The sequence below is a fragment of the Moschus berezovskii genome, chromosome 23 (genome assembly GCF_049115385.1).
Source record: "Moschus berezovskii isolate FMDL1 chromosome 23, NW_MosBer_1.0, whole genome shotgun sequence".
NCBI classification, from domain to species: domain Eukaryota; kingdom Metazoa; phylum Chordata; class Mammalia; order Artiodactyla; family Moschidae; genus Moschus; species Moschus berezovskii.
In genome coordinates, this window is record NC_142482.1 from 41,111,346 (window position 1) to 41,231,113 (window position 119,768).

Here is a 119,768-nt window from a genome sequence, read left to right on the forward strand (position 1 = left end):
CAGGTGGCCGTCGAGCTGGTGTCCGAGAGGGTGACCCGTAGTGAGAGAGCTCAGGACCAGACGGGACTTTCGGTATAATATTTAGTTTTCGTTCTTACAGCCTAGTGACAAGACAGTCTTCAGTAGAGAAAGTTCAAAGACTGAATTTCGTGAGGTAAAGTGTCTTGCGGAAGATGTGGTGACGGGTCATAGGAATAATACTAAAAGAAGCGCGACGGAAGGGGGTGTAGCTCAGTGGTAGAGCGCGTGCTTAGCATGCACGAGGCCCCGGGTTCAATCCCCGGCACCTCCACTTTTCTTGGGGCCGAATTTGTTCTGGGTTCTCAATCAGCGCTAGACGCACCCTCGTTTGCCAAGAACGCCCACCGCCTGCCCTCTTTTCTGGTTCTTTTGTTCTCTTTCAGGTCTTTTAAATCACACAAAAAGCAAGAACTATTTTGTTTTTAATATGGACCCTTTTTTGCCCTAGGGCATAACACCGCCGTGGGTAGCTGAGTCAACTAGCAAACATGATTAAAGAGGCTGAGGGAGTACCAACGCGCTCAGGACTGCGGAAACCGGAAAACAAGCGAGGTACCAAATTAATAAGTCCAATTACAATAGTTACATTTCGCAGTATCATCTAAGAGCAAGAAACACAGAAAGCAGAAAAAAATAAAAGCAAATGTGAAGTCCACAGGAAATTCTGTTTAGATCCCTTCGTTTTCTGGGCTCTTGCTGGGTCAAGGAATAGATTTGAGGAGAGGAAGGAAAGCTTTACTTCGTTTTCCCCTACCACTCTTTACCCATTACAGCCTCCCTTTCTTTCCCTGCTCTCTCCTTCTATTTTTATATTTTATATGCGCTTCTTTAACTCATTGTTCCTGAGTAACTTTTAAATTATAATATAAACTTCATATCTAGATAGAGTTCTTATTGTGTTAAATAAGTTCTGCCCTTTTTACCTGATGAAGTAGAATGTGAAACATTTTTAATTTTTAAAAAATTTGGACAACTGAATGAAATTTATTTGTAAATATCCAGTCTTTGAGATAAAGGACTGAAGCCTTGCCATAACTTCAGTTGTTTTTTTTTTCTTTTTGGGGAGGGGAGGTATGATAAATACAGATAGAAAAGATTCAGCTACCCAAAAGAGCTTCTTGGTAGGTATTCCTAGTAATAACTTTGGAGAGTTCGGAGGAATTCGTCCTTGCCGTTATAAATGCTTTCCTGTACATGATGTAAGCATCAAAGCTCTGGAGAATGACTTAGGTGCCACCAAATGGTTATCTTGGGGACACCAAAATCCGTTGCTATGTATGAGAGTTCTGAGATGGTCAAAATTTCCCCGTAATGGTAGATTATTGTTTTTGAATATGTCCTTCTAGATTCTTAAAATTATGTTTCTTGGCATTTTTCTTTAGCTTCAAAATTCTGCCTTTAGAGTAGGATTCAGTATTCATGAAGTGAAGTGAAGTGAAGTCGCTCAGTCGTCTCCGCCTCTCTGCAACACCACGGACTGTAGCCTACCACGCTCCTCTGGCCATGGGATTTTCCAGTCAAGAGTACTGGAGTGGGTTGACATTTCCTTCTCCAGTCAGTATTCATAACTGAACTATTTTTCCTCTAAGAAATCACTAGCATTTTCCTTTCTTGAGGAGAGGGCCATGCATTCTTTCAGCTCCTCAACCAGGGATTGAATCCAGTGAAATTGAATTCCATGGCAGTAAAAGTCTAGAATCCTAACCACTAGGCAACCAGGGAACTCCCAATATTTTCCAATTTTTAATTGAGGTTGCCAAGACAAATAAAAATCTCCATGTTTCTATATTATATCATTGCAAAATCACAAAAAGCTGAAATTATATGTACTCTCAGTATAGATGTTAACTCCAAAATCTTTAGCAAAGATCCTCACATTAGAACTATTAATGCAGTCACCTGAGTAGATATTGGCAAAGGGGGTAGCTTCCTTTACAGAGTGCTAAGAAGTTGCTATGTCTCCAGGATAGTATACCTTGAATTTTTGAAGATACAGACCATCAACAAATCAGAGTTGTCTAGGTGGAACATTAGTCAGCATATGGAAGTAGGGATATAGGCCCCCTTTCTCTACCTGACAGAGGGATCAGAGGAGACTCATTAATACAGTGATATCAATAGATAACTCTGGTGAGCTCAGTCCGCTTCATCAGCTTTTGAATACACTTATATCTGACCTCACCAGACCTCTTGCCTCTGAAAAGCTTAGCAGTCAGCCTAGACAACTGCCTCCTCTCCTCTGCATCTTATTTGGATTCTGTTTTAGAATTTCCACACTGGTATGTTCTTGCTCACATGATCCATGTCTTTTCAAAGCTTATAAAAACTGCTGAGACAAACAACTGTGCCAACATGAGAAGAACCATCAGTTCTAAGTACATATGACTGCTTGGTCTCTGGGACAGTGAAGTGAGAGGGACCTAGTGTATTAAAAGCAGTTCACCACTTTAAATCATGCTTCAGGGTAAAAGCCTCAAGAGGACCTCTTGGGATTTAAATCAGAATCTCCTTTCAGTTTTTAACCAGAAAATAAAAAGACAACAGAACTCTTACCACTTATGAATATTTTCTGCCTCTCTCTCTCTCTCTCTCTTTTTTTGGTTGAAAACAGCTGCTGCTGCTGCTGCTGCTAAGTCACTTCAGTCGTGTCCTACTCTGTGCGACCCCATAGACAGCAGCCACCAGGCTCTGCTGTCCCTGGGATTCTCCAGGCAAGAACACTGGAGTGGGTTGCCATTTCCTTCTCCAATGCATGAAAGTGAAAAGTGAAAGTGAAGTCGCTCAGTCGTGTCCAACTCTGAGCGACCCCATGGACTGCAGCCTACCAGGCTCCTCCGCCCATGGGATTTTCCAGGCAAGAGTACTGGAGTGGGGTGCCATCGCCTTCTCCGTGAAAACAGCTACCTCATACCAAAAACAGCACATGGCATCAATAATTTCTCTTTCTCCGCAACCAAATTATTTTTACTTCTATTCTAATTCCTGATTTTCAATAGATTCAATGTTTATTAGAATGAGGGGGGCTTATTTTAGAATACATGAGGATTCTGTTATAGCTGCTGCAACTGATTGTGATAGACACGCTTTGATTTCCTTCTGATTTCCCTTTGTGTATATTCTAGAGCTGTTTTCTTTGTGGTTATCAGTGCAATTACATAAAACATATAAAAGTTATAATAATCTTTGCCCTCTCCTACTTTGTTATTGATGACACAAAATATCTTTTATATGGTGTAATCGTTAACTTAGAGTTATAATTAAGTTTTATGCTTTTTAAATTCTATACCAGATTTAAAGGTGACTTATACACCTACATTACAATTTTATAGGATTCTATATTTATCTGTCTCTTTTCCTTTACCAAGGAGTTGTATATTTTTGATCAGTTTTATATTGCTGTTCATCAGCTTCTTGCTTCAACTTGAAGGATTCCCTTCAGCCTTTCAGCTGGGGGCAGAGACAGTAGCATACTTCTTTCTGAGTAACACTCCTGTTATAGTAGCTGGGTGCTGGGCAAGAGGCAGTCTTCTCGGCATCTCTCTCCTGGCCTGGAACCTCTGTCTCATGATGGGTATGAAGGGGCCCCAGTATTTTCAGGACACGATAAAATAGAATCCGTTTTCCATGAGTGGAAAGATGAGAGTCCTCACTTCTTGGCTGCACTTTCCCAGAACTTAGTCTCCGCAAGAAGGAGCTGAGGGTATGATTAGAAATGAAGGAAAGATACTAGAGCTCTCCAAATGGAAACTGGGGTTGGGGGAGGGGGAACTTTGTTTCCTTGGCTTGTATAGTTTGGAGTAGACTTTCTGTCAGCCTGGCCTGGGAAGAGAGAGGGAGGGAGTAGGTTGTGATTCAAATGACAAATTCTCATTGTTATTACTGAACTTTAGTATATTTTCTTGAATTAACCTTTCTTAATATGACATATGTCAAGGCTATGATTTTTCCAGTGGTCATGTATGGATGTGAGAGTTGGACTGTGAAGAAAGCTGATCACCAAAGAATTGATGCTTTTGAACTGTGGTGTTGGAGAAGACTCTTGAGAGTCCCTTGGACTGCAAGGAGATCCAACCAGTCCATTCTAAAGGAGATCAGTCCTGGGTGTTCATTGGAAGGACTGATGCTAAAGCTGAAACTCCAATACTTTGGCCACCTCATGCGAAGAGTTGACTCACTGGAAAAGACTATGATGCTGGGAGGGATTGGGAGGAGGAGGAGAAGGGGACGACAGAGAATGAGATGGCTAGATGGCATCATCGACTCAATGGAGGTGAGTTTGAGTGAACTCCGGGAGTTGGTGATGGACAGGGAAGCCTGGCGTGCTGTGATTCATGGGGTCACAAAGAGTAGGAAACGACTGAGCGACTGAACTGAACTGAATATGACATATGCCCTTAGAACCATTTCTGGATAATTTATAAAATTTCCACAGTTTCTCTGATGAGCACATTCATGGAGTTCTTCCTACTGCCATGCTTCTGAGTTGTGTGTGTGTGTTTAATTTTAAATTTATTTCTGAGTTTTTAATTAACCAGATTTACCTTACATCTGTATCTCCTTTCAAATAATGCCTCATTTTACTTTCTGGTGGCTCCTGGGAATCCTTAGATTGTAGCTGCATCGCTCTAATCTCTGCCTCCATTGTCATACGACCTTCATCCCTCTGTATCTCTGTCTCTGCATGTTCTCCTCTTGTAAGGACATCAGTCATTGGATTTAGGAACTCACCCTAATCCAATATGACATCTTTTAAACCAATTATATCTTTAAAGACACTATTTCTAAATAAGGTCACATTTTCAGGTTCCAAGTGGACATGCATTTTTGCTGGGCATTATTCACTCCTCTACAGTGTTGGATATATGTTGACTTTTGTCAGCGCCTATTGTGCAACTGTGGAGATGATCATGTATGGTTTTTCTCCTTACGTTTACTAATTTGATGGATTATATTTTATTAATGTTGTCAAAGATAAACCAGAGCTGGACAGTAGATAAGAGGTCAAAATTATTTTAGTCAGGAATATTGTGATAGGGGAAAAGGCCTCAGTACAGAAATAGAGTCAATTTCAAATACAGCATAGGCAAGTGAGAATTTATAGCTAAGGAGCGGGGGAGGGTGGGTTGAGGGTCAGTGGATAGAAAATTACTAAAAGGAAACATCTGCGGTAAGGCAGAATTCTGGCTAAACCAACCAAACAGGATTCCTGCTGAAAGTAGTCCACCTGATCAGACATTACCTAGGGGATGGTAGAGGATGAGGAACACAATTAGATATCAAGGGTAACCAGATATGCAAATAGAGGATTCTAGCCAAACCAACCTAACAGGATTCTTGCTAAAAGTGAACAACACAGATAAGAAAACAGAAATCCAAAAGTCAAGTTCTGTTTGAAAAAGAGTTCAGGGAATCCTGAGTAGAGATTGGTAGAGGAGAGAATCTTTGTTAATATTGTCCTTGATAATGAGTGATCTTTGCATTTCTGGAATAAACCCCAATTGAACATTCTGTATTATGTGAAATTAGACTCTATTTTTCATTTTTTGTGCAAACTGAAAAAGTTTGTGATGAACATTGTTCTCATGTTATAAAATGAACTGGAAGAGCTCCTTCTTTCTCCATGCTTTGAAAATTTTAAGCAGCATCATAATTTTCTGATATTGGTAAAATTTCTTTGTGAAAGTATTTGTGCTTGGTTCCATTTTGGGGGAGTTGCCTGTTCAACTGTTTTTTTCTATAGTAATGACATGTTTAGACTTTCTGTCTCTACAAGAAGTAATTTGGGTATAGTGCATTTATAAAATCCACTTCATCTAAAGTTTTCAAGTCATTTGCTAAGCTGTGTCTTTATGACTTTTAAAAAATTTTTCTGTTTGATAGTTATTTGATAGATATTTCCTTTCATCAGTTTTAGTTTTGTCTGTCTGCACTTTTTTTTCCTCTTCTTGGTTATGATGGTTGGAGCTTTGTTGACTTTTCAAATATCCAGTTTTTTTCTTTAACTAGTTTTACTTAAAAAAAATAGCAAAACTCAATTTTCTCGTTCGTCTTTATCAACCCTTCCTTCTTTTTGGCTTATTTTGTTCATTTCTAACATCTTGAACTGAGTTCATTATTTGCTATTGTTATCAACATCTTTTTCATCTCTGACTGGAGAAGTATTTACCGCAGTACCTTATTGTGTATTTTGTCCATTTAAGCAACTTTCCCATTGTTACCTGAGGCTCTGTTGGTTTATGGGGCTGAACGCGAGAGACTCAGAGCCTCTGAGAAGGATGCAGTGAGTGAACTAGTCCAGCAGTGCGAAGGGTTTTTAACCGAGGGTTAATGCGCATCACAGGTGAGCCTTCTTAAATGGCCTTCTATTCTACCCCAAGGGGGTGCGATCGTAGCCAAGGAGCCCGCTCTCTCGGCGGCCGAAACAAACGGCTCTCCATTTGTCCTTCCATCTTCTCTCTTCTGGAGCTAATTTGGTTGCTTTCCACCGCATTATACTTTGTGACTTTCTGGCAGTCCTTTAAAGCATCTAGGAAAGAGTGAAGAAAGGAGAAAGTGGAGAAAGGAGAAAGTGAAGAAAGGAGAGAAAATATTTCATCAGGCTCTTCTAACTGCGGCAGGGAAGTGATTCCAGACAGAAACAAAAAGGTCCTAGGACCACCAACGGGGGCTCTCCATCTAGAATGCAATTTACTCTTCTTTTAGCAAAGCACGATATAGGACCTATATTTAGGTTCTAAGGTTTTGGAAGTAAGTGAAATTTGACACATTAGACTAGTTTAATGTTAATTCTTGTAAAACTGCCCCCAAACTGTCTTCTGTCTTGAATATATTCCCGAGGGTTCGTGACTGGCTAGGGGGTGTAGCTCAGTGGTAGAGCGCGTGCTTAGCATGCACGAGGCCCCGGGTTCAATCCCCGGCACCTCCACTTTTTGAAAGGCCTTTGTTTCTTTCCCTTTTTATTCTTTCCTTGCTCAAAAAGAAAGTAAACCTATTTCACAACTATTTCCTATTAGTATTAGTGCTGCTCTTTTTCTACTCCTCCGGTTTGGCAGCACTCAGGATGGCTGCGTAAGGAGGAAAAGATGAAAAGATAAAGCCTGGGTTCCTTCAGCAGCTCGCGATTCCGAACAGAAAGCCCGTCACCAAATTGACGAGCCTTTTTGCCTTTGGTTTCATTTTGCAGTATTATTAATATTTTAAAAGCAGGAAAGAAGAGACAAGGATGGCAGAATTTAACAAAAGAAAAACACACAATCTCAAGCCAATTTTTTTTTAGTGTGTTTTGTTCTCTGAGCCGTGTTGGTCATGATTAGACTGCACATTGAGCAAGAAGACAGCGTTCCAAACATGGAAATCGAGAAATTTATTTTCATCAGTGGATGTGGAGATGTCACACTTAGGCATAAATAGCTCCGTTGGGAAGTACCTTGGGCTGAAGATCTCAAACGTCAGAGATTAATTTCCAGTTTTGGTCTGTTTTTACTCTTACCGGAGAATAGGACTTAACTAGATGTATGGATGTGAGAGTTGGACTGTGAAGAAAGCTGATCGCCGAAGAATCGATGCTTTTGAACTGTGGTGTTGGAGAAGACTCTTGAGAGTCCCTTATACTGCAAGGAGATCCAACCAGTCCATTCTAAAGGAGATCAATCCTGGATGTTCATTGGAGGGACTGATGCTAAAGCTGAAACTCCAATACTTTGGCCACCTCATGAGACGAGTTGACTCACTGGAAAAGACTCTGATGCTGGGAAAGGTTGGGGGCGGGAGGAGAAGGGGACGACGGAGAATGAGATGGCTGGATGGCATCACCGACTCTGTGGACATGAGTTTGAGTGTACTCCGGGAGTTGGTGATGGACAGGGAGGCCTGGCGTGCTGTGATTCATGGGGTCGCGGAGAGTCGGACACGACTGAGCGACTGAACTGAACTGAACTGAACTGAGATAATTTAGTTAAATTACAGAAGTAATTTTATCTGAGACCATTGCGCCCTCTATCGGATAGAAATTTTCCAAACCCTGGGTCCTTGTACCAAAGCAGTTGGTGGTACCTTGTTAGAATGCAGGATGTCAGTTCCCCCTCAGACTTACTGAACTAGAACCAACATTTCGACAGGATCCCTAAGTGTTTCCTTTGCACGTTAAAGTTTGAGAGTCACTGGTTTGAGTGCTCCAATGTGGGTTAGAATGATTATATATTATAAATATATGGCTTATTTTATTAACAATTTTCCTACTTCCTATTCTAATGTAGTAAAAACAATTGCAAACATGTATTTCTATTGCTGAACCAGTTTTGTATTCTTATAATTGAAACTGTTTCCCCTCTCGTGATAATATGATATTTACTAGTATTTTTAAATCCGTATACATAATTGAATTAGATGTCAAGTTTTTTTAAAATAAAATTTTTTGCAAGTTTTTCAGTCAAGATGGTGCTAACTTCCAATATGAACTAGGAAGCTCATATCTTTGTTTCTGCTCAGCAACTTCAAAAAAAACTTTTTATTTCGTATTGGGGTATAGCCTATTAACAATGTTGTGATAGTCTCAGGTGGACAGTGAAGGAATTCAGTCATACATATACATGTATCCATTCTCCCCCAAACTCCGCTCCTGTTCAGACTGCACATAACATTGAACAGAGTTCCATATGCTATCCAATTGGTCCTTGTTGCTTATACATTTTAAATATAGCAGTGTATACATTTCCATCAAAAGTCCCTAAGTATCCTTTTCCCTCATCCTCCCTCCCCGGCAACCATAAATTTGTTCTCCAAGTCTGTGAGTCTCTTTCTGTTTTGTAAGTTCATTTGTGTCCTTTGTTTTTTAGATTCCACATATAAGGGCTGTCATACGATATTTTTCCTTCTCTGTCTGACTTATTTCACTCAGATTGACAATCTCTAGGTCCATCCATGTTGCTGCAAGTGCTATTATTTCATCTTTAATGGCTGAATAATAGTCCATTGTATATATGTACTGCATCTTTTTTATCCATTCCTCTATTGATAGACATTTAGGTTGCTTCTATGCCTTGGTTACTGTAAACTGCCGCAATGAACACTGAGGTGCATGTATTCTTTTAGATCATGTTTTTATCTGGATATAGACCCAAGAGTGAGATTGCAGGGTCATACAGTAGCTCTATTTTTAGTTTTTTAAGGAATCTCCATATTTTGCTCCATAGTGGCTGCTATACCAGTTTACATTCCCATTAACAGTATAGGAGTGTTCCCTTCTTTCCACACCCTCTCCAGTATATATTGCTTCCGGATTCTTATAGGATAGCCATTCTGGTTGGTGTGAGGTGATATCTCATTGTAGTTTTGATTTCATCAACATTTTAAGTAGGATAAGATCTTTCCCAAGTTAAATATCTTCATTTTAGGATTTACCTCTTCGAAGAAAGTAAGAGCTAGCACTCAGGAGCCAGACTTTCTTTAATAGGAGTAATAGGTCATTTTCTATTCTGTTGACATATTTTCTCTCTTTTTGTTTTCAAATTGCAATTTTATGATGTCTTTTTGCCACTTGTATTTACTGTGTTAAGAGAAATGTATTCACATGCTCCAACCATAGGACTGTGCGGATCACCACAAACTGTGGAGAATTCTTCAAGAGATGGGAATACCAGACCACCTTTCCTGCCTCCTGAGAAATCTGTTTGCAGGTCAAGAAGCAACAGTTGGAACTGGATATGGAACAACAGACTGTTCCAAATAGGAAAAGGAGTACGTTAAGGAGGTATATTGTAACCCTGCTTATTTAACATATATGCAGAGTACATCATGAGAAATGCTGGGCTGGATGAAACACAAGCTGGAATCAAGATTGCCAGGAGAAATATCAATAACCTCAGATATGCAGATGATGCCACCCTTATGAAAGAAATCGAAGAATTAAAGAGCCTCTTGATGAAAGTGAAAGAGGAGAGTGAAGAAGTTGGCTTAAAACTCAACATTGAGAAAACTAAGATCATGGCATCTGGTTCCATCACTTCATGGCAAATAGATGGGGAAACAGTGGAAACAATGACAGACTTTATTTTCTTGGGCTCCAAAATCACTGCAGATGGTGACTGCAGCCATGAAATTAAAAGACACCTGCTCCTTGGAAGAAAAGTTATGACCAACATAGACAGCTTATTAAAAAGCAGAGACATTATTTTGCCAACAAATATCCATCTAGTCAAAGCTATGGTTTTTCCAGTAGTCATGTATGGATGTGAGAGTTGGACTATAAAGAAAACTGAGCGCTAAAGAATTGATGCTTTTGAACTGTGGTGTTGGAGAAGACTCTTGAGAGTCCCTTGGACTGCAAGGGGATTGAACCAGACAATCCTAAAGGAAATCAGTCCTGAATATTCATTGGAAGGACTGATGCTGAAGCTGAAACTCCAATACTTGACTACCTGATGCAAAGAACTGACTCATTGGGGAAGCCCCTGATGCTGGGAAAGATTAAGGGCAGGAGGAGAAGGGGACGACAGAGGATGAGATGGTTGGATGGCATCACCAACTCGATGGTCATGAGTTTGAGCATGCTCCAGGAGTTGTTGATGGACAGGGAAGCCTGGTGTGCTGCAGTCCATGGGGTCACAAAGAGTCAGGCACGACTGAGCAACTAAACTGAACTGAAGCACAGGAATTCATCAAGTTGCAAAAGGCTAAACATGTAAAAGAATATCATGAATTTTCACCATTGGTTTTATGTATTATATTAGGGCTCAGATCCAAATGGAATTTTCCCCCCTTTCCAATCATAGGCTTCTCCAAGGAAATTCACCTCTGTAATTTAAGGGAGAAGAGGATTGAGTGGAAAAGTCAGGAACTTAGTATGAGAAAACCATAGGAAATATAGAGTAGAAATTTCAAAAGATTATATGCCAATACAATAAAACCAACATGTGGCTAATGCAGGGTGCAGAGCCTGGTCCAATTTTTAGGACTCCTTTCACTGACAAGGGCGCAAAAGAACAACTAACTTCTTTTTTTCTTTTCTTCCTATTTCTTGAATGATGGGGCTCTCTTTTATGTGCCTTCTACTTTGTTTCTTGCTCTGTAAATCCAGTAGGTCTCTCCAACCTGTGTCTACCTACTAACTTGCTTTTAAAATTCCACGCTTCTTTCCATCCCTGAATCTGCCCGTTTAATTCATACCTTGAGCACTATTCTCCTAGACCATTCTATGAACCTTCTTAGTTGCCTTTGCTGCTAAGTCACTTCAGTTGTGTCCGACTCTGTGCGACCCCATAGACAGCAGCCACCAGGCTCCCCTGTCCATGGGATTTTCCAGGCAAGAGTACTGGAGTGGGTTGCCGTTGCCTTCAGGATGTAATAAAAATGAATAGTGTTAGGAATGAATCGCTGAACGAACTGATGGTAGTTTTTATTTTCACCTGGGGTTTTCCCATTAAAATCTTGTCCTTAACATTCCTGTAAAGCAAGCATCAAATAACAAGAAGTGTTTTATCTAAGGAAAACTCGGTCAATTTTCTGACACGTTTTCAGTATTTTTTGTTCCACTTCAAGTTTTATTTGCCAAAGAAAGAATCAGGATCCTTCACAACTCCGTGAATTCCTTTGTCTTAAAGACGTCATAAATCCTGCTGCAACACATAATACTGCTAAAACAACAAACACCAGTTGGGGAGAGGCCCACAGAATATGGTAAGGTATTTCCTGAAGTACCCTCAGGGACAGTTACTAGGCGAGGGGGTGTAGCTCAGTGGTAGAGCGCGTGCTTCGCATGTACGAGGCCCCGGGTTCAATCCCCGGCACCTCCAGCTGTAAACTGAGATGTGTTTTTGTAATCCTTCACTCGTTGCCTACTCACAAGAACCTAAGACATTTCGTTTCAGTGGTGCACTCTTTAGACTTCATGACGCTCAAAATCTCTCAAGGTAACTGGCAGAGTACAAGTCTATTAGTATCCTCAGTTCAGTTCAGTCGCTCAGTCGTGTCCGACTCTCTGCGACCCCATGAATCACAGCACGCCAGGTCTCCCTGTCCATCACCAACTCCCGGAGTTCACTCAGACTCATGTCCATCGAGTCGGTGATGCCATCCAGCCATCTCATTCTCTGTCTTCCCCTTCTCCTCCCACCCTCAACCTTTCCCAGCAGAGGCCATAACAAGTTAGCATAAACCTGGTGGCTTAAAACGACAGACATTTGTTCTTTTACCCTTCTGGAGGCCAAAAATCCAAATTTAATATCACTAGACAGACATTAGGGTGTTGGCAGAGTGGTGCTCCCTCCAGAGGCTCTGGGCTGTGTGTGTACAATCTTGCCTCTTCCAACTTCTGGTGGCTGGTGGCATTCCTTAGCCTGTGGCGGCCTTACTCCAATCTCTGCCACCGTGGTCACACTGCTTTCTCCTCTCTGTATGCTAAATCCTTCTGCCCCTCTCTTTTAAAGAAACTTGTGAGTACATCGGGCCTAGCCATATAAACCAAAGTAATCTCCCCATTTTAAGATCTTTAATATAATTAAAGCTGCAAAGACCTTTTTCTATATAAGGTAACATCCACAAATTCTGGGGCTTGGGACCTGCTATCTTTGGGAGCCATTATTCAGTCTACTCTGCAGAGATCCCCTAAACTCAAAAGGAGTGTGCCATCGGGTTGGCTTCTTGTCGTCTTGGCTTCTGTTTTCCACTATTACTAAGGGGGTGGGGGTGGGGGGGAGAAGAAAATAAGAGGCTTGAGAAAAAATTGCTTAAGCTTTCTTTGTTTTATGTGAAGTTTTGGGATGAGAAACAGCAAGTCTTCCCTTTGATTACTCTCTCCATTGCCAAAAGCTTAGTCCAAAAAGAAGGCAGAGAATACCAAGTGAATGAGTGGGCGGTGCTACCAGAAAGGATAACTGTCACTGTTCACTGATGGCCCCATTAAAGGGCCATTATGGTTTCTAATCCATCATTATCTCTACAGAGAGGGAAGGGAATGCTGTCTCCCAACTTTACTCTTTCTTTCCCTACCAGGGCAGCCGCTCCTCACCTCCCAGCTCTGAGAAAGGAATTCAATCTCTTTCAAATGTCCTTAGTTGATTACTCACAACCGAGGAGTGTGAAAGGAAAATAGGGCAAAACATTTCCTAAATTCTAATATAAATTGGGAAATTTTCATCTTTGTCTCTGCTTAGCCATGTTTTCAATATGATGGGGACCACTGGGGAAGCACATACTGTCCAAATCTTGGGGTCATTTCAGAACATTGGGTTGCCTCTCCCTCAATAACCAACAACTGTGAAATGTATAATTACTCAAAGAATATTTTTCTAAACTGAGAGCAATTTTCAGGTATCATATCTTTTTATCCACAATCTTCTTAAATACTTCCATCATAATCCTTTTTATTTTATACATCAGTATATAGTTCTGTTTTTCAACATGGTTCTTTTAAAAAGATTTTTTTGGAGTATGGTTGATTTATAATGTTGTGTTAGTTTCTGTTGAACAGCAAATTAAATCAGCTATATATATATCCACTCTTTTTTAGATTCTTTCCCCATGTAGGTCAATACAGAGTACTGAGTTTCTTATGCTATTGAGTTTCTTATGCTGACTAACAGTCCTTGTTAGTTATCTATTTGATATATAGTGATGTGTATATGTCAATCCCAATCTCCCAGTTTACCTCTTTCCCCTATATATCTTAATGATATTGGGGGATTCCTGGCGTCTCAGACAGTAAAGAATCTGCCACAATGTAGGAGACCTGGGTTTGATCTCTGAGTCTTTCCTATATCTCTTAAAAGCAAGCACATTTCCTTACCACAGCACAGTGATCAAATTCAGGGAATTTGATCGCACTCCTGGGCATACACACCGAGGAAACCAGAATTGAAAGAGACACATGTACTCCAATGTTCATTGCAGCACTGTTTATAATAGCCAGGACATGGAAGCAACCTAGATGTCCATCTGCAGATGAATGGATAAGCTTTGGTACATATACACAATGGAGTATTTCTCAGCCATCAAAAAGAATGCATTTGAATCAGTTTTAATGAGGTGGATGAAATTGGAGCCAATTATACAGAGTGAAGTAAGCCAGAAAGAAGAACATCAATACTGTATATTAACGCATATATATGGAATTTAGAAAAATGGTAACCTGAACCCTGTATAAGAGACTGCAAAAGAGACATAGGCATTTAGAACAGTCTTTGGGACTCTGTGGGAGAGGGTGAAGGTGGAATGATTGGGGAGAATGGAATTGTAGCATGTGTTATCATAAGTGACCAGTCCAGGTTCGACGCATAAATTTTCCTCTGTTCATTTCTTTGCATTTGTGCTTTTTTAATAAAAATACTTTTAACTGTATTTTTAAAAAAATAAATAAATAAAATAAAAGTAAAAAAAAAATTCAGGGAATTTAATGCTAATAAGAAGTATTTTCTAATATACAGTGCATATCTAACTAATTTTACCAATAAAATTCTTTTTAGAAATTTCTCTCCAAGCTAAGGTCCATTCCAAAATCACGTAAGAATTTAGTCCTTCAGTTCAGTTAAGTTCAGTTCAGTCGCTCAGTCATGTCCGACTCTTTGCGACCCCATCAATCACAGCATACCAGGCCTCCCTGTCCATCACCAACTCCCGGAGTTCACTCAAACTCATATCCATCGAGTCGGTGATGCCATCTAGCCATCTCATTCTCTGTCGTCCCCTTCTCCTCCTGCCCCCAATCCCTCCCAGCATCAGAGTCTTTTCCAGTGAGTCAACTCTTCACAGGAGGTGGCCAAAGTATTGGAGTTTCAGCTTTAGCATAAGTCCTTCCAATGAACACCCAGGATTGATCTCCTTTAGAATGGACTGGTTGGATCTCCTTGCAGTATAAGGGACTCTCAAGAGTCTTCTCCAACACCACAGTTCAAAAGCATCAATTCTTCGGCGATCAGCTTTCTTCACAGTCCAACTCTCACATCCATACATGACCACTGGAAAAACCATAGCCTTGCCTAGACGGACCTTGGTTGGCAAAGTAATGTCTCTGCTTTTTAATAAGCTATCTAGGTTGGTCATAACTTTCCTTCCAAGGAGTAAGCGTCTTTTAATTTCATGGCTGCAATCAGCATCCGCAGTGATTTTGGAGCCCAAAAAAATAAAGTCTGACACTATTTCCACTGTTTCCCCATCTATTTCCCATGAAGTGATGGGACCAGATGCCACGATCTTTGTTTTCTGAATGTTGAGCTCCAAGCCAACTTTTTCACTCTCCTTTTCTTTAATCTGGAATATTTTCTCAATCTTGCCTTTTGTGAGATTAACCTGTTTTGGAGATACACATGCCAGTGATTTCATAGGTTGTTCTTCAATTTATATTATGATTAGACTAAGTTCAAGTTATGAATATTTGGGAGGAATATCACAGAAATTATATTTCCCTCTATCACACTAGGTGGCATGTGATGTCAGTTTTTCCCATCATTAGTGATGTCAGCTTTGATCAGTTGGTTAAAGTTGTGTCTAATAGGTTTCTTTCCCTGTAAATTTATTTTCCCTCTTATAATTAACAAGTAATCAGGAAGGGATACCCTGATTTTTTTTTTCTTGTCTTTACAATTGGGATAAAGTACTCTGTTTACTTGAATGTGTTCTCTATTTTTCTCTTGAATGAGGTTATATCATCCCTTTGAAATACAGTTAGATTTTTTTCTATTCATATTAAATTTTGGAGTATTTTCACATGCACTTAAGTATATTTTATTTTATTTTTTGGACTGTGTAATGTATCCAAGAGTCAAAAGAATATAGAGAATAATATTCAAGAAGATTGCAGGAGAATGTTGTGTCCTGGGACTCACCCAAGTGATGGAATGGATGGGCAATTCAAGCAATCTAATCTGATAGGAATCCAACTTTGAGGCAAGTTCCTCACAAGCTTACTGCAAATCAGGAACAGTGCCTTTCTTTCTATCATTAAGGTTTCTTTCTCCTGGAACAACCATGCCTGAGAGAGGATAAAGCTAAGGAGTTTAGAAATAGTGAAATTGAACTTAAGGTTGTCTTGTTTTGATAACTTGGTCTTCAGAGGCAATGCTGGTTACCTGATGGTAGGAAAAGTCTTCTGAGAACTCAGTGAGGACCTGGGGGCATGCATGGGACATTGGGTTCCGTTCCAAGTACCCACATTTTCATATATTCTTCTTGCCCACATACCCTAAGACCTCTTGCTGCCTGAAATATCTTTGTCAAACTCAATCTTCTTGGCTATGGCAATTCTTTCTTAACCTTATACAGGAAGGAATCATGCCCATTCACTAAGGTTACCCATTGTTAGCTCTGTTATTGACCAAATCTCTCTAAGCATTCTCAGCAGTCGCCACCACCAAAAAGTTATAAAAAGCAGTTAGCAGTTTTCCCAACCATGCAATTCCCACTTGTATGGAATCTGAAAGTATCAGCAAATGGTAGTCTGTGTTGACCTAATGGACAGACCACCTGATTCCTTGTCAGAAAGTTAAGCATTCAAGTTCTTTTGTGGTTCTTTTATTCTAGCTCCTTCCTAACCCAGGTTGCAGGAGGCTGAAGAAGATTTCACTAAAATATTTCACTAGACTTCACTGCCAGTAGTTGACAACTTGATGCACTGGTGGTCACTTTTTCCATCAGAGACCCTCAAACTGGAGCTTACGTAAAAGTTGTTTAACTACAAACAAATGATAAATGATGAAAAAATAGCAGTCACCTCAGCAGAAATCTATACAGGGAAATAGTGTTTTTTCTGAGTATTCTAAGAGGCTTCCCAGGTGGCACTAGTGGTAAAGAATGCTTGCCAATGCAGGAGTCATAAGAGACACGGGTTTGATCCGATCCTCTGGAGGAGGGCATGGCTACCCGACTCCAGTATTCTTGCCTGGAGAAGCCCATGGACAGAGGAGCCTGGCAGGCTACAATCCATGGGGTTACAAAGAGTCTGAAGAGACTTAGCACACACAGGTATTTTAGGAAAGTTTCCAGTCTGAAATGCAAACATTCTGAACTCCAGGGTCCAAGATCAATCCAGGGGAAAACTCATCCCTTTGTTTTCCACAGATAGATAATAAACTCTTGTACTCCCAATCCCAATACATCAGTTTCAACCTCAATCTACTTACTCTCCAGGGACACTCTCCTTCCAAACTACTGAACAATGCATATCTCCAGGTTAGAGCTGTTTGTACAGTTTCAGATTCTGGCCTCACAATGCCTAAGCAGAGATCCACAGGAAGATACACTTCAAAAAAAAAATTCAGCCACAAAAGGGAAAACCAGGCAAGAAATCTGCTAAATGTTCAGAAAGCAGTCTCTTTTTCTAATTACAGAAGTCAGGAAACCTGGAGGTCTTCCATAACGCACCATCTCCTTTTCTTAATGTCCAGAGGAAGCTGTAACTGTCCATCAGTTGTCACAAGTCACCTGTGCAGCCAAGTTTGGGGCCATCCCCTTGGCTTGTGAAGGACTCCACTATATTGCCTTTGTGCCTGTACTAGGAGTGAGGGGAGAGTGGTTTCCTCTGTAGGTATCACCCTTTGTTCTGTGACTGGCTTTCTGCAACCAAGGTCTTCAGTTCCTGTTCTGTTCTTCAGACTTCTTTGAGACTCCTCCTAGCATCATGTAAGGAGTAAAGGAGCCTGTTGCAAATGTTAGGAAGAGTTTCTTCAGGAGGAAGATGTGGAAGTATGTGGAGCGAGCAACAGAAACTTTGCCGTATTTCGCGTTTCAAGAAAAACCTTAAGTAAGACGCTTCCTTGGATCTCAAAGCTGCAGCTGCCACGGGTCGAATCTCCCACAGCATTCAAGAGCGAAAACCGGGGCATCTGAGCAGCTTCCAAGCTACCCATCCCAGCGGTTCCGGAACTTTATATGAAAACTCACCTCAAGTACGTCCCCAAGGCACTCCACTTGTCCACCCGACGATGCAAAGAGCTGCAAGGCTCTCCCAAAGCCACGATAGTCTTGGACTAGAGAAGGCAGATCCTCTTCTGCGACAAGCCTACATCCCTTGAGAGAACGCCTCTCTCCTCTAATACCTGGACGAAGAGACGGAAAGATATGGAGCCTGGACCCCAACCTCCCCTCAAATCCTGATAATTTTGAGGATGCTTTTCCTCTGCCCACTTCCTTTCCGTTCCTTTTCTCCTTTTCTTCCTGCACTTCACCCCACCTGCCTCTTCCTTCTCGGGTCAACTGGGCTCCTCTCCTTCATCCTATGTGCTTCTCGATGGAATTTGCACAGTAGTTTTGCGCGTTTATAGTTGCATTTCCACGCATTTTAACCTCCGCGTTGAGATACTCACGCGTAAATTTCCACATTCTAATTTCTTTCCTTAAGTTTCCAGCTCAGCCTTTCCCCTGCATAAGCTGAGGCTTGGTTTGAATGGGGGCGAGATGCACGGCTGACCGTGGGGGTAAAACCCTGGATTGGTAGAGGAATGCTGAGGGAAAAAGAATCTGTAAGAGGATCTAAAATATTTTTTAGAGGAAGCTGTCTAAAGACTTGCATCTGAATTTACACTCCCACCAAATTTTAACTAAAGGCAAAAAGCTCAACTCTTTCCTAATCGGAGACTGAGATTTAAGAACTTGTCCAGATATACACATTTTATTGCAGGCAGATTCTTTACCATTTGAGTTACCTGGGAAGCCCTACACATTTTATTAATTTTTATTAAAATTCACTTGGCAGGTGCCTCTCAGATGCTGTCACTTCCTCATCCCAGAGATTATTATTTCTGAAATTCTGAAAACCCCTGAAATTGTTTCTACTGTATTCAACAAAAGGAGTCCTATGTCCTGGTACTGTCTACTTTATATAAAAAGTTTCTCATGCTCTCAGATGGGTAAAAAAAACAATTCTTAGCCATATACCAGCCTGCAGACCATAATCTGAAATTCAAATACTAATAAAGAGATAAGATGTACTGGAGGCAAAGAGGTATCCAAGGAGATCTTTTTCTTTCTTCTCTTCTTTTTGTTATTTAAATTAAGACTTAATTAATATAAACAAAAATGGATGAAATTTAATTATTCAGCTTGATGGGTTACATGCCATGTAACCAATAGCTCTGGCAAAGACAGATGATATTTCAACCCCCAGTAGCTTCCTTGTGACTCATCCCAATCAATACTACTCTCTAACTTCTATCCGGAGAAGGCAATGGCAAGCCACTCCAGTACTCTTGCCTAGAAAATCCCATGGATGGTTGAGCCTGGTGGGCTGCAGTCCGTGGGGTCGCTAAGAGTCGGACACGACTGAGTGACTTCACTTTCACTTTTCACTTTCACACACTGGAGAAGGAAATGGCAACCCACTCCAGTGTTCTTGCCTGGAGAATCCCAGGAACGGGGGAGCCTGGTGGGCTTCCGTCTATGGGGTCACACAGAGTCGGACACGACTGAAGTGACTTAGCAGCAGCAGCAGCAACTTCTATCACCATAGATTAGTTTTTTGTGTGTTTTGAAATAATATAAGTAGAATCATACAATATGTATTGATTTGAGTATGGATTTTTCATTCTTTTTTTTTAAGTTGGATACATCCATATTGTTGCTAGTATCGGTAGTTCTTTTTTCATTGTTCGTAGTCGGAGAAGGCAATGGCAAGCTACTCCAGTACTCTTGCCTAGAAAATCCCATGGACGGAGGAGCCTGGTAGGCTGCAGTCCATGGGGTCGCTACGAGTCAGACATGACTGAGCGACTTCACTTTCCCTTTTCACTTTCACACATTGGAGAAGGAAATGGCAACCCACTCCAGTGTTCTTGCCTGGAGAATCCCAGGGACGGGGGAGCCTGATGGGCTGCCGTCTATGGGGTCACACAGAGTCGGACACGACTGAAGTGACTAAGCAGCAGCAGCAGCAGCAGTAATACATTGTATGAATACTACGCAGCAAAACTTTTTAATCCATTTTACTGTTAATGTATATTTAGACTGCTCCTAGTTTTGGTCTGAAATGTCTAATGTGGTCACTAGCATTCCTGTATATGTCTTTCAAGAAAAATACTCATGCATTTCTCTTGGGTGTAAATGCAGCTGAGGAGTTTGTTTATTGCGGGGGGGGTGGGTGCATAGCTTATATGTATATTTAATTTTAGTCTGTATTTCCAAATAGTTTCCTAATGTGTGTGCATCAGTTTACAGTCTCATCAGCAGTATGAGAGTGACTGTTCCAGTTGCTCCACATGCTCAGCAGCTCTTGTTGTTATCAGTTCTCTTATGGTAATTGATTTGGGTGAAGAGAAGTATTATTTCATTCAGTTTTTAAATTTACGTTTCCCTCAGAGCATATTATGTTGGGCACCTTTTAAATTGTTTATTGGCTATTTTGGGCATCCTCTTTTTGTGAACTGTTAATTTGTTCTTAATGAGATTTTAGTCTTTTTCTTAGAGTTTCACAAAAGTTCTTCACAGATAATGGTCTTTCCTTAAACATAGCGTTGAAATACCTTCTTTCAGACTGTTCATAAAGAGGAGAGGAGCTGAAAATTTTTCATAAGAATAGGAAAGAGAAAAGGAGAGAGGTTGAAGTCAGGGAAAAAGTTCCACTCTGAAATCTTTCCTGGTGGTTGCAGAAAAAATGCCTCCAGGCAGTTGGGGTTCCTGCTGGGGCGGGAATCTTGAAAAGAATTGATGGGATGAAATGTCTTACGAGCAGAAACGGTGTTACTTGGTTTGCTACCCTTCCATTTCTCCCATGGTCGCAGCTTAAGAGGATATAATTTAAAGATTTAAGAAATAGTGGGATTTGAGACAATGGCTTTTGTATCCGGCCAACTATCCAATCTTTGACGACTTCCTTAGATATATGATTACTATTTCAAAAAGGATCCTCAGGATCTTTCTGTTGTGAGAGGTGTCGTTCAGTAGTGGTGTATCCTTTCTTTATGAGAGGATTGGAAACCATACACATGAATCTACTTTTCTCGTTTTAAAAATACGTTTTGCTTGCTCACACGGAAATAAACACATTATCCGACCGATTGACTTTAAGTGGTTCCGGTTTCTATTCTCCGGTCCCCGCACTTACCGACCACGTGTCAGCACAAGGAAAGCCAGGAAAAAAGAGTAAATAAAAGAGAACTGGCTCCTTCCGAATCTCTTCCAGCCGAAGCAAGGAGCCGGTCTCCACATTAACGTGCCCAGTGATCCTTTTAGCCTTGTCATTGAAGAGCAAGACAGAAAAAGAACTGAAAGATGAGTCGATCATTTCATTCTGAATTCCCTCAGTTTTCTGAGCAGTCTTTGAATTAGTGGAGTAACCGAAAGAGACCAAGCAGAAATATATGCAGCTTTTTGTTTTTAATCTCTTTCTCTCCCTTTACTTCCCTGCTTTTCTATCAACCCATCCACTGTCTCCTAAAATTGGATCCTATTTTTAGACATGGATTTCAGGAAAGCCAGTATATATGGGGGCGAATGAATGGCCAATAGTGAACTTGATAAGTTTACCTCAAGAAGGAAAACTATGCTATTTTGGGGAAACAACTAAGTAGGCTGCTAGTAGGTGGCCGAAATAGCTCAGTTGGGAGAGCGTTAGACTGAAGATCTAAAGGTCCCTGGTTCGATCCCGGGTTTCGGCAACTTGGTTTTACTTTCGTGTAATTATCAACCCGTTAGATAATAATTGTATTGCAATCCCCAGAGTCTATATCTGACAACAATATTTACGGCATTTTCGCAAATGCAATCAGAGAGTGTGTGTGTGTGTGTTTTGCTCCGTTTTGGTTGCTATTCCACTGAGGTCTTTTATTTAAAGTTTTAAAACCCAGGAAATTATTTTCCTAGGAGCTAAGAAATCACAATATGCTACAACCTCTTGCACTTACAATTCATTTCTGCTTTGATGTGTGTGTGTCTAGGAGACAGGCCTACTAAAAGGCCTGGCAAAAGAATTAAACAATCTTGCTGAGAGGACATGACTCAATTATGTGACTCCTGAAGGAATCCAAGAAGGAACAAAAAACATCTTGCAAGCAGGATGTACCCCTGGGGATGGAGAGCCATCAACAGACTGTTCTATCTTTGGCACCTGGGAGGCACATAAAGATTAACTGGGTCTTTGTCCTTGAGACAGAAAAAGAGGGATACAAAAATATTAAATGTTAACTGCACAGGATGATCACTGAAGGCCACGTGGCCTGCTATGCTCATGTAAACACGTACAAGCAAGTCTCAAAAAGTATAAAGCAGACTTGAGATCAGTTTGGTCACCTTCAGCTCGTGGTGGTGTTGGTCCCCTGATCCCCGCTGTAACTTTCTTGAGTGTTTCTCATTCTTTCCTCTCATCGCACTTTCAGGAACCAGTGCTGTCGAGCTGGACTCGACATGTGTGTGATCTTTTTAATCACAAAAATTGGTGGTGGTGGGGGTGGGGAAGCTGTAGAAAAAGACTACTACACTGTATAAGTGTATTTATGTGGAAGTGATATACACAATAAATATTTTCCAATCAGAAAATATGAGTTTTCATCTTGAGTCCACCCCCTTTTTAAACTGTTGGAATAGGAGCTTTGGTGAACATTCTCAAGCTTTTAAACAATTATAAGACCATCCCAAGTTTTGTTTTTGACGAGACATTCCTTCAATCTTGCACCTCTATTTAGAATTTGCACATCTTATTTCTATTTTATTATCTAGGAAAGAATAAAAATAAACACTTCTTTAAGAATTATTCTGTTGAACTTTCACAAAGGGACCAAGAATACTGAAAAATGAAAGCAAATGGACAGCAAAGTCATCAAGACTCAGATACAAATACATTTTTTCCTTTTTATTTCAACTTTTTTTCCTTGAAACTCTTTGTTATCACTTGTGTCCTTTTGAATTCTTTTCTTGTTTTTGAATTTCTGTTTCAGTTTCACAGTGTCTGTTTTCTCCTAACAATTCTTGGACATTGTGTCAGAAGAAAATAATCAACAATATTTCAACATCAGAACTTCATCAAGTTGCAAATGGAAAATTGGTCCAAACTTAGCAATAGGGGGGCGATATAGGGACGTTCACTATACAGGAACTTGGTGTTAGAAACTATCCGTTAGCTACCTGTCCCTCCCCAGTTCAGAAGCTTGCATTTTATCTCATTAAGAAACATTTGATTGGACAAACAGCATCATTGAGTATTTTATTGCCTAATACAGTAATGATCCCTTTATATTTTATTGAAGTGAGAGGTCTTGGGTAATTCACAAAGCATAATTAGTTTTCCATTCAATATCTTAAAAATAAGGCTAATAATGTCTATATCAAAAAGGGTTCTATAACTATCAAAGGAAATCATGCAAGTAAATGCTTTGTGTCATGTCCACACATATTGTTCTGGGGTTCTCCCAGAACAGCACCTAAATATGTAATATCTTCTTGTAGCTATGACTGTCCTATAGCAATATAATAAAGCCATAAATGAGTCACTTTTATAACTTTAAATTTTGTAGTAGTCACATTAAAGATAAAAATAGATGGCCTTAATTTAGGAAGAATATATAAAAGATGGTATATCAAACATCACTTAAATAAGTAGTCAATAAAAATTATTAGTGATATAGGTTAAATTTTAAATATCATATTAAGTCTTTGAAGTCTGGTGTATATTTTACACTTACAGCACATTTCATCTTTTCAAGTGTTTAATACTCGAAGTAGCTAGTGGCTACCATATTTTGGACAGTGCAGCATTAAACATGTATGTCACTGATTTTCAGATTTTCTGAATTGAGTATATATGGCATGAGTGTGTTCTGTCTCCCAATTTACAAGTTTAATTCCTCATAAGAATTCTGTATTAAATGAATCCATAGTCTGAAGGCAGTTGTAGATTTTTTTGAATTGAAGTGTAGATGATTTACAATATCATATTAGTTTCGGGTGTACAAAATAGTTACTCAAAATTTTTATAGCTCTAAATATTTAATTTTTAAAATTCCCACCTTGTTCATAGGGCAAAAAGAAAAAAAGTATACCTTATTATTATGAATCCCTGAGAAACCAATAGACAGGCAGTTTTCTCCAGGTGCAACACATTATGACCAAGCAGTGTTTCTGCAAACCTTAATATTGGAAAGCATCATATTTTATAGCACCAGTCACAATAATGCTCCTTAGCAGTTCATGAGCTAAAAAGTACTGAAAGCACAAGTCTGTCAGGCAAATTATATTCTTCCAATTTCAAGAGGAACTCAAAAAATTATTTTGTGAATATTGGCAAACGTTAATTAATGGGCAAACTAGAAGGAGAAAGTGTTAACCTGTTAACCACTAGAAATCTACTGTCAGAAAATGTGTTTTCTTGTGGTCTTCTTATGTAGTTCAAAGAACACAGTTTTAATCATAGTAAATCCCAGTATTCAAGAAATGTCCAGGAACAAACTTATTTTCCTAGGAATATCATATCACTAATGAGCACAGTTTCCTGTCTTTATTCACCATCCACATCCTTGTGTCTACTGATTACTCACAGATCCAAGGCTGGGAGTAATCGAGTTTGCCATGTAATATTCTCACAAGTGTGCACCACATAGATCTTGAGTTTAACAAGAGCAAAGCTTGCTCATCTTCTCCATTTCCAATCTTTCTCCCATTTCCAGAAGAACTTTTAAAACATTTTCTGCAGTTTTTTCCTTTTGTAATGACATGGCTTTTCCTGCCTTCCTAAATAACTGAAAGACTGATCAAACCCACACATATTTTTTCTTTATCCCGACTCTTGAGAGTCCTTTGTACTGCAAGGAGATCCAACCAGTCCATTCTAAAGGAGATCAATCCTGGGTGTTCATTGGAAGGACTGATGCTAAAGCTGAAACTCCAATACTTTGGCCACCTCATGCGACGAGTTGACTCACTGGAAAAAACTCTGATGCTGGGAAAGGTTGGGGGCGGGAGGAGAAGGGGACGACGGAGAATGAGATGGCTGGATGGCATCACCGACTCTGTGGACATGAGTTCGAGTGAACTCCGGGAGTTGGTGATGGACAGGGAGGCCTGGCGTGCTGTGATTCATGGGGTCGCGGAGAGTCGGACACGACTGAGCGACTGAACTGAACTGAACTGAATATCTTGTGGGCTGTTTGTCTTTGGTCTCACTCTCATAGTCTCACACTCCTCTCCATTGCTAAAGTTGTTGTTGCACTCATGCCTTATGAAGAAGAGATTTCGGATTATTGGTGGGTCTGCTGAATTACCCCGGTGCATAGGTTAGAAGAGGGGGAGGGGGAAAGCCCCTTACATTGCAAGGCCGAATGCTTCGCTCTGAGGTGTTTTATTGGTTGTGGCTTTCCTCTATCAAATCTAGTCCTTAATATTCCAATGGAACAAACAAACAGCAAATACCACGGAGCGTTTTAGGCTAGAAGGAAGCCGAATTTCAACGGCCTTGAATGCCTCCGTTTAAGACATTTTTGTGCATGTATGCTCAGTCATGTCTGACTCTTGGTGCCCCGTGAACTGTAGCCTGCCAGGCTCCTTACTCCACGGAATTTTTCAGGCAAGTATACAGGAGTAGTTTGTCATTTCCTACTGCAGAATATCTTCCTGACCCAGGATCAAACCCGCGTCTCTTGCACCTCCCACATTGGCCGGCCACTGAGCCACTAAGACATATTTGGAGGAAATCTAAGAGCCAGATACTGACACTTGATTTGATTTCTTGTCAAGCGTAATGGGAGACCCCAACCATGTTTTAAGGCCACGGTGGAAACTTCCTGTGGTTATCTGATACATGCTTCCAATCTTTTGCCTTGTCCCGGGCTCGATCCCTGGCACAACTTCTATGCACTAGAGCATCAATATCCTGCTTTGGTTTCTGAAGGTCTCTGGCTTAAAACTTGGCATTAAACGCTACTGTCAAGACGCTCAGGAATCCAGAGCCTTAGGAAATAAAATTAATTTCCAGAAAAGTATCACCAAGGAGGCAGCCAGCGAGGGGGTGTAGCTCAGTGGTAGAGCGCATGCTTTGCATGTATGAGGCCCCGGGTTCAATCCCCGGCACCTCCAAGGCGTTGGTTCTGTTTTTCTCTGGAATATTCTCAAACTGTTCTTCAAGGAATACAGATTTAGTTCTCCTAAGCTTTCCCCCCTTATAGTCCTGTACACATAGAAAGTAAAAACATAACCCAATGGGTTTCGGTGAAATCCCTCATCTCCTGCTGTGAACCTCTACGTCACCGAGACGACTGCAACAGCAGAGGGCAGACAAAAAACCAAGTAGGACAAAGAACGGGATTCTAACCGGAACAGAGTCTGGACCTCTCGGCCTTGAGGTTAAAGTTCTGACAAATGACACACCGAACTATTTAGAGGGAACTTAAGTGAGCTTCTGAAAACCATTTCAAGTTAAAGATATTTGGTTACTGGCTTACCTTTCGTATCTTGCATTCCAAGCTCAACACTTCAGGAAAAAAAAACACTCACTCCTATCTATACCTCTGATGCTGAAATCTAAAGACGCAGGAGGATCCTGTTTCTATTTTGACCGCTTCTCTTACCCCTGGCGAGTGGGTATCGGGACGCTGTGGGCCCGGCTGCCGCGCGATCGGAAACCGCCAATACCACCCGGATCCACCGAAAACAGAAACTCGACGCCGAGAAAGAGCAACGAAATGCTCCGAAAGCCGCGACAGTCGAGCAAAAGGAAGGGATCTTCCTGCGGAAAAGTGCCCGCAGGCTCTATTCTTTTATCGAGAATGGACCTGTGAGCTTTCCGTGTACCCAGAGGAAGCGCAGCAGAGACGGGCAGAGACGGGCAGCTCACCGCCTCTCTTCCCAGCCAGATGTTTTGTCAACCTAAGCGTTTGTCCAGTTTTTTCCTCCTCCACCTTCCTGTGGCCGCGGCAGCCCCGGACTCCACCATGTCTCAGCCTGCCTTTCCTTATCATTCCCTGCATTCTGCTCTCAAGTTCTTTCGCCTTGACCCACACTAATCGCCCTCCTGGAATTAACTTTCCCAAGCAGCTCAGCTCGCTCGCCTCAAAGGCTGAGAACTGCCAAACCTTGCTGACTTTCAGAATCAACGGGGGGGAGCTGATAAACAAGGTCGATTTCTTATTTCGCCCATCAAGGATAATTTAGAATTTCCTCCAAAGCTAGTATCTGAGTTGGTTGTCACACCAAACTTTGGCTGAAAGTGGGAAGCTCTGCCCTTTCCACGAGGACAATGGGATCTCAAGAAATAATTTGGCAAACGGCGAGTTCATTTTGCACGTAGGGCCCAGTGGCCAAATCTCCTCCCTGATGCTCCTTCCTTCAGTAAAGGATTCCGGATTCCGTATATACTGAGAGGGGCAAAAATTTCGCTGGATTATCCCGCTGTCTGTTCTTGTCCTCAGCTTGGACCCTGTGGATCTCAGAACCAGAGCTCAAGACCTTGGGAAACAAACCAATACCAGATTCCCTGACCATGGTGCTGGCCCCCCTACGTGGACAGGCTATTGTTTTTTATTATTTTTTTTCCTTCTGCTTGCCTTAGGTTTTTTTCCCTTTGGCTCTCTCAATGAAAACTTAGATGACTAATACGAGACTTTTTTTTTTCCTTTTCTTGTATACATTGAAATTCTGCTTTGTTCTATGGCTTATTTAGAATTGTGTTGTTTAGCTTTCAACTGTTTGAAAATCTGCCTCATCTTTCTGTGACTTTTGGTTCGATTCCACTGTGGTCAGAGAACACACTGTATCCTTCAAGTTTATTAAATTTGTTGAGGTTTGTTTTATGTCCCAGGATATGTTCTATCTTGGATATTTGATGGATTTGAAAAGTGTCTGTACTCTGCTGGTATTGGATGAACTATTCTATGTTGATTGGATTCTGGTGGCTGAGGGCATTTTCGAGGTTTTCTATATCCTTGGTCATTTTCTGTTTAGTTGTCCCATCAATTATTTATTGGTAAATTTGCCTGTTTTCCCTTTCAGCTCTATCAGGTTTTTGTTTTTGTTTTTCCTTCTTCACATATTTTTCAGCTCTGTGGTTTGGTGCATACATATTTTGAATTGCTATGCCCTTCTTGGTGGATGGGCACTTTTATCATGTGATATCCTCCTTTGTCTTTTCTTTGTTATAAAGTTTACTTTATCTGATATTGATATAGCTATGCTTTCTTTTGATTAACATTTGCATGACATATTTTTTTAAATCCTTTTAATTTCAAACTGCTTATATATTTACAGGTTATATTTGAGGTGAATATTTTTGTAAATAGACAGCTTATCGTTTGATCTATTTTTTAATCTACCCTGTGGATTTAATTGGTGCCCTTAGACTATTTACATTTAGTGTAATTATTGGTATGTAGGGCAACAGACTGGTTCCAAATAGGAAAAGGTGTACGTCAAGGTTGTATATTGTCACCTTGCTTATTTAACTTATATGCAGAGTACATCATGAGGAACGCTGGGCTGGAAGAAGCACAAGCTGGAATCAAGAGTGCTGGGAGAAATATCAATAACCTCAGATATGCAGATGACACTACCCTTATGGCAGAAAGTGAAGAGGAACTCAAAAGCCTCTTGATGAAAGTGAAAGAGGAGAGTGAAAATGTTGGCTTGAAGCTCAACATTCAGAAAACAAAGATCATGGCATCTGGTCCCATCACTTCATGGGAAATAGATGGAAAAACAGTGGAAACAGTGTCAGACTTTGTTTTTTTGGGCTCCAAAATCACTGCAGATGCTGATTACAGCCATGAAATTAAAAGACGCTTGCTCCTTGGAAGGAAAGTTATGACCAACCTTGATAGTATATTAAAAAGCAGAGACATTACTTTGCCGACCAAGGTCCATCTAGTCAAGGCAATGGTTTTTCCCGTGGTCATGTATGGATGTGAGAGTTGGACTGTGAAGAAAGCTGATCGCCGAAGAATCGATGCTTTTGAACTGTGGTGTTGGAGAAGACTCTTGAGAGTCCCTTATACTGCAAGGAGATCCAACCAGTCCATTCTAGAGGAGATCAATCCTGGATGTTCATTGGAGGGACTGATGCTAAAGCTGAAACTGCAATACTTTGGCCACCTCATGCGACGAGTTGACTCACTGGAAAAGACTCTGATGCTGGGAAAGGTTGGGGGCGGGAGGAGAAGGGGACGACGGAGAATGAGATGGCTGGATGGCATCACCGACTCTGTGGACATGAGTTTGAGTGTACTCCGGGAGTTGGTGATGGACAGGGAGGCCTGGCGTGCTGTGATTCATGGGGTCGCGGAGAGTTGGACACGACTGAGTGACTGAACTGAACTGAACTGAACTGAGGGCTTAAGTCTGGGATTTTAATTTTTTGTTTTGTTTGTTCTCTGTTATTTTTATTCTTTGTTCTCATTTTCTTGCCTTTTTATGGACCACTTGTACATATTTTAGAATTTCATTTTCATTTATCTATAGTATTTTTTATTGTATTCTTTGTATAGATGTTTTTAAAAGTAGTTACTCTAAGAATTCCATTATCGATATTTAACTCATCAGAGTGTACTGGTGTCACCATTTTACCAGTTCAAGTGAAATGTAGCAACCTCACCTTCCTTTTTGTCACTTTACTTTTCCTCATTTGTAATATAATTGTCTTGATCATTTCTTTCACATATACTTAGAACCAAAACAGAGTTATACTTTTGCTTCAAAACTGTTACACTTTTGTTTCAAACATAATTAAGAAAACTCAACACAAGGAAAGTTTACTGTACTCACCATGTTTTTTGTTTGTTTGTTTCCTAATATCCAATATTTTTTCTCTTATCATTTCTTTTCTGTTTGGAGAACTTACTGTAGCCATTCTTTTAAGGTAATTCATTGGTAGCCAATTACCTTAGTTTTCCTTTATCTGAGACTATCTTGTTGTCTTCTTCATTTCTGAAGGATATTTTCTCTGGATATAGGATTCTGGACTGACAATTCCATTCTTTAAGAACTTGGAAAATGTGCCATTCCTTCTAACCTCTATCATTTCTGATGAACTGCTGTCATTTGAATTTTCTATATGGATGGCTGAAGTGTCTTGTGTTTCTGGTTTCAAGACTTTTTATCTTTGTTATGTTTGTCAGATGTCTTGGTTGATTTTTCCCCCCGGTCAATTGACGAAAGAGACTCTCTTCTAAACACTACATAAAATCCAAACTTTCGGTTCTGAAGTCTGTAGTCTGAACAATTTCCGAAGACTTTCCCTTTGGATTGGTAAATCCATTGTCAAACAAGCAAAGTTTCAATATGATTGCAAAGAGTTGGACACAACTGAGCATGCATGTATCCTTATACAAAGCAGGGTATCTTTTTCCTGAACTCATTCCTGTGTGAATAAAGATAAAGCAGAGGATCACACGCCTGAACAGGGACTTGAACCCTGGACCCTCAGATTAAAAGTCTGATGCTCTACCAACTGAGCTATCCAGGCTTCTGCTACTAGACTTTCCCTGAGTACTTTATCTTTGCACATTTGGCCAATTTATTTTATCTTTCAGGTTTTAGTTCCCAAGTCATATTTCTTGAATTTTTCTCAATGCTAAAAAGATTCTCTTTGAGAGAGATGCTGCAATCATCAGGAACATTTTCCTTCCTCTTCTCTTGTCTTCCTTCTCTAGGTTTTCAGAACCAGAGATGCTGTGTCTCCCAGACAAAGCATTGCTGGGTTTCAGACCATATTGCTAGACACAGAGAGTTTCATTTATTGCCAAGTCCCTCACCTAAATTTCTCCGGACAGCACTCACACTATTTCCATTTGTATCCCTCTTCATTGTCTTACACATCTTTCTTGCAGCCTCTGTAGGCAGAGAGAAAGAGAGTTGAAGGAGGAGGAATTTGAAGATGCAAGAAAATGTTCTGTAACAGGTCTCTTTCTAATGGTGGTTGAAACTGCCTCCAAGCATTCCTTTGGCAAGGGGGGTCTTGGAGTTAGTTGATGGGAGGCTGAGAACCAAGTGTAACAGCTCTTGCTGGCCAGGCCCAATGTAATGTGGATTTCCACTCTTCAGCTTCTACTAGAACCAACAGTCTCTCCACACAGGAAAACAACAAGGGACCATTGTCTAATCTAGAGCTTCTCATTGAACCCATTTCTAGAAGGAAAAGGATTTAACTAAAACAATTTCATAGGAAACAGCAGAAGGTGTTTCTTCAGACTTATTCAGTCCAGACCCTAGCTCCTACTCTTCTGTTTGAGCTTACAGGTTTTTCTTGGAAGATGTGCCTTTGTGTCTTTGCAATAGAACAAGTCAGAACATACCAAATTCTGAAGCTCCCTCTTCTTATGCTGTCATCATTCCTTCATTGCAGACTTCAGTTCATGGCTCATATTTTTCCATCGAAATTGCATCATCATTTTCAGTGACTTAGGCAAGACAGCCTTCAAAGTTTGCATCACTTCTGATCGCCTTACCATTTATTAATTTCAAGTAATTATTGTCAGGGATTTGATGCAGTTTTATGCCCTTTGGGGTGGAAATGTTGTCAATGAAATCGTCCTCTAATTGAAATTAGAAATTTGAAAATAGAAACGTTCCACGTTTCAGCTTTCAAATTTGAAAACATAACCTCATCAATCGGCCGCGTGGCCTAATGGATAAGGCGTCTGATTCCGGATCAGAAGATTGAGGGTTCGAGTCCCTTCGTGGTCGCTTGTTTCTTGTCAGACAAGAAATGGAATCTGTTTTCATTTGGCCTCTAAAGGCTGACCTTGAAAAGAAAACCTGAAATGGGACAGGTGTCTTAAAAAAGCCAAATTAGTATACCCCTTAATTACTGATAACCTTACATTTTGTCATTGGTGTCTAATCACCAAATAGTACCTAGTAGTGAAGTACTAAGGCGTGTATAGTTATTGATACCATAATGACCCTGACTTTTCTTGCTCAGAATCCTTCTCTAGAAGTGGTAGAAATGAAGGTGAGTTTCCCCTTGAAGTTGGGGTAGGTCTCTTTTTCTTGTTGCAGGATCATAATTCTCCACCCAGGGACTGAACCTGCATCCTCAGCAGTGAAAGCAGTGCAGTACTAACCACTGAACCGCCAGGGACTACCCTGGACCTCTTTTTCTTGGTGGAAATTTAAGACAGACTTTTCCCTCCCTTTTCCCTCTTCCATTCTATTGTCCTTTTGCCAAAATAGCCACCTTATGTAGAACCAAAGCCTCTCGCATTGGAACAGCTGCAAAAGCAAGGCATTGGAGCATTGGTTTTCATGTTATATGAGCAGAGAACTCATGATAAAATGAATGAAAAGGTGCAGCAAGAAGGATTTGGTTACAGAGTAGAGAAAACACACGGAGATACAGGGGATTTTACACATGACCTTGTATGTGGAAGGGTGGTGGCTCACGTGGTAAAGAATCTGCCTGTGATGCACGAGGAAGGCACCTGATTAACATTAAAAATCAACTTTCCTTCAGTTCAGTTCAGTCGCTCAGTCGTGTCCGACTCTCCGCTACCCCATGAATCACAGCACGCCAGGCCTCCCTGTCCATACCAACTCCCGGAGTTCACTCAAACTCATGTCCACAGAGTCGGTGATGCCATCCAGCCATCTCATTCTCCGTCGTCCCCTTCTCCTCCCGCCCCCAACCTTTCCCAGCATCAGAGTCTTTTCCAGTGAGTCAACTCGTCGAATGAGGTGGCCAAAGTATTGCAGCTTCAGCTTTAGCATCAGTCCCTCCAATGAACATCCAGGATTGATCTCCTCTAGAATGGACTGGCTGGATCTCCTTGCAGTATAAGGGACTCTCAAGAGTCTTCTCCAACACCACAGTTCAAAAGCATCGATTCTTCGGCGATCAGCTTTCTTCACAGTCCAACTCTCACATCCATACATGACCACGGGAAAAACCATTGCCTTGACTAGACGGACCTTGGTTGGCAAAGTAATGTCTCTGCTTTTTAATATACTATCAAGGTTGGTCATAACTTTCCTTCCAAGGAGCAAGTGTCTTTTAAAATCAGTGTCATTTTTGGATGGTTTTGAGAAAATTCACAGTTGGCAAGAGGAAGTCCCGTGAAATAAATTTCACCAATTTAAAAATCATTAGACTAGATCCTCTCTAGCATTGCTGGTTCAATATCCTGGAAAATAAAAGGTGTACTAGGCAAAACTAAGGCAATCTGAAAAGATTATGGATTTTATTTTCTAAAATTTATGAATTTTAGTTCATTAATTTGGCAAATGTATCATCTTACTAAGGAAACTGAGTGCAGAGTATAGGGAAACTTTCTGTAATGTTCTATTTTTCTTTATATCTAAGTTCAAATTTTAACTTTTTCTAAAATAAAAATGATCTCTTTTAGACCTACAAAAGAAGAGAGTGTTTAAAAGAATGTAGAGCAAAGGTTTTGCTGCAGAGAGCAAATTTCTAACAGAGCTCTTGTACTGGTTAGCACCCACATTCAACAAGAGGGTGACGAATAGAGCCTATGTCACTGATTTCTATGAAGATTTTGAAGTAACATTCAACAGAAGCTAAAACAAAAGAATAAGCATGTGACTAGTAACGGGCTCCAAACGAAAGCAGGGTTCAGTAGCTTTTTTCTGTATGTATGAAAGTATGGGGAAAGCGAAAGACTCTGCACCAGAACGGGGTCTTGAATCCTGGGTCCTCCGACTAAGGTCCTGATGCGGGTCCAACTGAGCTACCCGGGAATACGATGGTTTCAGTGGGAATTTATTAACTATTTAAACCAAAAACGTTTAGCTACTGCTTAACCTCACCTCCCTCCCCATTCTTTCCTTTGCATTTTAAAACCAAATAAAATCTGTTAATGCCAGGTGAAATGCCCAAGCACAGAACCGCAGCTGGAATCCGTTTCTAAATTCGAAGCTGCTGCCATCTGGGGATACGAACAACGTCGCCTTTCCGTAACCTCGGATACCGGGGCTTCTGCTCCAGATACACGCAACCACAGGTGCGCCCTCGAAAATGCTCAACCTGTGTTTGCCGCGACAGAAAGTGGAGCAAAGCACGCTCAGAGTCATAAAATCTTGGGCAAAACGGGACGTATCTTTTTGTGAGACACAGTCTTTCAAACCACTTGCCTTAGGAAGGAGCCTTCTCTTCCCGAGGCCCTGCAGAAAGTGCAGCAGCGAGGCTTCGCTTGGGCACTTGCCACCTCTGTGCCTCTCCGTTGAGACCCATCTCCAAACGATCCTCTTCTATCTTCTTCCTCTGCTTGCCTCTCTTTCTCTTTTCTGCCCCGCATCAGCTTCATCCTTTTCCCCTCCAAGAACCAAGTCACTCTCCCTTCTCCAAGCTTCCCCTCTGCTGATTGCACTTCCCAACCGCTCCTCTTTCCAGGATAGTAATAATATAACCCATCCGGGCACCTATCTTCTCTTGGTGCCAGAGAAGGTTTGGGATTTTTGTCCAAAAATTGTAGATTAACGATGGCACCTATGTTTGCCTAAAGCTGGAAAGTGTTGACCTTCTGCGCCTTGGGAACTGATGAAATTTGCTGATTTTTCAAGCTTTGGAACGTTTTAGGAAAAGCGAATCTGTTTCACAGGTTGCGCTCAGCTTCCCTGGCGCTCTCCTCTATGCGCAAATAATTTGATCAGAGAGATGCTACAACAGGAGCGCTCACATTTCTCCTCTTCCCTCTGTCCGCGGCCTCTCTTGAAGTACTGTCTACAAAATCAAAACTAGCGTCGTGGTAACAAAGTCGCTGTCATATTCGAAGTCCAGGTGCTGAATGCAGGAGTTTGCAAGACTACAAGACTGCCTGAGACACATACTCCTCACTTTGTTTCGGTCAAGTCCTGTGAATTAATTCACCTCTTTGTCTTAAATTCACACCTGGAGCAACGCCCCCTCGGTTGTACTCCGGGAAGGCGTCTTTTTATTCCAAGTGCTACTTTTTGCATCTTTTTGGTAGCTGTGGGCAGCGGAAGACTCTCTAAAGAAGGAAAGATCTGACGACATAACAGAAGATTCAGTTCTGGGACTCTCCCTCGTGGTGGACTGGAACTGGCACAAGAGGCAGTTGGGAAAACCGCCCTTGATGGGGAAGAGGACTGTGGAAAGATCTAAAGGTTTTTCGGTCCAGAATCAATATCTCTTTTTCCTGCCCTAGCCGTGAGACAAGAGTCAGCCCAGAGATTTCAGAAAAGGAAGAAGTGAAAATAATGGAGGGATTTATCTTGCCAACACCTTCCTACAACGATTTTTTTTTTTTTTTAAATAGCAAGGGACAGTATGCTAGCGCCCTCACGCAAGGGGGTGTAGCTCAGTGGTAGAGCGCGTGCTTAGCATGCACGAGGCCCTGGGTTCAATCCCCAGCACCTCCATAAGCTCCGTGAGCTTCCCATACTGCTGAGGTTCTTCCCCGCGGGGGAGGTTCTGCATGTACACCTTTTAAACTTGTGTAACATTTAATCATGAAATTAAAAGACGCTTGGTCCTTGGAAAGAAAGTTATGACCAACCTAGATAGCATATTAAAAAGCAGAGACATTACTTTGCCAACAAAGGTCTGTCTAGTCAAGACTATGGTTTTTCCCGTGGTCATGTATGGATGTGAGAGTTGGACTGTGAAGAAAGCTGATCTCTGAAGAATTGATGCTTTTGAACTTTGGTGCTGGAGAAGACTCTTGAGAGTCCCTTGGACTGCAAGGAGATCCAACCAGTCCATTCTAAAGGAGATCGATCCTGGGTGTTCATTGGAAGGACTGATGCTAAAGCTGAAGCTCCAATACTTTGGCCACCTCATGCGACGAGTTGACTCACTGGAAAAGACTCTGATGCTGGGAGGGGTTCGGGGCAGGAGGAGAAGGGGACGACAGAGAATGAGATAGCTGGATGGCATCACCGACTCTGTGGACATCAGTTTGAGTGAACTCCGGGAGTTGGTGATGGACAGGGAGGCCTGGCGTGCTGTGATTCATGGGGTCTCAAAGAGTCGGTTGGACACGACTGAGCGGCTGAACTGAACTGAACTGAACTGAGCATTTAATCATGGGGCTTGACATTCCTTGGATCTCCCAATCTGGTTACTTCAGTGCAATAAAAGCCAGGAACCAAGTGACGTTAAAGTACAAGAATGGCTAGCTCAGAATCGGTCTCCTTGAAGGCGGAGGACCAAGCACGCCTCCCTTAGGAGGAAGAGAACCTTCTGGTTTCCTGCATCCCTGGAGTGAGCAGAGGACACAGAGGCAACACATGTGCAAATTACCTCCCGGGTCAACCAAACAGTGGGCGTAGTAAAGACCTAGTCCCAAGCTTTCTTTTGCTCTTTTCTCTTTTCTGTCTCCCCAACCACAGCCACCGGCCTCCTCTCTCCCCGCTCCTTCTTCATCGCCTACTGCTCCACCTTCTCCACTTTACCTGCCTGCCTCCCCTTTCTTTCCGCTTCACCGCTTCCTCCTGGCTACTTGTTTCCCAGCAGCTCACGTCAGTTCCCCCAACTCCACTGTCTGGATTGTTGTTCAGTCGCGTCTGACTCTTTGCGACCCCAGGAACTGCAGCACGCCAGGCCTCCCTGTCCATCACCAACTCCCCGAGCTTGCTCCAACTCATGTCCATGGAGTCGGTGATGCCCTGCAACCATCTCATCCTCTGTCGTCCCCTTCTCCTGCCTTTAATCTTTCCCAGTATCAGGGTCTTTTCAAATGAGTCAGTTCTTTGCATCAGATGGCTGAAGTATTGGAGCTTCAGCTTCAGCATCAGTCCTTCCAATGAATGTTCAGGATTGATTTCCTTTGAGATTGACTGGTTTGATCTCCTTGCAGTCCAAGGGACTCAAGAGAATTCTCTAACACCACGGTTCAAAAGTTGAAACTGTTAACTGTCTGGGTTAACGTTCTCAAACCTAGATGAGCAACAAAATTATCTGGGGAGGCATTTCCACTACATAGATTCCATACCTCCATCCCCATTCCATGATTCTTTGATCTCAGGGGCCATAGGTAGAGATGGGAATACATATATTTATGAAGTCAACCCACGGTTCCCCAGGTTTGGGAACCATTGCATTCTAGTCTAAAACTGTTTATCTCTGTGTGAGTGGGTCTCTTCAGGCTGCCTATATTATTCACCAAGTTAGTTTTACAAGTTATCTCACTTTGGGGACTTCCCTGGTGATCCAGTGGCTAGGACTCTGCACTCCCAGTGCAGGGGGGCCAGGTTCCATTCCTGGTCAGGGAACAAGGTCCCATGTGCATGCTGCAATTAATACCCAAAGCAGACAAGAAACAACTTTTTTAAAAGGGCTTATTTTAGGGACTTTCCAGAACCAACTGAGCTTCATTCAGGCTTTTTTTTTTTTTTTTTTGGAAAAGGAGCAAGGGAAGAATGAAACAGTTGGTATATAGTTGATTCCAGTATTCAGAAAAATACAGATTTGCCTTGTGAGATAAAGCAGAAGAGAAGACACAATGATCTAGAATTACTCCTAAAGCTCGTATTTGGTCACCACAGATTTTAGTAACAGGAGGAAAGCATATAGTCAGTATACCTCTGTGATGACTGAGGTTCGAGTATTTGTCCAAGAGCATTGGGTGGGGGTGGGAAAGTTGTTATAGAATTTCTCTTAGCCATTCTTGCTCAGCCTTGGAAATATTAATACTACTCTTATGCATATTTGTGGGTCTTCCCTTTTGGCTCAGAGGGTAAAGCATCTGCCTGCAATGTGGGAGACCCGGGTTCAATCCCTGGGTTGGGAAGATCCCCTGGAGAAGGAAATGGCAACCCACTCCAGTACTCTTGCCTGGAAAATCCCATGTAGGGAGAAGCCAGTAGGCTACAGTCCACGGTGTCGCAGAGTCGGACACGACTGAGCAACTCCACTTCACTATGCATATTTGTGGATCTCAGAAACAGAACTGCGAAGTCCCCAAGGCAAAACCACTGACCCAATTTTGCTGGGCTCCAGAGTTTGTTAGAGTGACTGTCTGCAGCAACATATACTTACTGTTTTTCATTTGGAAACCGTTTTCTCTTTCCATCTGGATCTAAATTCCCCAGGAAACTTTTCAGGTCCTGCTCTTTTGTACCTTTCTTCTAGTATTTCCAGTTGGGGTTCATAGCCAGAAGAATTGGAGCTGCAGGCCCCTTGATGTGATAATGTGGGAAATCTGCCATCCGGAGGAGGTTACCAAGAGAAGGAGCAACATGTTCAGAGTTCCAGCCTGAGGGCACTTGAGTTAACATGGGCATGCATGTCACGGCTGAGGCTTCACAGCACTAGGGTTCAGCTACTCCCTTTTCCTGGAAACATGTATGCAAATGAGAGAATGTAACCAGAGTGTTCTTCATGGGAACTTCTGATGTCTCCTGGCTTTTGACAGTTGCCTGAGAGATTTGCTAAGGGAATAGAAGGGCTGCACACCAAATAGAGTGAGGATAATGAAGGGCAAAAGAAAAAATACCCTGAGAATCCATGGTGGGCAAAGTGGGAAAAGGTGGCCTAAGCTATTTTTCACTCATTTGTCTACTCTCCCATGTCAGGAGTCTAGAGAATGAAAGAAAAAGAAGAGAAAAAAGAGAAAACTTATTCATTGAACCTTTGCCCTGAAATGGTTTAGACAGCAGCATTGCAACATACTTGAGTGGAGACAGCCCAGAGATGGCCCTGGTGGGAATGGGCTTTGTGACTTGGCTGGTTTGAGCATCTGTCTAGGGTTTGAATCCAGAGGAAGCTGAGCTTCTGACAGATCCCTGCTTTCTTGTGATCTTGAATGAACTAGGAGTCAGCTTTTAGTTTCTCCAAATGAGGGAAATTAGACACTATTTTTAAAATTTTTATTTCATGTTTTAGAACGTCCTCTTCTAATACAAAAATTATCGTGCAAAGTCTTTGGTAAAGAAAAATGGAACAATTTTTGTACATTCACCCGACACTCAACTTGCACAGAAAATGAAGTGCAGAGCAATGATATTCAGTAGTTTGTGCTGATTTTTAAATAAATGGTTTCTGTTTGCTTGTTTGTTAAATACAAGCAACTTATGTATCTATTCTTATTTTCACCCACACACCTTTGGCCACATCTTCTGGGACGTCAGTATGGTGTTGCATGAGGTGTTGTTAATTCATTTAATAATAAGAACAGAAAAGTGAAGTTCAGTGAGGAAATGTAGAAGGGTAAGGAATCTAAATCTGCTGTTCACAGGGTTTCTGAGATTTTACTTTAGTTAGGTGTTTTGGTTGAGGGGATGGTGGGGAGTTAATGAATGTCTTCTAGTACACATTTTGTGTAAATTTCCTGTTGAAGTCGATTTAATATGGAATAAAATGAGCGTCAGCTAGTTCTTTCAAATCATGTTTTAAACGTTTGCGTGGCAAAGGTTTTGCTAAGTGCCACCTCACTTTGGGCCAACTTCCACCCACTCACTCACCAAGAAATACTAGGGGTCTGTTGCCTTGCACCCTATCTAGGATTCTCTGCAGCCCAGGCAGGAGTGGCAGGTGTGCGCCCAGCGGTGGGAGCTGGGGAAAGAAAGGCATAAGGAAACCAGAGGGAAGCTTTTCTGTTCCTCCCCTCTTAGACCAGCCAGTGCTCAAAAAACTAAGGAAACTTCGAGGACCTGCTTATTTGTTCTTATTTCCTTCCTTTCCCCATCCTGTCATTTAGGGATCCTTTCAACTGGGGCCCAAAATGAATGGGTCAGTTAATACGACTGCAGACTTGGTGCTTCTGACAGAGGAAATGCGGATGAGTGTGGTTCCTTTTTTTCTTCTCTTCCTCCTTTTTTCCTTCTGTAAAAGCCCGCGTTGGATGACACCAACGTCCTTGGAGTAGAAATGGTGTAATATTAAAGGGAATCCATTGGACTACATAAAAAAAAAAAAATAAGGGAAAAGGAAACATGACAAAATGTGTGACAAAAATGAAAGGGGTGGATGAGGAAAAATGGCAGATGGAGGAGCCGGGGGTTGAACCCGGGACCTCGTACATGCGAAGCACGCGCTCTACCACTGAGCTACACCCCCTACTACTAAGGAGCTCTTCGGGGATCGTTTATAAAATATTAATTTCCTTTTGAGATTGGATTTATTTTCTGGTGGAGAAAATCCATTAAGTTTAATTCTACCGCTTGTGAACTTACTAAACTGGATATTACCTAGCGGCTTCAGTAAAGTTATAGTCCGATTGACGGAGTTTCTAGATTCTAGGACTTTCCCACTCCTGTTAGCCTGCTCCAAGGTTCACTCAGAGGAAATAAGTGACAGTTGCTTTCTTTCTCCAGAAAAAGTCACAAATTTCCAACACAAATCGTCAGCAGTACCGGCTCAGCTGAAGTGCTTGACAGAGGCAGCCGAACTGATCGCCACACCAGGTAGGGTGGGATGCTCGGCCAACGTCCTTTTCCCAGCTGCCTCGCATTGTTCCCTCACGCACTACCACGTGTTCTGAGATTGTCTTCGGTTCTGATTCTAAGCCAGGGGTCCCGCACCTCTTGAGGGCTATTCTCAAAGGACTTGGGCGGGGTAAGCTTTAAGGTTCTATCAATTTAAAAACAGCAACAACAAAAACTGACAAGGGAATTCCCTGGAGGTCCAGTAGTTAGGATTCCGCGCTTTCGCTGCCGAAGGCGCGGGGTTTAGCCCTGCTGGGGGAGTTAAGATATCCTAGGGCAGCCTAAAACAATAACAACAACGAAAAGCATGACATTTTTCTAGTCTGGGGGAAGAAAAGGCAAATGCAGGGTGGTGAAACAAGATTGGGGAACCTAGCAAACTGTCAAACTGGTTTCCCTGAGAGAACCCTTTATCGTAATGCGAAAACCTACCACAGACATAGATATTTTTTAAAAAGAACCCTCGAAATCTTCAGAACACGACAATTCGAGGCGGTCCTCGAATTGGAAAGCAAAGCAAATAGAAATGACCGTGCAGGAAAGAGCAGAGTAATCGCTGGGGGTTCTTTCAGCTTCCATAACTAGTCCAAAGCCTTATACTGTACATCTTTATCATGATGTTTCGTATGATTTTGACGGAAGTGACCCAAGAAGCTTTTCATTTAATCTATTGAAAATACTGGACAAAGTATTTATTGGTGAAGGCAGGGACGATGGAAACACTCGATTCTGATTTTTCTTGTTTCAGCCTTCTAAGCCCTTTTCTTGAGCAAGTGAATTCAGAAGCATTTGTATCAGGGAGACATGTTACAGGAAGGAGACTTTGTTTGACACAAACTATGAGCTTTTCAAATCATGGGAAAAGATTCCCGATTTTAGTCCAAACCTTTAAAGCTCTTCTAAACTGAGCTATGTTGACCAAGTCTCTACTGTCATCACTAATAATTTTCTCTACTTAAAGTCTGAAAAGCATGACATCCCTTGAGAGATGTTGTTGCCTTGTTCCCTCACTTTGAGAAAGTTGGGGTCTGATGACCTGCCGCCTTTGGTAATTTCCACTACTAGCAACAATCCATGTGAGAGGGAAGTGGGAGGAGAGAAAAATCAGTGGGTAGGTTTTCTGTTTCTCAGCCTTCAGTCTTTCAATTGACACAGACACGGCTGAGAATACAAAGGAATCTGTTAGTAAAAATTGACTATGAGCCTCTTACCCTTTCCTTTGTATCTTTCTTTTTCTTGCCTGTTCCTTGGTAAACTGTGATATATAACAAAAGGAGGCATGGGCTCACTCTCTTATTTCCACTTATGTTACTTGTGCTGATGCAGTTAGGTTGATAGATGTCAGAGTCATAGAGTTGAAATAGATCAGCTTAAAGGCAATCTTTTGGGTAATGGATTTACTTTGGATGTGAGCAAGGGGTAAAAATGATAAAAGAAAATTTTTAAATGGGGAAAGGTGGATGTATTCTTGAAATACAGTATTGATGAGGAAAGGGAAAAGCAATAATGGAGTCCAAGATTCCCTGGACTCCCCTACATGCTTAGCTTATGTTCTGTTAGTAAGCTACCTACCGCATAGACCCTATACTTTAGTAAATCTTCTATAACTGATGATTGCCTGATTCTTATTGAGGAGTCATTTTTCTTTTTCCCCTACACTGTTTTCAACTTTTATACAGAAGCCAGATGGAACTTGGCTTTATTCCAGGAATGTCCTCAGAGCAGGTTAGGGTGTTGCTCCACTTCTCACATCCTGCTGTTGGCTTTGACTGGATTCTGAGAAGCAGTGTATTGAGGGGGCAAATCCAGGGCTGCTATAGAATGAGAAAGCATAAATGTATACAATTCAGCAATGTTTTGCTCTGTCCTAATTGAGACAAGAAGGCAACTTTCAAGGTTCTTTCAAGGATCAGCTAGATAAATAAAACAGTGAATTGAATGATGAAAGGCAAGGGAGAAACTTAGTGGGTGCTGATAGACTAATACAGGATTAGGGTTCTTTTTGAAGTCCAACACTTAGGAAGACTTGCAAGTAGATTGGTTTAAGTAGATATGGATGTGTTTCACAAAGCTAGTAAATAATAGAGAAAGTGGTGGGAATTCTGTTTATGGTTATTATTGGTTTGCTGATTTATTTTTGCATAAGGAACATAAGGTGGGACAATAAAGGGGAAATAGAGTTGGGGTTTGTACATAACATAATTTAAATGCCTACAAGATAGCCTCTTGAGGATGTCTACCTACACATATTATATATATAACTTGAAGCTGGAATTCTGTGGACATCTCTGAACCTCAGGTTCGGACATCTCTGTGGCTAGGAGTAGATGGCCCACCAAAGCAGGTAGAGTGAGAACTTAAAGCTACACATTAAGACATGGAGGTAATGGAATTTCCCTAGCAGTTCAGCAGTTAAGACTGCTTCCACTGCAGGGGCTACAGGTTTGAACCATCATGACATGGCTGAAAAAAGTTCTAATAGATAAGGAGGTTATTATTAATACATGAGACTGCATAATACATGAGACTGCATCTAGGTTGATCTCATCCTCTATTTTTGGTTTAAACTGGTTATTGCTGTCCTAAAATTTCCTTAGAAGAAGACCAGTAAAAGTCCCATTTTCTACCATCAGCATTCAGGTAAAGTGATTATCTCTGCAGAAACTGCACATCTCTTAAGCCATCTGTAAAATAAAACAGCATCAATTCCACCAGTCCCTAAAGGACAATTTTGAGCAGAAATAATGTTCACGGGCTCTGGTTTACTGAAAGGGAATGTCTCCTGCCCCCACAGCATACACCTGCTGCTGAGTATCTGTTTCTCAACTCTTTGAGAATTTAGTGGAAAGGATGGGAAGGAAACAGAGAGTTGGCTGACTTTGTAGACGCCAAGACTTCTCCTTTACTTGAATTTATTTTTAAGTCAGGTGTTCTCTAATGGCAGAGGATGAACATCACTTTGTTTCCAAAATCAAAGCAGGTCAGTGGTGGAAATATCTTTGTCTTTTTCCAGGCTCTTACTGGAGAAACAGGAGCCCTCGTTGGAATTCATGTGTTCTCTTCCAAGCATATGATAAAAGTTCAGGAATAATTGTCTATCTAAGGCATTCGGTTTGCAGTCCAAAGTGTTTTTTCCAGGAATGGTTGGAATCCTGAGCACAGCACCGTCATTTTTCTCATGACTACTATCTTTAGGATTATTCAGGCTAACTAAATTGCACATGGGTTTCTTTCCGCTCCCCTCCCCCCATCTTACTTTGGATCTTCCTTCTCTTAAGTTGTATTGTTAAGATAGTCCAGGTGAAAAAGCTGGTTAAATTGGTGACATTCCTGGATGTGGAATAAGACTATCCTTTTGTTTGTTTGTTTTCTTCTCTTGTTTCTTCCTTCTGCTGTTCTAGCAACAATATTTACTTTCCATGTGAGGGGGGGAAAAGTAAGGAAAGGTGGAAAAGTAGGAGAGCAGAGTCCGCAGGACTGAAGGAACATATATAACGTACCTTAAAGAGCAAGGGGAAAAGAATGGAGATGCCGGGGATTGAACCCGGGGCCTCATACATGCAAAGCATGCGCTCTACCACTGAGCTACATCCCCCTTTATCAACCATGTTTTATTTCCATATATTAGGAAATAAACCCATTTTCTGTATTCTTTGGCAAGACTATTTTGTCAGAAAATCTATTCTGCTAACTCGGCGACTTCTACAATTTTTAAATCAGTTTTTTGTTTTTTGATGAATGGTTTTTGCCCAAGAATAGTAATTCTGAATCCGAACTGTTACTATTCCTGCTCTTAGTTTCTTCTCAGCCGGGTCAGACCTCGGCCAAAAGACTACGGCAGAGTAGACGGAATAGCGTAAAAGACAGCACCCGGCTCTCTAGAAATCATCACCAGAAAACTGATCCCACATCAACAAAAATTAATCTCTTTTTCAGCATCTTTGAAGATTATACAAGAATGAACAAAAAGAAGAAAAAAATAAGGAACTCTAAGAAATTTTAAAAAATATTTTCATGTAATATTCTGAGCCGTGTCAGAGGAGCAGAAAATTTCCCAACGAATCCCTATGACTTTCCTGTCTCTCACTTTCTCCTACCACCCCACATCACCAGGAACTGAAAGCAAGTGCCATACACAGAAGACATTCCAAAGTTTTTGGGTGGGTAAATACTGTAGACCATTAACAACACTTGCGAAGCCTGAAACATTCTAAAAAACGGGTAGAAAAATAATCTCAATTTTGAAAAAGTAGATGTTTGGAAAACTCATTTCCGCGGAGCCGAAATAGCTCAGTTGGGAGAGCGTTAGACTGAAGATCTAAAGGTCCCTGGTTCGATCCCGGGTTTCGGCAGCCCTAAGTGTTTTATAGTTTATATCCGAGAGGACGAAGCCATTCTAAAACCTCCCTATCTTGTACTTGACGTTCGATGAGCTTGAGCAAGGGAAATACCCACAGTGAAAGTGGCCAGATGCTTCTCCTTTGTGCGCACAGCGATTGTAATGCTCTGTGGGTTTTGGTGTGCAAGATGGATAGTAAAGTTCATGCTTATAATTTATGTGCTAATTTTGCTTAATTATAGCGACATCAAGCAGCAAATTTAAAGATACCATAAAAGGTGGAGAGAGTGAAGAAAAAAGAAAGCTAAATTTATGTTTTACTATCTTTGCTGGTAACTTTCCCCTGTTTTTTGAGTAAGGGAGCCTATATTTTCATTTTGCTCTTGTCCCATACATATGTACCTGGCCCTAACTTTTACATAAAATTAGGATTGGAATACCTGAGATAACATTGCAAGAAAAATCCCGAGGCAAGATGTGGTTTGTATATCCAAAAGGAAACATCAAGAAAATGGGCAGTGTACTAAAATCATGGTCCTGCGCTTTGCTTTCTTAATACAGCCCGGGATCGTGCGGATGTACCAAAATCAGTTCCATTTTGTTTCCAAGACCTTTGGAAACTACCTATTATGTCCAAAGCTGGAGGGTGGAAGGAGATTGAAAGTAGGGGGAAAAAACCTGCCAAAACCGAATTTTAAGAGCAACAGGAAAAAAAAAAAAAAGAGCAATAGGTACACCTGGAGAAACGCCTAGGTCACAACAAGGAAGGCCCCGCTGGGATTCGAACCCAGGATCTCCTGTTTACTAGACAGGCGCTTTAACCAACTAAGCCACGGAGCCCACGCCGTAACCCCTGTCTGATTGTCTTCTGTCAGAGAATGCTTACGTATTAATGTGTTTCAGAATAGGGTCTGAGGTGAGTACGATATATTCGTCTCTTTTTAAGAAGATTGAGGGGAAGAAAGGGAGATAAGAGTTTAAGATTTTTTTCTTTAATTTTTAACGTAATCCTAAGTCATTTTATCTTCTGTTTTACTTTGAAGTTTCATTCCGACCTTTCTTACCTGTGCAAGGTCCCTAACTTTCTCTGGAAAACATATATGAAAATATATCAATATTACTTGATATATGCTTAATATATTATTAATAGATACAATTTAAATATATTAACATTAATGTTAGGATAATAGCAAAGTCAACCATAAGCAATCTTCCAAGGTTGAGAGAAAAATTACATAAATGCTATGGACTAACGTCAGTAGTACCCAGACCTGGAAAATGGCTTGAGAACTTGATGAAATTATAGATTCTTGGAGCCACCATGCAACTCCTGAATGAAGTGAAAATAAGGCAGGAATCTTTGTAATTCAAAATCTTCTTCAGATTATATTGATGGCCAGCTAGGCTAAAGAACCGCCATTGATCTAGAAGGTAGAGTGCGTGCAAGAAAGGCAACCTGGTGACAAGTTTCATCTGGAAGGGGTAGGTTAGGAAAGGGGAGGTTGGGCAGAACGACTCCTGGAGTCCTGAAGAAAGGTAGGCAACAGAGGCTGGGGAATTTACCACAGTATATCACATTTACAATAACCAGGCTTGGTTTAGAAACAATAGTAATGAGACAGAGAGAGAATTACAAAATTTTGAGCAGGGAGGGAAATGAAGATAACTTGCACATGATGAAAATAGAATAAAGAGCTTTGATTCCAGAAGTTTAGCACTAACTTCCTTGGACGGTAACCACCAGCATTCAAAGCTAGTTAAAGGTTCCATAAAACTTTTTTATATTGGATCTGTTACACAGATATCAGATTCTAAAACTGTCAGTTCAGTTCAGCCGCTCAATCGTGTCCGACTCTTTGCGACCCCATGGACTGCAGCACGCCAGGCTTCCCTGTCCATCACCAACTTCCCCAGCTTGCTCAAACTCATGTCCAACCAGTCAGTGAGGCCATCCAACCATCTCATCCTCTGTCGTCCCCTTCTCCTCCTGCCTTCAATCTTTCCCAGTATCAGGGTCTTTCCCAGTGAGTCAGTTCTTCACATCAGGTGGCCAAAGTATTGGAGTTTTAACTTCGGCATCAGTCCCTCCAATGAATATTCAGGAATGATTTCCTTTGGAATCGACTGGTTTGATCTCCTTGTCAGTGAGGTATTATAATTCATTCTGTTGGCATCTTCTTTACCTGGCCAAAGAATTGTCTTTTTTTTTTTGTTTTTAAGTTAGCTGATTTGTTGTCTTAGAATTTTGCAACAGAAATTGTAGTTTTCAACAGTTTCTTGCCTTGACATGAATGAATGAGCTCAACTCCACTGGGCGTCCTGGAGTGGAGTCTCACATAGGCTGAATCAGAAGTTCCGGCTGTAGCACATGCTCTATCACATTCTGAGTTTGTTCTCAGTTCTTGCTACAGGCTTCATCTTGTGAGTTTTGTTCCAAACAGTATCAGAACAAAACTTCACATCTGCACCTATTCTTCGTTATCCTTTGAAGGAGGGAAAATTTTAAGAGCAAATATGGGACGGCAGAGTAGGGTTGGCAGTGAGAACAAATCCATCCAATTCCTTTCCCTCCAAGAATGCAATACTGGGAAAGATGACACAGAAGTTAGAAAGAATAAAATTAAACAGCTGAAATCTCAGAGATGGGATCACTTTTGTCTATGCAGCTGATGATGACCATTCTCCTGCTCTGCAAAGCCTTCTGCCTTTAGCTGCTGACTTCTCTAGTGTTTTCTGTGTGATTATCTGAGGTGTACCAGGCAAGGTTTCCTTAATATATGTATATATGATGACAAAGATTTGAAAGCGTGAAATTCCCATCCTCCCTATTTCAGTCCTCTAGACAAGTCACTTCAAGGATGGAGGACAGTGTCTGTGGTCAAACAACTTCTACACATGAATTAGGAAAGAGTTATTGACTAAATTTGACCATCACCAAACTCTAGCAACAGATCCAAGTACTCAGTCGGATCTCAGAATCTATCTATTTCAGTCACATTAGAAAACTCTGCATTCACTGATCCGAATACTCATTTTAATAAATTGAGGTTTAGATAGCAACAGCATCCTTGTAAGAAGTGGGTTTATTGTGCAGTGTCTATTCATGCAGATAGAACTCAGATCTATAGACTTCAATGTCTGGTGACTGTACTGAGTTGCCCTCAGCAGAGCTTGGAAGAAAAGGAGAGAATGGAAGAAAATTAGTGGGCAGGCTTTCTGCTCCTCAGTCTGCAACCTGTTTCTTGAGAAAGACAATTGAGAAAATTGGGGTAGAAAATTGTGCATGGTCTTCTTTTTTTTTTTTTTTTCTCTTTCCACTCTTCTTTCAATTGTTTTTGCAAATGAATCAAAAACTGGTTTGTGAATGTGGGTTTGGTATGATTACTGCCCTGGATGAACAGTATCTTCCTTTGTTGTCTCATTCCACCCAGCTTTCCTTGTGCTGACACAATCAGGTTTGGTCATGGATTCCAAAGCCCTTGGAATAGAAATGCTTGAGTACTTAAAGCAAGCAACTAAATTAGATAGTCTCCCTTGAATGTGAGCAGAAAAAGATGAGTAAAAAAATGCAAAATCAAAAGTAAGAAAGAAAAGAGAGGCTTGGACATGGTTCTCATGCTCAGTTGTGTCTGACTCTTTGCTACCCCATGGACTTTAGCCAACCAGTCTCCTCTGTCTATGGGATTTTCCAGACAAGAATACTGGAGTGGGTTGTCATTTCCTACTCCAGGGGATCTTCCTGATCCAGGGATTGAGCCCACATCTCCTGTATCTCCTGTATTAGCAGTAGCACTGAGCCACTGGGGAAGCCCTCAGACTTGGAGGGGCAGGGGGAGCCTTAAACCTCAGACATCTTCCATGCTCTGTGATCTCTCCACAACTCAATTACATCCACCCAGACACGTGGCTTTCAAGAAAAATTTCATGACTAATTACCTTGCTTCCTTTTCTGGATGTCTTCGAGGACCTAATAGTTGGCAGAATAGAGTTTAGTCTGTGCAGCTCCTTTATTTCTGAACCTCCTACTCTAAGTCTGATCCTATAGCTACATCATGAGAAGGGGCACTGCAGCCCAAATGAAAGGATATAGTTACACTCAGTCTTCCCAAAGTTGATGGGCTCTAAGGGCTGCGTGCCAAGGGATGCGTGAGTAGCACTTGCATCCACCAACACAGAGAAGCCCATTATGGAGCATACCCTTGAGTCTTCAAGGGCTCCGTCCTTCCATTTTATTCTCCTCTGCCTACACAGACTGCAAATAAAATGAAAAAAACATAATGCAGAAGGATGTGAGAAAGAGTAGTGTGCTTCCTTGAGAATTTAACTGCATGTGGGGAAATTAGACACAAAGGATGGATTCACAATAATTACGATGAAAGGATACACCTCCAGCCAGGAACTATGTCTACAAACCTTGCAGTGACTTTTTCAAGCAGATGCTACAGCTCTGATTCTTAAAGACACAGAAGACAGAAAGAAAGGAGGAGAAAAACAAAGTATTCCTGAGAGCTAGCTATTACAGAGTTTTGGGGTGTTTTTTTTCCTTTTCTTCTTCTTCTTTTTTTCCAAAAGGAGTTTTCTCTGCAATGAAGAGAATGCAGAGGAGATTTGCAACTAGGACAAAATCTACCAAATGAGTTAATTGATTATATATCCATAGCTAGGTCTATGTTTGGGTGGTTCACTAGTTAAGCTTTCAAAGCTTTAGTTAGGGAACCAGTGTTCAAATCCCTAGGGATTTGATTGGATCGTTTTTACTTATTCTCCAGTTATTGGTGGTGTCGGGATATGACTCCAGTTATTTTTAACTGGTAGAAAGCAACTGAAATCTTGTCTGCTCTTAAAGTTCTGAGTGTTTGCAATAAGATCCTTTATGCTAGTGGTTGGTAAACTATCGCCTGTGAGCTAAGAATGGTTTTGGAACATTTCCCGAATTTGTATGTCATCCTTGTGCAATGGGCCATGCTCACTTTCTCTATATCATTCCAGTTTTATGTGTGCTGCTGAAAGAGCAACATTTTTTATTTCAAAAGATCGAAAATACAATAGTATTTCGTGACACATGAGCCTTATATGAAATTCAAATTTAGGTATTCACATATAAAGTTTTATTTGAACACAACAACCTCATTCATTTACACATCATCTATGGCTGTTTTTAGGCTAAAATGTAGAGTAGTTGTAATAGAGATGGTACATGGCAATTCCCACTGCTGCTGTGCACACTACACATTGCAGTCACACAGTGATGATTCCTCAAGTTTTTTAGTGTCACACACATAATATTTTATTATTTTAAAAAATTAGCAATAGTTGCACATCATTTAAAAACAATAAAAGCTGACCTCAACAGTGAACTCCTTTGGCTGAACCATGACACTTGTTCAGTCTAAGTCATACCCGACTCTTTCATGCCCGCATGCACTGCAGCACGCCAGGCTTCCCATGACACTGGGAACCATGATACTGCATTGTGTTCTAGGCTTTAACATACTGCAGGAATTAGGGTGTCCTGAGCATCATCCCAGTGAGCATCTACTCCTTTCCCACAGGAAGACAAATCACCCTCGGAATTCACTAAAACACTGAGCTTGCCAAAACCTGGGGTTGAACAAGGGATCTTTAAGACCTTCAGTCTAACTCTCTCCCAGCTGAGCTATTTCAGCCACCTGAAAAAGAAAGGGTCTCTGACCTTTCTTTTCCAATGTTTAGATTGTCAACTTTAGTTTTTGGAAGGGTTCAAGTTCGTAAAGCATGGTTGGCCAATATATTTGCCCACCCAGAAAGACTTGGAATATACTATTTTCCATGTATGCCAGTTGGATACAATTCCTGGCAGCAAGGATGAATAAGTACAAATGGAGATTTTTAAAGAGAGGTGTTAGGGAGAGATTCAGTGGAAAGCCTTTCTGCTCCTCTGTATCCTGTAGACACTGTTCAGAAGTAATGGAACCTATAGGCAATATTTTGGAGAATCCCTCATTTTTCTCTTCTTTTTTGATCCATACTCTTACATAACCTCCAAAAATGGTGAGAAATGTTATCCAGTGATGCTATAAATTTGCTAAAAGAACACAGTATACAACAGCATTGCCAGACTACTAAACACTCATCACCATACTCCAACTGTCACAAAAATTAGAAAATTTGAAATGACACAAGAATGTTTTTAATGAAAATGAGGTTGCAATCAAGTCAGTCTCTGATTGGCTCCTTCGAAAATCTTGCGAGGAAACCCATTTACCATGGCAAAGAAATTAAAGTGTTTACTTATAGTATCCGAAAGAAATATGCCTAGAGAAAACAAACTTAAGACCACTAATCTTTGGGTAAAAATAGTTGATTGAGAACTGAGAACAGTGGAAGCAAAAATCAAGGGTTCATTTTAAAAAGAAGGCAAATGATGTATCATTTTCATTGTCTCTTGATGAGTCAGTCTACAGATGTTACTGACATTATTCAGCTGTTTATTCAAGGAGGCAATGTCATTTTTAAGTGAGTGAAGACATAATCTGCATGAACAGTCTATGTGGAAAAACCTCAGGTGAGACTTTTTTGTGAGAGTTTAAACAAACAAACCATTACAATCTACTGCATTATGCTATGACTGGTAGTGGTGAAATTATGAAGGGAACAGAAAAAGGTTTTAAAACTTGTGAGAAAGGTAAGCCTGGTGGGCCTCTTTGAATTTTGGAGGCCAGTGGTGAAGTCAGTCCTCCCAGCGGGCCTGATTTCACACAGGGCATGCAACTGTTCATTTTATTTGAAAGGGTAGCTGTAGCATAGGGATCCACACTAATTCATGACAGGTGACTAATAGTCTGACGGGCTGACTGGTGCTTGGAAGGAAAATTGCTGAAAAGTGAGGACAGAGAGGTTTGGGAAAGAGACAGACGGATGTGCTCAGTCACTCAGTCATGTTCTGATTTTTGCAACCCCATGAACTGTAGCCCTCAGGCTCCTCAGACAGATGGATAGATTTTACTAAATGTGCAGGGTCTAAGGAGAAGGCAATGGCACCCCACTCCAGTACTCTTGCCTGGAAAATCCCATGGACAGAGGAGCCTGGAAGGCTGAAGTCCATGGTGTCACTGAGGGTCAGACACGACTGAGGGACTTCACTTTTAACTTTTCACTTTCATGCATTGGAGAAGGAAATGGCAACCCACTCCAGTGTTCTTGCCTGGAGAATCCCAGGGACGGGGGAGCCTGGTGGGCTGCTGTCTATGGGGTCACACAGAGTCGGACATGACTGAAGTGACTTAGCAGCAGCACAGCAGCAGCAGGGTCTAAGGATATTTATTTTCCATGTAAATGTTCTCCAAGAGAAACCTCCTAAGAAGGGGATCTTAATAGACAGTTGGACAAGATAACCAATTCTGTTGATGTTTGGAAGCTTAGCTTCTCCTTTGCCATTACTGTCTTTTTCCAGTGGAATTATGAAAAGAATGGCCACAGTGACAGAATGGAAGTCGTGTATAGCTCAGTAACATGGACTTCCATACACCAAAATAGATCAGATTGAAGCCACTGCAAAGTGACTAAACTATCAACATACTTAAAACATAAGTAGTATTAACATCATAAAATGAAATAAATTCAAAAAAAAAGAGTTTGGAAGGAAGATTGAATTAAAAGATCAATCAGTTAAGCTCAGTTCATTCGCTCAGTCATGTCTAACTCTTTGTGACTCGATGGACTGCAGCACTCCAGGCCTCTCTGTCCATCACCAACTCCCAGAGTTTACTCAGACTCATATCCATTGAGTCAGTGATGCCATCCAACCATCTCATCCTCTATCGTCCCCTTCTCCTCCTGCCTTCAACCTTTACCAGCATCAGGGTCTTTTCAAATGAGCCCACTCTTTGTATCAGGTGGCCAAACTATTAGAGTTTCAGCTTCAGCATCAGTCCTTCCAATGAATATTCAGGACTGATTTCCTTTTGGATTGACTGGTTGGATCTCCTTGCAGTCCAAGGGACTCTCAAGAGTCTTCTCCAAGCCACAGTTCAAAAGGATCAATTCTTCGGGTGCTCACTTTTCTTTATAATCCAACTCTCACTCCATCCATGGCTACTGGAAAAACCATAGCTTTGACTAGACGGACTTTGGTTGGCAAAATAATGCTTTTTAATATGCTGTCTAGGTTGGTCATAACTTTTCTTCCAAGGAGCAAGTGTCTTTTAATTTCATGGCTGCAGTTACCATCTGCAGTTATTTTGGAGCACAAGAAAATAAAGTCTGTCACTATTTCCATTATTTCCCCATTTATTTTCCTTGAAGTGTTGGGACCAGATGCCATGATCTTTGTTTTCTGAATGTTGAGTTTTAAGCCAACTTTTTCAATCTTCTCTTTCACTTCTACCAAGGGTCTCTTTAGTTCTTCTTTGCTTTCTGCCATAAGGGTGGTGTCATCTGCATATCTGAGGTTATTGATATTTCTCCTGGCAATCTTGATTCCAGTTTGTGCTTCATCCAGCCCGACATTTTGCATGATGTACTCTGCATATGAGTTAAATAAGCAGGGTGACAATATATAGCCTTGACGTAATTCTTTCCCGATTTCCCAGGTCCAGTTCTAACTGTTGCTTCCTGACCTGCATACAGATTTCTCAGGAGGCAGATAAGGTGATCTGGTATTCCCATCTCTTGAAGAATTTTCCAGTTTGTTGTGATCCACACAGTCAAAGGCTTTGGCATAGTCAATAAAGCAGAAGTAGATGTTTTTCTGGAACTCTCTTGCTTTTTCGATGATCCAACGGGTGTTAGCAATTTGATCTCTGGTTCCTCTGCCTTTTCTAAATCCAGCTTGAACATCTGGAAATTCTAGTTCACGGTACTGTTGAAATCTGGTTTGGAGAATCTTGAGCATTACTTTGTTAGTGTGTAGCTTAGTTGGTAAAGAATCTGCCTACAGTGCAGGAGAACCAGGTTCGATCCCTGGGTCAGGAAGATTCCCTGGAAAAGGTAATGGCAACCCATTCCAGTATTCTTGCCTGGAGAATTCCATGGACGGAGGACTTGCTGGAGAAGGGAAGGGCAAACCGCTTCAGTATTCTTGCCTTGAGAAGCCCGTGAACAGTATGAACAGTAAAAGGTCAATGCTGCTGCTGCTGCTAAGTCGCTTCAGTCGTGTCTGACTCTGTGCGACCCCATAGATGGCAGCCCACCAGGCTCCCCTGTCCCTGGGATCCTCCAGGCAAGAACACTGGAGTGGGTTGCCATTTCCTTCTCCAATGCATGAAAGTGAAAAGTGACAGTGAAGTCGCTCAGTCGTGTCCTACTCTTCGCGACCCCATGGACTGCAGTCTACCAGGCTCCTCCGTCCATGGGATTCTCCAGGCAAGAGTACCGGAGCGGGGTGCCATTGCCTTCTCTGAAGGTAGAAAAGGTCAACAGGAGTAGATATTTAATGTTTGTCATAATAACATTAGTGATCCAGGGGATTTTTATAAAATGGCACTTACTTAAAACCTGGGAAACCAGTGGATTTCTATGGCACTCTCATGTGTGCATGTATTCAATATAGAGCAACAGTTAAAAGGCTGGAATCATTGATAATAGTGAGGGCTTTTGAAGTGGAGAAGCCTGAGCCAGAGGCTAAATTCTGCAGTCCAAGGGAAGGAAATGACAATGGCGGAGTGGTGACAGGATCAGGGGAAAATACGGTGCCAGAGAAAGTTTTATTGGGAAGGTTTGCATATCAGAGTGAGGATGCTCCAGACAGGATCTGTAAGCAGTAACTATGCCTCTGCTGGAAGGAAAAGTCTTTAAAACAATTCAATTATCCTGGTTTCACGATTGTGGTCCTAGAACATGTTTGACTGAATCACCAGATACAAGGGATGGGCAGACAGAGTGAGTCTCAAGTCTCTTTGAGAAAGTGGAAGGAGTGTCTTTCCTGGTGAAGGTGACTTCACAATGGCATGGATAGCTTGATAGGGTGCTTCTTGCATGAAAATATTTACCTTGGGTGGAATGTGCCCCCTAAGTTAATTCAGAGGACAACTGGCAATTTTGTGCATCTGGTCAATGTCCAAATGTTTGAGGCAGGAGAGATGCAAGGTTCCCAGACTCCTGACATAAAACTTTTACAGTGGCCAATCACTTTATGTGACAGTGTGGTTTCTTGCACGTAGCCAATTGTCTGCAAAAAAAAAACATTAATTTTAACACAAATCAAACCATTCACCTCTTTTGTGACTAAGAATAACCTTTTTCTTTCTCTCAAATATCTTGCTTTGCACTCAAGTCTCCCTCTACAACACTCACCTGCCCCTCCCCAGATTTAAGTGAGACACAAAAGCTATTTTACTTCGTAAACTGGATTGTATGATCAAATTCATGTTGATTCATCAAAATCTTTAATAGGACCACAAAGTTAAACTACTTGTAAGAACAGGTAGAATTGTCCCACAAGTACGTAGCAACTGTCCTAAATCTCTGAACACTAGTGTCCTAAATCTGTGTTCTTTGATGTTTCCGTAAGTGCTTAGGACTCCAGCAGTGTATCTGCATTAGCAACATTTTCAAAAGGTAACGCTCTCCCAAGCATACCCAGCAAGTAGACAGGACAAGTAGAAGGAGAAAGAGGTTTCCCTGTACTCTTTTTACATCTTTCCTTTTGGGATCCAAACAGGCCAGGACGGTTTATCAAGTCTGCATAGTGAGCATCTCCTGCCTTCTCATCTCAAACCTGACTCTGGTGAACATCCATTCTGAGTCTCTTAGAAGAGGGCAAGGACACAAGAGAGTGGCTTGCCTCTTTGGCTGGGCATTCGCTTCTATACCTGTCATCATGGCCAGCCATGATGACATCACATGTCTGTGATCAGTGCATTTCAGAGGGCCTTGTGTCCAGGAAATTATGCAGCCAGTCTGTCCTTCATCTCACCACTGGAGAATCCTGTGTTCTTCATGCCAGAGGAGGAATTGTGTTCCCCAAAGTACTAGGGCAAGTTCACTTCAGATTTTCCAGCTTCTTAATTTTAAACTTTCTCCAAATCCAGGGAAAACGCCATTGAACTGATTCCTGAAGCTAGTTTGATGAAAGATGAGGTGGGGGCATAGTCTGAGTGATTTTCCTGCTCTCTGAATGCTAATTTTCCCCAGTAGGTACTTTTTGTGTAGTAAAGACCTTAGTCAACATAGGAGTGATTTCACAGTGACTATAGTGGATGGTTTTAAAAGGTGGACAAATCTGAAACAGAAAAACAGATATCAAATATTAATATATGTATGGAATCTAGAAAAATGGTACTGATGAACCTATTTGCAGGGAAGGAATGGAGACGCAGATGTAGAGAGTGGACTTATAGACACAGCGGGGCAAGGAGAGGATGGGAGGAACTGAGAAAGTAGCATTGACATATACGTACTCTTGTGTGTAAAATGGATAGCTTGGAGAAGGAAATGGCAACCCACTCCAGTGTTCTTACCTGGAGAATCCCAGGGACGGGGGAACCTAGTGGGCTGCTGTCAATGGGGCCGGACAGAGTCGGACACGACTGAAGTGACTTAGCAGCAGCAGCAGTGAGGCATTGCTATATAACACAGGGGGCCCAGCCTGGCGCTCTGTGATTACCTGGGGAGAGTGGTGGCGGTGGGGGGGGGGGGGGGAAGGAAGGATCAAGAGGGAGGGGAAACATAGATAATTATGACTGATTCCCCTCCTTGTATAGCAGAAACCCACACAACTTTGTAAAGCAACGTTCTCCAATTACAAAATAAAAGGTGGACAGAGTTATGAGTGACAAATTTCCCCAGGGCCATCTTAGTTAGGGCCAGATGATTGTCACACGAGAAGTCCCTCTTGGAGGTACCGGGGATTGAACCCGGGGCCTCGTGCATGCTAAGCACGCGCTCTACCACTGAGCTACACCCCCCACAATTACAGCCCCTCTGTGGAAAATCATTTAATGGCAAAAGCTGACTGCATTATTTTTCACGAACCCTAGCCCAGTACAACTGGAGAAGGAAATGGCAACCCACTCCACTGTTCTTGCCTGGAGAATCCCAGAGACCGGGAGTCTGGGGGGCTGCCGTCTCTGGGGTTGCACGGAGTTGGACACGACTGAAGCGACTTAACAGCAGCAGCAGCAGCAGCAGCAGCAGCAGCAAGATACCTTTATTACCTTGGTTAAAAAAAAAAAAGTTGAAAATCTAAAAGTGGGCTTCAGTTATGAGCTCCTCCATGACTGAAATGTGGCACATATTTAACATGCTAACGGATTACACTGTATCAACTAAAAACCATAGCTTGCCGAAACCCGGGGTCGAACCAGGGACCTTTAGATCTTCAGTCTAACGCTCTCCCAACTGAGCTATTTCGGCCACTCGGAATAAAAGCTTTTGACCTCTATTTTTTAATAACTAGATTGTTTTCAGTTTTTTGGGGGGTTTCAAATTCCTTAAGCCTGATTTTCTAGTTGTCCAATGGACTTGCCTGCCCAGAAAGCACTGGAATCTTTCTTCCATATGTGCCGCTTGGATCAAGTTCCCTCTGGTGTGGGATCGTAGGTGGAGCAGGGAGGCAGAAGAGAGGTAAAGCAATTCACTGGAAAGTCTTTCGGCTTCTCCACATCCTGTCAGTTGACCCAGACCCAGTTCAGAAACGAAAAGAACATAAAGGCAGTATTATTTTGTTTTGGGGGGGGTGTCTCTTATTTTTCTCTTCCTCTTGATCCTCCTTCTTTGAAAGTCTCCAAAAATGCTGAGAAATGGAATCCAATAACTCTATAAGTTTGGAAAAATATATATGTACTGCTGCTGCTGCTGCCAAGTCACTTCAGTCGTGTCCGACTCTGTGTGACCCCATAGACGGCCTCCTACCGGGCTCCCCTGTCCCTGGGATTCTCCAGGCAAGAACACTGGAATGGGCTGCCATCTCCTTCTCCAGTGCATGAAAGTGAAAAGTGAAAGTGAAGTCGCTCAGTCGCGTCCAACTCTTAGCGACCCCATGGACTGCTGCCTACCTGGCTCCTCCATCCATGGGGTTTTCCAGGCAAGAGTACTGGAGTGGGGTGCTATTGCCTTCTCCGTAAGTCCCTTATATGCAAACTTTCAAGGATGCCAATATGCGTTCCATCAATGTCAGACATGAGTGCTAGTGCAGCTTACCCTCCACCTCCTATTACTGATGATCCTTCCACTCGACCGTGTCCCACCTCCTCTCCCTCCTCCAGGCAATAACTCTTCTTGCCTGTTCACTCCATGCTAGCCCCCTGTATGCCAGCTGTTGTACTGTACTACTATACTGTACTATAAGATTAAAAATGTTTTAATTTTTCGTTTTTATGTGTTCTTTGTGTGAAAAATATTATAAACCTATAACAGTATGGTACTATATAGTGATTGTATTTGTTGAGTACCTAGGCTAACTTTGTTGGACTTACAAACAAATTGGACTTACCAACTCACTCTCAAAACAGAACTCATTCCTATGCATAAACATTACCAGACTACATCGGTTCAGTTCAGTTCAGTTCAATCGCTCAGTCGTGTCCGAACCTCCGCAACCCCATGAATCACAGCACACCAGGCCTCCCTGTCCATCACCAACTCCCGGAGTTCACTCAAACTGATGTCCACAGAGTCGGTGATGCCATCCAGCCATCTCATTCTCCGTCATCCCCTTCTCCTCCCGCCCCCAACCTTTCCCAGCATCAGAGTCTTTTCCAGTGAGTCAACTCGTCACATGAGGTGGCCAAAGTATTGCAGCTTCGGCTTTAGCATCAGTCCCTCCAATGAACACCCAGGATTGATCTCCTTTAGAATGGACTGGTTGGATCTCCTTGCAGTATAAGGGACTCTCAAGAGTCTTCTCCAACACCACAGTTCAAAAGCATCGATTCTTCGGCGATCAGCTTTCTTCACAGTCCAACTCTCACATCCATACATGACCACATACTCATCACAATTATTCTCAACTGACAGGAAAGCAACTGTCACAAAAATTAGAAAATTTTAAAGAGCATACCTCATTACAACAGACTTCCTTCACAAGAAATCAATAGTTAAATTTTTTATTTAAAATTTTTTTACACAATCTAAAAAGTTACTTTCCATTTAAAGTTATTACAAAGTGAAAGTGTTAGTCACTCAGTCGTGTCCAACTCTTTGCCATCCCATAGACTGTAACTTACCAGGCTCCTCTGTTCATGGAATTCTCCAGGCAAAAAATAATGAAGGGGATTATCGCATTTTTCTCCAGGGGATCTTCTTGACCCAGCAATGGAAGCATGATCTCCAACATTTCAGTCAAGTTCCTTACTTCCTGAGCCACAAGCTTTGTTCCCCTGGAACCTGTCTTACACTCAAATTTGTACCTCCCACTCCCCAAATCTACTATTGCCCTTCCCTCCCCCTGGTAACTACTAGTTTGTTCTCTATATCTGTGAAGTCACATCAATAGTTGATTTTTAAAATAAGGCAAATGATTTGGCATGGTTTCCTTTGACTTCTGATGAGTCAACAGGTGTTACCAATATTATTCAGCTGATTAATCAAGGAATCAGAGCCCGTTTGAAGTGACTGAAGGAATAATCTGTGTGAGTAGTCTTCCTGGAAAAAATTTCAGGTAAGACTATTTTGTGAGAAGTTGAACAAACAATTCATTTCAACATGGAGTGAAATCTGCTACAATATTTTAGAACTGGTTGCAGCTAATAAATAAAGGTTTATTTGAACAAGTTTTAAAACTTGTGGAAAATATAGGTCACAATAAGTGACCTACAAATAAGTAGACATTTCCTGCCTTTATTCAGGTACTTGTAAACTTTTGAATGTCATAGGTCATCGAACAAAGAGGTAACAGTGGAATCAATCATTGCCATTTTTGAAAATTTATCAGTCATATAAAATGAAATCTTTGGCCTACCCTGCTAAATCACTTGTCAAATAAGTAATAAGCCTTAGTTCAGGGCTGAGATTAAAGCCCTGGAGGTGCTGGGGTTGAACCCAGGGCATCATGCATGCGAAACACTGTGCTCTACCACTGAGCTACATCCCCTGCAGAAGGTGTCTAGGATATTCCATATGGCAAGTTGCCACTATCCCTGGGTCAGGGAAGAGCTCTGGGAGAAGATTCCTTGGAGAAGGTAATGGCTACCCACTCCAGTATTCTTGCCTGGAGAATTCCATGGACGGAGGACTTGCTGGGCTACAGTCCATGGGATCACAAAGAGTTTGACACAACTATGTGGCTAACTTTCCTTTCTTTTTGCTAGTGTATGAGATGAGTGCAATTGTGCGGTAGTTTGAGCATTCTTTGGCATTCCCTTTCTTTGGGATTGGAATGAAGACTGACCTCTTCCAGTCCTGTGGCTACGGCTGAGTTTTCCAAATCTGCTGGCATATTGAGTGCAGCACTTTCACAGCATCATCTTTCAAGACTTGAAATAGCTCAACTGGAATTCCATCACCTCCACTAGCTTTGTTCGTAGTGATGCTTTCTAAGGCCCACTTGACTTCACATTCCAAGATGTCTGGCTCTAGGTCAGTGATCACGTTGGTGATGGACAGGGAGGCCTGGCGTGCTGTGATTCATGGGGTCGCGGAGAGTCGGACACGACTGAGCGACTGAACTGAACTGAACTGTTGTTCCATGTCCAGTTCTAACTGTTGCTTCCTGACTGCATACAGGTTTCTCAAGAGGCAGGTCAGGTGGTCTGGGATTCCCATCTCTTTCAGAATATTCCACAGATTAAAAAAAAAAAGAGGTACAAAGTGGTAGCGTGGCCGAGCGGTCTAAGGCGCTGGATTAAGGCTCCAGTCTCTTCGGGGGCGTGGGTTCGAATCCCACCGCTGCCAACTCCTTTTAGGACTTCCCTGTAGCTCAAACCTTTTAGGACTTTCCTGGTGGCTCAGACGGAAAAGCGTCTGTCTCCAATGCTGGAGTCCCGGGTTCGAGCCCTGAGTTGGGAAGATCCCCTGGAGAAGGAAATGGCTATCCACTCCAGTACTCTTGCCTGGAAATGGAAAATCCCATGGAAAATCCCATGGACAGAGGAGCCTTGTAGGCTACAGTCTATGGGGTTGCAGAGTCGGAAACAACTGAGCAACTTCACTTATCCCAAACGCTGAAGAACCTGCCTGCGATGAAGGAGACCAGGGTTTGATCACTGGGTTGGGAAGTTCCTCTGGAGAAGGTAATGGCAATCCACTCCAGTATTCTTGCCTGGAGAATCCCGTAGACAGAGAATGCTGGCTGGCCACAGTCCGTAGGGTCGCAAAGAGTCGGAGAAGACTAAGCAATTAACACACACACATACAAATAACAGGGAGGGAACACAGCCCCACCCATCAACAGAAAATTGGATTAAAGGTTTACTGAGCATGGCCCCGCCCATCAGGCCCAGTTTCCTCCTCAGTCCCTCTCTCCCATCAGGAAGCTTCCATAAGCCTCTTATCCTCCATCAGAGGGAGACAGGCTGAAAAACACCATCACTGAAAACTAACCAGTCTGATCACATGGACCACAGCCTTGTCTAACTCAATGAAACTCTGAGCCATGCCCTATAGGGCCACCCAAGACAGACGGGTAATGGTAGAGTTCTGACAAAATGTGGTCCACTGGAGAAGGGAAGGGCAAACCGCTTCAGTAGTCTTGCCTTGAGAAGCCCGTGAACAGTATGAACAGTAAAAGGTCAATGCTGCTGCTGCTGCTGCTAAGTCGCTTCAGTCGTGTCTGACTCTGTGCGACCCCATAGATGGCAGCCCACAAGGCTCCCCTGTCCCTGGGATTCTCCAGGCAAGAACACTGGAGTGGGTTGCCATTTCCTTCTCCAGTGCATGAAAGTGAAAAGTGACAGTGAAGTCGCTCAGTCGTGTCCTACTCTTCGCGACCCCATGGACTGCAGCCTACCAGGCTCCTCTGTCCATGGGATTCTCCAGGCAAGAGTACCGGAGCGGGGTGCCATTGCCTTCTCTGAAGGTAGAAAAGGTCAACAGGAGTAGATGTTTAATATTTGTCATAATAACATTAGTGATCCAGGGGATTTTTATAAAATGGCACTTACTTAAAATCTGGGAAACCAGTGGATTTCTATGGCACTCTCATGTGTGCATGTATTCAATATAGAGCAACAGTTAAAAGGCTGGAATCATTGATAATAGTGAGGGCTTTTGAAGTGGAGAAGCCTGAGCCAGAGGCTAAATTCTGCAGTCCAAGGGAAGGAAATGACAATGGCGGAGTGGTGACAGGATCAGGGGAAAATACGGTGCCAGAGAAAGTTTTATTGGGAAGGTTTGCATATCAGAGTGAGGATGCTCCAGACAGGATCTGTAAGCAGTAACTATGCCTCTGCTGGAAGGAAAAGTCTTTAAAACAATTCAATTATCCTGGTTTCACGATTGTGGTCCTAGAACATGTTTGACTGAATCACCAGATACAAGGGATGGGCAGACAGAGTGAGTCTCAAGTCTCTTTGAGAAAGTGGAAGGAGTGTCTTTCCTGGTGAAGGTGACTTCACAATGGCATGGAATAGCTTGATAGGGTGCTTCTTGCATGAAAATATTTACCTTGGGTGGAATGTGCCCCCTAAGTTAATTCAGAGGACAACTAGCAATTTTGTGCATCTGGTCAATGTCCAAATGTTTGAGGCAGGAGAGATGCAAGGTTCCCAGACTCCTGACATAAAACTTTTACAGTGGCCAATCACTTTATGTGACAGTGTGGTTTCTTGGATGTAGCCAATTGTTTGCAAAAAAAAAACATTAATTTTAACACAAATCAAACCATTCACCTCTTTTGTGACTAAGAATAACCTTTTTCTTTCTCTCAAATATCTTGCTTTGCACTCAAGTCTCCCTCTACAACACTCACCACCCACTCCCCAGATTTAAGTGAGACACAAAAGCTATTTTACTTCGTAAACTGGATTGTATGATCAAATTCATGTTGATTCATCAAAATCTTTAATAGGACCACAAAGTTAAACTACTTGTAAGAACAGGTAGAATTGTCCCACAAGTACGTAGCAACTGTCCTAAATCTCTGAACACTAGTGTCCTAAATCTGTGTTCTTTGATGTTTCCGTAAGTGCTTAGGACTCCAGCAGTGTATCTGCATTAGCAACATTTTCAAAAGGTAACGCTCTCCCAAGCATACCCAGCAAGTAGACAGGACAAGTAGAAGGAGAAAGAGGTTTCCCTGTACTCTTTTTACATCTTTCCTTTTGGGATCCAAACAGGCCAGGACGGTTTATCAAGTCTGCATGGTGAGCATCTCCTGCCTTCTCATCTCAAACCTGACTCTGGTGAACATCCATTCTGAGTCTCTTAGAAGAGGGCAAGGACACAAGAGAGTGGCTTGCCTCTTTGGCTGGGCATTCGCTTCTATACCTGTCATCATGGCCAGCCATGATGACATCACATGTCTGTGATCAGTGCATTTCAGAGGGCCGTGTGTCCAGGAAATTATGCAGCCAGTCTGTCCTTCATCTCACCACTGGAGAATCCTGTGTTCTTCATGCCAGAGGAGGAATTGTGTTCCCCAAAGTACTAGGGCAAGTTCACTTCAGATTTTCCAGCTTCTTAATTTTAAACTTTCTCCAAATCCAGGGAAAACGCCATTGAACTGATTCCTGAAGCTAGTTTGATGAAAGATGAGGTGGGGGCATAGTCTGAGTGATTTTCCTGCTCTCTGAATGCTAATTTTCCCCAGTAAGTACTTTTTGTGTAGTAAAGACCTTAGTCAACATAGGAGTGATTTCACAGTGACTATAGTGGATGGTTTTAAAAGGTGGACAAATCTGAAACAGAAAAACAGATATCAAATATTAACATATGTATGGAATCTAGAAAAATGGTACTGATGAACCTATTTGCAGGGAAGGAATGGAGACGCAGATGTAGAGAGTGGACTTTGGACACAGCGGGGCAAGGAGAGGATGGGAGGAACTGAGAAAGTAGCATTGACATATACGTACTCTTGTGTGTCAAATGGATAGCTTGGAGAAGGAAATCGCAACCCACTCCAGTGTTCTTACCTAGAGAATCCCAGGGACGGGGGAACCTGGTGGGCTGCTGTCAATGGGGCCGGACAGAGTCGGACACGACTGAAGTGACTTAGCAGCAGCAGCAGTGAGGCATTGCTATATAACACAGGGGGCCCACCCTGGCGCTCTGTGATTACCTGGGGAGAGTGGTGGCGGTGGGGGGAGGGGGAAGGAAGGATCAAGAGGGAGGGGAAACATAGATAATTATGACTGATTCCCCTCCTTGTATAGCAGAAACCCACACAACTTTGTAAAGCAACGTTCTCCAATTACAAAATAAAAGGTGAACTGAGTTATGAGTGACAAATTACCCCAGGGCCATCTTGGTTAGTGCCCGAAGATTGTCACACGAAAAGTCCCACCTGGAGGTGCCGGGGATTGAACCCGGGGCCTCGTGCATGCTAAGCACGCGCTCTACCACTGAGCTACACCCCCCACAGCTACGAGCCTTCCGTGGAAAATCATTTAATGGCAAAAGCTCTCTGCATTATTTTTCAAGAACCCTAGCCCAGCTCAACTGGAGAAGGAAATGGCAACCCACTCCACTGATCTTGCCTGGAGAGTCCCAGGGACGGGGGAGCCTGGTGGGCTTCCGTCTGTGGGGTCGCACAGAGTCGATTACGACTGAAGCGACTTAGCAGCAGTAGCAGCAGTAGCCCAGTACAACCCAGCTCTGTTCTGGAGTATCTTGTCCATGTTTTTGCCCTCCTCACATGGCGCTCTTGGCTCTACAACAGTATGAAGAGAGCTAGAAACCAGAGGAACATCTACTGACATGCAATGGTTTATTCTGTTCGACTCTAGGGATATAGTTGAATTAAGTAAGGTTCCTCACAACATTAAAGAACACACTAAGTATTGTTTGGAAGTTTATAAATTTACTTCCCTGGTGGCTCAGATGGTTAGGAATCCGCCTGCAGTTGGGGGGGAACCTGGGTTTGATCCCTGGTTTGATCCCTGGGTTGGAAAGATCCTCTGGGGAAGGGAACAACATCCCCAGTAGAATTTCCTGGAGAAGTCCATGGACAGAGGAGCCTGGTAGGCTACAGTCCATGGAGTCGCAAAGAGTCAGACACGATTGAGCAACTTTCACTTTCAGTAACAAAGTACCTAGGGAAGAAATCTGTAAACTGGAAAATGTCAGTAAGATTTGTTTTACAAATCATGGATAAATCAGATATTTGAACAACTCATTCCTGGACAAGAATTGCCTGGAATTACTGGGCATGAGTGAGGAGGTGGCCAGCATAAAAGGATCCCCAAACCTAAGGGGTGGGTATTTCCATTTTTTTCTTGTTTTATGCCATTTAATTAATTGCTTTCAAACTTTTCTCAAATCTAGGAACAAGTTTAGTTGAACTGAATCAAGATACCTTTCCCCAGTGAGTGCTAGATGAGCATCATTTACTTACCACCAGGTGTAGGAAGGTTAGAGTTTTGAGACACTGAAACTTGGTGGGTTTCCCAAGGGCAAGTTGAAATCCTGCTCACAGAACTCTAGGTTGAGTTCTGACCATGGTCAATATGACATTGTTGTTGTTGTTGTTGTTGTTTTTCCAAGCTTTCAAAATAAAAAAAAAAAAATGGTGCTTTTAAAATATAGCTGGGGACAAGAAGTGGATAATATTATAGTAATAACAACAGGTTACATTACATGATTATATCACCTCCTTGATAAATAGACTCCCCAAGAGATGAAGTAACTAACTGCCAACAGTTCACAGCCAATAAGTAGCAGGGCAAGTTTCAAAGCCAGGCAGATTTCCTTTAGAGCACCTGCTCCACATCTTTTCTTCTGAGATGGGAATCCTGAAGTCAAAAGGCAACTTGAGATTAGTTTGGATTTATTCCTCTGTGAAAATGTCACTATCACATATAGGGAAAGAAGTAGTCCTACATAATTAATGTTGAGCAGTTTCTAATTCGCTGGGGAAATGGGGAAGCAAGAAAGCAAAGAACTCACAATACTCACCATGAAATAAAATACCTCAAGTCCAGCAATTTGGTCTGCAAACCCTGCTGTGACATTTTGTAGGGGACGTGACAGCTCCGGTTTTGAGATGCCTAAAGGAATGGAAGACAGAAGAGAGAGGAAAACAAAGCATTCCTGAGAACTGGGTATTTATTATAGCATCTCTTTCAAATGGGATTTTCCCTGCCATAAGGAGAATGCAAAGAAGCTTTGCACTAAGATAATATCTATCAAATGAATTAGTTAAATGTATGTCCAGTAGCTAGATTTATAGATTATCATAGCTCACTAGGTAAGCTTCTGGGATTTTTTAAATGGGGAAACAAAGTTCAAATCCCCAGGGACTGAGGTCCTTCTGTTTGAATTTATTCTCCAGTTATTTCTAACTGGCAAATGCCCACTGAAACCTTGCCTGCCATTAAAGTTGTGAATATTTACAGTGAGATCTTCTCCTTAGTGATTGGTCAAGTATTGCAGGGAGCTAAGAATGGTTTGGGAACATTAAAAGGTTGAATAGATAAAACGAAAACTAGTATTAGTTGACACATGAAGTTTATATGAAGTTCAAATGTCAGTGTCCATATATAAAGTTCTATTCGAACACAGGTACTTCATTTACACATCTTCTATGGCTGCTTTCAAGCTACAACAGAGACGATAGGTGACACCCTTTTCTCTTCCCACTGCTGCTGTTCACACTATACATCACAGTGATTCAGTGACCGTTGCCCAATATTTTAAGCGTCATTACTGCATACTATTTTATTATTTTTTAAAATCAGTAGTGCTTACTGTTCACAGGGTGTTAATATGTTGGAGTACTATGTAAACTTAAAGAGGTCATAAGGCAACCCACTCCAGTGTTCTTGCCTGGAGAATCCCAGGGACGCGGGAGTCTGGGGGGCTGCCGTCTCTGGGGTCGCACGGAGTTGGACACGACTGAAGCGACTTAACAGCAGCAGCAGCAGCAGCAAGATACCTTTATTACCTTGGTTTAAAAAAAAAGTTGAAAATCTAAAAGCGGGCTTCAGTTATGAGCTCCTCCAGGACTGAAATGTGGCACATATTTAACGTGCTAACGGATTACACTGTATCAACTAAAAAGCATGGCTTGCCGAAACCCGGGATCGAACCAGGGACCTTTAGATCTTCAGTCTAACGCTCTCCCAACTGAGCTATTTCGGCCACTCAAAATAAAAGCCTTTGACCTCTATTTTTTAATAATTAAATTGTTTTCAGTTTTTTGGGGGGTTTCAAATTCCTTAAGCCTGATTCTCTAGTTGTCCAATGGACTTGCCTGCCCAGAAAGCACTGGAATCTTTCTTCCATATGTGCCGCTTGGATCAAGTTCCCTCTGGTGTGGGATCGTAGGTGGAGCAGGGAGGCAGAAGAGAGGTAAAGCAATTCACTGGAAAGTCTTTCGGCTTCTCCACATCCTGTCAGTTGACCCAGACCCAGTTCAGAAACGAAAAGAACATAAAGGCAGTATTATTTTGTTTTGGGGGGGGTGTCTCTTATTTTTCTCTTCCTCTTGATCCTCCTTCTTTGAAAGTCTCCAAAAGTGCTGAGAAATGGAATCCAATAACTCTATAAGTTTGGAAAAATATATATGTACTGCTGCTGCTGCTGCCAAGTCACTTCAGTCGTGTCCGACTCTGTGTGACCCCATAGACGGCCTCCTACCGGGCTCCCCTGTCCCCGGGATTCTCCAGGCAAGAACACTGGAGTGGGCTGCCATCTCCTTCTCCAATGCGTGAAAGTGAAAAGTGAAAGTGAAGTCGCTCAGTCGCGTCCAACTCTTAGCGACCCCATGGACTGCTGCCTACCTGGCTCCTCCATCCATGGGGTTTTCCAGGCAAGAGTACTGGAGTGGGGTGCCATTGCCTTCTCCGTAAGTCCCTTATATGCAAACTTTCAAGGATGCCAATATGCGTTCCATCAATGTCAGACATGAGTGCTAGTGCAGCTTACCCTCCACCTTCTATTGCTGATGATCCCTCCACTCGACCGTGTCCCACCTCCTCTCCCTCCTCCAGGCAATAACTCTTCTTGCCTGTTCACTCCATGCTAGCCCCCTGTATGCCAGCTGTTGTACTGCACTACTATACTGTACTATAAGATTTAAAATGTTCTAATTTTTTCTTTTTATGTGTTCTTTGTGTGAAAAATATTATAAACCTATAACAGTATGGTACTATATAGTGATTGTATTTGTTGAGTACCTAGGCTAATTTTGTTGGACTTACAAACAAATTGGACTTACCAACTCACTCTCAAAACAGAACTCATTCCTATGCATAAACATTACCAGACTACATACTCATCACAATAATTCTCAACTGACAGGAAAGCAACTGTCACAAAAATTAGAAAATTTTAAAGAGCATACCTCATTACAACAGACTTTCTTCACAAGAAATCATTTTTTACACAATCTAAAAAGTTACTTTCCATTTAAAGTTATTACAAAGTGAAAGTGTTAGTCACTCAATCGTGTCCAACTCTTTGCCATCCCATAGACTGTAACTCACCAGGCTCCTCTGTTCATGGAATTCTCCAGGCAAAAAATAATGAAGGGGATTACCACATTTTTCTCCAGGGAATTTCTTGACCCAGCAATGGAAGCATGATCTCCAACATTTCAGTCAAGTTCCTTATTTCCTGAGCCACAAGCTTTGTTCCCCTGGGACCTGTCTTACACTCAAATTTGTACCTCCCACTCCCCAAATCTACTATTGCCCTTCCCTCCCCCGGTACTACTAGTTTGTTCTCTATATCTGTGAAGTCACATCAATAGTTGATTTTTAAAATAAGACAAATGATTTGGCATGGTTTCCTTTGACTTCTGATGAGTCAACAGGTGCTACCAATATTATTCAGTTGATTATTCAAGGAATCAGAGCCAGTTTGAAGTGACTGAAGGAATAATCTGTGTGAGTAGTCTTCCTGGAAAAAATTTCAGGTAAGACTATTTTGTGAGAAGTTGAACAAACAATTCATTTCAACATGGAGTGAAATCTGCTACAATATTTTAAAACTGGTTGCAGCTAATAAATAAAGGTTTATTTGAACAAGTTTTAAAACTTGTGGAAAATATAGGTCACAACAAGTGACCTACAAATAAGTAGACATTTCCTGCCTTTATTCAGGTACTTGTAAACTTTTGAATGTCATAGGTCATCGAACAAAGAGGTAACAGTGGAATCAATCATTGCCATTTTTGAAAATTTATCAGTATATAAAATGAAATCTTTGGCCTGCCCTGCTAAATCACTTGTCAAATAAGTCATAAGCCTTAGTTCAGGGCTGAGATTAAAGCCCTGGAGGTGCTGGGGTTGAACCCAGGGCATCATGCATGTGAAACACTGTGCTCTACCACTGAGCTACATCCCCTGCAGAAGGTGTCTAGGATATTCCATATGGCAAGTTGCCACTATCCCTGGGTCAGGGAAGAGCTCTGGGAGAAGATTCCTTGGAGAAGGTAATGGCTACCCACTCCAGTATTCTTGCCTGGAGAATTCCATGGACGGAGGACTTGCTGGGCTACAGTCTATGGGATCACAAAGAGTTAGACACAACTATGTGACTAACTGTCCTTTCTTTTTGCTAGTGTGTGAGATGAGTGCAATTGTGCGGTAGTTTGAGCATTCTTTGGCATTGCCTTTCTTTGGGATTGGAATGCAAACTGACCTCTTCCAGTCCTGTGGCCACTGCTGAGTTTTCCAAATTGGCTGCTATATTGAGTGCAGCACTTTCACAGCATCATCTTTTAGGAGATGAAATAGCTCAACTGGAATTCTATCACCTCCCCTAGTTTGTTCATAGTGATGCCTCCTAAGGCGCACTTGACTTCTCATTCCAGGATGTCTGGCTCTAGGTGAGTGATCACACCATCGTGATTATCTGGGTCATGAAGATCTTTTTTGCAGAGTTTTTCTGGGTATTCTTGCCATCTCTTCTTAATATCTTCTGCTTCTGTTAGGTCTGCTGCAAGGTTGTGGACACTGGATGTAGCAGTGCGTGTATGGGACCTTTTGAAAGAGGTCGCTATTATCTTCATTACCTCCACCATAGTTTGGCTGTAGATTAATAAAAAAAAAGAAAAAAAAAAAAAAGGTACAAAGTGGTAGCGTGGCCGAGCGGTCTAAGGCGCTGGATTAAGGCTCCAGTCTCTTCGGGGGCGTGGGTTCGAATCCCACCGCTGCCAACTCTTTTAGGACTTCCCTGTAGCTCAAACCTTTTACGACTTTCCTGGTGGCTCAGACGGAAAAGCGTCTGTCTCCAGTGCTGGAGTCCCGGGTTCGAGCCCTGGGTTGGGAAGATCCCCTGGAGAAGGAAATGGCAATCCACTCCAGTACTCTTGCCTGGAAAATCCCATGGACAGAGGAGCCTCGTAGGCTACAGTCTATGGGGTGCAGAGTCGGACACAACTGAGCGAGTTCACTTATCCCAAACGCTGAAGAACCTGCCTGCGATGAAGGAGACCAGGGTTTGATCACTGGGTTGGGAAGTTCCCCTGGAGAAGGTAATGGCAATCCGCTCCAGTATTCTTGCCTGGAGAATCCCGAAGACAGAGAATGCTGGCTTGCCACAGTCCGTAGGGTCGCAAAGAGTCGCAGAAGACTAAGCAATTAACACACACACATACAAATAACAGGGAGGGAATACAGCCCCACCCATCAACAGAAAATTGGATTAAAGGTTTACTGAGCATGGCCCCGCCCATCAGACCCAATTTTCTCCTCAGTCCCTCTCTCCCATCAGGAAGCTTCCATAAGCCTCTTATCCTCCATCAGAGGGACACAGGCTGAAAAACACCATCACAGAAAACTAACCAGTCTGATCACATGGACCACAGCCTTATCTAACTCAATGAAACTCTGAGCCATGCCCTATAGGGCCATCCAAGACAGACGGGTAATGGTAGAGTTCTGACAAAATGTGGTCCACTGGAGAAGGGAAGGGCAAACCGCTTCAGTATTCTTGCCTTGAGAAGCCCGTGAACAGTATGAACAGTAAAAGGTCAATGCTGCTGCTGCTGCTGCTAAGTCGCTTCAGTCGTTTCTGACTCTGTGCGACCCCATAGATGGCAGCCCACCAGGCTCCCCTGTCCCTGGGATCCTCCAGGCAAGAACACTGGAGTGGGTTGCCATTTCCTTCTCCAATGCATGAAAGTGAAAAGTGACAGTGAAGTCGCTCAGTCGTGTCCTACTCTTCGCGACCCCATGGACTGCAGCCTACCAGGCTCCTCTGTCCATGGAGCAAGAGTATTGGAGAGGGGTGCCATTGCCTTCTCTGAAGGTAGAAAAGGTCAACAGGAGTAGATGTTTAATATTTGTCATAATAACATTAGTGATCCATGGGATTTTTATAAAATGGCACTTACTTAAAATCTGGGAAACCAGTGGATTTCTATGGCACTCTCATGTGTGCATGTATTCAATATAGAGCAACAGTTGAAAGGCTGAAATCATTGATAATAGTGAGGGCTTTTGAAGTGGAGAAGCCTGAGCCAGAGGCTAAATTCTGCAGTCCAAGGGAAGGAAATGACAATGGCGGAGTGGTGACAGGATCAGGGGAAAATACGGTGCCAGAGAAAGTTTTATTGGGAAGGTTTGCATATCAGAGTGAGGACGCTCCAGACAGGATCTGTAAGCAGTAACTATGCCTCTGCTGGAAGGAAAAGTCTTTAATACAAATCAATTATCCTGGTTTCAAGAACGTGGTCCTAGAACATGTTTGACTGAATCACCAGATACAAGGGATGGGCAGACAGAGTGAGTCTCAAGTCTCTTTGAGAATGTGGAAGGAGTGTCTTTCCTGGTGAAGGTGACTTCACAATGGCATGGAATAGCTTGATAGGGTGCTTCTTGCATGAAAATATTTACCTTGGGTGGAATGTGCCCCCTAAGTTAATTCAGAGGACAACTGGCAATTTTGTGCATCTGGTCAATGTCCAAATGTTTGAGGCAGGAGAGATGCAAGGTTCCCAGACTCCTGACATAAAACTTTTACAGTGGCCAATCACTTTATGTGACAGTGTGGTTTCTTGCACGTAGCCAATTGTTTGCAAAAAACATTAATTTTAGCACAAATCAAACCATTCACCTCTTTTGTGACTAAGAATAACCTTTTTCTTTCTCTCAAATATCTTGCTTTGCACTCAAGTCTCCCTCTACAACACTCACCACCCACTCCCCAGATTTAAGTGAGACACAAAAGCTATTTTACTTCGTAAACTGGATTGTATGATCAAATTCATGTTGATTCATCAAAATCTTTAATAGGACCACAAAGTTAAACTACTTGTAAGAAAAGGTAGAATTGTCCCACAAGTACGTAGCAACTGTCCTAAATCTCTGAACACTAGTGTCCTAAATCTGTGTTCTTTGATGTTTCCGTAAGTGCTTAGGACTCCAGCAGTGTATCTGCATTAGCAACATTTTCAAAAGGTAACGCTCTCCCAAGCATACCCAGCAAGTAGACAGGACAAGTAGAAGGAGAAAGAGGTTTCCCTGTACTCTTTTTACATCTTTCCTTTTGGGATCCAAACAGGCCAGGACGGTTTATCAAGTCTGCATGGTGAGCATCTCCTGCCTTCTCATCTCAAACCTGACTCTGGTGAACATCCATTCTGAGTCTCTTAGAAGAGGGCAAGGACACAAGAGAGTGGCTTGCCTCTTTGGCTAGGCATTCGCTTCTATACCTGTCATCATGGCCAGCCATGATGACATCACATGTCTGTGATTTCAGAGGGCCTTGTGTCCAGGAAATTATGCAGCCAGTCTGTCCTTCATCTCACCACTGGAGAATCCTGTGTTCTTCATGCCAGAGGAGGAATTGTGTTCCCCAAAGTACTAGGGCAAGTTCACTTCAGATTTTCCAGCTTCTTAATTTTAAACTTTCTCCAAATCCAGGGAAAACACCATTGAACTGATTCCTGAAGCTAGTTTGATGAAAGATGAGGTGGGGGCATAGTCTGAGTGATTTTCCTGCTCTCTGAATGCTCATTTTCCCCAGTAGGTACTTTTTGTGTAGTAAAGACCTCAGTCAACATAGGAGTGATTTCACAGTGACTATAGTGGATGGTTTTAAAAGGTGGACAAATCTGAAACAGAAAAACAGATATCAAATATTAACATATGTATGGAATCTAGAAAAATGGTACTGATGAACCTATTTGCAGGGAAGGAATGGAGACGCAGATGTAGAGAGTGGACTTATGGACACAGCGGGGCAAGGAGAGGATGGGAGGAACTGAGAAAGTAGCATTGACATATACGTACTCTCGTGTGTAAAATGGATAGCTTGGAGAAGGAAATGGCAACCCACTCCAGTGTTCTTGCCTGGAGAATCCCAGGGACGGGGGAACCTGGTGGGCTGCTGTCAATGGGGTCGCACAGAGTCGGACACGACTGAAGAGACTTAGCAGCAGCAGCAGTGAGGCATTGCTATATAACACAGGGGGCCCACCCTGGCGCTCTGTGATTACCTGGGGAGGGGCGGGGGAGGAAGGATCAAGAGGGAGGGGAAACATAGATAATATGACTGATTCCCCTCCTTGTATAGCAGAAACCCACACAACTTTGTAAAGCAACGTTCTCCAATTACAAAATAAAAGGTGGACAGACTTATGAGTAACAAATTTCCTCAGGGCCATTTTGGTTAGTGCCTAAGGATTGTCACACTAGAAGTCCCACCTGGAGGTGCCGGGGATTGAACCCGGGGCCTCGTGCATGCTAAGCACGCGGTCTACCACTGAGCTACACCCCCCACAGCTGCGGGCCCTCTCTGGAAAATCATTTAATGGCAAAAGCTGTCTGCATTATTTTTCAAGAACCCTAGCCCAGTTCAACTGGAGTATGAAATGGCAACCCACTCCAGTGTTCTTGCCTGGAGAATCCCAGGGACGGGGGAGTCTGGGGGGCTGCCGTCTCTGGCGTTGCACGGAGTTGGACACGACTGAAGCGACTTAACAGCAGCAGCAGCAGCAGCAGCAGCAGCAAGATACCTTTATTACCTTGGTTAAAAAAAAAAAAGTTGAAAATCTAAAAGTGGGCTTCGGTTATGAGCTCCTCCATGACTGAAATGTGGCACATATTTAACATGCTAACGGATTACACTGTATCAACTAAAAAGCATAGCTTGCCGAAACCCGGGATCGAACCAGGGACCTTTAGATCTTCAGTCTAACGCTCTCCCAACTGAGCTATTTCGGCCACTCAAAATAAAAGCCTTTGACCTCTATTTTTTAATAATTAAATTGTTTTCAGTTTTTTGGGGGGTTTCAAATTCCTTAAGCCTGATTCTCTAGTTGTCCAATGGACTTGCCTGCCCAGAAAGCACTGGAATCTTTCTTCCATATGTGCCGCTTGGATCAAGTTCCCTCTGGTGTGGGATCGTAGGTGGAGCAGGGAGGCAGAAGAGAGGTAAAGCAATTCACTGGAAAGTCTTTCGGCTTCTCCACATCCTGTCAGTTGACCCAGACCCAGTTCAGAAACGAAAAGAACATAAAGGCAGTATTATTTTGTTTTGGGGGGGTGTCTCTTATTTTTCTCTTCCTCTTGATCCTCCTTCTTTGAAAGTCTCCAAAAATGCTGAGAAATGGAATCCAATAACTCTATAAGTTTGGAAAAATATATATGTACTGCTGCTGCTGCTGCCAAGTCACTTCAGTCGTGTCCGACTCTGTGTGACCTCATAGACGGCCTCCTACCGGGCTCCCCTGTCCCTGGGATTCTCCAGGCAAGAACACTGGAGTGGGCTGCCATCTCCTTCTCCAATGCGTGAAAGTGAAAAGTGAAAGTGAAGTCGCTCAGTCCGTCCAACTCTTAGCGACCCCATGGACTGCTGCCTACCTGGCTCCTCCATCCATGGGGTTTTCCAGGCAAGAGTACTGGAGTGGGGTGCCATTGCCTTCTCCGTAAGTCCCTTATATGCAAACTTTCAAGGATGCAAATATGCGTTCCATCAATGTCAGACATGAGTGCTAGCGCAGCTTACCCTCCACCTCCTATTGCTGATGATCCCTCCACTCGACCGTGTCCCACCTCCTCTCCCTCCTCCAGGCAATAACTCTTCTTGCCTGTTCACTCCATGCTAGCCCCCTGTATGCCAGCTGTTGTACTGTACTACTATACTGTACTATAAGATTAAAAATGTTTTAATTTTTTGTTTTTATGTGTTCTTTGTGTGAAAAATATTATAAACCTATAACAGTATGGTACTATATAGTGATTGTATTTGTTGAGTACCTAGGCTAATTTTGTTGGACTTACAAACAAATTGGACTTACCAACTCACTCTCAAAACAGAACTCATTCCTATGCATAAACATTACCAGACTACATACTCATCACAATAATTCTCAACTGACAGGAAAGCAACTGTCACAAAAATTAGAAAATTTTAAAGAGCATACCTCATTACAACAGACTTCCTTCACAAGAAATCATTTTTTACACAATCTAAAAAGTTACTTTCCATTTAAAGTTATTACAAAGTGAAAGTGTTAGTCACTCAGTCGTGTCCAACTCTTTGCCATCCCATAGACTGTAACTTACCAGGCTCCTCTGTTCATGGAATTCTCCAGGCAAAAAATAATGAAGAGGATTATCGCATTTTTCTCCAGGGGATCTTCTTGACCCAGCAATGGAAGCATGATCTCCAACATTTCAGTCAAGTTCCTTACTTCCTGAGCCACAAGCTTTGTTCCCCTGGAACCTGTCTTACACTCAAATTTGTACCTCCCACTCCCCAAATCTACTATTGCCCTTCCCTCCCCCTGGTAACTACTAGTTTTTTCTCTATATCTGTGAAGTCACATCAATAGTTGATTTTTAAAATAAGGCAAATGATTTGGCATGGTTTCCTTTGACTTCTGATGAGTCAACAGGTGTTACCAATATTATTCAGCTGATTAATCAAGGAATCAGAGCCAGTTTGAAGTGACTGAAGGAATAATCTGTGTGAGTAGTCTTCCTGGAAAAAATTTCAGGTAAGACTATTTTGTGAGAAGTTGAACAAACAATTCATTTCAACATGGAGTGAAATCTGCTACAATATTTTAGAACTGGTTGCAGCTAATAAATAAAGGTTTATTTGAACAAGTTTTAAAACTTGTGGAAAATATAGGTCACAATAAGTGACCTACAAATAAGTAGACATTTCCTGCCTTTATTCAGGTACTTGTAAACTTTTGAATGTCATAGGTCATCGAACAAAGAGGTAACAGTGGAATCAATCATTGCCATTTTTGAAAATTTATCAGTCATATAAAATGAAATCTTTGGCCTACCCTGCTAAATCACTTGTCAAATAAGTCATAAGCCTTAGTTCAGGGCTGAGATTAAAGCCCTGGAGGTGCTGGGGTTGAACCCAGGGCATCATGCATGCGAAACACTGTGCTCTACCACTGAGCTACATCCCCTGCAGAAGGTGTCTAGGATATTCCATATGGCAAGTTGCCACTATCCCTGGGTCAGGGAAGAGCTCTGGGAGAAGATTCCATGGAGAAGGTAATGGCTACCCACTCCAGTATTCTTGCCTGGAGAATTCCATGGACAGAGCCTGGAGGGCTACAGTCCAAAGGGTTGCGAAGAGTTGGACATGACTGAGCGACTAACTGGGGGCTTTTTTGAGATTTACGCTACACTGCTGTTTCTGAAACCCTCAAGAGAAGAGACTTTGCTTTCTGAATAGAAAAGTGTCTGAATACAAAAGAGATCTTTCATAAGTAGGGAACCCTCCAAGGACTGCTGCTAGCTGACTTCCTGAGTGGCAGTTCCTGTCCACCACCAAGCGTACATCAGGATGAAATATTATTCTGTTGCATCTTCAACTTCTTTTCTGTTTGCAACGCTCTTAGAAAAATATAAAAGATGGTGGTGGGGAATACAAAGGCCAGTGCCATGAGAACTACTCAGGAAATTTAGGTCCACGTGGGAAGATAAGAGTGAAGTGTAACTAATATGGATATGAAATGAAGAGCCAAGTCAGTCATAACTAAACCACTGTGCCTAGCAGAAGCAGCATTCTGTCCAGGACACTGCAAATCTAGCTCTGAGACCCCAAAGGACAGAAGACAGGAAAGAGGATTAGAAAAGATGCTTCTGTCGATATTGCTCCTGTTTCAGACAGAATGCTTTTCCACAAGAAGGTGAATTGAAGGAAGCCGAAAAGAAAAATTCTTTAAAAGAACCCCCCACACCTGGGTAGGTCCTCAAAATCTATTTGTCCCTGGATCACAAATAAGTTGATGTTTCCTGCCTTTATTCAAATGTGCATCATTGTCAACTCAAACACCTATACTTTTTGTGTGTTTTTGTTTAGTTTGTTTTAAGGAAATCCTGTCATAAGTGGAAGAGGATAGGAAATCATGTAATTTAAAAACTTCTCTAAATGACTGAAAATCAGCAAGGTGCAGCTGTTCCTAGACTAATGTCAGAGAACTGGAGAGTTGAGGGGGGACGGAGAGGAGAGAGGGAGTGGGGAGGCGAGACCATCCTGGCGGGAGAGTGGGGAGGGGAAGACAGCTGGGGGAAAGAAGCAGCAGCCAAGTCGGAGCACGAAAACGAGGACACAAGAAGAAAGTTTGGTAATGAGCATTATACACCACTGATATTCGGATAAGGGAGAATGTGGATGTATCCGAAATCTTTGTCTCTTCTGCATGTCGACAGGTTCGCCGCAAGAGGAGTCTTCCTTATTTTAAGCGAAGTAGGTGAAAACGTATGTCCTACGAGAATCCGGTTTGTTTTGTTCCAGTTATCGTAGTTTGAGAGATACTAGTTGCTCTTTTCCTCGCTGGATAAACAGGCTGTGCACTTTGGAGGGCGCTTGTGTAGCTGAATTTTTGTTTGCGGTGCAATACAGCCGGAAATTCCCTGGAGTTTTGGCAACCCACTCCAGTATTCTTGCCTGGGAAACCCCATGGACAGAGGAGCCTGGCGAGATACAGTTTACGGGGTCGCAAAGGTGTCGGACACAACTGAGCGACTGAGCATGCACGCAGGCAGTGCAGGAATTGATAGCTTTATAAAGAGCAACTGGAAAGCCACGTCTGGATTCCTGTGTGACTGCAGTGAGAGCAATGTTGAGCGTAGAAGCAGGGTCCGCCGGTGGCTTTGGGCTTATATATCTGAGGCAGCAACAGATTTTTAGCACACTAGATTTGGAATGTGAGGGGCAAACGAGAAAGAAATGTAAGCCGGACAGCAAACGAACACTTTTAAATACATGTCCAAGAATACAAGTGTCAGCACCTTGGATAGCGCTTCAAACTTTTGATCTGAGGGTCGAGCGTTTAAGTGTCTGAGCGAAGATTCTTTAGCTCTTCCATTCTTGTTTCTTACTCTTACGCAGAGGTCTCCTGAAACCCAGTTTTCTTCTAGAAATCTTTGGGACATTTTCAGTGTTCTCTACTGTTTACATACTACACTTCTCCCAGTGGGAGTTCTGAAGAGCCACAGTTTGAACAAAGAAAGTCTATTCAAACGATTACAGTCTGTCCCCCTCTAGATCTTTGTTTTAAGCACAAATGGTATTTCCATCAAAGATACATGAGGATCAGAATTATCTGGCTTCACTTTGGCCATTTCCGAAGTCCCCATACAATACTGTTATCTAAGAATCGTAGAGGTGGGGGCATGCATCCTATGCATTGTGTGTACCCCAAAACACAGCTGTGATTGCTCAAAATGGCTCTAGAGAAGATGGCTAATAACACATGGACAAATGGTTTGAGTACACCCGCACGAATTATATCATTGTATTCCAAAGTGACAAGAAAAACTGTGGCACAAGAACAAGGCGGGAAACTTTGATTGACTCATTCAAAAGACCAAAGGCAGCAAAAACAAAAATGACAATAATAAACAAACCAAAATCTCTGTTAGATGGCTTACTGAGGTCTCCAATAAACAGTCTCCCAAGTGGAGGTGCCGGGGACTGAACCCGGGGCCTCGTGCATGCTAAGCACGCGCTCTACCACTGAGCTACACCCCCTAGCATACCTATGCTGCTTTCTTATGCAAATTATTCATGTGTTCTCTATCATCAACAACTTCCTTAATATAGATGCTAAATTATTTACTTTAACTTAATTTTTGCCACATGTTCATCCAACATGTCCCAACCAGCATCTTTGATGAAATGTTTCATTTCTAGCACCTCAATTACCATCCTATTTCACTCTCCTAAACCATGCTGCACAAAATTTTCCCACTTTCCCTTACTTTTTCTGCTCAATAGCAAAGTTAATTCATAACATTTCACTCCAAGGGCCTCATCATCACTGTTGAAGTCTGTCTTCCCAAGGAACATTTGATTGAAGGAAAATAAAAAGGAAGATCTGGCTCTCGCAGGATCTCTCGAACCTGAGGCAACAAGCACAACAAACGCACATTATCAGGCTTGAGGACCCAGTGACATTGGCAGCATCATTGAGGAGCACGAAGGGTAAAGAAGAGAAAGAGAAGGAAAAGCGAAAGTAAGACTTTCTCAGTCAATTATCTTTTAGAAGACATTATTCTTTCAACTGTTCGGGTTAATGAAAGAGTTGTGGACCAAGGAGAAGCAAACCTGTCCATTGATGATCCCTTTTCTGTGCTTCTCTACTCTTCTACCACCAACCATAATTATATTGTTCAGTCACCAGAAGTAGTAGGCAATGGATCATTATTCTTTCTGATCAAGTAAACTGATGTTAAGGCTTTTACTTTGGGTGGAGTGGGCTGCTTAGAGCTCTTGTAAATTAATTCACAAGACAATTAGTGATTTTGCATCACTCACCAAATCTTCAGTAATATCTAATATGAATGAAACATCATGACAACATCGGGGGTGTAGCTCAGTGGTAGAGCGCGTGCTTAGCATGCACGAGGCCCCGGGTTCAATCCCCGGCACCTCCACTTGGGTTTATCTATTTATTGAGGACTACTACCAATGAAAAAAAGTACTGAAAGGTAGCACGTGGTTTGTGAATCTTCAACTGTTGAGGTCTACCCAAAATAGCATCACTCATCCATCCCTCCAGGAGTTTTGAAAGAGGATCAGGTATTTGTCATGAGGAATTAACCCCCTCAGTAATTTACACAAGTTAGCTGACCGAACATTTGGGAAGTTAAGGATTTTATGCTATCAAGCTTTCCTTGACATAACTCAATACACCCCCTTCTCCCACTGATTCTTATCTCTTTAAATAAAATCATGCCTTTTATTCATAAATTCCAATCACAAAGAAACACCAGAAAATCATGTAAAGACTTTGGAGTTCAAATGAAAATTAGTAGCGGAATAGAAAGGGAGCAAAATGTTCCTGTGTCCCAACGTTGGCCATAACAATGAAAGGACTCACTCTCACTTCCTCTCTCTGATTGGTACATCCGTGGATCCTGATGCGAGAGATACATTGCCATTAGTCACTGATGAAGAGTATTTATCCTGGATAGCATTACATGCCCTCCCTCACCAGAAGTATTGTCTCTTAGCTCATACCATAACCAAGTATTCAAAAGGTCATTCCACCATCCAATCAGGCTAGTTGCTTCAGGTTTAGCGGCCTTATGGTGAGGCCAGTGAATTCCAGAATATTAGCCCATTGCTGATTTTTTTTTTCTACAAACTGGCTTCTTGTTTCAGAAACAATGCTGTAGGTGCTGTTGAATAAGACATTCAGTAAATTCGTGTTTGGTGTTTTTGGCCAAAGCATTGTGGGACATGAAGGGAAATCTATGTATAGAATAAATGTCTATTCCAGTGAGATTAGATATACATTGTGCCCCTAATACAGAAGTGGTCAAATGTAAGGAACCTGACACCAGAGTAGGTAGTTGGTTCCCCAGTGGAATAATAACCCCCAAGTGAGGGCTCAAAGTTTGTGATGTTGGTAGTTTAGTCACTTCAGTTCAGTTCAGTTCAGTCTCTCAGTTGTGTCCGAATCTTTGAGACTGAGCAGTAGTTTAAACTACATTGTTTTAGTGCACAGAAGTCTATGTTGCTTCATTCATTATTCAGTTCAGTTCAGTCACTCAGTCGTGTCCGACTCTCCGCGACCCCATGAATCACAGCACGCCAGGCCTCCCTGTCCATCACCAAATCCCGGAGTTCACTCAAACTCATGTCCACAGAGTCGGTGATGCCATCCAGCCATCTCACTCTCAGTCATTATTAGAGAAATCTAAATCAAAACTACAATGAGGCATCACCTCATACCAGTCAGAATGGCTATCACCAAAAAAGTATACTAACAGTAAACGCTGGAGAGGGTGTGGAGAAAAGGGAACCCCCTTGCACTGTTGGTGGGAATGTAAATTGATACAGCCACTATAGAGAACAGTATGGAGATTCCTTAAAAAACTAGCAATAAAACTTCCATATGACCTAACAATCCCACTACTGGGCATATACTATGAGGAAACCAAAATTGAAAAAGACACACAAACCTCAATGTTCACTGCCCCACTATTTACAATAGCTGGGACACAAAAGAAACCTAGATGTCCATTGACAAATGAATGGCTAAGAAGATATAGTACGTATAAAAAAATGGAATATTACTCAGCCATAAAAAGGAACTCATTTGACCCAGTTCTAATGAGATGGATGAACCTACAGTCCATCATACAGAGTGAAGTAAATCGGAAAGAGAAAACCAAATATCATATATTAACGTATATATATGGACTAAAGAAGGGTGGTACTGATGAATGTATTTGCAGGGCATCAGTGGAGATGCAAACATAGAGAACAGACTTGTGGATACAGTTGGGAAAGGAGAAAATTAAGAGGGTAACACTGAAACGTATACTTTACTATATGTAAAATGGATAGTGGTGTTGCCCAAATGGTCTGGGAGCGAGCAATGAGAATGAAGACAGAACACAAAATCTGGTACAGTGGGTCAGGGGACCTGCAGCCTCTACTGGAGTGAGGTGCAGAGTCCACTCTGAGTCCAATTTTTATTCCTAATTGCAGACTACAAGACTTTTTTGATCTTATCTTTCCCAAGACGCTATGCTGACATAGTCCAGATCTCCTTGTTTTCACCCCAGGCCATTCTCTTTTGGGCTAGTCTTGGGAACAATCAGTAAGTGCATAGGCAGCATTCATGCCTGATGCCAATCTGGTGTTCCAAGGTCCATTCTTTCATGATCCCAGTCATACTCCCTTCTTGGTCTGGCCTTGGAGTTTGTTAACAAGGAGATTATTCTTAAGAAAAACATGAAAGATAATCATTAACACAGTTTCTTAATATATGCTGTTTTTCCAGGTGCTATTTCTGTGGAATTTCTCAAGGCTGTGAAAGGACATTATTAGGAATTCCCACTACATATTGGGAGTTTGCTGTAGCATGTAGGGAGCTCAAACTGATGCTTTGTGACAACCTAGAGGGGTGGGATGGGGTGGGGGGTGGGAGGGAGGCTCAAGAGGGAGGGGATATGTGTATACCTGTGGCTGATTCATGTTGATGTAGGGCAGAAACTTACACAATATTGTAAAGCAACTATCCTCCAATTAAAATTTTAAAATTAAAATAAGTATTAATACAAAATAAAATACATATGTAGAACCAAAAAAAGTAATCTGTGTTGCTGAGCCTATGTATGACCTCTGTTCTTGTCATCATGGTTACTTTGTTCATAAGCTCATTGGGCAAGTACAGTGGTGGCCAAGGAGGAGCTTCCAGACATCAACAGAATGGGTCATTGTGTTCAACTGACTTCAAAGAGGTTGCTCTCTGTAGAGCATTTACTTGAAAACAAATATTCTTAGGCTCTGCACATTTGGGAGATTCTATCTACCTGCCTATTTACCAGACCTCTCTGTCACCACTTTTTCAGTTTTCTCCCAGTAATTTTTACTCCAAGCCCCTAATCACCTGTTAAACTATTAGCCACCTCTCATCAACTTGTATAGATATCTACCCTACATCTGTTCTTCCAAGCAAAATGAACAGTCACATGCCCTGCTTGAAGTAATGCCTACTGAGAGGGTTTACCTTCATTACTGGCCTACAGGTTCTATGGAAGCTGCTCACACTTGTGTGGTCCCAGTACATGAGCAGAATCATCTATAAACCAGATCTGGTTTTTCTTTTTCTTTTTAAGTTATCAGGAGTTCCCTGTGAAGTTCTGGATGTGGGTTGAAGAATAGAGGATTGCACCAAGTGTATGAGCCATGGGAATATGAGCTACTTTCTCATGCAAATGACTCATAAGCCTTGCTTCATATATTCTGTTTCTACTTGAAAATGAAGTGATACTGTGCAGTATTTATTACCTCACAATGCTAAATGATTTTCTTGCCTGAATCACAAAGGAGCCAATCAAAAACTGATTTGGTCATAGTCTCAATTTTATTTTTGAAGAAAATTTTGTGAAGAAATTCTGCTGTGATGAGATTTGTCATTTCAAATTTTCTAACTTTGTGACAGTTGCTTTCCTGTCAGTTGGGAATATTGGCTGAAGTGTTTAGTCTGATAATGTTTATGTATGTGGTATTCTTTTAGCAAATTCACAGCATCATTGGCTTTTATTTCTCACCGTTTTGGGAGATTGTGAGAGATGAAAGAATGAAAAAAAAAAGAGAGAGAGAGAGAAATAAGAGCTACCAATAACATTTTTTCTTAGTTTCCTTTAGTTTCTGAGCTGTGTCTGGTTCAACTGACAGGAAGCAGAGGAGTAAAAAGTCTTTCCATCGAATCCCTCATTGTCATCACTCTTCAGATTTTCCTACTTTTATGTATGTGTTCATCCCATGCTGCTAGGAATTGACTCCAATTGGCATACATGGAAGGCAATCGATTCCAGGTCTTTGCAAATAGGCAAGTATATTGGACAACTAGGCAGCCACACTAAAAGAATCTGAAACCTAATAACTGAAGTTGAAAAAAAAGAAATGGCAGGAGAGTAAGTTTTCAGGAAGCCGAAATAGCTCAGTTGGGAGAGCGTTAGACTGAAGATCTAAAGGTCCCTGGTTCAATCCCGGGTTTCGGCACTCTAAGCTTTTTAGTTGATCCCCAAGGGCGAGTTTACTGCGGGTGCATGAAGGAATGTTGTGATGGACTGACGATCACAAAATAGCTCTAGATTTTTCTATGAATAAACCCACAATGAATTTATGAAATCTTACTCCAGCCAAAATTTTAGAACTTTAATTCAACAAGTGTCTGAGTAATCTATTGAGACACTGACCTCTCAATTCAAACTGAAGTTTCCAAATTCTGAAACGGAGAGCAGAGCCTTTATTACCATCCTCAGAGCAAAAGTTGGCCATCCTTTGACGCTGGTCATCTCCTCATTCAGACCTTGTATTTCAGTCAACTCTGACCCAGTAGTCTTATTTTATCTATTAACTTGTATTCCTGTATTGTTTATTTTCATTTTAAAGCTCAGTGTTTCCAAGATTGCCTAGAAGGTACTGTGATCTTTTGAGCTTGCTATAATCGTTGAGCACTTTCTTACATTCTGACACATTGATATTCTAGGTGACAGCGAATTTTTACAGTGGCTTTGGCTCCTTCTAGTGGGGACATGTATGTAGAAATTAGGATATGGGGCTAGTTCCCCTAGTCGTTTCTTAAGTATCGTTGGTTCCAGGCTCTTATTTTCTTTCTTCTAGTCACCTTTTGTAGACTGACAAACATGAATAGATACTAGGAATGATGCCTTTCTGCCTAACATGAAGTTGCCTTTCTCTTTGTGTAGCTGAGAAAGAGAACGAAATAAAGGAGTTTCAGGAAATAATGGAACTGTACTAAAAAATCTTTGTGCTAATAATTTCAAGGCTTGGAAACACTAGGCAGATAGATATGACATTAAGTTTTCTTCTCCACTACAGAAGTATGGGGCGTAGCTCAGTGGTAGAAGGTGAGCTTAGTGTGCCTGGGGCCCCGGGTTCAATCTCTAGCACCTCCAGCAACGAGTGGCTGATCCTGTGGTTGACATGAGTGGCTGATCCTGTGGTTGACATCACCGTGTGAAAGGTTGCCTGCAAGTTGCAGGACTCCCCTTGTTGTTGCTCTCTGGGATCCATTCTGCTGTTATTTTGAAGTCCCCTTCTCATTTTGGGGGGAGAAAAAGTGAAATATATCTAGTTTACAATTCAATAAATTTAAGTGTAAATAATGCAATTTTAATAGCTTTTTAAATTAATAATGTCAAACTGTACAGTTAAAAAGCAAACAAATTAAAAGAATTTAAATATAACAAGATATAGGAAGAACGGCATACTCATAATTTCTCAGATCTTCACGCACTTTTGAGTTGAAGTTGACAAACTATCTCTAACATATGACATGCTGTAACATGGTCCTTCTGCACATGACTACATATGAAACCAGAATGTTCCCCAAAGTATGCCTCTTTGACATAAAAATTATTTTGAGCTGAAGACAATTTAGGTGCAAAAAGTTCTCTTTATTCTTCCATGTCTGACCAAAAGCAGGATACAAATCCTCTTTTTACTGGAGAAAAACTCTTACCAGCCCAGATAGGCACTGCTGCTGCTGCTGCTAAGTCACTTAAGTCGTGTCCGACTCTGTGCGACCCCATGGACTGCAGCACGCAGGCCTCCCTGTCCATCACCAACTCCTGGAGCTTGCTCATACTCATGTCCATCGAGTCGGTGATAGGCACTAGAGGAATCTGCAAACAAACTTTAGTCCAGGAGAAGGAAATGGCAACCCACTCCAGTATTCTTGCCTGGAAAATACCGTGGATGGAAGAGCCTGGTAGGCTACAGTCCATGGGGTCACAAAGTCCTGACCACTTCACTTTAAGGATCAGGAACACAGATTCCTTTGCTTTTTCCATCAATGTCCTATACATAGGTCTTGATATTTGTTGAATGACTTTTTTAGGACATAATGTTTTTGTAAAGAATTCTATGAGAATTTTAATAAAGCAATCAAAATTTTAAAAAAACAAAAAACTTTAGTCCACTAGTTTCCTCCCCAGTATTTAATTTCCCACAGTTTACTGCCCTGAAAAGACAAAAACTGCTTTCCTCAATCCTGTCCTTTATCTATAAATTTACCATTCTTTGTTGAATATACTTCATTAGCTGAAGTGCTAAACTTGCACGTTGATTTACTTTTTGTTTATGTTGCTCCTGAGTGATGCCTGTTGGACACATTAGTAAGCACTGCTCTTCTCTTGTCAACCTGCCTTTATGTTTAAGAGTACCAGCTGAAAACCTGAGGTGAGCAAACTTCTGTCTCTTGCATTCTCTGTCTCTTCCCCTTCTATTCACCCAGCAAGTTGGACAGCACCCCATTAGATCTACACACTATTAAAATGATTCAACTCCTCTGATCATGAACTTGGGAGTGACAGCAGTTACAAGATCCTCTAAAACAGATAAATCCTTACTTTTCATTTCTAGACTTCTTCGTGGAGAACCAGTAGCAAATAATGGAAATCAGTGAGGACGAGTCTTTTTCTGAATTTCTTAGATTATGTGAGAGTAGAATGCACAAAATGAAGCACTGGGTTTAGTTTCTAGCACCTTTATTATTGCCCTTTTCTTTTACTCTCTTAAACTGTATTCGCACCAACTTTTCCCACTTTCCTCTCCATATTCCTTTACTCAGTTTTCTTCCTCACATCAAAGTTAACTTTACACCCATTTGCTCCTGACCCCTTTCCACTCTAAGGGTTATCCTCCCTGGTATGTCTGTCTTCTCAAGGAACATTTGACTGAAGGAAACAAAAAAAGAAAGATCTGGCTCATTCAGGATTTCCTGAACTCCAAGCAACAAACTTGGAAGAATCAGTCACATTATCAAGCTTGAGCACTAAATTCCACTGACAGTATTACTGAGAAGCATGAAGGGAAAAGAACAGACCTTTTTTTTTTTAAGTGTCTCTCAGAAGGCTTTATTCTTTCAGCTGTTCCTGGTTAATTAAATAACTGCAGGCCAGGAAGAAGCCACTAGACTGTATATTTTAAAACTTCAGAAATAATAACATTTAACTTGGTAGACTTTCTCTAGGCAACTCATAGCTTTAAAAAAAAAACAAAACATAATATTTTATGAAACAGCCAGAGAAGCATGGATGGGATGGGGGTGTAGCTCAGTGGTAGAGCGCGTGCTTCGCATGTACGAGGTCCCTGGTTCAATCCCTGGCACCTCCATCTGTACTTTTGTCAGCCTTTGTCATATTTACTCCCTCCGGCCCACCATTTTCCAGGGCCGAGAATCGGCAAAAGGAAGACAAGAAGGAAAGAGGATAGAATAAAGGAGAGTGGGATGGAGTGGTGGTGATGGAAATATCCCTGTTCCTTTAGTTAGTTATCTGAACAGTCAGAGACCTGGGTTTTCATGTGGCTATGGAAGAGAAGGCCCCTGAGATAAGACTAGCACAAGGACTGAAAAAGATCCATTGGTATTGGAGAATAAGGAATCATTGGTATGTATTTTAGACTTTAGACTGAATTTGGACCCGGCAGTTTGTTGTTTCTGCTTCAGGTGTCTTCCTACTTCTCTAAGCTTGCTCCAAAGTTTGCTCCAGCACCAACTCTCAGGAAGGCATTTCCATTCCATCGTCAGGGAACGTCTCAGGAATGGGGCATCTTTCTCGAGTTTTCAAATTCCTCCTTTCCCCTAACGTCAACCTCCTCTGCTTCCAAAACTGCCTAAAAGACCGTAAAAATACCGCGGAAGAAGACAAAGAAGGAAAGTGCTGCGAAACAGGAGGGTAAGGATGCGGCGGATAGAGGGCGATTTAGGTCCTTCCGGAAGGAAAGAGATGACAGAGCGGAAAGAATTCACACACAACCTGCCAAGAAATGCAGAGCGACAGTGCATGTCCAGCAAACCCAAGTCAGCAACGCGATCGGGCCCTTGGCAACTGCTTTCCTTATTGAGGCCTTGTTTTGAAAGACAAAAGGAGGAGGGAGGAGGAAAAAGAGTACACAACCTCTTTCGGACAGAATTCTCTCGCAGGGGAAATGTGTGCGCTGGGACTCCATATGTGAAAGGAGTCTCATTTAACGTCATGTGTGAAAGGAATTGGAGCTTTGTAGCCTAGATAGCATCTGCACTGAGGCGCAAAAACACTTTCAGTCCATTTTGTGTGACAAGTAACCCAGATGTGAATTTTGAAGGAAGTCCGAAAGCAGACAGTAATTTATAACATTAGGAAACTCTGCAAACTCACACTCTGGCAGGTTTGGGAAACTCTGACCTGGAGTGTCAAAAACCCGGAGCCTGGATGGAGTGAACCGAGTTATTGGGAAGATATCACGCGGGAAGCAGTATAGTGGACAAGAGCGAAAAGGCGACTCTTGAACGGGACAAGGAAGGAGGCGAGTTGGAATCAGCAAAGTAGGGAGAAGAGGTCGTATACATGGATCTTTAAATATGAGTAGGATTTAGGTAGACGGGTAGGAAGGACCTGTCCAAGCTTCACCTCTCTTCTTTGCATCTTATACCTACAAGAAAGTGTTGAAGTCCCGTGTATTTTAGGGAAGTAAACAGAAAACTTCTGTCCCATAAGAAAACCCCATTCGTTTGTACCCAAACTGTTGGCTTTTGAGAGCATCTTGGCGCCCTTTCCATAGGCGAGCTCTTCAGAGGGAAGTCAAATTGTTTCACACCTGATGTCTGTTGTGATGGCAGCAGGTTAGTGAGTGTGGAAGTGGCCTCTGCCGGCTGCCCTTGGCTTGCGTACATGAGGTACGTGTGCAAGACTGATTTTTAACACGGATCACAATTGAAAATGATTTAATGAACTCACCCTTACTAGGCCGTCAGAAAAGCTCAGTATTCGTGAGCCCGGATAGCTCAGTCGGTAGAGCATCAGACTTTTAATCTGAGGGTCCAGGGTTCAAGTCCCTGTTCGGGCGGTGTGAAGATCATTTTCCTTCTTACGTCCAAAAGATATTTTCACTCTCTGTTCATAGTGCTGCCTGAAGATTAACTCATCAACCCTTAGAGAGTATGCAATCGAATAAACAAGGTTTTGAGACAGTCGCTCAAATAAACCAGAAACAGGACTCCTCCATGGTGTAATGGGTATGGAGAAGAATGAATTCCTTTCTGCTTGAGGGTAGTATGTTGTGTTTTTGCTTTGTGGGTGTTAGATCGAGTCTGGAAAGAGGAGGAGCTTGGGTTTGAACATGATTAAGGTGCCGACAAATAGTACAGTCAAAGCTATGGTTTCTCCAGTAGTCATGTAGGGGTATGCCGAATTGGACCATAGAGAAGGCTGAGCGCGGAAGAATGGATGCTTTTGAAGTGTTGTGCTGGAGGAGACTCTTGAGAGTCCCTTGGACTGCAAGGAGATCCAACCAGTCCATCCTAAAGGAAATCAGTCCTGAATATTCATTGGAAGGACTGATGCTGAAGCTGAAGCTCCAGTACTTTGGCCACATGATGCGAAGAACTGATTCACTGGAAAAGACCCTGATGCTGGGAAAGATTGAAGGCAAAGGAGAAGGGGCAGCAGAGGATGAGATGGTTAGATAGCATCACAATCTCAATGGACATGAGTATCAGTAAACTACTGGAGATAGTGGAGGACATGGAAGCCTGGTGTGCTGCAGTCCATGGGGTCACAAAGAGTTAAACACGACTGAGCGATTGAGCAAGAAGGTGCCTGCAAATTTAAGATTCAGTCTTGTGAAGGTATTTGGTAGCCACAGTGAAACCCCTAAGATGGCAACTTTGCAGAAATCTGTGATTAAGGAGGTTTTTCTTATCATGGAAGAGAGTGTATAGAGCCAGAAAGTAAAATGGCTTATTGTGATTTGAAGATTGGGAACTCATTAACGATATTTCCGGGAAAGTGTGTCGTAAGCCAGAGAGATGATGGACTCCAGATAGTATTATGTTCCTTGAACTTCCTTAGAAAGCCCAGGAAATGCTTAGAAATCCAGGTCAGGTGATTGCTTTCTCCTTTTTGCTGGCCTATGACTGTGTGAGAGTTTTGTTCCTGTTCACAGAAATCCCATGAAGTAGATTTTGAACTTGGAAGGACTACATTTGTCTGAAAGAGCTTGTCTTTTAATTAGTCCAAAAGATTCATCAGATCTCTAGAATGTAAAATAGGAAACAGAAAAGTGACCGGTCTCAGTGAGGGAGAGAAATGGGTGGGATGGGGAAATGGAGCTGGTTTTAATTTGTCTCTGTGTCTTGGTGTAAAGTACAACTAAGATCATGTCCAGTGTCCTTGGTAAATCATTACTCTACATTGTGACAGGAGAAAACAATGCCAAGTGGGGTCTTGTATATTTCTGATATCAGCAAAAGTGTGTTAAATTGGGAAGCACTGCCCAATATAATGTGACTCATGCATGCCAAACACATATATAATTTTTAAATTTTCTGGAGGTTACACTGAAAAAAGTAAAGAGAAACATGTGAAATTCATAATTTAATCCAATATATCTAAAATACTACTGTTACAGGAAGGGGGACCTGCTTCCAGGGTCCAAGAGTGGGCTCTTGTTCACACTTGGAAATGTCAGAGGAGGCACATTGTGCTGACAGAGAGATTTTATTGCAGAAGGGGGGCCCTAAGTAGAGAGCAGCAAGGTAAGGAAACCCAGGAGAACTGATCTGCCACTGATTTTATTGTAATGGGGTTAGTTTCTGTGTTGTCTCTAGACAGTCATCCTGCTTGGCCCGTAATCTCAGGGTCCTTCCTGGTGGCATGCACATTACTCAACCAAGACTGATCCCAGTGAGAAAGACTCTGAAAGGTTGGTCATCTCCTCCAGTCTTTGGCCCCTTCTGAATTCTCCCAGTTAGTTTTCAGTGGCAGCACCATGTTCCTTATCTAGAACTCCTGTTGCCTGAGACAACTCAAGCAAGCAGGCCTGGCCAAGGCAGGTGGTTTCGGTCAACAGTTCCCTAACTGTAGTGGGAATTCCTAATAATGTAATTTCATAGCCTTGAGAAATTCCACAGAAATAGCACCTGGAAAAACAGCATATATTAAGAAACTGTGTTAATGATTATCTTTCATGTTTTTCTTAAGAATAATCTCCTTGTTACAAACCTCAAGGCCAGACCCAGAAGGAAGTATGACTGGACTCATGAAAGCATGGACCTTGGAACACCGGGTCAGTGGCAGGCATGAACGCTGCCTATGCACTTGCTGATTGTTTCTGAGACTAGCACAGAAGGGAATGGCCTGGGGTAAAAAATGAGATCTGGACTATGTCAGCATAGTGTTTTGGGAAAGTTAAGATCAAAAAAAGTCCTGTAGTCTGCAATTAGGAATAAAAGCTGGACTCAGAGTGGACTCTGCACTTCAGGCCAATAGAGGCTACAGGTCCCCTGACCCATTGCACCAGATTTCATAACTGATTTCATTCTCGCTGCTCACTCTGGGATGTTTAGGGCAACAGCTGACTTTATCATATCAATAAATAGTTCAAATATAGCCAACAAAGATGTACTGTATAGCTCATGGAACTCTGCCCAATATTATGTGGCAGCCTGGGTGGGAGGAGAGTTTGGGGGAGAATATATACATGTATATATATGGCTGAGTCCCTCTCTGTTAACCTGAAACTATCACAACATTGTTAATCAGCTGTATACCAACACAAACAAAAAAAGCTATTAAAAAAAAGTATGAAAGAAAAAAATAATTCACATAAACATGTTACCTAAGTATTTTACATTCTTTTTTTCATACTAAGTCTTTGAAATCCGGTGTGCATCTTAAACTTATAGCACATAAGTTGGACTGGTCATATTTCAAGTACTCAAGAATCACATGTTAGTGGCTACCATACTGGACAACAGAGTTATAAGAACGAATGTATTTGAATAAAAGGAAGAAAATATATAAATGTGCAAAATTCTTACAAATTAAAGCAGTTCTGTAACTCACACTCAAAATCTATATACAAAATTTCACTCATATTTATGAAGTATGCCAACTAAAAATTGCCACTTTGCCATCTGCCTCTCCAAGGATTTAAGTCATTAGCCACTGCAGCTGCTGACCTTCAACACACCCTGAAAGGAATTCAGAGTGAAGATCAGGAATGAGGCACTCTGTGCTCCAGGAAAAAATGCAGAACAGGCCTTCAGACAGGTATTTTCAGGTGGGAGGGGGGTTCAAGATGGGGAACATATGTACACTCGGGACAGATTCATGTCAATGTATGGCAAAACCAATACAATAATGTAAAGTAATTAGCCTCCAATTAAAATAAATAAATTAAAAGAGAAAAAAAAAGAAAAAAAAACAGGTATTTTCAGGAGATTTTATGACCCCAAGTCCTTACATTTTCTTATACCTAGAAAAGCACTAAAATCATTAATGGTGACGTCTGCTCCTCCTGACTAGCAGCAAACCTCTGCCAAAAAGTGTGCTTGATTGCATGTACTCCCTTTCGCTAAAATCATATATAATACTGATCTTCCCCCCTACCTGTTCAGAGAAGTTCTTCAGAGCAATCTGAGATACTGCTCCCTGGCTATAGTCCTCATTTTGCCCCCAGTAAAACTTAAAACTCTCACATTGTGCTTTTTTTTTTTTTTCCTTCTGTTGACAGGTGTTGACTGAAATAAAAATGCACAAAGTGGGAGCTGTAACTTTCAGTTTTATTTGGGGATTTATTAAGGATTAAAGTCTGGGAGAGGCTATGTGCAAATACTGGTAAATTGCCACTATGCCAGATTACCTGAATTCTTTCTGAGAAAGTGCTAATATTTAATATCCTTCTACCATCCTTAGACAGAGGAGCCTGGTGGGCTACAGTCCATGGGGTCACAGAGTCGGACACGACTGTTAGTTCAGTGTTAGTTCACCATTCTTTGTCTTTCCTATGCCTAAGAACTAATATATGGTTTGTGTGTGTGTGTGTGTGTGTGTGTGAGTGAGTGAATGAGAGGGATTTTCTTCTACCCAAATCATTCACTCATAAAAATACATGTTTTAAGACTTAGAGGTGAAAAACCCACTGGATATTTATTTCTTCCAGGGTATTCCTTCCAGGGTATTTCCCCCATTGTTCTTGTATGCAAAAAGCCATATTTAAATTTTTCTAAGTTAGTGGTCACTTTTCCACAATACTCTGAATCCCTCTATTTTCAAGAAACTATTTTGGGAGTCAGTGGGGAGAGAGATCTTTCTGTTCACAAGAAAATTAACTTCAGAAGGTTGGTATATACTTTTAAAAAGCTATTCAAGTGTGTGCATGCTTTGATGACAGAGTACATCATAATAAAAAGATAAAATATATATTTGAAAAGAGATTCAGATACATATTTTCAATAAAGGACTTTATCATAAACAAGGTAAAATTTACATCTGAAAGGAAACTCAGATACACATTTGAAAAGAACAAGAGTCACTATAACTTTGGGGGGAAAAAAAAAAGAAGGGAGGGGAGTAAAACAAAGAATTTGTAGTTAGGCTTTAGATTCTCCTAATTGGTATAATGCTATTTTCATTATGAGGAACTCTGTTCTCATCAGGAGTTCTGTGTTAGATTTATCTGTTAACAATTATCTGTTAGATTTATCTGTTAGATAAATTGTACAGTTCAAATATTATGAGTAAATACTCTATTTCTGACTGCTAGATCTGTAAACACTGAGCACAGTGGGTTATAATCTCCCATTATGAGTAAGATGGCAAATCTGAGTAGTTACCTGGACAAAAAAATTTTGATTTAATATCCCATAACTTACAGCAGGGTGAATTCTAAACGGTGTTTGAAATTTATTAATACAAAATTTAGAAGTATTTCAAAACCACAAGTAAAATTTTTAATAACTTTGGAGTGGGGAAGGTTATTCCAATAATGATTCAAAAATCCAAAATTATTTACAGGATAATTTGAAAAATTTGATTTCAAGAGAGCTTCTAAAAGAGTGGTAAGAGCATAGGTAAATTTTCTTTAGTATATTTATGCTTTTCTTACTTCCAAATTTTCTGCAATATGCATTATTTCGATAATAATAAGAGTAAAACAAAACAAAGCAAAGCCTCCTGTATAACAAGGAAAAGTCCACAAGCAAAGTCAATGACAAATTTCAGACTGGGAAAATAGAATAGCTATTCATATAACAAAAGGGATAATTTCTCTGTTTCACTAAATATAGGCTTGATTATGATGTTAAAGAAAGCATCCACAAAATCTCAATGGTTTAAACAATAAAGGCTTATTTTAGCACATTATATATTTTCCCTCATTGACTGGCTGATGGCTCACCAATATTTTTAGTCTGGGATTTAGGATGATAAAGTAGTGTTCAGTTCAGTTCAGTTCAGTTCAGTCGCTCAGTCGTGTCCGACTCTTTGCGACCCCATGAAAGGTAGGGGAAAAACCATCTTTTTCGTCTAATCGTCTTAGGTTGCAGATGAGCGCTCGGAACTGACCGGAATCCTAGTTTAGAAAATCTTGTCTAGGTTCATTCTTTCGCGGAGGAGCCTGCGGAACGGGAGGCTGGCCAGCAGATAAAGGAAAGGGGCAAACAGGGAATCCGGGCTTCTTAAATCCAAGATTTTTCATGAAGCCACAGTTCACAGATAACCGCTCAGGTTTCAGGGGAGTTAGAAGGTCTCTGTGGAAAGAGCCGTTGCCTCTGGCGGCAAAGACTGGGGCAAGATTTTCACAGTTTCAACAATCTGGACATTTTTTGTTTGTGGTTTGGTTGTCGTTTGTCTTTTTTCCTCCAAGCAAGAGCAAGTAGAAAGACGCAGCTCCAAAGAGTCATTTGACCATTCAACCATTCGGCTCCCAAAAAAAAAAAAGGGGGGGGGGCCCGGGAGGGGGTGTCGCAATTTCTATGAGCCTTTGGCTTGTAGACCATTCTTCAGAGTTTGGAAAAAAACCTCCCAGTGATTTCCACATGGAGTTCGATTTGGCCAACGCTAGAGAAAGCACTTGTGCTGAAGCTACTGAACGAAATTGGGCTCTGCTCTCAGTAACGATACGAGTTGCATGTTGTCGCTGCATCTCCGAAGGGGATTACTTGGATAGAATCCGAAAGTGGCTTTAAGTGTAATTCATCCTCAATGATGGTTACTATCTGGTTGGAAATAAAAAAATACCCCAAATTGTGCAAAACACATTGAGCTTTTAAAAACACAGGAATCCTGCCCAGGAGCTGGTTTAAACTAGGGGATGTAGCTCAGTGGTAGAGCGCATGCTTCGCATGTATGAGGCCCCGGGTTCGATCCCCGGCATCTCCACATCGTCCTATTTTTCGTTGTTGCTGTCTAATTTAGACTTTGGCCTTGCATTGTTAAATAAAAATGGTTTAGCACTTTCTCATTTGGGGGCCATCGTCTTGCCCTTTAAAATAGCAGTTTTCCATGTATGTATTTATTGGTCTTCGGTTTGGTTAACTACCATCACCATTTTCTCTGCTTCCTGGAAACTTTGGGATGTTTATTAGGGAGTAAGCAGCACAAAGCCAGAGAGACAATTCAGAAGTAAGTTCATCCTATGAATGCACCCAGGAAGAGGGAATACAGCTGCATTTCAAAGAATTATTTATCTCAATTAAAGGAGGTTCAGTTCAGTCGCTCAGTCGTGTCCGACTCTTTGCGACCCCATGAATCACAGCACACCAGGCCTCCCTGTCCATCACCAACTCCCTGAGTTCACTCAAACTCATGTCCATCGAGTCAGTGATGCCATCCAGCCATCTCATTCTCTGTCGTCCCCTTCTCCTCCCGCCCCCAATCCTTCCCAGCATGAGTCTTTTCCGGTGAGTCAACTCTTTGCATGAGGTGGCCAAAGTATTGGAGTTTCAGCTTTAGCATCAGTCCTTCCAAAGAACACCCAGGATTGATCTCCTTTAGAATGGACTGGTTGGATCTCCTTGCAGTCCAAGGGACTCTCAAGAGTCTTCTCCAGCACCACAGTTCAAAAGCATCGATTCTTCGGCGATCAGCTTTCTTCACAGTCCAACTCTCACATCCATACATGACCACAGGAAAAACCATAGCCTTGACTAGACGGACTTTGGTTGGCAAAGTAATGTCTCTGCCTTTTAATATACTATCTAGGTTGGTCATAACTTTCCTTTCAAGGAGTAAGTGTCTTTTAATTTCATGGCTGCAATCAGCATCCGCAGTGATTTTGGAGCCCCCCAAAATAAAGTCTGACACTGTTTCTACTGTTTCCCCATCTGTTTCCCATGAAGTGATGGGACCAGATGCCATGATCTTTGTTTTCTGAATGTTGAGCTTCAAGCCAACTTTTTCACTCTCCTCTTTTACTTTCATCAAGAGGCTTTTGAGTTCCTCTTCACTTTCTGCCATAAGGGTGGTGTCATCTGCATATCTGAGGTTATTGATGTTTCTCCCAGTAATCTTGATTCCAGCTTGTGCTTCTTCCAGCCCAGCGTTCCTCATGATGTACTCTGCATGTAAGTTAAATAAGCATGGTGACAATATACAACCCTGACGTACTCCTTTTCCTATTTGGAACCAGTCTGTTGTTCCATGTCCAGTTCTGACTGTTGCTTCCTGACCTGCATATAGGTCCCTCAAGAGGCAGGTCAGGGGGTCTGGTATTCCCATCTCTTTCAGAATGTTCCACAGTTTATTGTGATCCACACAGTCAAAGGCTTTGGCATAGTCAATGAAGCAGAAATAGATGTTTTTCTGGAACTCTCTTGCTTTCTCCATGATCCAGCGGATGTTGGCAATTTGATCTCTGGTGTCTCTGCCTTTTCTGAAACCTGCTTGAACATCTGGGAGTTCACGGTTCACATATTGCTAAAGGAGGTTAGTATATTAAAGAGCAGAGACATTACTTTGCCAACAAAGGTCCGTCTAGTCAAGGCTATGGTTTTTCCAGTGGTCATGTATGGATGTGAGAGTTGGACTGTGAAGAAAGCTGATCGCCGAAGAATTGATGCTTTTGAACTGTGGTGCTGGAGAAGACTCTTGAGAGTCCCTTGGACTGCAAGGAGATCCAACCAGTCCATTCTAAAGGAGATCAATCCTGGGTGTTCTTTGGAAGGACTGATGCTAAAGCTGAAACTCCAATACTTTGGCCACCTCATGTGAAGAGTTGACTCACTGGAAAAGACTCTGATGCTGGGAGGGATTAGGGGCAGGAGGAGATGGGGATGACAGAGAATGAGATGGCTGGATGGCATCACTGACTCAATGGACTTGAGTTTGAGTGAACTCCAGGAGTTGGTGATGGACAGGGAGGCCTGGTGTGCTGTGATTCATGGGGTCGCAAAGAGTCAGACACGACTGAATGACTGAACTGAACTGAACTGAAAGGAGGTTCTATCCACTCCAACTTTGCTTTGGAAAATAATTAAAATATCTCTTAGTAATTTTTTTAAGGAGAGGAGCAGTTAGCATGTGTTTTAGTATTGGTGTACGAGTTGAACATCGATATTTGAGGGTCCACCCTAGGACCACAAGAGACATTTCTTCATTTCTCACTGCATCTTTGGCTTTACTCAAGATTTCTGTGGAGAAGAGCTAGTCACAGTCCAATGTAGGAGGTCTGGGAATGTAGCAAAGGTTAGGAATAGCCTGTGGAGATAGAAGGCAGAGTTAGTTAGGCACCCTTAACTGAACAGACTGTTCTCTGTTCTGTTAACCAGCTCCTAATTCTAGTCGCACGCCAAAACTTACCTCATTAACATAACAGAAACACTTTGCTCCTCTCACCCTAGAAAATTCTAACGATTTTAAGAGCTCTTTGCCATTAGTAGGGATGGAGACAAAATATATATTTCTTATTGCAAATCACAATTTTAATAATGTATACCCAGATGTTACATTGATGCATTATATGGCAGTGAGTTTTTATTTAAAATTTTTGAGGAACCACAAAACATTTTTTTTTTAAATTCTCCTTTCTTAGCTTATCAGTTAATTCTTTAGCTTTTTTTAGTGGTTTCTCTAGAGTTTGTAGTATACATTTACAATTCACCTTCCAATAACACTATACTTCTTCACAGGTAACTAACTTGTAACAGGGAAAAAATCCAAAATTTCCTCCCTCCTAGGCATTGTATCACTGCTATCATTTATTTTAGCTACATGTAAACACACATAAGTATGTATACAATATAGACATAACCTCATAATCAAATACATTGTTGCTATTATAATTTTGAACAAATTTACCTGTGAGATCAATTAAACTAAGAAAAATAAAAGTTTTTATTTACCTTCCCTTATTCCTTCTTTGATATTCTTCCTTTCCTTATGAAGATTTGAGTTTCTATTATTTTTCTTGTCTCTAAAGAACTTTCTTTAACACTTCTTGCAAGACTGGTCTACAGGGAACAAATTCCCTCCATTTTTGTTTGAGAAAGTTTTTTATTTCTCCTTCATTTTTCAAAATCTTCAGGGCACAGAATTCTAGGTTGTGGCTCTCTTCTTTAAATATTTCACTGTTATCTATTCTTGTTTGCATAGTTTCTTAATAGAAGTCACATGTAAGTCACTAGACTTGGTTCCTCTATAGCCTAGATTTTTTTCCCCCTCAGACCTCTTCCTGGATTATTTTCTTTATATTTGATCTTCTGTAGTTTGAGAATGATATGCTTATATGTAGATTTTGTTGTTGTTGTTGTTTCTTTTTCCATTTATCTTTCTGATGCTCTCTGAACTTCCCAGATCTGTGGTTTACTGTCTCACATGAATTTGGGGGAAATTCTCAGTCATTGTTTCAAATATTCCATTTCTTTCTTTTCCTTATGGTATTCCCATTACATGTGTTATGTTTTTTTGCACAAGTCCTAGAGTCCTTGGATATTCTGTCCTCCCCCCACCCCCCAGTCTTTGTTCTGTTTTTCAGTTTTGGAGGTTTCTACTGATACAGCCTCAAGTTCAGAGTCTTTCCTTAGCTATGTCTATTGTACTAATGAGCTCATCAAAGGCATTCTTCCTTTCCGTTACTATGTATTTTAATCTTGAGCATTTCTTTTGTTTTGGTTTTTTTAGGATTTTCACCTTCCTGCTTACATTGCCTATCTGTTCTTGCATATTATCTACTTTATTCATTAGATCCATTATCATTTTAATCATAGTTGTTTTAAATTCCTGCCATGTCTGGTTCTTTTATTGCTCTGTCTCTTCAAATTATTATTTGCCTTCTGATATGCTTTGTAATTTTTTCTGGAGAGCCTGACGTGGTGTACTTGGTAAAAGGATAAATAGGAATTTAGTAATGCGGTAGTGAGGTGTTGAGGGAGAAGCTTTCTATAGACCTATGGTTAGGTCTCAGTCTTTTGTTGACCTTTTGTCTCTGGCTGGTGAACTTCACAGTTGTTTCTCAGTTGTCTCCTCCCACTCTTAGGTGGGACAGAATAGCTACAGGATGCTGGAGTGGGTATTTCCTTCTCTCATGTGAAAGTCTAGAGACGGTTGGAATTGAGTATTTCCCTTCTTCTAGGTAAATTAGGCTCTGACAAAACCCCAGTTGGTTAAGGTCTGGTTAAATGGGTTCTTTAGAAATCGGGCCTTGTTAAGAACAATAGCACTCTGGTATATTTCAATGTGGCTCCTCTTCTCCCCCCTCTGCTGGAAGCATGAAGGAATTACGCCCCACCCCAACACCCCCGCGCCACTCCAGCACCCCCGCCCCACCCCAACACCCCCACCCCACCTTCCGCTTTTTAGATGGTTAATGTGAGAAGCTGGTCAAAGTCCTAGGGGTAAAACACACAAAAGTGTGGCGACCCCACCCCTACCCTGCCCAGGCCATGACTCAGTGTCCCTGGAATTTTTAGTGATCAGAGTTGCCAACTTGGGTCCTCAAGCAAATCATCAATGACAGTTCAGGTATTGGTTCTTCCTGTGGTTTCCACTTGTGAGTCACTGCTCAGGTAAGTCATGACTCCCTTTATTCACCTGTATATCTCTCCAATCTTGGTGGCAGCCAGTTGTCCTGTGTCCTCAACTCTCTTATAAATTCTAGAAAAGGTGTTGATTTTTCACTCTGTTCAGATTTTCCTTGTTGACAGAATGAAGTGGTGATTTTCAAGCACCTTATGTATGAGACCAGAAACTGGAAGTCTGTTTGCTCTTTTTGAATACATTTTTGCCTCTGTGCTTAATAGTAAAATGGTCCTATAATTTTCCCTTCTTATATTTTCTCCACTGGGTGTTGATATAGATACTATGCTAACCTAAAATAATTTATAGTTTTCCCATTTTGGGGGGGAATATTTTATACAACACAGAGGTTATTGTTTCCTTTAGGATTTCATAGAACATGCCAGTAAGTTTGTCTCTGATTGGAAATTTTGTTTAAATTCAGTTTTTTAAATGGCTGTATATCGAATCAGATTTTCTATAACTTTTTTATGTTAGTTTTGACAATTTATACATTTTTATACAATTTCCATTTCTTCTAATGGAATTAAGAGGATTGAAGCCAAATTTCACAATTTCTCACTTCTAAATCTCTTAAGTAGCCACTGAAAGTGTCCTCCTGTTTATTCCTTCAGATATGCAAGCATCTATCTCTCTATCCATCCACACATTTACTTTTTAAAAAATAGTTCACAAATTTACTTACATCAGGTATTGTAATAAGTACTGATACACAAGGATAACCTTCAAGATGGCCCTCCCCCCCAGGATCCTTACTTCCTGGTAATCACATCCTTGTGCAGTCTTCTCCTTCTTGACTCAGTCACCAAGATATATGAGGGGGGATTGAGGCTTTCTACCCATGTGTGAATCAGCCATCTTGGAAGCAGATCCCCCAGACACTGTCCATGCTCCAGAGCCCTGCATGCACAGTTCATACCTGGAGTTCAACTTCAGGAGACTCCTGGGGCCAGAATTACCCAGCCAAGCCACACTGGAGTTTCTGACCCACAGAATCTGAGATAATAAGCATCAGTTTTTTAAATGCTGTGAATTTTGGAGTGGTATTCAGCAATAGAAAACTAATATTTCCAGAAAGCCGTTTTTTACATTTCTCATAAAGAAAGTAATTTTTATCTGTTTCTCTCAAGCTTCCAGACTGTTACAGAAAACTTTTCTTGAAAATAAAATATCAATGCTAAACTAAGATGTGTGGTTTATCTCTCATGCTTCTCTTTTTATCCTGAAGGAAAAAAGTCCAAAAATTTTAGGCTGATTGCCTAGTGCATCTTTTCCACCAGAGGGTCATGGCTCTATCATGAAAACAATCCCTGGCAAAAGGAAATGGAAAAACCATAATTATTTCAGATGATTCATGGTTTATGCAAATTCTTACTATATGAATAAAATTTAGGTTCTTTTAGCAAGGTGAAAGGATGAGAAATGCTGGTTGTATCTTGTCAAGCTGATTTCTCTGCCTTGCTCCTTTCAGTTCCAACCATTCTGAACTACATACACTTCCACGCCCATGAGCATGTGGTATCCTCAGTCTTCCTTTTGTTTCTATTTATCATTATTATTCATTCTTCCAGATTGGCTCACAGGTTTTCATATTTGGGGACTAGGCCGGGAGAAAACTTTGGTTTGTATCTCTTGTTGAGAGAGTGGTCTGAGTTCTAAAGAACCACTCACTCTGTAGAAGATAAGCACCACGCAAGCAGAGGGTTTGCCTCAATGTTAGAAGTGACAAATCTCTTACTTTCTGGCTTTTCTTTCTGAAGAATCAGAGCAAGATCCGAGGATTCGTGTTCCCTGGATTTGATGTGTATTCTTTGGATTAAATGAGGATCAGAAGGCCGCAGGAAGCAAGCCAACATCTTCACCCTTCAGTCCTCTCAGTTGCTAAAAGTGGAAGGAATTTACTTTTCTAACAGAAATACCTTCATTGGCTCCTTGTTTTCTAAGAATAGTTGCATATCTGTTTCTGGAGTCCAGGAATAGGACGCAGAGTTGAAGACAGTTTGGTAGGTTTCATAATTAAAGACAGTCATTGGCAAAGTCTTTTCTATCTTTCCTGTAAGGAATTTTCCTTTGTCTCACACATCTTTTGACAAAAGAGAAAAGGGCTCCGAAAAGAAAGGTCTGGGAGGCTGTTGCCTACTCAGATTTCCGAGCTCATTTTATCTTCGTCAGTCTCTGAATGTCTGCAAGATGCAGGCTACTTGGAATCCCTTGGTAATACAGTACTATAAAATCAAGGGTGGAAACTGTATCTTTCAGAAAATAGCAAAATAATTTAAAATGTAAATTTGTTTCATTCCATGAATATAGTTTAGAAAAGCCCACTTATTCGGAGTGGGGGATGTAGCTCAGTGGTAGAGCGCATGCTTAGCATGCATGAGGTCCCGGGTTCGATCCCCAGCATCTCCAACCTTTTGTTTCTTCTCAGCTCCGGAAATACATCTCTCCCCTCTCTCCCCTCCCAAAGGAATAGTCACAGTCCATTCCTATAGAACCTAAAGATTAACCCTTCTTGCCGCCATGTACTTAATACTTTGCTCGGGTTATGTTAGTAATCTTTCCGTTTTAAAATTGTATTCCTTTCCATCCTCAGCAGGGATTAGAGATGTTTTCCACAAAGTGAAATCAAAAGTGACGTTGGTCGCTATTCCATGGCGGGGGGCGGGAGGGGCGGGGTTTGACAGTTATCCATTTAAACTCTAAATCAGAAGATTTAGGATTTTCACTTAGTTTTTCTGCTGGGGTTTCGGGTGGGGGATGGGATGGTAGGCTGAGCTCCAGACTCAGGTTTCGTACTGAGAGGCTCAATAAAAAAGATGGATTTCACCGGAAGCAGCTTCTAAAAAGAAAATAAACTCTTTCCAGGCTGTGAAAGCATTGGATACATTTCGCTTCTCAAAACCTGACAGTTCTCTCAGAAATCGAACACAAAGGAGTGAAAGTGAAACATTTTGATACAGACATGTTTTCCCCTCCGTGCGTTTTGCAAGTGAGCTCGCGGCGCTCACACCAGTGTGGATTTAATTCCTTCTATACTGATTTCTTTTGTAATCTCTAAATTTGCCTCACTGATTCTAAAGGTACTGAATTTAACGCTCTTAAAAAAACCAACTTATTTTCCTAAACCCAGTCCTTTTATACCATTCATGTGGGTAAGGACTTTCCTTGGCCAGCTCCTTTGTTTTGATGAAGGGCTAGTCCTCTTTGGAATGCAGCATTTCTGTATCTCGGTGCTTTTGCCTCAATTTCCAATTCGTGACACCCTGTCACATGAGCAAATGAAGGAAATTTAGAAAACCATTTTCTGTACTTTTGTTTATTTTTCAAGGAGGCCTCTGGGCAGCTCTATGTGGCCTTTGGAGGCTGTAGTCAAGGGCTCCAAATTCTTAGAGGTACAAGGGTCCAGTGTTAAAAAGATAATAAGGGCAACCATCCTTTCCATTGGTCTCTGATGCTTTGGTCTGTCCTTCATGGGTGAAGCTAGCGTTTGTGCTTCCTGACTAAGACAAAGCCACAAGATTAAAGAATGGCTCTTAAAATGGGTCTTTGAAAGTGTGGGGCACTGAGGTTTGCACTCTATTAGCTAAATCATTCTCTGCTGTTATTTACTGGACAATTGCTCTTTTCAGTATTTATTACAGTCCTACAATAGTTTAGCTCCAACACAGCTCTGAAGATATTAGAACACTTTGGACAAACTTAAAATAGTAGCCATAGCATTTACCAGCTAAGCCATCAGTAAGGAAATAGTTCACAAACGATTTCATTCCTTGTTCCTCCCATTTTCAGCGCGCCATATACCCACAGACAAGGCTAGCAGTTGTGAGATGTCAACAGTTCTGCCTAGAGATCAGTTTTGAGTTGTAATGACTACCTGCTTTTGTTGTCACTTCAGGTCACCAGACTATGACCTACTCCATCAAAGGTTTTCTTTTTCTTTTTTTTTAAGATTTCTTTATCCCAAACCACATGAAAAGACCCTCCTTAATTTAACTAATAAAAAAAGGTTTAGGTGCAGTTTAAGAACAGTGTCCTGACTAAATTATTTTATCTGGTAGGTAAAGTGTGCCCTAGGTAATGGAAGGGATAAGGAAAGATAAAAATCAATAGTTTCCCTGAGCTCAAAAATTTCTTTAAAGCTCAAGCAGTGATTCTCTAACTTGGCTGCACATTGGAATCACCTTGGGAGCTCTAAAATTGTCTGGTGCCTGGATTCTGCACTGAGAGGTTCTAGTTTAATTTGTCTGGAGGGTGGAATGGACACCAGCATTTTGAAAAGATCGCTAAGTGATTTGAATATGCAGTTACAGTTGAGAACTACTGGCCTAGAAAGTCTCTGTTTAAATTATTTCCAAATATCCACAAAGGTAGGAAGAGACATAAGAGAGGTAGAATTGCAGGCTTATCCCTCTCTCAGTCTAACCTTATCTTAGAGACACCACTGGTGACTGAGGTGGTCATAGATACATGAGTAGTCCCCAGGTTGGCCAGTTCAAGGGCAGATGGGGTGATGGATGGGGATATAACTTAATTTCACATAGCATTCTGCTAAACAGAGGAAAACACTTCTCTCTCCCTTCTTTGATTCTACCACAGTTGTTCAAGGACTGTGAAATGAGAACTGCTATTTCCTGAGATCTCTGTGTTTGCAAAGTTCATCACTGGGAAGAAAGTGGATCACTTAACAATTTAGGGCCATCCAGGACAGAACAAATATACTGTAAGCTCTCCTCCCCAAAATTTAAATTTGGGGATATCTATCAGTGATTTGAAATGGCTTTTACCTAGACCTAAAGCAAGGAAAAGCACCACATTTTCTAAAATAAAATTACCACAGGAAAGGGGAGTTGATATTGACAATTTGGAGCTAAGACTTCATAAGGCAAGGCTTGTTTTATCATATGACTTTGGGTCCCTAAGAGGAAAGTAATAATGGTTTCAACAATATTACAAGTGAAGACTATTTTTAAAAGGTAAAACTAGATCTCATATTCTGTAGGGTTTCTTTTTTCCCGAATAAGAGGAGCAAAGATAGAAAGGAAAAAAAAAAAGGAGCTATTTTCTAAGAACACACAGAACAGAAGGCTGGGGAAAATCTTCTATTTGTGGCTCGTTATACATTAGCACTGAAGAAAGAGACTAAAAATACTCCTTTTATTTACCAGCAATGAAATTCCTTTGAGCCTACCCTGAGGTTGACTCCATTTAGTAATTTCTGCACAGTCTTATGGCTAGAGAAAAGTAGATGTGAACCCAGGGTCATTTAGTGAAGAATACACCTTGTTCATTTCATTTCGGGGAGAAATGAGATCCAGTAGGCCTACATTTGTAGTGGAGGGCAATCCTTGCATAGTTTAATCCTAAATTGTGACTAATGACCTCTCACTAATTGAAATAAAATATGTTCTGGTATGTAACTAGAAAAGAAAGCTAGTCTCTCTTCTTTCTTATCTATATTGGCCCTTCAGATCCAAAGAGAGAGCACACTAGATCAAGAGAATGAAACAAACTGGAGCACTTCTCCTCACAAAGACAGTCTGGACAACAGGACCTTGGGAAAATGTGGAAGATCTGGGAGAGTTTAAATATTCAGGGAAGGCGATCAGGAGATCACGTTTTGAATTCTTACAGTATGAGGTGATCAAAGGAGAGGAGGGTTAGATAGTTCAGTTCAGTTGCTCAGTCGTGTCGGACTCTCCGCGACCCCATGAATCACAGCACGCCAGGCCTCCCTGTCCATCACCAACTCCCGGAGTTCACTCAGACTCATGTCCATAGAGTCGGTGATGCCATCCAGCCATCTCATTCTCTGTCGTCCCCGTCTCCTACTGCCCCCAACCCCTCCCAGCATCAGAGTATTTTCCAGAGAGTCAACTCGTCGCATGAGGTGGCCAAAGTATTGGCGTTTCAGCTCTAGCGTCAGTCCTTCCAATGAACACCCAGGATTGATCTCCTTTAGAATGGACTGGTTGGATCTGGGGGACTGGAATAGTCATTTCACAGTTGCTAGAAATGGCAACAAAAAGATTAACCTTTTGTTCTAATGAACAAAGTAACAAATGTGCTGCTGCTGCTGCTAAGTCACTTCAGTCGTGTCCGACTCTGTGTGACCCCATAGACGGAAGCCCACCAGGCTCCCCTGTCCCTTGGATTCTCCAGGCAAGAACACCGGAGTGGGCTGCCATTTCCTTCTCCAATGTGTGAAAGTGAAGTCGCTCAGTCATGTCTGACTCGTAGCGACCCCATGGACTGCAGCCTACCAGGCTGCTCCGTCCATGGGATTTTCTAGGCAAGAGTACTGGAGTGGCTTGCCATTGCCTTCTCCGCTTGTTGAACATACTTCACCTTAAATGCTGTCCTCCCAACAATACTTTTGTGACTGAAATTTACCTAGTCCTAGTAAACTAGTTTACCTAGTAAACAGTTCAGCTAACTAGAATTCAGAAATACCATGATTCCTAGATCATTATTATTATGAAGGTGTTGTTTCCCAAACTCAGAAAATATAAAAGTGACTATAAATGGAGTAGAAGTGTAGTAATAATCATGGAAGTTTGTTATATGCTGCTGCTGCTGCTGCTAAGTCGCTTCAGTCGTGTCCGACTCTGTGCGACCCCACAGACGGCAGCCGACCAGGCTCCGCCGTCCCTGGGATTCTCCAGGCAAGAACGCTGGAGTGGGTTGCCATTTCCTTCTCCATTTGTTAGTACAGATTAGATTAAAAAGTGACAATCCTGATTAGCAAGAAACGTTTATATTCACTATAAAAACATTCTGAAAGTTAAGTCGCTCGGTCGTGTCCATCTCTTTGCGACCTGCATGGACTAGCTTAGGCTCCTCCGTCCATGGAATTTTCCAGGCAAGAGTACTGGAGTGGGTTGCCATTTCCTTCTCCAGAGGATCTTCCTGAACCAGGGATCAAACCTGGGTCTCCCTCATTACAGGCAGATGCTTTACCATCTGAGCCATCAAAAACATTCTGATTAGGATACAAAATGGCAATACCAGAACATTTGACTCAAAAAAGCAATTTAAAAAGACTTTGGGATTCAAAGGTTTTATCATTCAGAGCTCCTTTCAGCCTTTACTCTGTTAAATAAAGAATTTTGCAGTCCTTCCATTTTGTATTTTAATCAGGCATTGGAAGCTGGGTAGATGCACAGTGGCGTCTTCCAAGTTGAACTCACTCCCTTTCAGCACCGGTCTTACTCCAATTACAGGCAGAAAATCAGGATGCAAGAGTTAACAGTTTAAGAATGGATTCTTAGCTTTGTGATTGTACAATCAGTTAATGTTTGTTTAGCTTCTACAAGCTGAGGGTCCATGTGGAAAATACTAATACTAAAGAACATCCATTTGAAGAAGGCAATATAGAGAAGAAAGAGTCTGATGCCTCCCAAAGCCAAGCCAGTAGTATTTTCCGTCTGTGCGCCTTCTAGGAGCTGCAGGAATGGAGGCCATTCCCCAGCCTCGGGCTGGCAAAGGCTGCTGGGATTTGAATCAGAAAACCGTTAAGTGAACTCTGACCTAACCACCTCCACGCTGACAATCTCCTGCTGCCTGAAACAAGAGCGAGCACAAGCTGAACAGCTGTTAGCAGAGTCTGAATGTGTTTGAAGTTTGGGGTTGTTTGTTTCGTTTTTCAGTGCACAAGCGTGCCATCTCCTAACAACCAGGAATGGCATCAATTGGACTGGAGTTCTAACTGACCTATTTTGTTAGAAGAGCCTTTCACTCTACTTTCAGAATATCCACTCACTTGAGGATTCTAAGTTACTACAATCCGGTGAAATATAAGAGCGTCTCTGGCCTCAGAAACCCCTTCCTGCACAGTGAACACTCAGCTCGTATCCACTCTCCCATTCCATGGTTGTTCTCAGCACATTTTCTCCGTTACGGTGCGAGAGCAAGTAAGTGTTTTGTTGCTTAAGTTCCAGGAGTCTTCACCGCGGGTCTGTCTGTTCTGTAAGGTCGATTTATTCGAGAAGAGAGTGAGCAGTGTGGGTGTGTGCTCAGTCGTTCAGTCGTGTCCGACTCTTTGCGACTTCTTGGACTGTAGCCGCCCATCTCTTCTTTCCACGGAGTGAATAGCAACTCTAATTAACTCAGATTTTTATCTAATTGAGTAGGATTTGATCAGAAAGGAAGCTTAAGTTACTGAACAGCTGGCTCTGTGGCTTAGTTGGCTAAAGCGCCTGTCTCGTAAACAGGAGATCCTGGGTTCGAATCCCAGCGGGGCCTGTAGTTTTTCATCTCAAAATTGAATCCTTAGTTTTAACAATAAATTAGAATTTTTTGTCTGATACCGTCTTTAAAATAATCATAGATCAACTTCACTGACTGGAACTTTTTATTTCCACAACCTGTTCTCATTGCACCTGTATACTCAATGACTCTCAGGCTCTCTACTAATGGTCTATCATATGGATCTACTACTTAGGTGTTCTTTAGTTCTTCACTTTCTGCCATAAGGGTGGTGTCATTTGCATGTCTGAGGTTATTGATATTTCTCCCAGCAATCTTGATTCCAGCTTGTGCTTCATCCAACCTGGTGTTTCTCATGATGTACTTTGCATTGAAGTTAAATAAGCAGGGTGACAATACACAGCCTTGACATACTTCTTTCCTGATTTGGAACCAGTCTGTTGTCCCAGGTCCAGTTCTAAGTGTCTTCCTGACCTGCATACAGATTTCTCAGGAGGCAGGTCAGGTGGCCTGGTATCCGCATCTCTTGAAGAATTTTCCATAGTTTGTTGTCATCCACACAAAGGCTTTGTCATAGTCAATAAAGCAGAAGTAGATGTTTTTCTGGAACTCGCTTGCTTTTTTCTATGATCCAACAGATATTGGCAATTTGATCTCTGGTTCCTCTGCCTTTTCTAAATCCAGCTTGAACATCTGGAAGTTCATGATTCACATACTGTTGAAGCCTAGCTTGGACAATTTTGAGGATTACTTTGCTAGTGTGTGGGATGAGTGCAATTGTGTGGTAGTTGGAGCATTCTTTGGCATTGCCTTTTTTGGAATTGGAATGAAAACTGACCTTTTCCAGTCCTATGGCCACTGTTGGGTTTTCCAAATTTGCTGCCATATTGAGTGCAGCACTTTCACAGCATCATCTTTCACAATTTCAAATAACTCAGCTAGAATTCCATCACCTCCACTAGCTTTGTTCGTAGTGATGCTTCCTAAGGCCCACTTGACTTCATATTCCAGGATATCTGGCTCTAGGTGAGTGGTCACACCATCATGATTATTTGGGTAGTGAAGATCTTTTTTGTATAGTTCTTCTGTGTATTCTTGCCACCTTTTCTTAATATCTTCTGCTTCTGTTAGTTCCATACCATTTCTGTACTTTATTGTGCTCATCTTTGCATGAAATGTTCCCTTGGTATCTCTCATTTTCTTGAAGAGATCTCTAGTCTTTCTCATTCCATTGTTTTCCTCTATTTCTTTGCATTGATCAGAGGAAACCTTTCTTATCTCTCCTTGTTAGTCTTCGGAACTTTGCATTCAAATGGGTATATCTTTCCTTTTCTCCTTTGCCTTTTGCTTCTTTTTTTTCACAGCTATTTGTAAGGCCTCCTCAGACAACCATTTTGCCTTTTTGCATTTATTTTTCTTGGGGATGGTCTTGATCCCTGCCTCCTGTACAATGTCACGAACCTCTGTCCATAGTTCAGGAACTCTATCAGATCTAATCCCTTGAATCTATTTCTCACTTCAACTATATAATTGTAAGGGATTTGATTTAGGTCATACCTGAATGGTCTAGTGGTTTTCCCTACTTTCTTCAGTTTAAGTCTGAATTTGGCAATAAGGAGTTCATGATCTGAGCCACAGTCAGCTCCTGCTCTTGTTTTTGCTGACGGTGTAGAGCGTCTCCATCTTTGGCTGTGAAGAATATAATCAATCTGATTTCAGTATTGACCATCTGGTGATGTCCATGTGTAGAGTCTTTTCTTGTGTTGCTGGAAGAGAGTGTTTGATATGACCAGTGCGTTCTCTTGACAAAACTCTATTAGCCTTTGCCCTGCTTCATTCATAGAAGAACTAAACAGCCTCTTGATGAAAATGAAAGAAGAGAGTGAAATAGTTGGCTTAAAACTCAACATTCAGAAAACTAAGATCATGGCATCTGGTCCCATCACTTCATGGCAAACAGATGGGGAAACAGTGACAGGCTTTTTTTTGGGGGGGGGGGCTTCAAAATCACTGCAGATGATGATTGCAGCCATGAAATTAAAAGACTCCTGTTCCTTGGAAGAGAAGTTATGACCAACCTAGACAGCATATTGAAAAACAGAGACATTATTTTGCCAACAAAGGTCCATCTAGTCAAAGTTGTGGTTTTTCCAGTAGTCATGTATCGATGTGAAAGTTGGACTATAAAGGAAGCTGAGCACCGAAGAATTGATGCTTTTGAACTGTGGTGTTGGAGGAAACTCTTGAGAGTCCCCTGGACTGCAAGGAGATCCAACCAGTCAATCCTAAAGGAAATCAACCCTGAATATTCATTGGAAGGACTGATGCTGAAGCTGAAACACCAATACTTTGGCCACCTGATGTGAAGAACCGACTCATTTGAAAAGACCCTGATGCTGGGAAAGATTGAAGGTGGAAGGAGAAGAGGACGACAGAGGATGACATGGTTGGATGGCATCACCGACTCGATGGACATGAGTTTGAGCAAGTTCCAGGAGATGGTGATGGACAAGGAAGCCTCGCGTGCTGCAGTCCCATGGGGTCGCAAAGAGTTGGACACGACTGAGCGACTGAACTGAACTGATACCAGTAGTGTACTTTTATGATCTCTTCTAAAATGGAATGAGAAATAAAAAGTTTGTTTATGACCTAGTAAGACAGATGCTCTTGTGACAAAGGTCAAAGAGTTTTTTTGGGCAAAAAAGACGGGAATGGAAACCAATCTTCTTTCTCAGCCTTATTTGCTCTCTGACCCCTCCCACTTCTCACCTCCTCCAAAAGAGGGTTATAGGATCAATCCGATGGGACCTCGGCAATCGAAGCAAGGTAAATTTTTTCCAGCAGAGTATTGGTTAAACTTTATATTGCTCAGAAATATCTAAAGTGCGCAGAATGACTTTGCCTGCTTATCCAACGTGTAAAAATACCACTGAGTGGGTAAGAGACTGGAGATGCCGGGGATCGAACCCGGGGCCTCATGCATGCAAAGCAGGCGCTCTACCACTGAGCTACATCCCCAAACCTATGAATTCAGCCCGGCCCCTAGGTACTTTTCTTTATGAATATATACAGTCAGCTTTCTGCATTAATATATATATATATATATGTATTTTACTTTGTTGTGCAAGTATTTTAGAGGCCTTGAATGTCGGAATGAAGATGACTTATGTAAATCAATGTCATTAAAGCCTTCAGATTCTCTTGGACCGGACAAGGCCTGGTTTAAAACAAGCAGCTGTAAAATTGGCTTGTACTCCATCAGGACCATGCAGAAAAGTCATTCAGATGACTTCCTTTTGGAAAGACTGAATTTTTGAAAAAACATAGATGACTACAGCAAAGCACTGGGACATTTCTTGTAGTACAAAGGAAAAAGAAATAGCAACCCACTACTGGGAAATTCCATGGGCAGAGAAGCCTCGAGGGCTACAGTCCGTGGGATTGTAAAAGAGTCAGACATGACTTAGCGACTAAATAGCAACAACACAACAAAGTACAAAACCAAACTGCAATCTGGGGAAGAACTCTGAGACAGCCACCCTGAAGGCTCCTTTCAATCTCAGGTTCTAGGCCTGGAATTATCCACAGTCAGTATGCATATAAATCTCAGCCTGGTCCAAGAAGGAAAATTCCACTCAGTAGATTGGGTGAGGAAACCTACCTATATCCTGTGAAATAAAAAATTGTAAGAGAGATGCTGAAGATTCAAATGTAAATCTAGGCTACAACACTTTAGAAATAGATTTCATTGTGAGACAGTGGTTCTCAAAGTGTGGTCTTTGGGCCAGCAGCAATAGTATCTTCTGGGATCTTGCTAAGAATACAAATTCTAAGGCCTCACCACAGACCCATGAGTCAGGAACTCTGGGAATGTGGGTCCAGAGTTAATAATCTATGTTAAAAACCCTAGAGGTGATTTCGATGTATTCTAATGTTCAAGAAGCACTGGTGTGAGGTATTGATGAATGCTGTATTACTATACTATGGCAATAACACAGTAGTAAGGGGTTTCCAACATTTGAAGATAAAATAGATCCACAAAGGTCATGTAACTTTTCTGTACTGTTAAACTTCATTGTAATAAAATGAGAGAAAAATTTAAAAAACATTTACAGATAACATAATTTAACATATTAGGCATGAATTTTTATAGCTAGATGCTAAATGTTTAAATGTGTATGGCGTATCTAAATTTTTTAACTTAGCTTATGTATTGTGAAAATAGTATGTGAATATCCTGATGTATTAATTTTTAAAAATGAATAAGTTGTATACTAATTACAAACAGCAGAAAATTTCTCTTGATGTTTGAAAACCTCTGAACAGCTATAGGAAGAGAAGGAAAGAGAAAGATAAGATGAGTAAGAATAGATTAAGAAAAGCAAAAAGTCTAAATAAAACATATCTACAGGTAAAGGCTATCTTGCAATGGGACACAACTGAACACACCAGAGATCGAACCCAAGATCTCTTGCATGAGAACAAGCTCTACTATCAACTGAAACAATGGACAAAGGAAAGAAAGACAGAAGGGACCACCCACCCCAACACTTTACTCAACTATTCAGCCTCCAATAGATCAGGAACAAGGGACAAGATCTAAATCACTCAGTTTTTGACCAAAATTACAAAGAATTCCTCTTTTGTGAGGAGTAATTGGAATCCCTGATACTCATTACAAACTGGATTCAAAAGCACAAAGATTAGCAACTTCCGAGCTGGTCAATGCAGTCCACAGGTGGGACTCCTAAAGGCATTTAGACCTGGCACTGTTCAAGTCTGGAAGATGGTCCTCTAAGAATTTGGGAACATTGACTGTTAGGCAATAGCATAATAGTTCTCACTTCTGAGGCTTGTTCCTTATTGCAATTCACCAGAAAAATCATTCTACCACTAAAAATGGCCTGGCACCACCATTCTCCACGGATTGGAATAAGAGTTACCAATGTGTCCATTCTTTCCATATTGAGGCCCTGACATGCTTCCTGAGTGATATCCGACACACAATTTCCTCAGTGCTTGCCTGGGTGGGAAGTGGATCATTTGCACACCTGATGCCTCTTTGGGTGTGGCAGCCGGTGTATCAGTCTCCCTTTCTGGACTCGAAACTTGATTATGGCAAAATCTCATGGACGCAAATTTTTCAAATGTACAAGGTGAACACATTGCTTGGGACCTTCCCAAGGTCTTGAAAAGTGAAGGTTATCCTACCCTCCCTTCTTGCCAACACAGCTGGATCCAGAGGAATTTTGGGAAGAGGAAGGGCACTATCACTGCACTATTCCCAGGAGATTTCCAGTGTGCCAGAGGCCCCGGGAACACCTTGACTGGGACAGAACAAGACTTGTTCCAAAGCTAGAGAAGCGGCCTCCATGGGGAGGTAAACCAAGTGAAGCCAAGGAACTTGTAAAAAGAGGAAAGGGTGGGATAGAAGGTGAGGAATTGTGCCCATGCCTGCCACAGTAGTCAAGGCAGGAAAGAGTAGGGTTGAGAGGCAGGAGGGTCACAGTTGGAGATGTGACCTAGCTCCAAATGCTAGGAGTAACATCGGAAAGTCAATGGAGCAACCTAAGCTGCTTCTTAGACAGGCCTGGCAAGGAATGTTCATCTGCCTAATATGTGCTCTGAATGCTGAAAGTAAACCTCTGAAAGAGAGCAGTGACTATGTTTTTGTTGCTGAAAACAGGAGGACAGATTTAATAGTTCTGAAAAATACTCAACGATTTGCTCCAACAAGCACAGTGATTGTCTGCACCAGAGAAAGGCAGTTCTGAAGCTTGGAAGTTTACAGCGTTCGACCTAACCCATCCAGTCTCCAGCATAATTATCAAATACACTGTGTCAGCAGCTTGTCCACCATCCACATCTCAGTGTCACCAAGAGGCTGGGGCTGTCCCATCCATTGACAAACTGGATCTCATTTTTATGTGGATCTTTGTCAAGGGTAAATTCAATAAAACCAACTAATGTATCTCAGACCAGCAACTTGCCTTAGACCTGTTGGCCAACATAGTCCTGCCATGAGCCTGAGCAAATCGCTGCTGGGCACTTTGGACTTCATACTCCACTAGCGCCTAGAACTATGGTGGAAATGTGAGAACAGCCACTCATCCTGCAAGGCCAGATTGACCCTCAAGTACAATTCTTGGCCAAGTCTTGTCTTTCAAGACTCCCGAAGCCATGAATTTCTGGCCAAGAATGTGGTATACTTTGTGTCTGCCACTATAGTTACACAAGCATTTCCTTGCCAGAGGACTTGTCATACTGAAATCATTTGTTTATATATTTGTGAATCCTCCTCTCCCACACACAGTTCACTGCAAGAGTCTCTGTTCTGTAACATACATCCTGAAAAGAATACGCCTGCAATTTATTTCTCACCGCTCTTTATTGAGTGGCCGCCAGCTGCAAGGCTCTATGCTAAGGGCTTGATACAGAGTTACGAAAGAAAACAGTACAGGCTCTGCCCTATTGAAGGTATCTTGCTAGAGAAGGAAACATCTAATCAAATAACAAATCTACGTGATTAGCCGTGATAAATTCTAAGAATATTAAGGGAAAGTACAGAGAATCTATGGATGGTATTAAGTATTTATTAAGTCTACCTAATTATGTTTCTACTAGTGTAGGTTGAAGGAGCGCACAGAACGTATTCACTATTGGTCAACAAAGGAAAAAAAGTCTTCTTCAGCTGTGGGGATGTAGCTCAGTGGTAGAGCGCATGCTTTGCATGTATGAGGTCCCGGGTTCGATCCCCGGCATTTCCACTTTAGCTGAACTACGGTTTCAGCTGACTTCTCACCGCTTAATCCTTGAAAAGATTAATATTAAAGCATAAATAGTGGAATCTTTTAAAGTTAAGTGTATTGAGTTATGAGGAAAGTATTGCTCAAAGCCCCTTCACCCCTGCTTAATAAGGATTGTAGCTCTAATATATCAAGAATTGTTGCTTTTAAATAATATATGCCATAGAAAAGACATTAGCACAGGCAGAATGAATTCTCAAGGGAGGTTAGAACATTTTTTCAATTATGGAAGCTGGTTTTGAAGGAAAAAAGCTACATTCATAAACTAGGCTTCCATATTTGTTCCACTCTGGTTGTCCTATTAGTAAACCAAAAATCACTGTTACGTTTTTATGACGTATTTTTATTCCACTCTTTCATAGTGATTACTGACATGATCAAATTTTTATAATAATAATCCAAAACTTCTCTCTTCCCTATTAAGAAAATTGTATGTATATCATCATGTTTTACACTTTAAATATATTTTACAACTTTGCAATTTGTAATAGTATAATTACAATTTTGTCAATTATACCTCAATGAAGCTGAAAGAAAACTATACACGTTACAGTGATTTTCAAGAAACAGAAGCCATATATAACCAAAACTGATATCGTGTTTTATGCCAATTACCCCAATTAAAACTTTTTAAAAAAAGAAATACGAGCCATTCTTTGATGAAAATAAAAATTAAAATATATTTCATATAAAATATAAAGCATAAATATATTGAGAACTAAATGTTTAACTTTTAATTTTGGATTTTTTTTTTTACAAATAAATAATACGAATATTTATTAGAGAAAGACCCATAAGATGTGTACTGGTCTCACTTTTAGTGATGAGAAATTGATCATTGATTTCAGGTATGTCAGCCTGTTCTATGCATTCTGGAGCTCCCCCATCCAAGTTTACCTCATGGTTGTAGCAGCCATTGATGATTGTGATCTAGATACATTAAAGCAATATCAGTTGCAAAATGTTGAATTTAATTTTATAATTCCTTCTGCATGTATTAGCAGTGATCATTCTACAGAGAAAATGTTTCCCTCATCAACTGTATGCTTATCCTGAAGTACACTCCAGATAAGAGAGGTGGTATAAATACTTGATTCTTTTCCTTTATTTGTCAGCTTTCAAAATAATGAATCAATAACCAAAATCCTCCAAAGTCTGGATCTAGGAACACTAGTGTGTGTGTTAATTTTGCAACCAGGTTCTTTACTAAATTGTCCATTTGTAGTAGCTTTTCTGTTTTGAGGAATTCTTTTTAGGTATATAATCCAAATGGAGAGCTTTATCCCCTCCTATCTACTAGCTACTCCTCTAATTACTGTTTTATGCTAAATGCCTTGATTAGTACCTCCATTACAACATTAAAATGGTAAAGACAGTAGATATCCTTGTCATGAAAAAATTAAATCTATGTGACCACAAATATACCTGAAAGGACTTAAATAGGTGATACAGATAACAAAAACTTACTAAAAAATATTGTATGGAATTATTTTCAAGAATAAAAACTAATTCCTAGAAATTAACACGTTTAAAAGGGACAACTGATTTTTTTTTTTTTTTTTGCCTCTCATATAGTCAGTCAGTATTTCAGACTAGGTCTGGTCTAAGCAAATCAGCTCTGATTATTAGGTTGGTTAAGACACACAGTGGGATACTTGTTTGTGTTGTGAAAGTAGAAGTGAAATAAATTTCACTCAAATTTATTTCTGAAATGAGCCCATGTCATTTATTTTGACTGAAATTTTTTCAACAGGAGATATTTAGATGCTTGACCTCTCACACTGTCAATCTTAGCAAAGCGGCAATGGTCTGAATTCATTGAAGCAGCCTGTCTGCATTCAATCTGTCAGTCAGTTTAGGCTTGGCAGGCACCACATAGGATGACACACAACACTTTATTGTTGTTTCCCTGTGCATAGAACCCTGCGGTTATAACTGAGGACCACTGCTTCCACATCAAGTGATTCAAGAAAGGAAAGAAAGCATGGGGTGTTCAGATGCTCGTTAGGAAGAAACAAATGATATTTTTCTACTATTCCACCTCCAGTGTGTTTTTTGCTCTAAGAACGCTTCAGAATTCAGGAGAAAGTGAATGAAAGTGAGAGTCTCTTGTTGATCTTCTTTCTGCTTTCTTCTTTTCTGCTTTCAACTTGGACTCCAAAGAAATTAGGCCAATTATCTTTCAAAAACTCTTGGACATTCCTGGCGGTGGCAGCACTCTCGGGGGAGAAATTGGATACCACAAAGGCAGTACAGATAGAAAACTGAATGAAAGAAGTTACCTGGTTTTAAAGGGTGAGATGAAAGGAAAAGCGGTTTGACCACAAATACATCCCCCTCAAAACTGGTGGAGGTGCCGGGGATTGAACCCGGGACCTCGTACATGCTAAGCACGCGCTCTACCACTGAGCTACACCCCCAACTGTGAACAGCTTTCCTTGGATTCCTTTCGTGATTTATAATCATTATTCCTTTGCTTCTCAAAGATTTAGTAAATTGCCTAGGAAATGCCCACTTGCGAAATCGACTGCGCAGCGGCCTCAGACGAAAACAACAGAATGAAATTCTAAAGGAAGGAGGCTGAAAAGAGACCATCGGTTATCTCTTCCTCTCCAACCTCCATTCCTGCCCTTTCCACCTGTAAGGCTTCAGGAGACCGAAGCAGGTAGCTGGGCAGCCGGGGTACCTGCTGAGGAGGTGGCGTTGGGAAGGGAGCAGAGGTGGAGTCAAAGCGGGTCCGCGCCTGCTGAGCTCCAGCTCCCGCGGCCAGGACCTCCTTCCTTGGAACAAAGACCCTCAAATCATCCGCGTTTCCGGAAGCCCCCCCCCCCCCCAAAAAAAATCCCCTGAGTTTCGTGGTGATGGCAGGGAACATCCCCGCGAGCTCACGATGTCCTGGACGGATCGCTTAGGACTAATTGGAAGCATGAGCTTGGGTGCCTGGCATCACGTAGGCGCCCAGGTCATCCAAAGGAGCAACATTAACCTCGCGTAAATCCCTGGCGTCCTCCTGCTTTGCCTAGCTTGGCCAAGGGTGGGCTGGGCTGGGCTGTTGCTTAGAACAAAAGGTAAGCAGGCAAGGCAGGACTGGCTTCTGTTTATCCGCGACCAGTCCTTTAGGAATCAGGGAGCTATCAAGAATTATTAGTACTTCGGATGACTGAGGAAAGGCGAGAGTCTCCTTTATTTTAAAGAGTGAGCCCGGCCCCAGTTCACAGCCTTCGATTTCTCGGGCACGTCCAGCGCAGTCTCTCTTCTCTCTCCCTCTGAAACAATTTCAAACTAATTAAAATTTTGAAAAAAATAAAGCAATACCCCCCAAATAACCATATACCTTTTATCCAGAGTTAGTGACTGTTAATATTTTGCCCCATTTGATTTAACATTTGCTTCCTCTCCCATTTGAAAGTAAGCTGCAGTACGTCTTTGAAACAGAGCTAGACCCTATAGTCTTTGTACCCCATGTCCTCTGCCTGCCTTTTGTCTGTGGAAAATCTTTAGCCAAAGAGTAAGTTTAGAGAAGGGGGAAAAAAAGCAGAAACAAAGGAAAAGAGTCCAACAAGACTAAATAATAATTGTCTAGACCTTATTAAATGGCAACCCACGCCAGTGTTCTTGCCTGGAGAATCCCAGGAACGGGGGAGCCTGGTGGGCTTCCGTCTATGGGGTCACACAGAGTCGGACACGACTGAAGTGACTTAGCAGCAGCAGCAGCAGACCTTGTTAAAAGGACCTTAATCCCTGGGTCAGGAAGATACTGGGGAGAAGGGAATGGCAACCTACCCCAGTATTTTTGCCTGGAGAATTCCATGGACAGAGGAGTCTGGAATGTTACAATCCATGGAGTCACAAAGAGTTGGACAAGACAGAGCAGCTGCACTCCTAGTTCCTTCTCAAGGGCTATAGATAATATTCTGAGCCATATCCTGTGAGCTGTCTTGTAGATACTGAAACCCCCAAAAGGTGGAGAGCTTAACTACATGATGACCAGACTATAGCCGTGACATAAGCTTCCAGAGTTCCAAGAACTGACCTCAAGGAAATGGGAACAAACTGGCCCTGGAGCTAAACATTAATTGTACTTAAAACCATCAAGATGACGCTGATCAAACCACTGATGACCAATTCCAAGATGACTGTCAGAGCTGACTGTGCTGTTTCTGCACGTAGCCCCTTCCCTTTTTCTATAAAAGCTCTTGCCCACTTGTTGTGAGGAGTTGGCCTTTGGGCAGGTGACCATACCCCACTCTTCGCTGGCATCCAAAATAAACTTTCCTTTCCTCCAGCCTTGCCTCTTTATTGGCTTTTGCATGGGGAGCAGTTAAGGGTGATTAGTCATAGAGCTCTAGATGTGGGAGTCTTACCTAGAGTGGCTGAGAGCTGGAGACTTTGAGGGCAAGAATTGTCGAAAGCCGACCTGGATCAGCAGAGAAGAGGTTATCCTGAAACCAGGTAGCAACAGAAATACAAACGTGGGGGTGAATATTTAGTATCAGAAGAGCAGAGAGGTGGAGGAAATGAGACTGACCTTCTCTTTATGGGCCAAAACCTGCAATAAGACAGGATTTGTTCAGAGTATGTTGTATGTTGAAGATTCTATGAAATTCAGTAAAGGAACATGAGAAGGAAAGAAGAGGGTAACTCTTGCCATAAGTTAAGAGCCAAAGCAGAGATTTCATGAGAAGGAAGAGCTACAGCATTTTGGCATTTGAGAGTCTTTTCAAACTTATCTCCAAAATTCTGCACTAAATTTAGAAAAGCAGTTGAACCCTAATGAGTAGAAGCAGTTTCTTGATACTTGGTTTATTTGAAGTTATCAAGTTCAACTTCCTCCTGCAGGAGAAAGAGAATTGTGGAGGTGAGACAGAGCGAGTGGGTATGGAACTGGTGAAGTGGCCTGCCCAAGGCCATATGGTGAGTAGGACAGAACCACAACCAGTAGGCAGGCGTCCTGGCTCCTGCAGGAGCAAGGATTTCCCTTCCTGGCCCTTCTCTTTGTTTGTGGCAGCGGTAGTAAATAAATCGTGCACTCTAAGACTCCAATCTATAACCAAAACGGCCCAGCAGGACTCTTGCATTTTTCTACTTTTGTCCAACCACCTTTTCACTGGTTGCTGTGTGTCATAGATTGATGAATGCCAAGCCCCAGAGAAGGTAACAAGGCAGAAATGAAGGTGACTTTTTAGCAGTGCAGCATATTTCAGAAGCAAACATAAGAATCACAGAGACAAACTTTATTGTTTCTAGTTCTTTCCCAGAAAACAGTATCCTGGGACATGTTCTAATCAGGATGTAGGTAATTCAGCCCTTCCACTGCAGAGTGAAGTGGCCAGGGACCCTAGTCTCTGGGAGAAAACATGGCAGATTACTGGAGCCATGATAAATCAGGGTTGA

At 41.7% G+C, this 119,768-nt stretch overlaps 32 non-coding genes across 32 annotated transcripts; 18 read left to right on the top strand and 14 right to left on the bottom strand.

Moving 5' to 3' along the window:
- The first annotated feature begins 220 nt into the window (after window positions 1-220).
- Window positions 221-292, top strand: TRNAA-AGC (transfer RNA alanine (anticodon AGC)). Its single transcript has one exon. It is a non-coding gene; the product is annotated as a tRNA-Ala (tRNA).
- A 6,582-nt stretch (window positions 293-6,874) lies between these two features.
- TRNAA-AGC (transfer RNA alanine (anticodon AGC)) lies at window positions 6,875-6,946 on the top strand. Its single transcript has one exon. It is a non-coding gene; the product is annotated as a tRNA-Ala (tRNA).
- Window positions 6,947-11,738: 4,792 nt separating this feature from the next.
- TRNAA-CGC (transfer RNA alanine (anticodon CGC)) lies at window positions 11,739-11,810 on the top strand. The gene has a single exon. It is a non-coding gene; the product is annotated as a tRNA-Ala (tRNA).
- Window positions 11,811-21,523: 9,713 nt separating this feature from the next.
- Window positions 21,524-21,596, top strand: TRNAF-GAA (transfer RNA phenylalanine (anticodon GAA)). Its single transcript has one exon. It is a non-coding gene; the product is annotated as a tRNA-Phe (tRNA).
- A 4,333-nt stretch (window positions 21,597-25,929) lies between these two features.
- TRNAA-UGC (transfer RNA alanine (anticodon UGC)) lies at window positions 25,930-26,001 on the top strand. Its single transcript has one exon. It is a non-coding gene; the product is annotated as a tRNA-Ala (tRNA).
- Window positions 26,002-30,303: 4,302 nt separating this feature from the next.
- TRNAK-UUU (transfer RNA lysine (anticodon UUU)) lies at window positions 30,304-30,376 on the bottom strand. The gene has a single exon. It is a non-coding gene; the product is annotated as a tRNA-Lys (tRNA).
- Window positions 30,377-31,523: 1,147 nt separating this feature from the next.
- TRNAR-CCG (transfer RNA arginine (anticodon CCG)) lies at window positions 31,524-31,596 on the top strand. Its single transcript has one exon. It is a non-coding gene; the product is annotated as a tRNA-Arg (tRNA).
- A 3,579-nt stretch (window positions 31,597-35,175) lies between these two features.
- TRNAA-AGC (transfer RNA alanine (anticodon AGC)) lies at window positions 35,176-35,247 on the top strand. Its single transcript has one exon. It is a non-coding gene; the product is annotated as a tRNA-Ala (tRNA).
- Window positions 35,248-39,814: 4,567 nt separating this feature from the next.
- Window positions 39,815-39,886, bottom strand: TRNAA-CGC (transfer RNA alanine (anticodon CGC)). The gene has a single exon. It is a non-coding gene; the product is annotated as a tRNA-Ala (tRNA).
- Window positions 39,887-43,777: 3,891 nt separating this feature from the next.
- Window positions 43,778-43,849, bottom strand: TRNAA-UGC (transfer RNA alanine (anticodon UGC)). The gene has a single exon. It is a non-coding gene; the product is annotated as a tRNA-Ala (tRNA).
- Window positions 43,850-44,533: 684 nt separating this feature from the next.
- Window positions 44,534-44,606, top strand: TRNAF-GAA (transfer RNA phenylalanine (anticodon GAA)). Its single transcript has one exon. It is a non-coding gene; the product is annotated as a tRNA-Phe (tRNA).
- A 753-nt stretch (window positions 44,607-45,359) lies between these two features.
- TRNAT-AGU (transfer RNA threonine (anticodon AGU)) lies at window positions 45,360-45,433 on the bottom strand. Its single transcript has one exon. It is a non-coding gene; the product is annotated as a tRNA-Thr (tRNA).
- A 4,071-nt stretch (window positions 45,434-49,504) lies between these two features.
- On the bottom strand, window positions 49,505-49,609 carry LOC129543935 (U6 spliceosomal RNA). The gene has a single exon (XR_008683389.2). It is a non-coding gene; the product is annotated as a U6 spliceosomal RNA (small nuclear RNA).
- A 6,797-nt stretch (window positions 49,610-56,406) lies between these two features.
- TRNAA-AGC (transfer RNA alanine (anticodon AGC)) lies at window positions 56,407-56,478 on the bottom strand. Its single transcript has one exon. It is a non-coding gene; the product is annotated as a tRNA-Ala (tRNA).
- A 375-nt stretch (window positions 56,479-56,853) lies between these two features.
- Window positions 56,854-56,926, bottom strand: TRNAF-GAA (transfer RNA phenylalanine (anticodon GAA)). Its single transcript has one exon. It is a non-coding gene; the product is annotated as a tRNA-Phe (tRNA).
- Window positions 56,927-60,321: 3,395 nt separating this feature from the next.
- On the top strand, window positions 60,322-60,403 carry TRNAL-AAG (transfer RNA leucine (anticodon AAG)). The gene has a single exon. It is a non-coding gene; the product is annotated as a tRNA-Leu (tRNA).
- A 3,551-nt stretch (window positions 60,404-63,954) lies between these two features.
- Window positions 63,955-64,026, bottom strand: TRNAA-AGC (transfer RNA alanine (anticodon AGC)). Its single transcript has one exon. It is a non-coding gene; the product is annotated as a tRNA-Ala (tRNA).
- A 2,649-nt stretch (window positions 64,027-66,675) lies between these two features.
- On the bottom strand, window positions 66,676-66,748 carry TRNAF-GAA (transfer RNA phenylalanine (anticodon GAA)). The gene has a single exon. It is a non-coding gene; the product is annotated as a tRNA-Phe (tRNA).
- Window positions 66,749-69,688: 2,940 nt separating this feature from the next.
- Window positions 69,689-69,770, top strand: TRNAL-AAG (transfer RNA leucine (anticodon AAG)). Its single transcript has one exon. It is a non-coding gene; the product is annotated as a tRNA-Leu (tRNA).
- A 3,494-nt stretch (window positions 69,771-73,264) lies between these two features.
- Window positions 73,265-73,336, bottom strand: TRNAA-AGC (transfer RNA alanine (anticodon AGC)). The gene has a single exon. It is a non-coding gene; the product is annotated as a tRNA-Ala (tRNA).
- Window positions 73,337-73,709: 373 nt separating this feature from the next.
- TRNAF-GAA (transfer RNA phenylalanine (anticodon GAA)) lies at window positions 73,710-73,782 on the bottom strand. Its single transcript has one exon. It is a non-coding gene; the product is annotated as a tRNA-Phe (tRNA).
- Window positions 73,783-78,496: 4,714 nt separating this feature from the next.
- TRNAA-AGC (transfer RNA alanine (anticodon AGC)) lies at window positions 78,497-78,568 on the bottom strand. Its single transcript has one exon. It is a non-coding gene; the product is annotated as a tRNA-Ala (tRNA).
- An 833-nt stretch (window positions 78,569-79,401) lies between these two features.
- Window positions 79,402-79,473, top strand: TRNAA-AGC (transfer RNA alanine (anticodon AGC)). The gene has a single exon. It is a non-coding gene; the product is annotated as a tRNA-Ala (tRNA).
- Window positions 79,474-83,487: 4,014 nt separating this feature from the next.
- On the top strand, window positions 83,488-83,560 carry TRNAF-GAA (transfer RNA phenylalanine (anticodon GAA)). The gene has a single exon. It is a non-coding gene; the product is annotated as a tRNA-Phe (tRNA).
- Window positions 83,561-86,629: 3,069 nt separating this feature from the next.
- Window positions 86,630-86,701, top strand: TRNAA-CGC (transfer RNA alanine (anticodon CGC)). Its single transcript has one exon. It is a non-coding gene; the product is annotated as a tRNA-Ala (tRNA).
- A 1,640-nt stretch (window positions 86,702-88,341) lies between these two features.
- Window positions 88,342-88,414, top strand: TRNAK-UUU (transfer RNA lysine (anticodon UUU)). The gene has a single exon. It is a non-coding gene; the product is annotated as a tRNA-Lys (tRNA).
- A 6,245-nt stretch (window positions 88,415-94,659) lies between these two features.
- Window positions 94,660-94,731, top strand: TRNAA-CGC (transfer RNA alanine (anticodon CGC)). Its single transcript has one exon. It is a non-coding gene; the product is annotated as a tRNA-Ala (tRNA).
- A 6,969-nt stretch (window positions 94,732-101,700) lies between these two features.
- TRNAA-AGC (transfer RNA alanine (anticodon AGC)) lies at window positions 101,701-101,772 on the top strand. The gene has a single exon. It is a non-coding gene; the product is annotated as a tRNA-Ala (tRNA).
- Window positions 101,773-107,530: 5,758 nt separating this feature from the next.
- On the top strand, window positions 107,531-107,604 carry TRNAT-CGU (transfer RNA threonine (anticodon CGU)). Its single transcript has one exon. It is a non-coding gene; the product is annotated as a tRNA-Thr (tRNA).
- Window positions 107,605-110,514: 2,910 nt separating this feature from the next.
- Window positions 110,515-110,586, bottom strand: TRNAA-UGC (transfer RNA alanine (anticodon UGC)). Its single transcript has one exon. It is a non-coding gene; the product is annotated as a tRNA-Ala (tRNA).
- Window positions 110,587-114,263: 3,677 nt separating this feature from the next.
- Window positions 114,264-114,335, top strand: TRNAA-UGC (transfer RNA alanine (anticodon UGC)). The gene has a single exon. It is a non-coding gene; the product is annotated as a tRNA-Ala (tRNA).
- A 2,387-nt stretch (window positions 114,336-116,722) lies between these two features.
- Window positions 116,723-116,794, bottom strand: TRNAA-AGC (transfer RNA alanine (anticodon AGC)). Its single transcript has one exon. It is a non-coding gene; the product is annotated as a tRNA-Ala (tRNA).
- Window positions 116,795-119,768: the final 2,974 nt, after the last annotated feature.